Source organism: Galleria mellonella, unplaced genomic scaffold, assembly GCF_026898425.1.
Source record: "Galleria mellonella isolate WM207_F2 unplaced genomic scaffold, CSIRO_AGI_GalMel_v1 utg1634, whole genome shotgun sequence".
In the NCBI taxonomy this organism is placed as follows: Eukaryota; Metazoa; Arthropoda; class Insecta; order Lepidoptera; family Pyralidae; genus Galleria; species Galleria mellonella.
This window is the reverse complement of record NW_026442007.1, coordinates 648142-792320: the sequence shown is the minus strand read 5'-3', so window position 1 is coordinate 792320 and position 144179 is coordinate 648142. Positions and strand designations below refer to the sequence as shown.

Genomic DNA, 144179 nt, shown 5'->3' with positions numbered 1-144179 from the left:
AAGGAGAAGCGATCTGTTGAACGCTTACACGAGAAATAGGTGGATCGAAGTAATTTAAATGGATTTGTAGCCTTTGAACGCTTTAAATTTATTAGTAAAGCTCCGTAGGGGACGCGAGAGAGGAACATTATCTAAGCAAGCAAGAACAGCTTCTTTTTTTAAATTGAAAATTATCGAAAATACAATATTTCTTGTTAAACATCCAGAAGAGGTTGCATTTTAAAGTCTATTGAATTTACATATAAGGTTTCAGTGCTTGTTAGAAAACGATTTTTTGGTTTTTTTTTAGAGAATTCCAAGAAGCAGGTTTTGTTTTTTGAGTCTTTGTTACGCCATTGCGTGGCTAATTTTGTACCGATTTCTAAGAATCTTTTTGCAATCGATTGGGTTTGTGCGACTTTGTTTATTTGTTACCTCTTAGCGTTTTAATGGCTTAACCAATAACTATAAAATTTAGTATATACGTACTATTTAAGGGATAGAGAAGGCCATAGACTACTTTTTACCATAGTTAATGATCATTTCCCGATTAAGCTGAAATAATTTCAGGTAAAATCTGTTTAGTATAACATGATGGAGCTTCTACTAACACCTAGTTTTTAGTTAATAAAGATGGTTTAGTCTCGTTTTTATATATATATATATATATATATATATATATATATATATATATATATATATATATATATATATATATATATATATATTGTTAGAATATATATTGGGCGTGTCTATGAGGAGATTATATATATATATATATATATATATATATATATATATATATATATATATTATTAATTGGCGGATAATCTAGTACAGGAAAGGTAGAGGTCCAAATAATGTAAATAAAACAAACATATACAAATTCTAAATAAAATTGTATTGTAGGTAGTGAAGAAATAATTATAACCGCGCCCGCCTAAAATGACATATCACGAATGTTAACAAACAATAATAGTAACAGGCACATAGACTTAAACCGCATCTAACTATTAAAACACAAGTCTTTTTGAAACTTGTTGAAATGTTGCATTGATTGAATAAGACCTACATTAAATTTATTTAAATTAAAGTGGCGCATGAATTCTTCCCTTCCTTCGTGTAACTGCTTATCATGCACTACCCAAAGTGTCCTTTTGGTACTAGTAGTGATTTTTATGTATTGTGTATTTATATATTTGTGTATGTATATTTTTATGTAAAATGTAGTTAATAATTACAATAAAAAAATGCATCAATTACCTATGTAAAATAACCTATGTAAATTCAGTGGTTATTTTTTTTTTTATATACCACTTAGAATGGCAAACAAGCTGACGGCCCACCTGATGGAAAGTGGTAACTGTCGCCTATAGACATGAGCAGTACCATGGACATAACAGAGTATACTGTTTCGTCCATGATACCCCCCTTGCGTTGCTATCAAAATAACGGGATAAAACAGTTTAATAACTAAAATAGATTTAACAGTAGTTTGACGTTTTTAATTTTTTTTTTATACAAATTAGAATGGCAAACAAGCTGACGGCCCACCTGATGTAAAGTGGTAACCGTCACCTATAGACATGAGCAGTACCATGGACATAACAGAGTATTTGCATGCCATTCGATGTCGCAAAACATAATGAACATCTTGTAAACTTGACAAATGTAACATCTGTAATTTGTAATCTGTATAATTTATTATTAATACGTAAATATATTGACATTTATATAGTATGACGATTTAAGTAAAATAGTATTAGCATAGTATAGTATTTAGTTTAGTATTAGCAATTAAATAAATTTTGTACGCAAGATTCTGGTGAAAAATGTGAACAATATTTAAATATTATATAACATATTTTATACCATTTTTCAAACAAAATAAAACTATTTGTATTTGTATCTTATCTACAATGTTTCTGGCAAATAAATTTCATTTCATTTCATCGGAAAGTTTTATTATAATATTATTTTATTTTACTACTACATTCATTAGAATATGGTTATCGAAAATTCAATATTTTCTAATAATATTATTAATAATATTCTGAATTACAAGTGTATTACTGTTATTTTATATTGTATAATAAAACGCAATCAAGTTGAAAGAAATTAATTAATTTTCGCTCACCGTTTTAATTTCGCGTCGGCAGTTTCGTTGCGAATACGAGTAACATTTAATCCACAGAAAGCTTCTTGTTACGTGCTCATATCGGGAGCCGACAAAGGTATTTAGCTATATTGTATTTGTTTTTACATTACCGGATTTTTTTTTTAATAGATAATAATGAAATGGTAACCCCACCTGCGTTATCGGTATACACTTTTTTTTATACAACTAGAATGGCAAACAAGCTGATGACCCACCTGATGGAAAGTTGTAACCGTCGCCTATAGACATATGCAGTACCATGGACATAACAGAGTATACTGTGTCGCCCATGATACCCCCCATGCGTTGCCATTTCTGAGGACTCAGGTGTTATTCCTCTGTACCCAGTAAATTCACGCCATATCCTACCCTTCAAACCGAAACACAGCCATGCAAACACAACTGCTTCACGATAGAAACACGAATGGGACAGAGGTGCCAAAGGAAACGACTTTTGTACAAAGTCTCCCTCTGGTGAACACTGGCGAGAGACACTCTCTTCCTCCCTACTGGGATTATTGACGTGAGTTCACTAATTTGCCAAAAGATATAACAAATACCAGACTCTGGTTCTATTTAATCCAACTGATATAAAAATGGGGCCGAAAGGGATTGTTAGTAATAGGGTCTAACTTACCCATTGGCAACAATACATTCTATCAGGTCGACCTCCACGCGGTTCCCCCTAGAAACTATCGTGCTTATTTCTAGTGAAATTCGTCACGATGGACTGACTTATCTGCTTTCATCCTCACCGATCACCTCTCACTAGTGCCCCGCCAGCATATACCGATAGCGCAGGCGGGCTTACCATTCCATTATCACCCATTAAAAAAAATATTATAAATGTGAAAATTTGTAAAGATATTTGGATATTTTTATGCAGTTTAGAATGGCAAAAAAACTGATGGTCCACCTGATAAAAAGTGGTATCCGTCGCCTATAGACATGAGCAGTACCATGGCCATAACAGGGTATACGTGTTGCCATTCCGAGGACTCAACTGTTATGCCTTTGTACTCTGTAATTTAATTATCATATCCCATTTTTCGAAGTAAAACACAGCATTTATTTAAAATATACAGGATACAGAGAGGGACATGCACTTCCAACAGTGTTGGTTGACCGAAGCGCCGATGTTACCATATGTAAAAAAAAAATATTTTTTTATAAATTATTATTTATGTTGCCAACATGCTCACCGTTTACGGTACGAGTGCTATTAATGGCACGTGACAAAATATTCTGGGCAAGCCACCGTTTGTATTTTAAATTTAATAATTTAATTTTAACTAGCGACCTGCCCCGGCTTTTCACGGGTGCAATGTAGAAATTAATGTGGTGTCCGTGTGGAGCATTTAATAATATTACTATTGTATCCGTTTAAACAGCTTACTAAACTCCACATAATTTATATGAGGGAGATTGTGTACAAAAGTCGATTGCTTGGGTACCTCTGTACCATTCGTGTTTCAACCGTGAAGCAGTTGTGTTTGCATGGCTGTGTTTCGGTTTGAAAGGTGGGATATGTCGTAAATTTACTGGGTACAGAGGAATAACACCTGAGTCCTCAGGAATGGCAACGCATGGGGGGTATCATGAGCGAAACAGTATACTCTGTTATGTGCATGGTACTTGCTCATGTCTATAGGCGACGGTTACCACTTTCCATCAGGTGGACCGTCAGCTTGTTTGCCATTCTAAGTTGTATAAAAAAAAACTATTATTGTGCATTGCAAAATGCATTATTTGATAGTAAATAGATAAGTATTTAAGCTTTATTTTTTTTACAACAATCGCTAAGTGAAAATTATTTGATAGTAGATTAATGAACTTTTCATTGAGCATTTCTTTAAAATAAAAATATTGTGTTCACAAAAAAAAACCGACTTCAATTTCAGTAAAACTAATTATTTTGATTTAAAATTAAACTGCTGAACCGATTTTGATAAAATTTCTTTGGTTGGTACCAAATCTGTTATATGTATATCCTTTCAGATATACAAGAGAATTTTCCAAGTCGGTTTATAACTGATGCCATTATGAAGTAACAAACAAACTAAATTACAAAAATTACAACCGATTTAACTCGTAAAAGTATATATTTAAAAAGTATATATATATATATATATATATATATATATATATATATATATATATATATATATAAAGTGTAATTATTGCACCAAAAAATTACAATATTGTTATTAGGTATATTATTAATATTATTAGGTATTAAAAAATTGGCGAAGAAAACAAATATAAAAGACTAGTTTATCTTTATATCTACCAATCCGAGCGAAGTCGGGGCGGATTGCTAGTAAATAAATAAACAGAATTATTGAAATCACGTGAAATAGTCGCAAAAAAATTCAACCAATATCTTAAAAATCGAATTATATATCCATAAAGGCAATATTACCTAATTTTAATGCCAAAATGCCTGTAACAGCGAAACAGCTATAATTTTATTGAGGTCCGTTACTGTCCACATTCCCAGTGGACATTTGGTGTCATTTGTGACCAAACTGTGGCACAACCGGTTCATTTTGTATCGTACAATTCCCATTAATTTAATTGCAAAACTTACTTAAATATTATGAACGCTTTTAAAGGATTTGCCGTTAACAAAATGTGTGTAAGAAAGAAAGAACAAAGTGTGACGTCTACATAAACAATAGAAGGATTTTCAATACTTCTTATTGATCATTTAAAAAGTGCTCTTTGCATACCAACTAAAACGTTAATCAAACAATAATATTTTTATTAAGTTGTCACTGAAATTTGGATTTTCATGACATAAAAGTATTCAAAAAATTTTGAGGCAAAATTTTTAGGTGCAAAGATTGTAATAATAGACGTATGTGCAAAGTATTCTGCTCTGCCGGTAAGCTCCTTTCGGCTGCTTTCCGCTCCGTTCATTTCCGTTCGGTTCCGGACGGTTCCGATTCCGTTGTTTAGAAGAAATTGCAAATTTATGATTTTTAACCAGGTTTTTTATTGTTTTATATATCAATAAATATCTTCCTCTCCCTACCCTTATTCCAATTATTATTTGGGGTCGGCCTAATGTGTTTTTTTTTGTCTATATTACAAAAACATTTGGCTTAATTTTAGAACCGGCCACCTGCCTGACGTTAACCCTCTTTGGGAATATATTTGTTAGTGGTTTCAGCCACCTACAGTATGGAGGAAAGGATTGAGGAAAAAAGGAAGGGAACGTTAAAAATGCGTAAAGGAAATTGTTAAATAAGAGGAATAAGGGACTTATGTCGGAAATGAAAGGAACACTGCAGTTGCGGAAAGGACTGGGCCACCGCAGCGGCTCGGGAGGCCGGGGTCGCGTACCCGTATGCCCTTATTCTAGAATCGGACAGATTTCTAGATAGGAACACCACTAACGCGGTATCAATCAAGATATATAATAAAATCGTAACTGATCGCTATCTGTACATGGAAGATCGATCTATCTTATATAAGAGCTGCGCTCTTGTCGGTGGAGCTCTTGCCACTCACTACGATTTTCAGCGAGTCTCTTCGCCACTTGATACGACACGACACCAACTCCTTCATTGATCTGCCTGATGTAACTATATCTCGATTTACCTCTTTCTCTCCTTCCTTCTATCTTACCTTCTATTATAATGTTCATAAGTTCGTCGTGTCGTATCAAGTGTCCCGACATTTTTCCCCTTCTGTCCTCAATAGTTCTTATAATTTGTCTCTTTTCCTTAACCCTAAGCAGGACCGCCTCATGGAAGATATATAAGTAAAAACTATTATAGGGGGACTTTCTGAATGCAATGCAACCCAAATCAACGATTTTTAGAATTTTTGCTTGTTTGTCTGTGTGTACGACGTACGTGTGTGCATACTAATCTCAGAAACGGCTTAACCGATTTGAATGCGGTTTTCAATAGTGCATTGCGATTTAACATCCATTTAACACCTAGTGTTTGTTTTATTTCTATCGGTTTATAAATAAAAAAGTTATATCAATCTAAAGAATCACATATAAAATACTATAAAATAACCGATCAGTTAAATTGATTGAAACTTTATGAAGGTATTAGGTCTGTAAATATCATTTAAGTATATAATAACACCTGAGTCGTCAGGAATGGCAACGCATGGAGGGTATCATGGGCGAAACAGTATACTCTGTTATGTCCGTGGTACTGCTCATGTCTATAAGCGACGGTTACCACTTTCCATCATGTGGGCCGTCAGCTTGTTTGTCATTTTAAATTGTATAAAAAAAAATACAATATAAAATCGGATTCATGAAGAGTTCCAATATGAATGATATACAGGAACTACATAATCAGGAGCGGGCAACGCCGCGGGAAACGACGTATACAATAAAGCGCCGCGGTGCGGACAGTCCATTGGCGCGCTCTGACCTTGCACCTTTTCCGCGTAATTACGCTGTAAACATTTATCTTTGCAGTAATATATAATATAAATGCAATATTATAAAACCTTATAGCCATCAGAAATATGATAAACAAAAAGTGATTGGAAAAATATCTAATTTAATCCAAAATAACGTTCTGAACGTCCACGAATTAAAATAATAATTATAACAAATATGTGAATTCAAGCAATTTTTGTAACTTTAATTCCGTATAAACTGTATCCTGTCTTACATGCACACATTAATAAAACACGTACATTATATTTTTTGTCCTATTTTTCTTATTGCATTGCCAGTGTGTCAGTACGTAAGTACATTATACTACACCTGTGGTTTAAGCGCTTCCAAACTCTAGAAAAGATTGAAAGAAAGAAAGAAAAATAATTTATTTAAGTTGCGGATAGTGGATATCCGGCTCGAAGGACCATGTGAAAAAAAAGGTTGCAGATAGAGGACTGTATATTTGGCGCTGTATATTAATAAAAATAAAAATAATGGCAGAGAAAGTATACTCGTTGCTTACAGCACATTACGAGAGAATAAAAAAAGGTTATGGCACAGTGCTGGCACACATGGGAGAAAAAGATAAAAAAAAATATTGTTAAAAAAATATTGGGGTTGCCAACACAAACAATAATTCCACTTTGCGCCAATAGTGGTGCCCTTAATATAGCTAGTTTGTGTATCAAAACTTTCCAACCTTCCCGCCTGCTCGTAGAAAATCTTTTACAAACGAGATCCTACTTCTTTATAGTTCCCTGTGCATATCCCCGTGTGATGTTGGCAGCTCGAAACTTGCCACATACCTAACGTTCAAGCGAGGACGTGGCCTGAAATTGGGAAATCTTTTTTTTTTCTTTTATAAAATTACTACGCATTCCCGTACATTATTCATGGATTTGACGACAATATTCTTATAAGTTCCTATCTTTACTTTTTTTTTATACAACTTAGAATGGCAAAAAAACTGACGGCCCATCTGATGGAAAGTGGTAACCGTCGCCTATAGACATGAGCAGTTACTTTCTTAATAATATATGAATGTGTAAATAAATCAAATGTCCATGGTACTGTCATGTCTATAGGCGACGGTTACCACTTTCCATCAGGTGGGCCGTCAGCTTGTTTGCCATTCTAAGTTGTATATAAAAAAAAAATCTTCGTCTTGCCAGCTTCATCTGAATGACCTAGATTGGGAGGGGGGGAATGTCAGTAATGTGGACTGCCAGTCCTATTGCTAGCAATATACCCGGTTTCCACGTCTCTGGAAACCATCGTGTTGAATTCGAAGTGTATTCATCACGACGGGCTAACTGACTTGCCTTTTCATTCTCATCAATGATCTCTCACTGGTGCCCCGTCAGTGTATATCGTTAGCGCAGGCAGGGTTACCATTCCATTAAATATCCATTTGAAAAAACCTGAATGGTCGATTAACCACTAAATAACCAATAAATAATACTACAACCAATGTAGTATATAGGTGCTATATACATGGGATTTTTTTTACAACACAAGGGGCAAATGAGCATGAAGCTCACCTGTAGTATATACCCACAACACCTACGTTGCTATATAAAAAGGAATATGCTCTTTTCTTGACATGTATCGGTTCGCAAATACTGGATTGATTCCAGAGAGTGGTTGTGCGTGGAAGAAGATAGGTTAGTTCTTACTGGGATTGAGAATAATATAAAATTGAAATAAAATAAAGTCTTTTTAGAAGAGATCGCTTTTAGCGATATTGTTGTTAATGGTCGCCCATTGTTGTCTCACTGTGATTATTTCTTGTAATTGTTTATAATAAGTTTACTATTTTAATCTTTTAGAGGAAACAATAAAGAGTATCTATCTATCTGTCCTTTCATATGATAGAACAGTAAACAGAGAAAGTTGTACCATTTTTTATTTTGTATGAAACCCTAAAAAAATCCACTAAATCGATACAGAATATCAACTCAAACGCTAACGAAAACCAATGTTCAACTCGTATTACGTACTTAGATTTACAGATGTCTAGGCACGTTTAGTATTTCTTTCAATACCTACCAGTAATCCAATAACCTACACGTAAAATAATAAAATAATAAAAAATACTTGTAATTTATTTAAACAGTGTGTTACAAACGGTAGGGGATCCAATAAACTCCGCAGTTCTGGTATTGACATGAATTATTTTTCAACAACAAGCCTTTCCCCCAAATACAAACCATTGCTTTCTTTTAGTTTAGGCGTTTCACTCGAAATCATCAAAAGGAATTTATAATCGGTTCGAAGTAAATTGACATTCAAAATATAATAATAAATAATAAAAATGTAATCAGCAAAAGAACGTAAACAAATATTTGCTATAACTTTTTATTAGGCGCTGGTAAATTTTTTTCACAAAAGTATTGTGTATAAAAATTTATATACAATATAATCCTTTATACCCAATTGGAACCCGTTCCTTTCTCATGAGTGTCGTTACTAAGGGTACTTAATAGTCGATGAATGGGCAGCAGAGTTCCTCTTAAAATATCACCAAAAGCCTAACTGCGGTTGCCAACCCAACTGCCAAGCGTGAAAATTACCAGCAACCCCCCTTATGAGAGAGGGAACGTTAATCCCATATTATATCTGTTACGACTAGTTATCAATATGGTTTAGGAATAGGTACAATTTAGTATTTTTTACACCAAAAACTTGTAAAAAGACATTAATAATATAGTAGTCAGCAATCCTAGGTTCAATTGGCTTGTATCTTGTATTTTTTTTGTGTATATTTACGTGATAGATAATGTTTGTCAAAAATTAATTTTGGTCCCAGAGAGTCACTAAAATATTTGTTATAAATGAAGTTAATGTTTTTTTTTTAACAATATCTTATGGTTTAAAAAGTAAGTAGTTGCTCCTATTATATTCGACAGACCTAACTATCTACTCTTATATCTGTCTGTTTTTTAAGACAATTAGGATGAAAAACATGTTCATAGTCCACGTAATGGAAAGTGATAACTATCTTATCTATCTATCCTCGCGGAAACTATCATTGTTAATTCTTGATGAATTCATCATGATAGGCTAACTGGCCTGTTTTCATTCTCATCTATCACCCTTCACTGGTACTCTGCCAACGTATCCCGTTAGCGCAGGCGGGGTGGGGTTACCATACCATTTTCACCCATCAAAAAAAAAACTATCTTCTATAGACTAGAACCATAGACAACATAGAATACACTGGGATGCTCATGGTACTATATCAGTGTTTTGCTCTTTTGAGGGCAAAGCAATAAACTGAGTTGTGACCATTTTGTGTTGCTTTGGCACACGCATGAAGGAAGGGAAAGAAAGGAGATTGTTGTTTTATATATTTTGCTTTTTGTTTTAATTTTTTTATTGCTTCGTATCTATCTGTCTAGATTGGATTTTCTTTACCTGAACATATAATATCATTTATTAATATATGAATTATGCATTATTAGAAATAAAATAGATATTATCAGAATGTGATATCACAAAAACCAATATATACCACATCTGTTCCACGAATATGTGCCTAATTGAATTCGATGCGGCGTATGAAGCTTCTGCGAATATATATATATATATATATATATATACTTAAAGTATGTATATAATATGTATATACTACGGGAGATTGCTTGGCAAATATCGAGTTATGCACGTATTTACACGTCACGTACACACGTTATGTGATATTGGGTTAAGTGAAGAATATATATAAATAACATATGATATAAATAAAACTATCAAATAATTTAAGATAGTTTTATATATATATATATATATATATATATATATATATATATATATATATATATATATATATATATATATATATATATATATATATATTATGTTTGCATGGCTGTGTTCGGTTTGAAGGGTGGGATATGGCGTAAATTTACAGGGTACAGAGGAATAACACCTGAGTCCTCAGGAATGGCAACGCATGGGGGGTATCATGGCGGAAATGTTATGTCTATGGTATTGCTCATGTCTATAGGCGACGGTTACCACTTTCCATCAGGTGGGCCGTCAGCTTGTTTGCCATTCTAAGTTGTATAAAAAAAAATTCGTCACGATGGGCTAACTGACCTGCTTCATCCTCACCTATCACCCTTCACTAGTGCCTTGCCGGTGTATACCGAAAGCGCGGGTGGAGTTATCATTCCATTATCATCATTGAGATAACAAACCTACCAAAAAAAACACAACAGAATTGAAAACCTGTTTCTTTTTGAAGGCAGTTGATATAAAAGTATACAGTATACAGGCGAAATTGTTCATTACATCGTATTAGGAGCGTTCTACCAATAGAACGACACGTTATAGATCCTGTAATACGTGAATTTTACGAACTTGACGTGTTCGTCGTTTCCGGCAATTGTTTCGATTACATCCGGAAGTCTTCTTCAGGGGGCAGACGGCGCTTTGTGTCACAGCGTAAAAAATGAATCGAGTAGTTTAAAAATAATATTACAGATTATCTTACTTAATATTGCAAATGCGAAAGTTGTTAAGAATTGTAGGATAGATAGATATTTGTTATTCTTTCACGTCCAGAGGGAGACTTTGTGCAAAAGTCGATTGCTTGGGTACCTCTGTCCCATTCATGTTTCAACCGTGAAGCAGTTGTGTTTGCATGGCTGTGTTTCGGTTTGAAGGGTGGGATATGGCGTGAATTTACTGAGTACAGAGGAATAACACCTGAGTCCTCAGGAATGGCAACGCATGGGGGGTATCATGGGCGAGACAGTATACTCTGTTATGTCCATGGTACTGCTCATGTCTATAGGCGATGGTTACCACTGTCCGTCAGGTGGACCGTCAGCTTGTTTGCCATTTTAAGTTGCATAAAAAAATACTATATTTTCTTAAATAGGATATAATCTACTCGTGTATCAAATTACACTGCAATCCTAAACGGATTGTAACGTAATTTTAATATACTAACGGCACGTCCCGGCTTCGCACGGGTGGACATTTTTACAATATTTTACACTTTTTACCATAATATTTTTTATGGGGGGCCATACGTTGCTATTCCTGAGGATTCAGGTATTATTCCTCTGTACCCTGTAAATTCACTGCCATATCCCACCATTCGAACCGAAACACAGCCATGCAAACATGCTTCATGGTAGAAATACGAATGGGACGGTATACTTTATATACTAATTTACAAACATGCTTCATGGTAGAAATACGAATGGGACGGTATACTTTATATACTAATTTACGGGTAACACCGTGGGATTGCCACATGAACTTTTCTCCAATCGGTTAACAGTCCTTCGAGTGGGACATTGCCATTTCAGCTCCCATATTTTCACCAAATTAAACCAGAAAAGTTCAAAAAAACAAAAAAAAATATGGGAGTAAAAAATTTTTAAGAAAATTTTTAACTTTCTTAATATTAACACGATATGTCCAACTGTCAAGTTAATATTTATTATTATATAATTCATCAGCTGTTAACTGTCCACTGCTGAACATAGGCCTTCCCCATAAGGGAAATTTTGCCAGCAGTTGCCACGCTTGGCAGGCGGGTTGGCAAGAGCAGTTAGGCTTCGATGAAGTTTTAAGAGGGACGCTGCTGCCAATCCCTCGAGTACTGAATTCCCTTAGTCGCCTCTTACGGTACCCGCGGGAAAGGAAAGATAGATGTATTAATCTGCCGAGTGTTTCCGGTATAGACTGTGTCCCAGTGTATGTGTGTGTGTTGCCGTATGGTCCCGACATAGAATAGGCCACCCCTTGCTTTCCTGTGGGCATCATAAGAATCCTATCTATATCTCTCTCTATCCCATATACGGACCGGGATATCCCGGTCACGCAGACCAAGTCGTGGGAGAAAGCTAGTCACATATAATTTATACGCTCGAATTTTTCCCCTATAAAACATAGATATGATACAAAAAAATTGTTTATCTATATATACGTTAGTAGAACATGTATGTAAGGTACGAAATGGAAAAATAACAAACCGTCGAGACCCTGATGTCCACAGGGACATTTCCAAGTATCAATGTTCTTTACTGCGGTAACTTTATTAGGTTATACGTTGTAGTTATCTTTGCGGAGTTCTCGGTAACCTCAGTTCAAGTTTACTCACAAATAATATTAGCTGTACAGTTTCCGAAGTCACCTGAGTCAGCTAAGTCTTGCTAAGTCTCCGTAGTAACTTATGACTTCTTACATAAGAAGTATATATAAAGGTAAATATTTTTTTTATTAATAAATAAATAAATAAAAAAATATTGCAAATAATTTCTTTATTTCTTTTTCTTTATAAAAATCTATTTATTTATTTAAAGGAACACCAACAGCATATTGCATTATAACATAGTTATACAGTGCGAGAAAATGAAGTAACAATTATAATGAATTAAATAACACTAGACTACAAATATTTTAAACGTTGCATATTAGTAATGGAAATATACATGTAACCTAAGTTGTGAGCAATATCAGTAAATACGATTATAAGTGAATTAAGTTAACAAATATATATATATATATATATATATATATATATATATATATATATATATATATATATATATATATATATATATATATATATATATATATATATATATATATATTATGATAATTAGAGTTGCTTATTATTAAATTATTGCACAAAGTGTTTCAGCAATTTATTCCTGTAAGAATTAAAAAAAAATCAGAAAAAAAAACTGGAAATGTTGACCTTTGACCTTGAATAACTTTTTTAGCGTACATGGGATCGATGGGGACTTTTGGCATTTTATTTTTAGTCATGTACCTAAGATCTCCACAAAATTTCAGCTCTGTGGGAATTATCGTAATTTGGTCATTATTTTTCTATCAATTTTGACCGCTTTACTATCCTATTACCATTTTAAATGCGAAAAAATTAATAACAATGTATTATGAATGGATATTTGTTATTATTTCACGAAAAAACGGCTGAACAGACAACTGTTAAAACTAAAGAAATTTATTACACGAATGGGATTTTTACATTTTACTAATGTAACAAAATTGTAACTATACAATGTTTACAAATGAGAAATATTTAAGAAAAAATATATAAATGGGTTATGAAGGTTTGTTTGTCTGTATATTAGTGTCGATTATGCAGTGAGGAATCAGAATCTATGGAACACCTGATGTGCAACTGTGATTCATTGGCAAGTACGCGTATGAGTCTACTGGGAACGGCTTATCCAGAGCCAGGGGACTACAGATATCTTAAACTGCTGGATATCATAAAGGTAATACGTAGGATCTATAAAATTATGGTATAAGGCAGGAGGAAGTACAAAAGATCCCGATGGGTCGACGTGCAACGGCTTAGCTGGCCCCATACGCGAATAAAAGATAAGATGTCTGTGCCGGCATCACACAAACCTACTGCACAAAATTGGATGTAGTTTTCACAGTTGTATATATCATCATCATCATTTCCGCCATCATCCGTCCACTGCTGGACATAGGCCTCCCCCACAGACTGCCATAAAGAACGGTCCTGAGCCACCTGCATCCACTGACTCTCTGCGATGCATTCAAGGTCGACACTTCATCTAGTAGGAGGTCATCCTACACTGCGTTTGCCCGTACGCGGTCGCCACTCAAGAAGCTTTTTTCCTCATCGGTTCTTCGAGCTATATGCCCAGCCTATTACCACTTCAGCTTGCTTATCCTTGGGGGTATGCCGGTTATTTTGGTTCTTTTGCGGATATCCCCGTTTCGGATTCTATCACGCAAAGAGACTCCGAGCATAGCCCTCAGTTGTATTACTTAGCTTAAAATTTCGTCAATGTTTTATATTGATACTCCAACTAATATATCGTCATCATCTTCCTACCCTTATCCCAATCATTTGGGGTCGGCGTAATATGATTTTATCCATATTACAAAAAGATATGGTTTTTAGTTTTACGACCGGCCGCCTGCCTGACGTCAACCCTCTTTGGGATCTAATATAAGGAGTTTAATTTATTATTTTCTGTTTGTTTGTTTGTTTATTGATTATTATTATAATTTAATTGCTTTCTATTTATATACAATTATTATTTTCTTTTGTTTGTTTTGTTTTTGTTTCTTTTGTTTTTGTTTCGTGCGCTACTGTGTGGGCCGCATGCTTCTTCGATTAAATTATTTCTTTCTTTCTTTCTTACATAGAAAAACCACACGCAAGATGTAACAGGTAAAAATCTACGAGTAATTTATATTTATTATAAGCAGACAGCAGCATTGGAAAGGTAATAGAAATTATACCATATTTTTTTTTAAATTAAAAATTTATTATATGTACTAAGTCCATCTCTGTGTTGATATTTATAAGATAATATTCAGTTCAGATTGAACGGAAACCGACCGGTTCCACCGGAAACGGCGCAGGCGCATTGTTTCGAATGCATATAAAAGTAACATTATTTTATGAACAATTTACTATTATGCATTGCACGACGTAGTTATAACTCTTTCTTATCGTTTTCTTATTTAAAACTATTTATATCGATCTCAGCTTGGGGCCATGGGTTTAAATATTTAAGGTTTTATTTACTACTAGTGGCCCGTCCCAACTTCGCACGGGTGGACATTTTTACATTTTAAAAAGTGGCCATTAAGGCTGCACACGCGACGGAAGCTTAAAAATGGAGTACCTTCTCCCGTTTTCCCAACATTTCCCCTCACTGCTCTGCTCCTATTGATCGTAGCGTGATGAAAAGTATACTATAATCTGCCCAGGAGTATGAAGAATAATTGTACCAAGTTTCGTTAAAATCCGTCGAGTAGTTTTTGTTTCTATAACGAACATACAGACAGACAGACAAAAATTTTTCTAATTGCATTTTTGGCATCAGTATCGATCACTAATCACCCGCTGATAGTTATTTTGGAAATATATTTCATGTACAGAATTGACCTCTCTTCAGATTTATTATAAGTATAGATAGATAAAGATATATATTCATTTGCCTAATCATAAGTAGAAACTGCATAGATATTTCGATAATTATAAATGTAAAATTTTGAATTTTTTTAAGAACAGATGGCGCTTCTGTAGTTTTTTAATGAGTGAATATGGAAAGGTAACCCCCGACTGCGCTATCGGTATACACTGGAGGGGTACCAATGAGAAATATGTGCATGGGGATGACAGCATCAAAAATTAAAGCGTGACGCTTGAATTGGTAGGATATATTGCAATAAATGCCGTGTGGTCCCGCCGTAGAATCCCTTCTTTTTCCGTAGGTGTTGTAGGAGACGACTAAGGGAACTTAATGGTCGAGGATCTACAGAGTATCTTTTAAAACATCAAAACCTAACTGCGGTTGCCAACCCGCCTGCTAAGGGTAGCTACTACTGGAAAAACCCCCTTATGGGGGAAGTCAGCAACGGATTGTCAACGACTGACATAATAATAATAGGAAATAATAAAAATAGACTGTCTTATAGTGGAGTTAATTATTCGTCCGCTTACGTTTATAGTTAGTTTATTAAAACAAACCCCTTTTTTTTTATACAACTTAGAATGGCAAACAAGCTGGCAACCCACCTGATGGAAAGTGGTAACCGTCGCCTATAGACATGAGCAGTACTATGGACTCCTTACTCTGCCTGTCCTCACTTATGGACGGGAGCACCTAGATACCAGCTTGAACTCTTGATTGAAGACTCAATGCAACGACGAGCAATGAGAATTGTCGATGATCCCAGACTTAAAAGCAGTATTGAACCTTTAAAATTTAGGAAAGATTCTGCATCAATCTGCGTTTTCTACCGCTTGTACAACGGACTGTGTTCAGAACAATTGTTCAATATTGATGCCCACAGCCACTTTCTACCATCTTACAACTCGCCATCGACAGGGAGTTCACCCTCATACCCTACAGTCCAAATGGTTGCTCACAACGCGGTTTCAAAGATGTTTGCTCCCACACTTATGACATGTGCATAATAGGGCACCTCTATCCCATTAGTGTTTCTACCATGAAACAGTTGTGTTTACATGGTTGTGTTTCAGTGTGAAGTGTGGGCTATGGCAGTGAATTTACAGGGTACAGAGGAATAACACCTGAGTCCTCAGGAATGGCAGCGTATGAGGGGTATCATGTGCGAAACAGTACACTCTGTTATGCCCATGGTACTGCTCATGTCTACCACTTTCCAACATCCATCCATCTTACAGGTGGGCCGTCAATTTGTTTGCCATTCTAAATTGCATAAGAAAAATGAGCTCCCTATTAAAGTTTTTAAAAAGACTACAGCGTCGGGTTCTTCAAAAAATGTGTAAAGAGATTCCTTAGAGTGGGCAAAGCGTGCATGATACCACTGGTATTGCAGACGTTCATAGGCTACGGTAACCTAACAGATGGGCCGTATGCTTGTTTGCCACCTAAGTGGTATATATAAAAAAAAAAACTATAACTCTCATTTTGATGTTAAAACCCGCATATATAGGGGGGAAAAGGATTGTTAGTAATGGAGACTGAGAATCCCATAGCTAGCAATATACCCAACCAGGTCGACCTCCTGGCGGTTCCCCCTGAAAATTATCATGGTTAATTCCTGATGAATTCATCATGATGGGCTAACTGGCCTGTTTTCATTCTCATCTATCACCCTTCACTGGTGCTCCGCCAGCGTAGCGCCATTGGCGAACGCGGAGTTACCGTTACCATACCATTGTCACCCATAAAAAACCCCGCATATACCGTCATAGTCGTAGAATACTGACGGATCTATATATGTAATATCCGTCAGATTCGTCAATATTCTACGACTATGTCGATATATATATATATATATATATATATATATATTATATTTCGGTTACGCATCTTTATCTAAACCACATTTGAATACTAATATTCTAATTATACAATTTTTGTTTAGATGTGACGTCACCATAAAGTTCCATACAGATCCATACATACTCACTAGAGAAGTAAGTTTGGGAACTATTGTTATATTATTGTTATTTGTTATACCATTGACTTTGGTTTGCTTTTTTTAATGGGCGAGATTAGAATGGTATTTTTTTTTATACAACTTAGAATGGCAAACAAGCTGACGGCCCACCTGATGGAAAGTGGTAACCGTCGCCTATAGACATGAGCAGTACCATGGACATAACAGAGTATACTGTTTCACCCATGATACCCCCATGCGTTGCCATTCCTGAGGACTTAGGTGTTATTCCTCTGTATATAAATTCATACATTCCATATAAACACAACTGCTATAAACACGAATGGGACAGAGGTATATATAAAAGGAATTGTTAGTAATTGAGTCTAATACCAATTACTAACAATTCCTTTCCCCCGGTCATGTGATGACACAAAATATATACATTATGTAGGTATTAATTTTAATATTCAATTATCAAGTAAAAAATAGTATGAAATATTTTTTTAAAAATATATATATATATATATATATATATATATATATATATATATATATATATATATATATATATATTAATTGCACTAAAACATACAGTAACAACAATAAGTTAATAACAATGTTAGCAAAGACGAATTTATCTTTAAAAGAGATTTCTTCCAGTCAACCTAACACAGTGGCATAGGAAGTATTGAGTGGGCAGTAGTAGTGCTAAACAGAAGTTAAAATAAATATTTACATATTACAATTAATACAATTAAAACAAAAACGTGCCTACAAATATTTAAAAGGCCGCCAACGTACAAGCAAATCCTCTCGTGTTGCAAGTGTCCATGGGCGACGGTAGCCGCTTTCCATTAGGTGCACTGTCTGCTGGTTTGCCTCTCTGACAATAAAAAATATTTACACATTTAAAAAAAATATATTCATGAGAATATCTACTAGCAGAGGTTATTTCCGATCATTACACGTGTATTACACTCTCGAGCGTGTAAATTAGTTAAAATACATAAAATAGATTTATATGTGCGGATTTATGAATAGAAGCACTTTGACCATTCGCAATGGTGTTAAGTTGTAAACCTGGGAGCACATTGTATTAAAGTTAAGAATTAAAAAAAACTGTATGTTTTTGAGTATTTCTTTTGTTTATAATACAGAGGCAAACGAGCATGCGGCTCGCCTTATAATCAATGATTGATTATTATCATCATGTCGGCTATTAACTGTCCATGGTCAATATAGGTTTTGTTAGTATTTGTCACTCTTGGCAGGCGGGTTGGTAACCGCAGTTAGCGTTTAAAAAATATAGGTAAATGATTATCGACTCCCATAGGTGCCCGCAACATCAGAAGAATTGGTGTGCTGCTGATCTTTTTGGAAAAATATGCTCTTATATTAAAGGTTTCAATTTTCAAATAGAATTCAGAAATACTGCTGCTGGAGGTTTTTTTTTTTTTATTTTTATTTTTTTTATTGGATGAAAATGGAGTGGTAACCCCGCCTGCGCTAATGGGATACGCGGGCGGGGCACTAGTGTAGGGTGATCGATGAGGATGAAAACAGGCCAGTCAGCCCATCATGAAGAATTCATCAGGAATTAATCATGATAGTTTCCAGGGGGAACCGCGAGGAGGTCGACCTGGCTGTATATATTGCTAGCAATGGGATTCTTAGTCTCCATTACTAACAATCCCTTTTCCCCCCCGCCTGCTAGAGGTTGGTTACATAGTTTGGTTATGTATAGAAAAAAATACCTACAGAAGCGCACGGTGGAAGCCAATCACTCGTCCAAATAGTCGGGAAGTTTAGCTTGTAGTGGGTTGGAAAAGATTCAGCATCTGCTTTTAATCTGAATAATACCTCTGTACATTTCTATATAAAATTTCTTTAGAGTGAATATCGCACACATGACACTCTTTGTGTTTTTTAAGACAAATAAAAATTTTATGGTATCTACTGTCTAAATAAACAATGTGATCCCAAGCTCATAAATGGTATAACGAGCCCTTAAGTCTAAGGCGAGACTTTGCTTCCCTTTCTGTATTTTAATGCTTGTATAATGGATTGTATGCTGAGGAATTATTTGAAATGATGCACACAGCTATCTTTTGTCATCAAAGCTCGCCATCGATAGGGAATTCATCTTTAGATGGTTGAACCTAAATTGTCGCGTACAATGCAGTTTCAGAAGAGTGTTCTCCCGCGAATGCTCACGACATGGTAATAAGATCCCTGTCGAGGCTTTTCCTAGAAATTACGATGTGGGATTCCTCAAAAAAAGTGTATTGAGCCTACTTTAGGGTCAGCAATTTACCCCTGGCGTTGCAGGCATCCATGGGCTCCAATGACCGTTTACATACGGGCTATATGTTTGATTGCCAATTTCATGGTATAGAAAAAAAAAATCACACACTACTACATCTACATCCAAAAGTAAATAAGTATGGAATACCAAAAATTCGTGGTACAGAACTCTAGCAAATATTCTGACTAATCGTAGCAATTAGACAGTTTCAATCAGCTGTTACCCTGATTTGTCAACATCGAATAATTTTCTTTTCCTTCAATCAATATCATCATTATCTATTCCATAACGAATAGTACCTCTTCTCTGACACCAACTAATATAAGGTGGGGGGAAAAGGATTGTTAGCAATGGAATGTGTCCCATTGCTAGCAATACGTCCTATTAGGTCGACCTCGACATGGCTTCCCTTTGGAAACTATCGTGAACAATTCTTATTGAATTCGTCACAATAGGCTCTAATCTAAGCTATAGGCTATCTAATTTGCTTTTATCCTCAAATCGTCCTACTTGAAAAATCTCGTCCCTAATTCTTTTTATGATACTTAGAATAGCAAAAAGGTTAATAAAAAATGATATCATTATCTGGTGTTAAAAGTAGTGCCATTGTCACCTGATGAAAAAGTGGTATTCATCACCTATAAACATGGACAGCACCATGGACATCACAGAATACAATGTGATAACCATGGTATGGGGAGAAGGGATTGTTAGTATTGGAAATTATCAATCACATTGCTAGCAATATATCCTATTAGGTCGAACTTCACGCGGTTTCCCCTGAAAAGCATGGTGTATGATTTATTGTTGAATTCCCCTGACCTGCTTCATCATCATCTATCAGCCTTTACTGATACCCTGCCAGTGTATACCGATAGCACAGGCAAGGTAGCCATTCCATTCTTATGCATTAAAAAAATACCATGGCACCTCATATGTTACCATTCCTGAGAATTATGATTATTTTCATGGCCAACTTACCAGCTTTTATCACCTATCATCCCTCACTGGTGCTCCGTCAGAGTAAGGCAGGTGGGGTTACCATACCATTAAGGCCTATTACAAAAAAATCACTCATTGGAAAAAAAGTATTCTATACATTGAAACATACAGACATATCGTTTAACAGGCTCCATATTTTTTTTATGCAACTTACAATGGCAAACAAGCTGACGGCCCATCTGATGGAAAGTGATAACCGTCGCCTATACATATAAGCAGTACCACGGACATAATAGAGTGTACTCTTTCGCCCATGATACCCTCCATACGTTGCTATATCTGAGGACTCAGATATTATTCCTCTATACCCTATAAATTCACTGCCATATCCCACCCTTCAAACCGAAACGCAGCCATGCGAACACATCTGCTTAACGGTAGAAATACGAATGGGACAAAGGTGGCCAAGCAAACGACTTAAAACAGACAAAGTCTCCCTCTGGTAAACAAACTCCAATATCGATACAGTATGTAAAGTCAGTGAAACCAGTTCTTGAAAATACCTATCTTCCAAGCCTTGCCTGTGCCCAACAGCAACTCTTATGGTGTATTGATGATGATGATAATATAGTGATCACAATATTGAGTTCTCAACTCAACTGCTCAACATTCCACGGGCGCGCCGTGAACTACATGTTTCACTTCATCGCTGGTGATTTAATATATGAACTGCTGCGGAATTTTAATGTACTATAGACACGTGTTCAACCGTTTTTAAACAGTCAATGAAACGACGCCACACTTTTGCGTTGGCGTTTTGATTTGAATTAAGTCAATGTACCTATAAAATTATTCAGCAAATAGCCCGTGACGCGTGTCCGCGATCGAGTTTTGGTAAAACCCCTAATATTATGGTATATAGGTATAGTAAAGGCCGGCAGCACACCTGCAATGCCGCTGGTGTTGTGGGTGATCATGGGCGGCGGTAGTCACTTACCATCAGGTGAGCCGCATGACCGTTTTGCCCCCTGCGTTGTAAAAAAAAAATATATCATAAATATACAAAGTACATTGTCGTGTGTGCCCCGGCAAAAAATGGATCACCCCTTCGTTTCCTTTTGGTGTCGTAAGAGACGACTAAAGGAGGGCTAGAGACGGGCAGTAGCGTCCCTCTTTAAACATCTCAAAAAGCTTAACTGCGGTTGCCAACCCGCCTGCCAAGCGTGCCAACTACTAGCAAAACTCCCCTTATCGGGAACGCTTATGTCCGGCAATGGACAGTTAACGGCTGAAATAATAAAAAAATATATCATAAATGGTTATTTTATTATTGGCAACATATTGTATTTATTCAACATTCACATTCCGAGATGTCCATGGTACTGTTCATGTCTATAGGTAACGGTTACGATTTTCCATTAGGAGAGTCGTCAGCTAGTTTGCCTGACTTCTAAATATCGTAAAAGAACTAACTACCGGAATCTAGTCTAAATAAAATCTTAAGATTAAAAGGTGGGGTACGACTGGAATTGAAGAGAATAACATAAAACTTTGAGCCATAGGAATGGTAACGCATTAAAATTATTAAGAATTATAATAACTAAACTACACAAAAAATATTTATATATAAATAAAGAATATAAAATAAAATGAATGATGAATGTGGAAGAAGCGAAAGAGGTTTGTTTGAATCGAAGCATTTGGCGTTCCATTGTTTCTGCCTACCCTAATGGGAGACAGGCGTGACAGATATGTATGTATGTATGTATAAAATAAAAAAGAATAAAACAATTCGTATTATAACAGTTTCATCCAAAATGAGTGTGAATGTGCGTGCGTCGCAATATTTGCAAAAGCTCCGTGTTCAGCATTTTGCTGTAGTGTCAGGGACACTACAGCGCTGATTTTCAGCACGAGCCTCGCCAACCCGCGGGGTCCTAATAATAACAATAAATTTTGGATAAGTTCGACTAACACAGTGGTGTGCTTAAAGTGTATTGTGTAAAAAAATTATACAAAAAATAAAATGCACAAAAAAAAATAACTATAACCATAAATTTATTAACAGTATTAGAAAATCAACAGAATTCTTCTCAAGAGATATCCTTCGAACAATATTCCCAATCAATATAAAAGATATACTTCGAATAAAGTGGCCAAAATGGCATCTCCACAGGTTTCTGTATTTTTTCTACTATCAAACAGCTCAATTATATGTTTTATTACAGTTCTAAATGTAAATTACCATACCATAAGTTTACTGGTCACGTATCAGCCCCATTAAAGGAGAATATTAACCTACTATTACTGTAACACCATAATACTTTGGAATGGCAACGCTTTGAAGGTATTGTGTGGATTATGGAGCCGGCAGCTGGGTATAAGGAAGGCACTTGCATCACCTTGTTGGAGAAAAAAATACAGAGGTGAGGTACAGAATTTTTTATATAAGTTTCAATAATAAGTTAAGGCGTAACTTACGGCATTATCTGTCCAATGCTAAACATAATCCCCCCCCCCCCACCTTTTGCCAGTAGTAACCACGCTTGGCAGGCAGGTTGGCAACTGTAGTTAGGTTTTGGTGATGCTTTAAGAGTCACCTCGGACCACCCCAGAATTGTCTATTGCCAACCTCAGGATGTGTTAAGGGGGAAAGGGATTGTTAGTAATGGAGACTGAGAACCATTGCTAGCAATATACCTAACCAGGTCGACCTTCTCGCGGTTCCCCCTGGAAACTATCATGGTTAATTCCTGATGAATTCATCATGATGGGCTAACTGGCCTGTTTTCATTATAATCTATCACCCTTCACTGGTGCTCCGCCACCGTATCCCGTTAGCGCAGGCGGGGTTACCATACCATTTTTACCCATCAAAAAAAACCTCTGGATGTGAGTGGAGCTTCCAGCTTTCTCTACCAATAGGTAAAGACACGTTAAGATATATATGCGTCTTTTCAAAGAGCCTGGTGCTCTTCAGAAAGTATTAAATAATACACCAACGACGTGTATCATATAGACGAGGGACAGGCAGTAGCGTCCCTTTTAAAACATCTGTAAAACCTAACTGAAGCCCTCTGACTGAGGCATCTGTGAAACCCGCCGGCCAAGAATGGCAACTTTTGGTGACAAGACTCCCCAAGGGGGTCCTGTTCAGCAGTGGCAGTTAAAGGCTGATAAGATAATGATGTGGATCAGATGCATCTCTCTTTAATAAATAATCCTGGCAGAGCCCATGTGGGCTGCAGTAATGTTCTGTAATGTGCAATGTGCATGATGCTGTTCATGATAGATTGCTCATGCGACAGTTACCACTTTCTATCCTAGTGGACCGTCTTCAATAGGTGAAAATGAAAGAATAGCCTCGCCAGTGTTATCGGTGTACTCTAGCGGAGACCCGTGAGGTTTGATAAGTGAGAATGAAAACAGGTTAGATCCTAACTCTCCAACCAGTCCAATCATCGTCCTAACTCTCCTGAATTCGTGCGGTTGATTACTATCAAACCAAGATAGTTTTTAGGGGGAATCGCATGGAGGTCAATTTAAAAGAGTATATTACCTATAAACAAGCATATCAAAAATTTTACGGATCTACTTTGTTTGTCGGTTCCAACAATCGTTCCGACTTCATCCGGAAGTCTTTTTCAGAGAGCGGACGACGCTTTGCGTCACGGAGGTCACAGATTTCCGAATGTAGTCGAAATAATTGTCGGAAACCAGTGGGAGACTTTGTACAAAAATCGTTTGCTTGGACACCTCTGTCCCATTCGTGTTTCAACCGTAAAGCAGTTGTGTTTGAATGGCTGTGTTTTAGTTTGAAGGGTGGGGTATGGCAGTGAATTTACAGGGTACACAGGAATAACACCTGAGTCCTCGGGAATTGCAACGCATAGGGGGTATCATGGGCGAAACAGTATACTCTGTTATGTCCATGATACTGCTCATGTCTATAGGTGACGGTTACCACATTCCATCAGTTGGGCCGTCAGCTTGTTTAGCGTTCTAAATTGTATAAAAAAAGAAAGGACAAATACAGTATGTTCGTAAAATTGCCGTTATGAATTTTTATAAGCATTGATACAAGATAAACGTAAGTTTTAAAAATAATACAGGGTATATTGTTAGCAATGGGGTTGCTATACCCCATTGTTAACAATCCCTTTCTCCATCAGGTGGGCCGTTAACTTGTTTGTATTTCTATGTTAAAGAGTAAAATGCTGATCAGACAGATCGGTACACAATTTAATATGAGTTTTCCTTATTTTGCATTGGGGTCCGATCGTTTGAATCTTTCATTGCCTGTTACGATTTCCTTAGAAGAAAAGTAGTAACATACTCATATTGTACTCTTACTCTGTCACCAAAAATATGGATGCTGTGACTCGAGATCCCCATATATTTTTTATTGTACCAATTATATTATGGAAAATATTTATTTCCATAACAAAATTGGTACAAGACATAGATCGTTCTTGTGCCCTTCTAGTAGCTGATATCATCTGTATCAGAAGGTCATATTTTTTTTATACAACTTAGAATGGCAAACAAGCCGACGGTCCAGCTGATGGAAAGTGGTAACCGTAGTCTATAGACATGAGCAGTACCATGGACATAACAGAGTATAGTGTTTCGCCCATGACACCCCTCATGCATTGCCATTCCTGAGGATTCAGGTGTTATTCCTCTGTACCCAGTAAATATTCAATATAAGTGAAAACAAAAACAATATGAAGTAAGAATTTGTTACTATTTTATTGCACTTAAATATAAAGATATCCAGCGATTGGATTAACAGCTTGTTAGCAAGGGTGGACTTATCGCTGAAAGAGATCTTTTCAAGCCAATCCAATGCAGTGAGAGAGGAAATAACTAATGGGTAATCTAGTGCAAAAGTTGTATATAAAATATAAAAAAATTCTATATGATTTTTTCCATTAGACGAAAATTAACAAAAAATTTTGAGACTCCCATACCAGTATAAATGTAACGGTCCAGTAGTCAAATCAGTGTATAAGGCTTTAAGATTTTGAAAAATAACAAGAAATTTTGAGAATACCATACAAATACAGCGCTTCCAGCAATCAAGTCAGTGTGTGAACTTTTTATTTTTTTGTTGCTTTGTCTATTATGTATGTTTTTTTTAATGGGTGATAATGGAATGGTAACCCCACCCGCGCCATCGGTATACACCGGGGGGATGATAGATGAGGATGAAGCAGGTCAGTTAGCCCATCGTGAAGAATTCACCAAGAATTGTTTACGATGGTTTCCAGGGGGAACCACATGGAGGTTGACCTAATAGGGCATATTGCTAGCAATGGGGCTGTCAAACTTCATTGCTAACAATCCCTTACCCCCTCTATTATGTATGTATACATGAACTTTAATCTCAATAGATTAATAATAAATTTGTCCTCAATCTATACAAAAATTACGTAAACCAACACCCGCAGTATTAGACCGTTTGATAAAAAAAGAATCATTAAATTAGATTCATAATTACATAAAAGCAATACAGAGTTAAATTCTCTTACCTTTTAATAAAAAAAAAAACATGTTCAACACAAAACACTCTTCTTATATTTCATATTATTATTTGGTAAATAAGGCTGTTTAAATAAATAAAACATTGTCATAGCATTACCTACTTGTATTCTGAGTCAGACATTTCAATGTGCTTAAGATATTTTCTCAGATTGGACGAAGGCTCTGTATGAATTATAATAATTCCGATTCTAATTCTCCATACGTTTTTATAAAATCACTTTTTTTCATACAGAATTTCGTAAATTTTTCCTCATCGTCTCATCGTTACTTCTCACCATACAGTGGTTGTCCAAAAGAGATCGCTTCCAAGAATATAATGACGACCTATTGTTCTTTCTATGTCTATTTCTAATTCTTTTTTTTTTTTATATATCCACATAACACTCAAAACGTTTGTCATTCCGTGGACCTATACTCCTTTGAGAAAAACATTCAGTTATATCGAGAATAGAGAAGATTGCTCTCTTTAATGTATACTGGTAATGATTTCAGTTTCAAATTTTATATACTAAGTATTCTATGTTTTTTTTTATACAACTTAGAATGGCAAACAAGCTGACGGCCCACCTGGTGGAAAGTGGTAACCGTTGCCTATAGACATGAGCAGTACCATGGACATAACAGAGTATACTGTTTCGCCCATGGTACCCCCCCATGCGTTGCCATTCCTGATGACTCAGGTGTTATTGCTCTGTACCCTGTAAATTCACGCCATATCCCACCCATCAAACCGAAACACAGCAATGCAAACACAACTGCTTCACGGTTGAAACACGAATAGACAGAGGTACCCAAGCAATCGACTTTTGTACAAAGTCTCCCTCTGGTATATTCGCTGATATAATCTAAATATACGTTTTTCTATATATGAAATAATTTTTAAAGTCCGTTAAATATTTTTTATCCATTAAAAACAAAAAAACAAAATCTTGCCTCTCTAGAATATACTAAAATTGTTATTGTCTATTCAAAATACAGAATTTTTATACCAACTGATTTTTAAAGTTCAATGCACCGTCTTTTATTCTGTTTAGCGTGATATTTGACTGATAGGTAACGTCATCAGAAATAAGTTCAGCCAATGTACATATTTTATTGTATACAAAAGAAAAAACAAATACAACTGTTAGAGGAAGGAATAAAGAGCATCCATCCACTTAATACAATAAACGAACCAAGGAAATTACCAAACACAGACAATATCCGTCATAACGTACCTCTGAAACTTACCCACGGTCGCCACCTATAAATCACAGGCCATAGCTGTGGCAACTGCGTGCTGTGAATACCACAGGTCATAATTAAACGGCTCATTTGTTTACCAAACTTGCTCAAACGCCATAAATCTGGAAAAGGTCTGATACATGAGACGAGTGACAGTACCGGAATATAATTCTAAGCCTAACTGCGGTGGCTCGATAAATTTAAAACGTTATGGGGCCAGTTTTGTTAAACGAAACGTCATTGTGGTGATGAACTCGAAGCTCTTTTGAATCAGAGACAAGAGGTTAAGTATTGAGATGGTCCAATTAAAACAATATATTTTTTGCTACAAAACCTATATAATTAAAATAAAAAAAATTATAGTATTTTTGTATCTATGTATCTATAGTAATTAAAATAATTACCGTATGATCCCGGCATAGAATAGGCCACGCCTTCCTTTTCCGTAGGTGTCCAGCATGTTCATGTGTGCAGCGTCCCTATTAAATCATCTCCAATGCCTAACTATAGTTTCCATTTCGCCTGCCAAGCGTGGCAACTACTGGCAATACCTCCTAAAGGAAAGGCATTCAACAGTGGACAGAAAAAAGCTAATATGATGATGTTAATAATTTATAGCAATTTAGTCTCTGATGGCAAGCTACTGTCTTACATGCTGTATTCCAATTTGTTGAGGAAAACAATAAAATTACTAAGTAAATCATAGATATAGTATCACGTACTAAACTTTTAATATAAAGAATAAATACTCAAACTGTTTATAATTACTTCTCTCCATCCAAAGATTGTCTGGAAGAGATCGCTTTTAACAATAAGGCCCCCCATGGTTTTCTCACTGTGATTATTTCTTGTAATTGTCTGTATCTATAATAAGTGTACTATAGTAATCTATTGGAGGAAACAAGAGAGTATCTATCTATCTATTCAAGACCTATACATCAAAGATGCGCAAAGCAGGAGCACTTGAAGTTGCAAGCAATCATGAGCTATTATAACTGGTCACCATTAGACAGATCGTATACTAGATTACCTACCACTCACATTGTATAAAAACCTGATTTTTAAAATAATCTCTAAATTTACTTATATTTAATGGTAGTCTTAACTAATTTGCAAAATCGCCATAAACAAAACCATTAATTTTTTTAATGTGGTTGGTACAATTCCATTTGTACATTTGTACATGTACATGGCTCAGAAGTTCTGTCCGTAATCTAAGTTTTAAAATTTCTCTAAAACAACGCCTAACCATTAAGATTTCTGTATGAGATGGATATTATACATTTCTCAAATTAGAAAATTTCGTAAGAAATTGAAAAAAAAAAAATTAATAAACGTCTGCCAAGTTTTAAAACGAAAGTTGAAGACTAAAAGTCTTTGAACAAGTTGCAGTCATTGCAGTTTGCTAGTCCGGTTAACATATTATATTTCTCTGCATACTTAACAATTGTAGGAAGGTATATATACATTTTTACTTTACATTACATTATTGTACGTATTATATCTCTATATGTATTTAATAAAACAAACAAAGTTTCGTGTCTCCAGTCAAACTGTTTATAGTTACTCCTCTCCATCTAAAGGTTGCCTGGAAGAGATCGCTTTTAACGAGGACTCAGTGTGATCATGTCTTGTAATTGTTTGTATCTACTATATACTACTGTAATCTTTTGAAAGAAACAATAAAGATTATTTATCTATCTATCCAATATCTAAACGTTAATCAACAATTATGCATCGACCAGTCTCAGCTGGAAAGAACTGGAGCTTGTTTCACACGTCTATCAAAAATGGTAATCTCTTTTACGAGTCATATTTCCCTGAAGCAAATAAAAGGAAATTTAAAAGGAAATATCTGGTGAGTTTGGAAGAAGAGGTCAAGTCAGTCTATCCCATTATGACAAATATATTAGGGATTTGAAACAATATTATATACTTACATAATTTACGAAGTAATCTTTTAATGGATAACTTCTTCTAAGCCAAGTTATGATACTTTTCGTTAAATTATAACACTTTTGCTAAGTAGATACTTATAAGTTGCTTCTATTACTATAAGTCGGTCCCTCATAATCCTTCACTAAGTCATTGAACTCGGCAGGTGTTTTCACGCTTGACCACTCGAGAGTGATTGATGAAGTTGTAAGCCAATAAGCTATGGGCGGTGATACAAACAATTCACATTATCTAATAAATAAGACTAGCCAATGCGGATAAAAAATGTGGAACCAATTATACCCAACGACTTTTTCGAATAATTTCGACTTGAGGACCTTCACGAAAGGGTTTTTTTAAAAGACATGGGATAAATCAGCTACTGTTCTGGTATTACCAATGTTTATATCTATGGACTGGGTTATTTACCATGAAATTTACTTCTCAGCGGTTGTATGATAGATATATATTCGTTATACCCCCTTCTTCTATCTAAATTCTAAGATATATTTGAAACTATGCTTCCAAAACTTTTTTGATGTAACTTCAAATAGCTAACAAGCGGGTAGAAAGTGACAATAGATGCTTTTAGATCCAAATAGCATCATGAACATTACACGATATACAGTACGTCCATGTTACTCTTCGTGCATTGGTATTCATGAGGACTGAAGTGTTATTTTATACCTTGTAATTCCATTGCTATATTTCATCCTTCAGAAGAAATACTAGTATAAAACATATTCGAATACACGGCTGTAATATTGAAACTGTCACAGATTACGTGTATTTGGGCATAAATGTGAAATTCGCAGGAGATGAACAAATGAGCAAACGAGTACTAATCTTCTTCAGAAGACGCGTGTATGAGTAGTGCATTCTCCCTGTGATGACCTATGGAGCAAAGACCTAGATTCTTATAACTCAACTTGTGCCAATGCTCCAAGCTATGCAACTCTAAAAGCAATGGAACGAGCTAAGTTGTATATCTCACTCATTAATCATATTCCAAACATAGAAATCCGAAAGCGCACTGCTTATAAAGACATCGCTCTAGTAGTGGTCAGGTTGAAGTAGATAGAGCAAGCCACATGGGCAGATGTGAAGATGGACGTCAGAGCCGTAAGATTGCAAAGTAGAGACCAAAAATTGGCCGGTGGAAAGTGGGGGGACAACCAACCCAACGTCAGCCTTTCGACGATATAACAAAAACAGTGGATAAGTCTTGGATACGCATGGTAAAAGATCGGTCATTTGGCGTAATTATAAAGAGGCTCAACAATGGATGGACCCGGGCTGAAATAGATTTCATCCTTAAAAGCAAAACATGTTACGGTGGGTTGGGCACGTGGAAAGCATGCCAGATGAAAGGACCAACGTGCATGCATAAGACGAGTTATGAAAATAAAGGAAGTAAGAGATGTATTTAAGACTAATACCAGAGGAAGACTTTGTACAAAAGTCGATTGCTTGGGTACCTCTGTTTCATTCGTATTTCTACCGGGAAGCAGTTGTGTTTGCATGGCTGTGTTTCGGTTTGAAGGGTGGGATATGGCGTGAATTTACAGGGTACAGAGGAATAACACCTGAGTCCTCAGGAATGGCAACGCATGGGGGGTATTATGGGCTGTATGTCCATGGTACTGCTCATGTCTATAGGCGACGGATACCACTTTCCATCAGGTGGTCCGTCAGCTTGTTTGCCATTCTAAGTCGTATAAAAAAATGTATTTAAGAATAGAAGTCTTTAGCACGCGGTTCTCTCTGCTTACCCTGCAAGGGATGAAAGATAGATATAAATCAAAACACAGCCATGCAAATAACTGCTTGGTGATAGAAACACATGTGGAACACAAATAATCACATACTTAAATTTTGTATAATCTCTAATATTTTTATGAAACTGAGTATATGAGCTAACTTGAGAATTGTAAAGGACCAAATATACGAAACTATAGATGGATTTTTTTACTCCAATTGTAACATAACACGAGAACTATAAAATGTATTAAGATTAAACATCAATACCACAACATTGCCCATAAATATGATGATTTCTCACGTTATTGAAATCAACGACAAATCGAATAACCAAAATGTGAGATATGACGGCGCAAGTGTGCAGCGTAAAAGATAACTTCGGTCCGCACCAGCAGGTAGAATGTTGCTTGATGAATTTTTTCATCGAGTCGGTTGATTTGAGCCGTATCGTAGAAAAGGATTCACGCTTCGCAATGCCGAAACATCCGTTGCATCGTGGTGTTATTTTTTTTTTCTTTTTTTTTTCGTCCGGTATCCTACATTTGTGATTGGTATGCTGTGATTGCAGTAAGCTTTATGATGACGTTTTTAAACGACTTCCAAAAACAGAGGCGTTGAATTCATCAAATTTTTTGCGATTATATCGCCATTTCTGAATTTACAATTCTGTTAGCTGTCAACAGGGATTATTCCGGAGTACGAGTATGTTAATATTGTGATTGTTGATACTGCTGCTTTTAGAAACAAAGCTGTTTATTGTAATTTGCAGAAATCTACAGCATGCTTTGTAGGGTATCTAAAAAACATAATTCATCGATAAGTATTTTATTTGGTGAAGTCATTTTTTTTTTAACATATTCCGAGTATTCTGACACTTCCTTGTGGTTGACTAGAAGAGAATGCTTTTAGCATTAAGTCCGCCATGTACACATATATGTTCTAATGAACAAAAATAAATAAATAATGTTAGCGCCTTTTCGGCTATTGAAGTAGATACATACGTTAAGTTCTGATACAGACTTGTTTCAATATAACTTAATCATCTCAGCCGTCTTACTTAACCTTCTCATATCAGTCGTTAAGTGTCTACGTGAGATCTATTTAGTATATTAATGTATTTATGTTTATGTATTATTATTTATATTATATATATGTATGTTTATGTATTGTAATCTTATTTTTATATTTAGAATATTTTGCATTTTGTTTGATTCTCTTTTTGTATTTACTGTGTCTGACTAGCGCCATCTATCTTTCTCTCTGTACTTATCCATTATTTATGCCAGGTTGTCTGTAAGAAATTGCTTTTAGCGATAAGGCCGCCTTTTGCATATGCACATTCTGTTTAAATACTACATGTATACATCTCTATTATGCGCCATAAAGAGTTTTTTATTATTATTACCGCTGAACGCAAGCCTGTCTCTGTTAAAGGACTTGGCCAGTAGCTACAATACTTGGCAGGCGGGCTGGAAACCGCAGTTAGGGTTTGGCGATGTTTGAAGAGAGACGCTACTGCTTGAACTTAATGAAGTGCTCTTAGTCGTCCCTTACGATACCCACGGGAAAGAAAAGGATGGCCTATTCTATGGCGAATTTAGGGAGTATTTCTGTGATAATATCTACAGAACTTGTTTATATTTTCAGTAAGTTCTAGTGAAATAAACTATAAGGTATCTATAAAACATCTCGTAGTACATCGGTTTATGTTTCTTTACGAAGGAATAATGAATAAACGAAAAACTCTTTATTGTTACCCTCAAAAAAATATACAGTTTAATAAGTTAACAATATTTACACAAGTAAAACCTTAATTACAAGATAATAGATTGAAGTCCTTTTTTTGTAAAATAATAAATAAATAATCATAAATTGTTATCTTTCATAATATTTATTTAATTTACAATATATTTTTTTAATCTATGCACCGCCATTTACTCTCTCTGTTTATCGTAACGGTTGGCTGGTAGAGAATGTCATCAGGCATTAAGTCCGCCCTGGTAGACATTTTCTTATGTGTGCAAAAGTATTAATAAATAAATAATACATATTTTAGGATGTTTAAATAAATGAGTATGAATGAATGAGTATACTTTATTTGCATTACACAATATAGGAAATAAGCAAGACAATTTACAAACACAACGATACAATTGTATAAGTACAGTAAGGCGGTCTTATTGCTGAGAGCAATCTTTTCAAGACAACCTTAAGGTAGTGGACTAATTGTTGAACAATAACGACTGCAGCAGTAATGTATGAGACCGTCCAGAATCATTTCACTGACCTTGGTGGTGCGGCGTATCAACACCCACTGGTTACTGGTTCCATCCCCACGCAATACATTTGTATTCACGTATTACGTCTGTTTGTAATAGTCTACGCCGTAAAAATAAATATATTCTTATGTCTGGCCGTTTTGTTTTATATATATATATGTATATAATATATATATATATATTTACATTTAAGTATGTGTTTGAGTAAAGTCGTCTAGTCTCCCAGGTACAAAGATCACAAGATCTAATCTAATAACTTGGAGTCATAGATCAAACATGTCTAGATGGAGTCTCGCCCTAGAAATGCTTTAACAACCATTGTGTTCCACAAAAAACGACCTCAATTGTGGCAATCAAAAATGTTATTTTAAAAACTAAACAGATTTCGATAACATTTCTATGAGACCTATCTGTAATCATCTTACAGGTAAAAAAATTTACTTGGATAAGTCAATTTATAATTGACGGAGTTATGAGGTAACAAACATACAAAAGTACAATCTAATTGAGAACCTCATTGTTATTGAAAACGGGAAAAAAAAAAAACAAAAATATACTAATCTTGTCTATTACATAAGTTGTTATTTTTATGTGAACTCTAAAAGATGGCCGTACTCAATTCGTTTGAAATTTTTACAACTATTTTACACGATTAAGTCCGATTTTCATGAATCTATTTTTGTAATCTGTTATATTTATTCTTGTATTGGATTACTCTTGTATTGAAGCAATCGTTTTTATGAATGGAGCAAAAAAGTGCTTGTTGCGAAGCAAAATGTACTCGTATATGTAAATCCATGATTATACGTTCTTAATTCAAATATTTTGTCATAGATAGATAGATAATTTATTTGCATTACTTACTTACAGCACACAAATTACAACATACATATACAAAAAGAAAAAAAGTGAGATAACATAAATGATAAAAAAAAAATACATAAAGCTAAATACAATTTTCGTTTGCGAGTGTGCCATAGCAATACAAAATGGCCACAACTTAGTTTATTGGTTCGCCCTCAAAAGAGCAAAGCACTGATATTCTGTTGCGGCCAAAGGGAATAGGGTAACAATAAAACAATACTACCAGATTATCCATACAGTAAATAGACAGATATACAGTAAACAGACAGTCTTACTTTACTTTCTTCACTAGCAAAATGGCGGATGTTAGGCGCAATAAAATACTTACATAATGTTTAATTAGGGCAATTTAATTCTCTGAATAGTTGGCTGGCTTTTTTTGGCTTTTTTTAACACTCGACGCTTCATCTAAACGTATTTGATTACACTTTAAAACTTTTCACCGGCAAAATGGTGGACTTTAGTACAATAGAATCCTTACGTATTATTTAGTTAACTCAATTCTACAACAGACAATAGTTGGCTAACTTTTCTTGCGACTTTTTTAACACTCGACGCTCCATCTAAACGTATTTGATCACATTTTAAAAGTTTCCTCGCGAGCAAAATGGCGGACGTTAGGTACAATGGAATCCTTACGCAATGTTTAGTTAGGGTAACTCAATTCCCCGAAGCGCTCCCCTCACCTCACTGATGAGGCTGTATGATTGTGTAAACTTGAGCCGTTTCAGGGAAATTGTTCATGAAAGCGAATCTCAACTACTGTTAGTGTTTTGACTGAAATAATTATAAGAAACTTGGTCAGTTCCAGGGTGTTTTTGGTAATTCGTTTAGGCCAGTGTTTTCAAAGTATGGGTCGCGACCCCTTGGGGTGGAGGGGGGGGGGGGTCTTCGAGCCTCTACGAGGGGGTCGCGGAAGGTCGCGAAGCAGTAAAAAATCAAAAATTCCGTAAATATATCAATCAATCAATACGTAATATACATAATGAAGTACATTATGAAATATCTGTAACAGACATCGAGTACATGTCTGTTTTATATACTTTATTATGTATTATTTATTTTATTTTATCGATACCTAACTGTAAATATAAATACAACTGTACGGATTTCATAATTGTACTATAATAAAATTCATACACATTCGAAATCGTGGAGGGCAAGATATTTTTACATAATAAGGGGGTCGCGTCGTGAAAAAGATTGAAAAACACTGGTTTAGGCTATTAATAAGCAATAAATAATAGCGCCATCTAGTTCCAAACTAAGCAGAGTTTATTACAGTTGGCCTATAAATGAATCATAATGGTTTCCAATGGAGGGACCTTGCAGAGGTCGGCCAGACAAACAGAATTGCTAACAAAGAGGACTATTACTAATAATATATTATCAATATGGAGTAATAGAGGGGAAAGGGATTGTTAGTAATGGGGTCTAACTGCCCCATTGCTAGCAATATACCCTATCGGGTCGACCTCCACGTGGTTCCCTCTGGAAACCATCGTGGTTAATTCTAGTGCAATTCATCACGATGGGCTAACTGACCTGCTTTTATCGTCACCTTTCATCCCTTACTGGTGCCCCGCCAGTGTATACCGATAGCGCAGGCGGGGTTACCATTCCATTATCATCTATTAAAAAAAAATATGGAATAATGAAATAATTTCCACATTAATATGTTCTAAATTCAAACATTATTTTAAATGTGTTGCCGAAATCGTTGTTCATTTAATGTTTTAAAATAAGAATAGTGAGGTTACTCGTCAACCGGGGTTCGAGTCATTTCGCGCAAAAAAGTTTTAAAATTAAATCTATGTAGCCAGTTCATCGAATTACTTCACTAGTGAGCGACTGAATCTTTTATGATACACAGTTATTGATATTTTAAACACAGATATTATTATAGATTAGCTGTTGCCCGCAACTTCGTCCGCGTTTCGGTCGTTTTTTGTAAAATAAGTAACCTATGTCCTTCTTAACGGTTCAGTGGTTTTGATGTAATAGACACATTTCCCTTCACTGCTCTGCTCCTATTGATCGTAGCGAGATGAAAAGTATACTTTAACCTTACTCAGGAGTATGAAGAATAATTGTATCAAGTTTCATTAAAATCCGTCGAGTAGTTTTTGTTTCTATAACAAACATACAGACAGACAGATAGACAGACAAAAATTTTACTGATTGCATTTTTAGCATCAATATCGATCACTAATCACCCCCTGATAATTATTTTGAAAATATATTTCATGTACAGAATTGACTTCTCTACAGATTTATTATAAGTAGTAGATATGTACAAATCTATGAATATTTATTTGATTGTGCTAATATGTCTAGATGGTTGCATAGATTTATTTTCCATTTTCGTCAATGTAACGACGATGCTGATTCTTAAATAACGTAGTGTTTTCTTTTACTATGTTATGTGTGAGTGGTGTAGCTGTGCATGTATGTATGTATGTGTGTGTACTCAATAAATTATTAATTTTGACACTGATTGAAGACACTGCTTTTATTGTCGAAGCAAAATTTACTTGAACATCTTCGATTCATAACGGTAACAATATGGTTACACACAAATAGAAAAAAAGTGGGAACTGTACTTTCTTGAGAGCCATATACGCTACTTCACAATACCGCATATACGAGGAAATTATAACACAGCTTGTTTACTTTTTTATAATGATTTCTGAAAGATTCTGAACTGACTTCGACCTTATTTTCAAAACTATAGGGTTTATTCTTGTTAGTCCTATATTTGGTACGATTGGATAATTTATCATATAGGCCCATCATTATCATATCAATCTTTAACTGCCCACTACTGGACATAAGCCTCCCCTTAGGGTGTTTTGCTAGTAGTTGCCACACTTGGCAGGCGGATTGGCAACCGCAGATAGGCTTTGGAGATGTTGTAATAGGAACGCTGCTGCCTATCTCTTGCCCTCCCTTAGTCATCTCTTACGACACCTACGGGAAAGGAAGGGGTGATCTATGGCGTTCTATGCCGGGACCACACGGTGGTCCATACAGGACACTTATAACGGACTTTTTTGTTCTTCCTTATGAGTTCAAAAAGTAGTTTAAATTTAGAAGAATTGGCTTCAAATATAACTGTCACTCTTTAAAAAAAATATTATTATATAGTATTCTGATAATTTGTTCTCGTGGTTATAGGTCCCGGCACAGAATGGACCACCCCTTCCTTTCCCGTGGATGTCGTAAGAGGCGACTGAAGGAGCTTACGATGGAAGGATGGGCAGCAGCGTCCCTCTTAAAACATCTATCAAAGCCTAACTGCGATTTCCAACCCGCCTGCCAAACGTGGCAACTGCTGGCAATACTCCCCTTATGGGGAAGGCTCATGTTCAGCAGTGGACAGTTAACGGAACGAAATAATAATAATAATTCTGATAATTTATATAAACGCGTATTTCTCTTCATATTATTTACTCACTTCATAAACTTGTGAAGTTGACGGCCCACCTGATGGAAAGTGGTAACCGTCGCCTATAGACATGAGCAGTACCATGGACATAACAGAGTACACTGTTTCGCCCGTGACACCCCCGATGTGTTGCCATTCCTGAGGACTCAGATGTTATTCCTCTGTATCCTGTAAATTCACGCCATATCCCACCCTTCAAATCGAAACACAGCCATGCAAACACAAATGCGTCACGGTTGAAACACGAATGGGACAGAGGTACCCAAGCAATCGACTTTCGTACAAAGTCTCCTTCTGGTAAATGAACCGTTATTTTAATTTATAATTTTATAATGTTATTATATAGTATCTATATCCTATACAATGTATTATTTTTATTGGATAAATAAATAAATAAATAAATATAAATTTTCTGAAACGTCCATTTTTTTATTCGTACGTTAAGCTCAACATTCGAAACAAGATTGCACATATCTTTTTCGTTATTTTGTCAAAAAGCCTACCTTCTACTTAGAATACTCCAGCTAGACCTTTCAGGGGATTGCAATAACGTTTTCTGCCTCACTACGATCCTCTAAATTGGTGAACGGCACGGTAATAACCCCGCGGTATACTAGCCTGTTAAGTATAATTGAAACCTTTTTCATTAGAGTAAAAAAAGCATTGTTAATTAAAAAAAAAACATTTTTTTTCTATACAACTTAGAATGGCAAACAAGCTGACGGTCCACCTGATGTAAAGTGGTAACTGACGCCTATAGACCTAAGTAGTACCCTGGACATAACAGAGTATACTGTTTCGCCCATGATACCCCCTATGCGTTGCCATTCCTGAGGACTCAGGTGTTATTCCTCTGTACCCAGTAAATTCACGCCATATCCCACCCTTCAAACCGTTTTCATTACAATAATCTCAATTTTTTTATATGTAAATATTAAATGGTAACACAGATCTAGTTATGTTATCAGTAAATGCTAGTGGGCCCCATGAGGGTTTTTATTTAATGTGTAATAATGGAATGGTAACCCCACCCGCGCTATCGGTATACACCGGCGGGGCACCAGTAAGGGATGATAGGGGAGGATGAAGCAGATATTCATATATTTAATGATAAATGAGAAACATTTTCTAAATGTTGTTTATGTATGTATTTATGTAATATTTTATTATATATTTTAATATTTTATTTAACTGTATATTTGTTCATGTATTAATAGTTGTAGCACTTCAGCTGCCCGCTAACGAAATGCTTTCTCACTGTATCGGGTTGACTGGAAGAGATCTCTGTCGGAGATAAGTCCACCCTTGCTCACAACATTTATAAATAGATTATTTTATATGTAACTTACAAGTGCAATATATATATATATATATATATATATATATATATATATATATATATATATATATATATATATATATATTCTTTATTGTTTTATAACTACACAAAATATTGTAGAAACTGATATAATACAGCCGCATACAGATTTGGGTTACATCGTTCAATTTGATGAAGGCTCGTCTAATCGGGTCCTCTCATGCCTGTTTCCTATACCGACCGAATCGAATTCGGCCAATTTACCGAAAGGGTACGTATTTAAATTTATAATCCTCGCATGGAATTGTTCCGGCAAATTTTAGATTTGAACCTAATATATTGATGTTAACACGAAATAACACACAATAACACATATAGGCGACGGTTACCACTGTCCATCAGGTGGGCCGTCAGCTTGTTTGCCATTCTAAGTTGTATAAAAAAAAGAATTCTTTTCCAAAATTTCGACGCCGAACGAAACACAAATTTAATGTTAAAAATTACTTAATACATACCGTTTAAAGATATTAAAAATGTAAAAAATATTATTCCTTTAGACTATTATGGTAGGATTTACGATGAACAAAATGTTAACGGACCGATTTCGGTTCGAGCAAAAACACCAAATTGGGCGCGAAAATTAGGAATTTAATTTTAGACCCCCTAGTTTTTCTAACTCGACATGGTGTAATCCACGTCGAAATATGGCGTTAAGTCCTGATTGCGTATTTAAATGTATATGTCAACAACTTGAAGTTTAAAAATTTACTCAAAATATATCGCATAGATCAAATTCAATGTCTTTGAAGGATACTAAATTACTAAAGTAGTCATTACTTTATGTAGAATGATGATTTTTTTTTTAATATAACGTAAATGTAGGTATTCACTCCTTAGTGACGCCCTTATGTTTAAGAATTCTCACGAGAAACGGAAGAATGAGGCTTCGCGGTGCTTCCTTCCGCTGTTTTTTTAATCCATCAATAATGACCTCCTATTATTATATTATATTGTAAATTATAAACTAAATATTGGTAAACTTATTAAACAAACATCTTAAATTATAATTTGCATGCTTAATATCAACTAAATATGGAACTGTTTACTTATTCTATAAATTTACTGCCATATCCCACCCTTCAAACCGAAACACAGCCATGCAAACACAACTGCGTCACGGTTGAAACACGAATGGGACAGAGGTGTTCAAGCAAACGACTTTTGTACATAGTCTATCTCTGGTAAAATCTGGTCAAAATTAATGTGGGTAACATTAATTTGGGTACCACGGTCCCATTCGTGTTTCCACCGTGAAGCAGTTATGTTTGCATTGCTGTGTTCTTTCAATGATTAGATTTGATTCTTAATACAAAATTGTTGTATTTATTTGTTATTTTAATACAGTGTGTACTCGAAGCCGGTAAAACTGAACTTGTTTCCCATAGCAATATAGGGTCGGGAATAAAAAAGACTTCCCATATTGACACAGCGTGCCCATGTGTCAGGATATTATGGGAAAAACAAATTTTTTGTTTAGAACCCACGTTTCTTTGTGAAACAATTTGATTGGTAGAACACTTTTACCAGAGGGAGACTTTGTACAAAAACCGATTGCTTGGGTACCTCTGTCCCATTCGTGTTTCAACCGTGAAGCAGTTGTGTTTGCATGGCTGTGTTTCGGTCTGAAGGGTGGGATATGGCGTGAATTTACTGGATACAGAGGAAATAAACTACTAAACCGATTTTGATAGAATTTCAGGTCAGTTAGCCCATCGTGATGAATACACTTGGAATTCAGCACGATGGTTTCCGGGGGGGACCACGGGGAGGTCGACCTGATTGGGTATATTGCTGGCAATGGGATTGACTCCACATTATTAACAATCATTTTCCCCCCTTCCCATGACCATTAAATTCCCTTAGTCGTCTCTTACGACACCCACAGGTAAAGAAGGCCCATTGTATATATATATATATATATATATATATATATATATATATATATATATATATATATATATATATATATATATATATATATATATATATATATATATATATATATATATATATCTTACTACCTTTATCCCAATCATTTGGGGTCGGCGTAATATGATTTTATCCATATTACAAAAATCTTTATTGCACTTGAAATTACATTGTTAATGCATTTATAAATATTGTGAGCAAGGGTGGACTTATCTCTGACAGAGATCTCTTCCAGTCAACCCAATGCAGTTAGAAAACATGTTGTCAGCGGGCAGCTGAAATGCTACAACTATTAATATTTAGAGTACATAAACAAATATATTTTATGTTATTTAATAACATTTATAAAATCGTAATAGTATTTATTCCTTTACCAAAACAAAGTAGTTAACAAAACAACAGAACGCCAGTTAGTATATGACGCGAGCGCAGCTACCACGGACGTTCTGCGAAGCGCGCGCGCGCAGCCGTGATCCGAAAATTGATTTGTCGTGTACGCGCTGTGTTTGTGTGCGTGACCGTTGTGTTGTGTGCCATTAGTGATTTGTTGTATTATTATTTGGAATTATATTTATAAATGTGAGTATGTATTTATATATTAACTAGCGGCCCGTCCCGGCTTCGCACGGGTGGACATTTTTACCACATTTTAGATACAAGTGATTATTGTGACATAACGATAATAGTTGGACATATAGTATCAGGAAGTTTTTTGTAGTTATTGATATTTTCTTCAATATTGTACAACATACTTTTGTTCTATCAACAATAGTTTCCGCAGCGCACGCGACATAAGATATTTTATAGCGTTTTTTTACACCTTGAGTTACATTACTAAAATTTTAGTAAGGATTCCTAACCTTTTCTGGCAATAATTATAGCCTATGTTACTCAGGGTGAATGTAGCTTTCTAATGGTGAAAGAACTTTTGAAATCGGCAAAGTAGTTTTTGAGTTTATTCATTACAAACATATATACACACAAAAACACAAATCTTTCCTCTTTATAATATTAGTGTAGATTACATAATATATGATGAAAACGTGCAAGGATGTATTTTTTTTAATAGATGATTATAAAATAGCAACCCCATCTGCGCTAACGGTATACGCTGACGAGGCACCAGTGATGATAGATGATGATGAAAGCAGGTCTGATCAACTCATCGTGACGAATTCCACTAGAATTAACTACGATAGTTAATTCTGGTGGGATTCTAGGGGGAACCGCGTGGAGGTCGACCTGATGGGGTGTATTGCTAGTAATAGGGAAGTTAAACCCTATTACTAACAATCCCTTCCCCCCCGGAAGGATGTATTAGGAGAGGATTGATCTGATAGACTATCAGATCTCTGCTATTTGAGAGAGGAATGAAAAATATCCGGATTCAAGGTGTATGAGATAAGGGTAGAGTAAGAGATGTGTGTATGAAAGTGGCCCTTGATATTCAATTATTTCTGCCTACCCAGCAAAAGATTTGGTATGAAGATAAAAATAGTAGTAAAGACAAATAGGTAAGTGGAATTATACGGAAGCTAGGAAAACCTAAATATCTTCTCCCGTACATGTTATTAATGCTACTAATATTACTAACAATAACAACTAGTGCATTCCCCTTATAAATGGTCATGGTTAATCCTTAATGGAGCACCATAACGGACAATCTGCTCTAGCTTAAAAAAAAAACGATAGATAAGACTTTTCTAAAGCATGATAACTCTATTATATCAGTATAAGATTCTATTACTTACTTATGTAATTATTTACTTATATTTTATATATATATCCATTTGTCTGCTAGATAAACTGTCATATCTGTCTGTTTACTGTATATCTGTCTTTTTTTACTGTACGGATAATCTGGTAGTATTGTTTTATTGTTACTCTATTCCCTTTGGCCGCAACAGAATATCAGTGCTTTGCTCTTTTGAGGGCGAAGCAATAAACTGAGTTGTGGCCATTTTGTATTGCTATGGCACACTCGCAAACGAAAATTGTATTTAGCTTTGTGTATTTTTTTTTATCATTTATGTTATCTCGCTTTTTTTGTGTATGTATGTTGTAATTTGTGTGCTGTAAGTAATGCAAATAAATTATCTATCTATCTATGATATTACAAAAATTATATAAATTTATAACCTGTCTTAGGAACTAATAAATAACATTTCAATACATACTCATAAATAGAAATGTTTTTATTATCCGAAAGGTCGAAACAATAACCTTTGAAACGTAAGGGTAACGTAACACACCACTACACCAACAAGCTCAAACTACATTTTTTTTTATTAAAAAAAATTATAAACATCGGGTTAGGATTCAATCTTGATACCCCCGGACCGCAGCCAAACGTTTTTCTACTAAACAGCATGCCACTCAATAAATACATTCAAAACATATTCATTTCTAATAACTATTTTGCATTGTACAATTCTTTGAATTCATATTGTACCTTATACTTTTAAACCTTCGATCAAGAATAATATTATAGTTGGTGAAACGAAGGTTTAAATTTACACAGGAAGTAGTAACCGCCCTATTATCGCAGTTTAGGAGGGAACTATTAACTCGAGCGCCGTTTAAAATAAAATTAAAAATTCTGAAACGAAACGATACAACACTGGTGTCTTATGGACCTTACACACACCACCGAAACCGTGGGAGTATTTTTTTTTACAAGTTATTTATACACAATACGAAGACAAGGACACAAGTAAATCGAAACAATATACTCTGTTATGTCCATGGTACTGCTCATGTCTGTAGGCGACAGTTACCACTTTCCATCAGGTGGGCCGTCAGCTTGTCTGCCATTCTAAGTTGTATAAAAAAAAAATTAAAAATCGTCATTAACAAATTTATCCAACTAATTACATAATTCATCACAATGTTCATCAAAAAATATACCCTAGAGAGTTCAAAAAAGGTGTATTAAGATTTCTTCATTGTCGGCAACGTGTACGTGACATCCATAGTGTTGCAGGCGTCCATAGGTTACAGTAACCGTTTAGCGTATCGTACCTTTTACGTGATTTAAAAAAAAAGTATAATTCCTACTAGTCTACTAATATTATGAATGTGAAGTTTGTTTGATATTCAGTCATACTCAAACAGCTGAACGGATTTCGAAATATGGTACATGGACACTTCACATAGACAAAGTCACGGGAACAATCTAGTAAATAAGTAAATTATTATTATTTTAGATTTGAAGCTCTGTTATCTTTTACTACAAGTTTTTTTAAGAATTAAAATGACAATATGAAAGTAGTAAACCCGAGCTAATTCAGGAAAGTTCGTTTAACTAGATAACCAATAGATATTTGAGGGTAGGTAATTAGAAACACCTAGACATGAGCCAATCCAGAAAAAATTCGTTTAACTAGGCAACGAATATCTGGGAGCACAATTTAGAACTTCCAGAACCGTTCGTTTAACTAGATTACAAATACCTGAGGGTACAATCCAGAACACCCAGACTTGAGCAAATTCAGAAAAGTTCGTTTAACTAGATAACGAATATATGGGGGTAGAATTGAAAACACGCAAACACCTGAATCAATTGAGAAAAAGAAATATAACTAGATACTGAATATCAAAAGGCAGAACCCAGAACACTCAGACACCTGAACCAATAGAGAAAAAATTTTTTAACTAGATAATGGATATCGTGGGGCACAATCTAGAACTTCCAGACCCGAGCCCATTCAGAAAAGTTCGTTTAAACCAATTAATTTCAGTAGATTTTAAGTTTTCATTCAAACTTATCTTTAAAATGAAAAAATATATATTTTGTTACTTAATCAAAACTATCATGTTACTGACCACCGAAAAGTAATATGTAAAATAGATCTGAGTCATTTCTATTATAAAATTGGTATAGTCCGGTGGTCATTAGAATAATTTGTTGTATAGTAACTACTGTGAGTCATACTGTATTATAATTAGGTCTTAGAATTAGGTTTTTATATCGGCTTGCATAATAATGCCACTAAAATATCAAATAAATATTTAAACCGCTTCTAAAAGAAGAGGTTCTGAATTTTTCTTTTTGTGCATGTGTGTATGTGTGTGTGTGTGGTGTGGGTGTGGGTGCGTGTGTGCGTGAGTGCGTGCGTGCTTTTGTGCGTGCGTGCATGTGAGCGTGCGTGTGAGCGTGCGTGCGTGCGTGCGCGCGCGTGCGTTACATAATTACGTCGCTGATTCTGAAGTAATTATCACAACCCTGTAAATTCACGCCATATCCCACCCTTCAAACCGAAACACAGCCATGCAAACACAACTGCTTCACGGTAGACACTCGAATAGGACAGAGGTACCCAAGCAATCGGCTTTTGTACAAAGTCTCCCTCTGGTAAATTTAGAAACTGGTAATATTTGTAGTAAACATTTTAAACCATTCTATAAGACCCTTATAGGAATACAACGCGAAAGAAGGTAGTTTAGAGAGTGGAATAGCCTTAATTGGCCCTTCGGCTATTATATTGGCAGGCAAGCGTTCACGCTAATACACACTTAAGTATAAACAAAATTGTACACAGTATCCCTATAGAATGAAATCAATATCGTTAGTCATCCTGTGAAGGAAGCGCTCTACCAGTAAAATTGAAGATTTTCATCAAAGGAATCATCATCATGTTCCTACCCTTATCCCAATCATTTGGGGTCGGCGTAATAATATTTTATCCATAATACAAAAAGATTTGGTTTTTTTAGTTTTACGACCGGCCACCTGCCTGACGTCAACCCTCTTTGGGAATGCATTTGTTGGTGGTTTCCGCCACCTACGGTATAGAGGAAAAGATTGAGGAAAAAAGGAAGGGAACGTTGGAAAAGCGTAAAGGAAATTGGTGAATGAGGGGAATAAGGGACTTATGTGGGAAAGGAAAGGGGGGGGACACTGCAGTCGCGGAAAGGACTGGGACACTGCGGCGGCTCGGGAGGCCGGGGTCGCATACCCGTATGCCCTTATTCTAGAGTCGGACAGATTTCTAGAGAAGAACACCCCTGACGCTCAATGGAATATTGGGTTGTAAAGCGACAGTAAATTTTGAGCTTCCACACAAATACGGCGCGTCCAACTGTTTTTACTATATGGTAATGAGATGGTAACTCTACCATCATTTTCGGTACACACTGGCGGGCCACCAGTAAGGGATGATAGGTGATGATAAAGCAGATCAGTTATTATCGTGACGAACTCAACTATAAATCAAACACAATGATTTCCAGGGAAAACCGCGTGAGAGTCGACCTGATATTGCTAGCAATGGGGTTGCTAATGCCCATTACTAACAATCACTTCTCCCACCATTCATAAGATGTTAAGACTTCGTACTCTATAATTTCACTGTCATGGTGAGAACTATTGAACAAACAACCCGAAAAGCACAACCATGAAAGTAGGGGGAAAGGGATTGTTAGTAATGGGGTCTTACAGTTCCATTATTAGCAATATACCCTATCAGGTAGACCTCCACGTGGTTCCCCCTGGAAACCATCGTGGTTAATTCTAGCAGAATTCGTTACAATGGGCTAATTGACCTGCTTTCGTTGTCACCTATGATCGCTCACTGGTGCCCTGCCAGCTTATATCAATAGCACAGGCATGGTTACCATTATATTATCACCCATTAATAAACCATTCAAGCAAGAGTGCTTTGCTCCTTGCTTGCAACTCGAGAACTACGAGAACTATTGAAATATCTACTTATGCAGACTACATTTATAGTATTTTTCATATTATGTTAAATAAAAAACAAAACTGTTACACAAAAAGCGTCAAATAATTATTATATCTATCTATCTATCCTATTTAAGAGCTGCGCTCTTGTCGGTGGAGCTCTTGCCACTCACTACGATTTACAGCGAGTCTCTTCACCTCTTAATACGACACGACACCAACTCCTTCCTTGATCTGCCTGATGTAACTATGTCTCGGTCTCCTCTCCCCCTCCTATAATATTATAATAAGCGTGAAATAATAATTATTACCTAGTAAAAATTCATTCGTCATTAAAATGATCTCGACAAAAAGACAAAATACACACAAAAAATAAATTTAAATGAATCGATAACCTCCTACGTTTAAAGTCGCCATTTTACATTAGACGCTTAAAAAGTGCTCATTTATTAAAGTCGCTTAAAACGAGTATAAGACACAAACCTCAGTACTTGCTTCCACTGCCCTCATAACGCAGTGGATTCGCAAAAGAAAGTTCGTGGGAAAGATTCACATTGAGATATGATATCTCAACCGGACTTCAATTAATTAATTAATTAATCATAATTATCTAAAAGTGTCCAAGAATATTTTTTTAACTTCACGTTGAAGCCTTAATCTTATTAAAAGTTCCATAAGTGTTTTTTTTTCTTTCTCGAAATATAATTTAAATAAATTAGGATTTCGCATTGCGGAAAAAATGCGATTTGAATTCTGATAAAGTTAATAATAATTTTTCGTCTTTTTTTTTTTTTTACAACACTGGGGGCAAACGAGCATGCGGCTCACCTGATGGTAAGTGACTACCGCCGCCCATGGTCACCGACAATACCTACGGCATTTCTAGATCGCCGTATGGTCCCGGCATAGAATGGGTAACACCTTCCTTTCCCGTGGGTGCCGTAAGAGGCGACTAAACACACGACGCTTATGTCCGGAACCGTTCAATAGATTTTGAATAAATTTTGTATTTTAATGAACATTTGCTTCAACTTGAGACATACGATAGTTTATATTTTAATAAGTACAAATCAACCCGGTAGATGGCGGTAGGGGGTAAACAACGTTTACCGGATCAATTAATCTTTTCATACAATTTAATCTTTTAAAAGACTCCTATTTCATAGTCTCATGGGCTTACTCTATGGGATTAATGAGACTGACTCACCCTTCCCTATCCTAATCTAATTTCCCCAATTGTACCTATTATAGGGAAAGAGGGGATTTATGCACGTATTAATTGAAATTGATGTTAGCTTGAAGGCTTTACTGGTGTAGTGGTTTGACGCACCGCCTCACCTTCCAATGGTTGTGGGTTCGATTCCAGTAGAAAGCACTTTTATTTACATATATATCAGTTTACATTAATCTGAATACTTTCTATGTACAGTGTCATCATCATCATCATCTGATGACCGTTCACTGCTGAACATAAGTCTCTCTTTGGGGAGTTATGTCAGTAGTTGCCACGCTTGTCAGGCGGGTTGGCAACCGCAGGCTTTGGCGATGTTTTAAGAGGGACTCTGCTGCCCATCTCTCGGCCATATCATAATATGTATTAGTAACTATTTATTTACCTGATATTCTTCGCTAGCCAGCTCCACGTAGAAGGAGGGAGGGGGGAAGGGTTGTTAGTAATGCGGACTAGCAATTGCTAGGAATATACCCTGTCAGGTCAACTTCCATGTGATCCACCCTGGAAACCATCGCGCTGAAACCCAGTTGTATTCATCACGATGGGCTAACTAACCTGCCTTTTCATCCTCACCTATCATCTCTCACTGGTGCCCCGCCAGTGTATACCGTTAGCGCAGGCGGGGTGACCACTCCATTGTCATTCATTAAAAAAAGGTTTGCAATTTTATATTTATTTCGCGTTATAACCACAATTTTTGGGGAAAGGGATTTTTAGTAATGAGGTCTAATAACATCATTGCTAGCAATATACCCTCTAAGGTCGACCTCCACGCGGTTCCCCCTGGAAACCATCATAGTTGATATCTTGTTGAATTCATCGTGGTGGGCCAACTGACCTGCATTCATTCGCACCTGGCATCTTCCACTAATGCCGGTCGGTGTATACCGATAGAGCGGGCGGGGTTTCCATTCCATTTTCACTCATAAAAAAAAACCACAGCTTTTATTTACTAGCACAGCCGATTAGTATGTTTGGTTCACACCAGTGACCAGTCAAACGCATTAACCCATAAACCGCAGCGACCACAACATCCTGTGATTTATTTCCTCCCATCCCCATGCTAACAGGACTGTATATTTTCGTTGATTCTGTTGAAATTTGAATTCCCAAACATTATTTAAGATTTTGCTCAACAAAAACATCTCGATTTATAATAAAATTAATTTATCTTATATTTTTATTTATTAAAATAATAATAATAAGATTTAAAATATATCATTTAATTTATTTATTTTATATTTTATTGTACACATTAATAATATATAAAAAATATGACACAGGTAAGTAAATGTACAAAGGAGTTTAAGTCTAAAAGAGTTCTCTTCCAGCAACAACCAAAGTGGAAAGGAGCATCGATGTCAAAAACAAAAAAAAAAATTAATATTAAAATTTTAATAATAATGGAATTATTATTAATAATCTCTTAATCTAACTTTAATTAAAGTACTAACGAGAGAAATTCTCCAATAAATCAACGAAATGTTTACTAAAATATAGGTTTAAAATCTTAGTTTACAATATTTTAATTTAAAACGCGTAATTGTATGTGTTTCTAAGTAAATTTTGTGTAGTAAAAGTCAGGATTATCTTCACAAGAAAATGACGGATATAATATTATATAATAATAATAAATAGTAAATTTTCTTCTTTAAATATTAAAATTTTCTTTAGTAAAATTTCTAGATTTAAAATATCTTCATTTAGAACTCTTGATTATGTATCTACAAATAGATTTTTCTTCTAAAACGACAGAATTTTTTTTTTGTAAAAATAAAAATCAGTAATCACATCGATTGTAATTAAAAAATAGGTCTGATTAGTTGATTACAATCATTTTGTTTAATTCAATAAATACAAAACAGGATTTATTCCCAAAAACCACTAGTATAAAATTATTACAAAAATTTAAATTTCTATTAAATATAAATAAAACATAATATAATGTGATATTTAATTTATTTACATAAATACCTAAAAAACTAAACACGAATGAATATTAACCTTGTTATTTATAAAGTGTTGGAATAATTTTGACATTAATGAAAGGCGTATTAAAGACCCACCCCAACGTCCGTGTAACATTTTTCCACCCCCATGACGCCGAGTTAAAATACGACTGATATGGCGGACACAGACGAAAAGGTATTGTCAGTAATGGGATCTAAAAGTCCCATTGCAACCATCGTGTTTAATTAATGTCAAATTCGTCACGACGGGCCTACTGACCTGTTTTTAGTCTCACCATTCATCTCTCACTGGTGCCCCGCCAGCGTGTACCGATAGCGGCAGAATTGCCATTCCATTTTCACACATTTCAAAAAATATCAAAATAAATCTTATTAATTAATAATAAAGAATCAGAAGATTGATTGATAGATTGATAAAAAGAATAATAACCCAAATAATAATTTTAGTTTGTGGAATTCTCTTCCCATGTCTATCCGTGAGTCTTCTTTTTTCATACAACTTAGAATTGCAAACAAGCTGACGGCCCACCTGATGGAAAGTGGCAACCGTCGCCTATAGACATGAACAGTGTCATGGACATAACAGAGTATACTGTTTCGCCCATAATACCCCCCATGCGTTGCCATTTCTGAGGACCCAGGTATTATTCCTCTGTACCCAGTAAATTCACGCCATATCCCACCCTTCAAACCGAAACACAGCCGTGCAAGCACAACTGCTTCACGGTAGAAACACGAATGGGACAGAGGTACCCAAGCCATCGACTTTTGTACAAAGTCTCCCTCTAGTAAAAGTCAATCCATAAATATTTTTAAGAGTACACTTGAAGAGTTTTTTTCTACAATTATGAACAAATATTTATTTATTTTTATGTGTAAATACATATTTATGTCTATATTTGTGTGTATATATACTATTAAATATTATATAATTAGTTATGTATAAACTTAATTTTGTCTAATTCCTTTTATTTCAAAATTGTCACAATATTGTACCCGCTGACGTTGCTTCTTTCCACTTTGAGTGTTGCTGGAAGAGAACTCTTTTAGAGTTAAGCTCGTCTTTGTGCATTTAATTACCTTTGTCATATTTTTATGGCATTCTATAAAGTATTAAATGAATAAATAATAGTAATAAATAATAATATTATTTCTTTCTTTATTATTCTTTATTGTACACAAATATAAAGATAAGAACAATTTATTTAAAACGTAATAGACAAAGGCTTGAGCTTAACTCTAATAAGAAATTTCTTCCAGCAAACTTTTTCAAGTTATCAACAATTAAATTGTTATTTAAAAACAAATTTAAAAAATAAATCAGACCATTTGTGTACATTGCATAAACATATTCGTAAGATAAATATATACAAAGAATAATGCAAACTATATGTTAATTATACAAAATACATAAATCCTGTAAACACAATGAATATTGGAATAAATAATACATAAACAAATTACAAACATACATACATATATGTACTCGTATATGCATACGTCAGCATAGTAATAAGAAATGCTTCCTTAGTCGACGATTTAAAATACCTATATACTTGTAATAAAAATTATCAAATACGATTAATTAACAAATATATCACATGTTATTCATTGTACGCCAAAAAAATATTAACGTTTACAAGCCTACTTCTCTTGGTAGCCGTTTTAAATAAAGCAATAATAACTTATCGGACAGCGTCGAAGTTTATGTGAATCAATTCAAATAATTTGTCTCACTTCAAATTATTTAACTCAATTTGTATTCAAACCTATAAACGGCTCGTTAAAACTAGTTATGTGTGAAATTTTTGTACAGTGATAAATTTATGCAAGAATTTTATTAACAAGTCGGATGATGTCTATGCTGAAAAAATGGGTGGCCATGGTTGAACTATTATAAATCGGCTATTGACAAGTTGACTCAACTGTGGATGTAAAGTAATCTAATCTAAAAATCTCTGGGGGAAAGGGATTGTTAGCAATGGAGTTTGACAGCCCCATTGCTAGCAATATGCCCTATTAGGTCGACCTCCACGTGGTTCCCCCTGGAAACCATTGTGTACGATGCTTGTTGAATTCGTCACGATGGGCCAACTGACCTGCTTCATCCTCACCTATCATCCTTCACTGGTGCCCCGCCAGCGTATCCTGATAGCACAGGCTTTAACTGTCCACTGTTGAACATAAGCCTCGCCCATGGGAGTTGTGCCATAGTTGCCAGGCTTGGCAGACGGATTGGCAACCGCAGTTAGGTAGGGGGAAAGGAATTATTAGTAATGGAGACTGAGAATCCCATTGCTAGCAATATACCCAACCAGGTCGACCTCCTCGCGGTTCTCCCTGTAAACAATCATGGTTAATTCCTGATGAATTCATCATGATGGGCTAACTGGCCTGTTTTCATTCTCACCTATCACCCTTCACTGGTGCTCCGCCAGCGTATCCCGTTAGCGCAGGCGGGGTTACCATACCATTTTCACCCATAAAAAAAAAAACCTCTTAAAACGTCTCCAAAGCCTAACTGCAGTTGCCAGTCCGCCTACCAAGCGTGGCAACTACTGGCAAATCCCCCTACTGGGAGGCTTATGTTCAGCAGTGGTCAGTTATGATGATGATCATGATGATATATTGCGTTACTTATAACATTGTAATTTCTTTTTGCAATATCGAGTTGGAATTACGGATCTTTTGACAATATAACACTCTAGCACTGCGTTTGACGCGGCATTATCTGAACTAGCAAAAAATATGACAAATTATCCGTCACTCATGTTATGGACATCCCTGGTGCCACATAAACGATACTCCCACATCTAATATACACCGATCGGGGGGGAAAGGGATTATTAGTAATTAGGTCTAATAGCCTCATTGCTAGTTTTTTTTTAGTGGGTGAAAATGGATTGGTTACCTTGCCTGCGCTATCGGTATACACCGATGAGGCACCAGTGGAAGATGATAGGTGAAAATGAATGCAGGTCAGTTAGCCCACCATGATGAATTCGACAACAATTAAACATGATGGTTTCCAGGGGGAACCGCGTGGAGGTCAACCTGAGAGGGTATATTACCAGTCATGGGGCTATTAGACCCCATTACTAACAATCCCTTTCCCCCCCTCATTGCTAGTAATATACCCTGAAAGATCGACCTCCACGCGGTTCCCCTTGGAAACCATCATGATTAATTCTTGTCGAATTCATCATGGTGGGCCAACTGATCTGCATTTATTCTCACCTACCATCTTCCACTGGTGTCCCGCCGGTGTATACCAATAGCGCGGGCGGGGTAACCATTTCATTTTCACCCATTAAAAAAAAATATACACCGATCTAAAATATCACAACCCTATTTCAATAAAAAAAAAAACACTAAATATTTATAGTGATAGCCCTTATCCCGGATTTGCAGACGATTCCCAACTACTTTACGTGGTTGGGAACAGTTTTAATGTATTTGTATGTATCTGGTTCAAAAGAAACACACGTCAAAGAACGTGCCAAGGGAAATGCTGTCTTAGTGTGTGACATTAGAGATGAGATTGAGTTGTACAATTGAATTTATGTATGTATTTTATTTTTCTTTCCATGCGGTAAGTATTCAAGAGCTAGTCTCTTACTATTAGTTTCAGTCACAAAGAACAGGGATTGTTAGTTCTTTATTGTTTGCTATTCGATGTTGCTGACAAAAATTGAAATTTGGATAATATCAACAATAAATCTATTTTATACCGTTTCTTTATAAGTAGGGTTATATATTTACCAGTACATTATTACATGTATCACATCTCTATATATATTTTTTTTTGATGGGTGAAAATGGCATGGTAACCCCGCCTGCGCTAACGGGATACGCTGGCGGAGCACCAGTGAAGGGTGATAGATGAGAATGTAAGCAGGCCAGTTAGCCCATCATGATGAATCCATCAGGAAGTAACCATGATAGTTTTCCAGGGAGAACCGGAGGTCGAACTGGTTGGGTATATTGGTAGCAATGAGATTCTCAGTCTCCATTACTAACACTTCATTTCCCCCCCATCTCTATTTTTAGAAATATATAGAACTAGCGGCCTGTCTCGGCTTCGCACGGGAGGACATTTTTACAATTTTAAAAATAGCCATTAAGGCTGCACACGCGTCGAAAGGTTTAAAATGGAGTAATTTCTCCCGTTTTCCTAACATTTCCCTTCACTGCTCTGCTCCTATTTATAGCGTGATGAAAAGTATACTATAACCTGCCCAGGAGTATGAATAATAATTGTAAGTTTCGTTAAAATCCGTCGAGTAGTTCTTGTTTCTATAACGAACATACAGACAGACAAAAATTTACTGATTGCATTTTTGGCATCAATATCGATCACTAATCACCCCCTAATAGTTATTTTGGAAATATATTTCATGTGCAGAATTGATCTCTCTACAGATTTGTTATAAGTATAGAAATAATTTTTATCGTGCTTCCAATCAAACTGTTTATAATTACTCCTCTCCATCCAAAGGTTGCCTGGAAGAGATCTCCCTCATACCCTACAGCTTAAATGGTCGCGTACAACGCGGTTTCAGAAATGTTTTCTCCCACGAACACTCAGGTTATAGAATGAGCTCCCTGCCGAGATTTTCCCAAGAGACTACAGCATGGGGTTCTTCAAAAGGGGGGTAAAGAGGTTTCTTCAGGGTCGGCAACGCGCGCGTAATACCTCTGGTGTTGCAGGCGTTCATAGGCTACGGTAACTGCTTACCATCAGGTGGGCCGTATGCTTATTTGCCACCTCAGTGGTATAAAAAAAATACTGTGTCGTCCATAATAAACTTGATCTGTTGATATTCGTAAGGACTAAGCCTCTATACCCTGTAATTTAACTGTTTCACGGCAGAAACACAAATGATAGGACAGAGGTACCCAAGGAGATGATTTTAGTACAAAGTACCGGTACCATCTGGTAAATACCGTTTGATCGTTACCATTTAATATAATTTTTTCGCGGGTAAATAAAAAGACAAAGACTGATGGTTCAAGATCAATTTTGGCTACAACCGGATTTACGAGCGACACGGGAAATTGTTTCAGGGATTCTGGGATACGGGTATGAATATTTTTAGCGCACTTGGAAACTTCACGGAGATAAATCAATTCAAATCTTCGTGTCTGTGGTTATACAGACCAGCAAATATAACTCGCCTATAAGCTTTCACAGTTCAGTGACCTATCTCTTTATTCACTATTCCTAAAACTAAATCAATTCGTTCATTGCAAAGGCCATAAACCAAATTGTAAAATTGCATGTAAATTTTTTTTTTGTACAACTTAGAATGGCAAACAAGCTGACGGCCCACCTGATGCCATATTTATCACTGCCATATTTGTTTGCTTAACATACTTTACATACATAATCTACAGGGTACAGAGGAATAACACCCGAGTCCTCAGGAATGGCAACGCATGGGGGTATCAAGGGCGAAACAGTATACTCTGTTATGTCCACGCTACTGCTCATGTCTATAGGCGACGGTTACCACTTTCCATTAGGTGGGCCGTCAGCTTGTATGCCATTCTAAGTTGTATAAAAAAAAAACATAATCAGATTTTTTGCGATGCAAAATCTATAATGTAAACACACAATTTTTTCAATATATGGATGGTGTCTACGAAACAAAGAATTTTCCTATTCATATCTTAGATATCATAGCTAAAATAAACATACAGCGAAAATTATTTTTAAGTAAAATATAACAGATTTTCTTTTTTATTTACAAAATAATTTATTGTCAACAGGTGGAGACAACAGGACTACAAAGGAAAATGCAAACTAAAAATATCAATCTGAACCAAGATCAAAGGAATAAAGAGAGCAACGATGTGAGTACATCAAATAAAAAATAGAAAAGTATTCCCGGCAAAAAATGCAATATCAATACTGCTGAAGTATTATTTTGTGAATAGAGACATCTATATTTTATTGCCGTCAACTCTAACCTTTCTGCAGAGACTCCAGTGCATACAGATACTGATAGATGGCAGTGTAAATGTCTGTAATAAAATAAAAATAATAAAACAAAAAATCTAATAAATAATTTAATATAATGTTTTATGCAACTTAGTATGGCAAACAAGATTACGGTGCATTTAAAAAAAAGTAGTTACTGTATTCATAAACATGAATTGGTCTTTACAGAATATACTGTGATACCCTTTGCATATGCGTTCCTGAAAACTCTTAGATTTTACGACTACAATATCTCACTAACTATATCTCACTATTCCATGTGAAACTGAACAGCCATGCATTTCCATATAAATACATTTGCTAGACGGCTTAGACACGAATAGGACATAGGTGCTCAAGTAAACAACTTTTGAACTAAGTGATACCTATTCTAAATAATCATTTATATAATTTAAATAAAAACTATTTTATTCCAGAAAATGTGCCGCCAAAAACCGCAGGGGTTGCCGATTGGAGGGTCATTGTCTGAAGAGGCGTTTACAACACAAGTCACGGCGCGCGGCGTCTTCGCTTCCACGTATTTCGGTCAGTATGCAATATGAACATTAAATGACATTCAAATAAAAGCTAGACTTCTCACGGAGTCGATTCTTTGAAGTATCGAGAGGTTTGACCTGTCACACCTCACACCTGATGATTATGTAGATAGCTTGCCGCCCCTTTGCGTAGACAATGAGCTAAGCTATTAACCGGTTTCAAAAAAAGATACTCAATTTGATTATATTTTTTGTTAACATAAGGCGATATCTTAGAAATTTATTAACCAATTTGAAGATTGAGATTTTTTTTACACAAGTCTTCTAAATTGGTTTACTACGATTTATTTTAGTATAGTTAACTACTTATAAGGAAGGGTTACGTGTTTGTTTATAATCAATCATTAAATTATTATTGTTATTTAATTATTAGGAATTATTTTATAACAAATATAAACTTTTATGACAAAACTTAATTATAATTCCTTTACACATTAGATTTGCTAAATTATTAAGTTAAGATTTATACTTATGATGTGCAACTGTGATTCGTTAGCGAGCATGCGCATGAGGCTACTGGGAACGGCTTATCCAAAGCCAGATATCGTTAAGGTACCACAAAGGATCTATGAAATGATGGTTTAAGGCAGGGGGAAGCACAAAAGATCCCGATGGGTCGACGTGCAACAGCTTAGCTGACCCCATATGCGAATATAAGATAACATAAGTTAAGATTTAAATTTTAGACAAAATCGAGGAGTACTCTATCTCCGAATTGACCTTTACTTTTCTTGTTAATTTAACTACATTTCGTATCCCGCTAAAATAACTAACTAAAAAAATGCTTTTTATTTAAAGAGTACTGCTGACTAATGCATGCTATTATATCGTGGCAGAGTAATGCTGTTATTAATTTTCATTAGCTTATTTTCTGCATAAAAATACAACGTCTAAAACCCATCAATCATCCCTTAACCACAGACTCCGGCAATCTTTAGTAATTTGAACATCCCTACTTAACAAAACAATATTCGAGAGCAACAGAGACGGATGATACACCTTCACAATTAGTAGCACGAACGAGAGAGACGGAAACAAAGCTATGCTAACGTTGTTTTTCAACAGACGCAATTTTTAAACCACGCGTGATATGCTTAGAACACAAAAAGGCACAGTGTAATACTGTGCGTTGAAAAACGGACCATCAGTTACAGACACCTGCATGCGTGATCAGAAAACCAAAGGCAGATTAATATCTCCCCAATGATTCAATGATGCTCGACGTAACGTACAGAACAAAGGAGCGAGAACGCGGCGCGCTCATGTATTTTCCATTGATTTTGATACACGGACACTGTTGTAGTACTTTTTTATAGATTTTATTTGCTGTAAATTGTAACAAGTTTAAGTGAAAGTGATATATTCGTGTTGACCGGATTCCTGTGGAATTAATCATCCTGGATCCGCGACGGAGGGGTATTGTGGGGTCTCCCAAAGGCTACGACGGTTTAACTGGTGAGTCAGTTTATAAAGATCAAGTACAAAGAAAATGTGACCTCTAAACAAACACAGTAATCTGATCCTACGCATATAGATCTAAAAGTCTTCTATCTAGTATTATCTAGATAGTTACATAATCTATTGGATAGATGTCGCTGTTATTTGTTTATAATACAATAAACTTGTCTGTCTTATGTAGATTTTGGAGATTCAAAACCCGGATTTAAACGAATCGTACGGTTAATTCTGTATATTCCGCTAAAAAAAACTACTACCAGTTCGTTAATATTATACTTTCAAAGCGTGATGTCTATTTAATTTGGTAGTTTATACAATATGAATCCTATTATGACTCATGTAAAGTGGGTTACAAATGTGAGTTTTTTAATTAGTAAAATTTTAAATATCTAATATTTATAGATATTTAATATATATAATTATTAATATATATTTAATATATATATTTATAATTACTCCTCTCCATCCAAAGGTTGCATACAACAGATCGCTTTCAGCGATAAGGTCGCCCATTGTTTTCTCATTGTGATTATTTCTTGTAATTATTTATATTTATAATAAGTTTACTATTGTAATCTTTTGGAGGAAACAATAAAGAGTATCTGTCTATCTATCTAAAGACTTAATATATCTATGGTTATACTAATCACAATTTTTGTAAAGTCAATATTTCAGCTACACTGATATTTATGTAGGTGTTTTTTGTCTTCCGCATACATAAAAATATATCTACAGGGCGGACTTAATGCCTGATGGCATTGTCTACCAGTCAGCCGTTACGCTAAACAGAAAGAGAGAGAGAGAGTAAACGGTTGGAGTTTAACTATACTAGTTAGAAAGTCATATATATATAGGATACAGACTATCTGGTGAATAACACTGTATGCATCGCTTCCCACGATCTCTCACTGCTCACCATCCGCCGAACCACGGCGGGCAGTGAGAGATCGGTCCCCACTACCGCGGACAAGATACGACGCTCATCGGCATACGCTGGGCACTCCTCCAGCGTATGCTCCGCCGTGTCCGCTCCACAAGCATGGCACTCCTCCGTCGGCTCCCTGCGCGCGACATGACACAGATATCGCCCAAAGCACCCATGCCCGGACAGTGTCTGTGTCATCTTGAAGGTCAGCGGCCTTCGCCGTCTATCCATGCACTTCTTAAGAAGTGGACGGATAGCCTCGACGGATCCCTTTCCCCCTTGCCTTTGGTGTTGTAGGTGATCATGGAGGCGGTAGTCACTTACCATCAGGTGGACCGCATGCTCGTTTGCCCCTTATGTTATATAAAAAAAGGTAATAAATAAAATGTAAAACATTGGATGTTTGGGTTATTAACTTGGATGAAATATTATTGTCACTGATTCGTACTTCAGAGGGAAAAAAGTGGTTTTTCTATAAGCCACAGCAGAGGTCTCCGTCTAAAATAATAATTTAAAATTTTGTTCCACAAAAAATTTCACAGCTATCAAATGTTGCAAAATCAGATTTTTTATACAACTTAGAATAGCAAACAAGCATACGACCCACCTGATGGTAAGCGGTTACCGTAGCCTATGAACGCTTGTAATACCACGGGTAATACGCGCGCATTGCCGACTCTGAAGAGACCTCTTTACCCCCCTTTTGAAGAACTCCATGCTGTAATCTCTTGGTAAAACCTTGGCAGGGAACTCATTTTATAACCATTCCTTTTAAAAAAATTGTATGTGCCCGTGCGAAGCCGGGCCGGATCACTAGTATACAGATTAATAAGTATAGTAAATAAACCTTATAACTCAATTACACGATTGCTACAACGCGTGGGTGTATACATACGGAAACTATTCTCGGAAATTATTTCACCGTGTTTATTTTGTACTACTTACCAGAGGAAGACTTTGTACAAAAGTCGATTGCTTGGGTACCTCTGTCCCATTCGTGTTTCAACCGTGAAGCAGCTGTGTTTGTATGGCTGTGTTTCGGTTTGAAGGGTGGGATATGGCGTGAATTTACTGGGTACAGAGGAATAACATCTGAGTCCTCAGGAATGGCAACGCATGGGGGTATCGTAGGCGAAACAGTATACTCTGTTATGTCCATGGTACTGCTCATGTCTATAGGCGACGGTTACCTTTTTCCATCAGGTGGGCCGTCAGCTTGTTTGCCATTCTAAGTTGTATAAAAAAAAATTGAAATTTTCATTATTATGTCTTATATTTTTTTATTTAATTATTTTTTACTTTATTCATAAAATCATGCGACTCACACAGTAGCAGTATATTATAATAATGTAATTAAAAACAAAAACAAAACAAACAATATAAAAAAATATCAAAATTCCATTGTATTAAAAGGATGTCAACGTATATATCCTCAAAAATTTATCTCTGAAGTTCGATTCACGCTAATCTAGTCAGTGACCTTAACCTGGTAATAAAATTATAACATATATAAAAAAATATATATATTAAATAGTATAACGTGATTTGAAACTTAACTACGAATAACATAGATTACTATAACACACTTATTAAACAAGTACTTAACATATTATTATAAATACATTAACATAATAAGTAATATAATATTTTATAACCTTTCGTAATTGGTGCAAAAATGACAGGGTCACACGTCCATTTAATCCGATCAATTTATAATCTGTAATCGCCGGTCCGGCCCGCCAAAATATAGGTATAATTTCAAATATGTGGGCGGACATTTTATAACTGATACGTATATACATTATAGATTGAAAATTACAAATGGTAACGATTAAACTTCCTGGTTCTGATCGCTTCTCGGTACCGCCTACGACGTGATGATATGATATTGTGTAATATTCATTGATATAGAATGAAAAGTAAAAAACGTGTAGCTACCTCCATTTTACTTCGAAAAAAGTCACTTTGACTACGTGACGAACGACGTGGTGGAAGTACAGGTAGGTATATATATATATATATATATATATATATATACCGTCATTATTAAAGATATAAATTTAACATATATAAAATCGGTGATGAACTTTTTACTTCAATGTCCAGACAAATTCAATATATCAAAGCGATACTGATTTTACCTATGCCTAATATACACATTTAAGGATTGCACTCCGGTTTCATTTTCATCGATTCGGCTAAACCCGGACTGATCAAATCACTAACTTAACTAACTTTCCGTTTTCGAAACAACAAATACAAATTCATAAAATTGTTCAATATGATGCCCACGGCCACTTTCTACCTTTGTACGACTCGGAGGGATTTCACTCTCATACCCAAGAGTCTGTTTGAGATGTTTTCTGTCACGAACACTCAGGTTATGGAATAAGCTCCCTGCAAAATGTTTTCCCAAGAGACTACAGAATAGGGCTCTTCAAAAGGAGAGTAAAGAGATTTCTTCAGGGTCGGCAACGCCAGATGTCCATAGGCTATGATAACCGCTTACCATCAGGTAGACCGTATGCTTGTATGCCATTTCAGTGGTATAAAAAAGGTAAGAATTAAATAGGACTCCAAATAATTATAAATACATACTATGCTTAGTAAGAAGATCACAAACCCCGTATTTTCTGCAATTACAAACCGACTGCCAATTCAAAATGTAAAAGATAAACACATTACAGCGAAAGGTCACTCGTAACCGACCTATAATTTATAGTCTATGGTCTGTGAGATAAAAATATAAATAGCTGGTAACGCTAATTGCGATACAAAAGAGATCTTTAGAGATTAAAACGTGCACTTTATGTGAAGCACATTTACATTCGAGAATGATTAATATTTGATATAGTATATAATTCACCTCTCTGTCGAAGTTTTCCCAAGAGACTACAGTATGGAGTTCTTCAAAAAAGGGATAAAGAAGTGTTTTTTTTATACCAGCATTTATACAAGCGTATGCTTACGTATGGTAAGTGGTTACCGTAGCCTATGAACACCTGCAATACCAGAGGTATTACGCGTGTGTTGCCGACCCTGTAGAAACGTCTTTACTCCCCTTTTGAAGAACCCCATGCTGTAGTCTCTTGGGAAAACCTCGGCAGGGAGCTCATTCTACAACCTGAGTGTTCGTGGGAGGAAACATCTCTGAAACCGCGCAGTACGCGACCATTGAGGCTGTAGGACATGAGGATGAACTCCCTGTCGACGGCGAGCCGTACGATGGTAGAAAGTGGCCGTGGGCATCATATTGAACAATTCCTCTGAGTACAATCCATTGTACAGGCGGTAGAACACGCAGAGTGAGGCAAAATCTCTCCTAGGTTCGATACCGCTTGTGAGTCTGGGATCATCGACATTTCTCGAATTGACATTGATGCTTGAGAATGATTAATATTTGCATTTCGTATAGTATATAATTCACCTATCTGTCGAAGTTTTTCCAAGAGACTACGTGAAGTGATTAAAAAAAGAGATAAAAAGTTTCTTCAGGGTATTGCAGGTGTTCATAGACTATGGTAACCGCTTACCATCAAATGGATCGTTTTAACGTCCGCTATTAAAATACTATTTAAATAATAAATCTAAATAATTGATAATTGTTCAATTGTTATTGAAAATTGACACGAAATTCCCAATTGCTTAAGTTACCAACTTAAACACTTTTAATTTTATTAACAATACTCATATATGCTCTCGAATGATTTTTCGTTTATTACCTTCATTTTTTTTTTGCTTATTTGGTCTCTCGTTAAAAGTATAGTTATAGTAAATTTCGGTACTTTTTTTTTACTTTTCAGAATCACGTATTTTTTATTTTTATTATTAATGAAGATAATCTTTTAGGTTTTTATTTTAAATTTTTTTCTAGCTTATATATTTCTTCTATTGTTCCATTGTTTAAAAATTTAAACTGCGCAACAAGTTTATAACTCCTCAAGTATATATTTAACCGTCATTCAAACATCTGCTCTGAATGAGTCCGGGGGTTGCAAATACCAAGGCCGTGTGCACACAACGGAAACGATGCACCTGTGTATACATGGCCGCACCTTGATGCACCCCCCTTAATTTATCTTTAGGCCATAGAAATGGCGATAATTTCAACTAGAAGAAGGATATTTGTAAGTTTAAGCACCTTTAGATAAATTGAAATTACACTCGAATAAAAGTAAACCAGAACAAATTTTAAAAACATAATTTTTATGTTTCTATTATCAAAAAGTTATTTGTTAGGGAGAAACAACAATAAATCCAACAATTAACATTGTGTACATTTAGCGTAATTGACACCGGATGACGTTCTCTACCAACCACTGGGCAAACAGAGAAATATGTAGGTAGACGGTACATTCAAGAATTAAGGGAACATAAAGTAATACTTAACATATTCAAACATTACAAACATATAATTTGACTAATATAAACATACACAAAATATATAATACAAAAAAATACATATATAAACTATTACTTTATAAAATAATTAACTGTATTATCCCTTTCAAATTTTTGTTTACATTTATGGTATATGCATGATCGACTAAAACTAAGACATACTTATCTTCTATTCCCCTTATTCATAAAAACATTGCACCTCCTTTAAACCTTATTTTAGTTACTGAACAGTTTTGTCTCTTTCTCTTGTACTAAATTCCCAATTGCAAAAAGTGACGAAAAAAAAATTTTTTTTTTTCTTATATAATTGCGAATTTGTATACCTCAATAGGTGAGGTTGATCAATAAATAAAATAAATGAAGTCAAAATGTAACTTTGCATAATGTTTTAGTTTTTATAAATAAGAAAGTTAATCTTTCCTACTGGGGGGAAGGGATTATTAGTAATAGAGAGCTCTGCCCTCATTGCTGTCAATATACCCTATCAAGTCGACCTCAACGTAATTCCCCCTGGAAACTATCGTGACTAATTTATCGTTAAATTCGTCACGATGGGCTAACTAACCTGCCTTTCCATCCTTACCAATGAACCCTCACTGGTACCCCTCCAGTATATACCTAAGCGCGGGAAGGGTCACCATTTCATTATCATTCATTAAAAAAAAATCCTTCCTACTTTATATATACTAAAACTCTTAAAAAGTCATCCTGTTAATAAAATACCTCTTCGTGGCCACTAATGGGAAAGTAAAATCGATTGACTGGTAAGTAGGTATTACCTCGAGGGCATGTTTCTACAAACACCATGGTCATCGTGTCCGTTGTCAGAGTGAAAACACCAAGCCATAAACGTAAACGTTTGAAAGCGGACATTTCAATTATGAATTACTACCCTTTCCATTTTTAGTTTCCTATTTAAAATGCTGTACAATTTACAAAAATTCTTAATTGATAGGCAAAAGTTAGACATTCCAGCAAGTTACCTCTATGTTCCATTTGTCTGCTAGATAGACTGTCATATCTGTCTGTTTACTGTATATCTGTCTATTTACTGTATGGATAATCTGGTAGTATTGTTTTATTGTTACCCTATTCCCTTTGGCCTTCCCTTTTAAAAGTGCCGCGGCACAGTGGTTGAGAATCACTGGTTTAACCGATCGGACGGCGACAGTAATCAGCGACATTTAATCCGACGTGTGCAGCCGACCAGGGAATCGAACCGACGGCCATGAGGGAACAACGTTGTGAGAGAGATTAAATTGAGAGAGATTTACAATCATCAGCCGTTAACTGTCCACTGCTAAATATGCCCTCTCCCCCTATTGGTGGGTTTCAGCAGTCGCCACGCCTAATCAGGTTGGCAACCGCAATTAGGCTTCGGTGATGTTTTAAGAAGGACGCTGCTGCCAATCCCGTGACCATTAATTTCCCATAGTAATAATATCCTTATTACCTAATTCCTTCTCTACATGTAGACTTTGCTTTGTAGTAGCAAGGAGTTTGCTCCACAAAGAGAAACAGTGTCTCTAATCAATACGACCGCTTATACGCTTTTGTACATTCACTTATAGTTTTTTTTATTTTTTTATACAACTTAGAATGGCAAACAAGCTGACGGCCCACCTGATGGAAAGTGGTAACCGTCGCCTATAGGCATGAGCAGTACCATGGACATAACAGAGTATACTGTTTCGCCCACGATACCTCCCATGCGTTGCCATTCCTGAGGACTCAGGTGTTATTCCTCTGTACCCTGTAAATTCACGCCATATCCCACCCTTCAAACCGAAACAGAGCCATGCAAACACAACTACTTCACGGTAGAAACACGAATGGGACAGAGGTACCCAAGCAATCGACTTTTGTACAAAGTCTCCCTCTGGTATATTACTCTTTAACAAATATCGACTATATTTATTAAAGAGTAAAGAGTATTTTAATTTTGCAAATTAAGTGAAAGTCGACGTAAAAATGCGTAATACAAGACATATGTCAATTAAGACGAAGTGAGTTCAAATGGAAGTATACTTGAGTAAATAAAAAAATAATGTGAACTGCTTAAAATCTTTTTAAATCACTTTTTTTTAATGAATGTGAAAGTAACTATGTTTGTTGTGTCTTGATGAAATAAAAAAGAAATATATCCCAAGATATGTATTTTTTTTTTGTTTTTTTTTACATTTATAGAGTTTACTGCACTCTCTTCATCTGCATGAAACTTTTTACTTTCCGTTCTTTGATAATTTTACTTAATATTTTTTTTATCGTCATCATCACATCAGCCTTTAACTGTCCACTGCTGAACATAAGCCTCCCTTGGGGGGATTTGCCAGTAGTTGCCACGCTTGGCATGTAGATTTGCAACCGCGGTTAACTTTCAGAGATGTTTTAAGAGGGACGCTGCTGCCCATCCATCGCCCTCCCTCAGTCGCCTCTCACGACACCTACGGGAAAGAAAGGGATGGCCTGTTCTATGTGGGGACCAGACGGTATTTATAAAGTTTACTACGCTCTTGGCAGCTGGACTTTTTTATCTTACATTCCTTGGTAATTTCACCTAGAATTTTTTTTTATATGTCTAGTCATTAATATAACCTAAAATAGTAAATATATATATATATATATATATATATATTCAGAGAATTCAGCTCCTTATTTTAATTCCTACTCCCCAAATGAGAATATAATAAATTAATAGTTGATTGTACTAAAAAATTTAGTTTACAGTTTTTTTTTTTTTTTTATAAGAAAAGTAACACAGACCAACTAACGGCAATGTACAAATTGTCGTTTATTGTTATATTTTTATCTAATTTAATCATTGATATTATAATAAAAAAAAAAAAAAAAAAAACAGAAAGTATGAAAAATATAGCAAATTAAAAAATAGTTATAAAGGTTATAGTGGCAACCCTAGCTTTAAAGGTTAAATTTAATAGAATGTATCACACGAAAGCTGTGCGGCCAAATCATTATCTATTTAATAATTACAGTAATTGGATTATTATGGTAACGAATTTAAACTCACGTTTTATAAATATATTTCGTTACGCAAAACATATCGGAACATCGCTGTAATATGATACTGCAGAATCCTGCGACTTTGCCCGCGTGAATTACAACAAAATTTACAGTACTCGTATATATACTGTGATGTCATTTATAAGTACTAAGTAAGTTAGTAACTAAGTAAGAGGGACGGAGGACTGAGGAACCAGAGGGAGACTTTGTACAAAAGTCAATTACTTGGGTACTTCTATCCCATTCGTGTTTCTACCGTGAAGCAGTTGTGTTTGCATAGCTGTGTTTCGGTTTGAAGGGTGGGATATGGCGTGAATTTACTGGGTACAGAGGAATAACACCTGAGTCCTCAGGAATGGCAACGCATGGGGGGTATCATGGGCGAAACAGTATACTCTGTCATGTCCATGGTACTGCTCACGTCTATAGGCGACGGTTACCACTTTCCATCAGGTGGGCCGTCAGCTTGTTTGCCATTCTAAGTTATATAAAAAAAAAATAAGTTTTCATACCCAGTCATCATCATTTCAACCGTCAACAGTCCACTGGTGACCTGCCAGGTCAACCTCCACGAGGTTCTTCCTGGAAGCTATCGTGGTTAAAGTGGAAGGGAATTGTTATTATAGGGCTCTAACAACCCCATTTCTAGCAATATACTCTAACAGGTTACCTTCACGCAATTCCTCCTGGAAACCATCGTGGTTTATTATTATGAAATTCGTCACTATTGGCAGCTACCATTGCATCCTCACTTATCATCCCTCACTGGTGTCTCACTGGTGCCCCGCCAGCGTATACCGATAGCGCAGGCGGAAATACTATGTCACTATCATCAATTTAGAATACTACCTGCATCCACTGATTTTTTTTTTTTTGGAGACATTTGGGAGGCGGAAAAGAATCGTTGGTAATGAAGTCTATGGGCCTCATTGCAAGCAATATACCTAATCAGGTGGACCTCCCCGTGTTCCCCTCTAGAAATCAGCATGCTGAATTCCAAGCGTATTCATCACGACGGACTAACGGAGTTGCCTTTTCATTCTCACCTATCATCCCTCACTGATGCCCCGCCAGCTTACATCATTAGCGCAGACAAGTAGGGTTACCATTCCATTATCATTCAGTAAAAAACAAAACATTGGAGATCGTCATTTCAATGGAGTGAACCACTTTTAATGGGGGCTTAGAAGCATAGCATAAGGGCATAAGAAGGTTCTCGATGTTTCTTATATTAGAAGGAAGGAATATTCCTTTCATTGCTAGTAATTGTTAATCACCACCATACTTACCACACATAGTATGTAACCGTGTGGTTACTACATCGCAGTTACACCACGTCACGCTCCGCCACGCGTGGCGCACCGCTTCTCACCACGTTGGGTCCAACATTTCAGTGTATTATTTTAGGACAGAGCAGACGGAATAATTTTCAAAATTTCTAAAAAGTGTCAATGGACTAACAGAAGTTGGGTATTTATGTTATATTATTTGTTATTATATCAAATATAAAGTAAAATAAGTAAATATATGATTTAATAGTATGATATCTAAAGTAAATGAACTAAGTGTACTTGTGCTTCATTTATATTTATTACTAAGAGGCTTACAACCTTTATATTGCTAAAGAATATATCATATACCGTGTAAAGTTACAATTACGTAATTAAATTACTATATAAATCTAATACCCTACAGTAACATACTTATATATTAAATATTATAAATAATAAGATTTTTTTTCTAATTTCATACGCGCGTTGTCGACCCTGAAGAAACCACATTACCCCCCTTTTGAGGAACCCCATGCTGTAATCTCTTGAAAGAATCTCGACAGAGAACTCATTCCATCACCTGAGCGTTCGTGAAAAACAATAATCATAATATCCAATTATTTACACCCTCCTCACGTTCCAGATATGTGCAGATGAATTCAAAACATACAAGTAAAGCCGTAGAAAACAGTTTTTTTTTTTTATAATTGAATATCTTAAACCGACTTCAATTGTGATAAAACCAGTTGTTTTGATTAAATAGTAATAATAATAAATTTTTTAATCAAGGCAACCAGGGCCTACAAAATTTCAACAATATTAGTTTGCACCAGATATAAATTATTAAATTAAACTTTGACACTTATAATAAATAACATTAACTTAACCATTAATTTAAAATCTAAACCGATTTTGATAAAATTTCTACGAGACTAATCTATAAGTATATCTTTATAGATAAAAAAAGGAATTACCAAATCGGTTTAGAACTGACGGAGTTATGAGGTAACAAACATAAAAAAAATAGAAAATAAAATATAAATATATAATATATATATAAAAAATCCTTTTATAAATCGGTTGATTATGTTTGCATCTTTTGAGGAAATCGGTGTAAAGCTACATATTTAAATATTACCCATTTTTATTTTTCCTTTCAACACCTCTATCGCATTTTCCATCTCCCATAGCTAAAAAATTATTTCATTTCTTCGTTATATTATATTTCCAGTTATGTTATGCTGATACTACATTAATTACATTTTTTTTACAAAATAACCTCTTTTTGCGAACATGACAAGGTAAAAAAGTTATTATTTTTACAACACAAGGGGCAAACGAGCATGCAGCTCACCTGGTGGTAAGTGACTACCGCCGCCCATGATCACCCACAACACTAAAGGCATTGCAGGTGTGCTGCCGGCCTTTTAAAAAGGAATATGTTCTTTTCTTGAAGGTTATGTTGTCGCATCAGTTCGAAAATACTGCTGCTGGAAGTTGATTCCAAAGAGTGATTGTGCGTGGGAGAAAGTGTCTTGAAAAACGCACGGTGGAGGACCGCCACTCGTCCAGATGGTTGGGGTGAAATTTTAGTTTATGGCAGGTATCAATCCGAACAATTCCTATCTCTTGAATTTCACAAATGCAATCATTTTTTACAAATGTTGACAATTTATCGTCGTCATATGTCACACATTTTAACCTTGAACTTTGAATATTAAAACAAATTTTGTACAGAGACCAGACTATACACAGACGATAGGCAAACAATTTTTCTGCATACATGACTGTTACAATCATGTTTTTGTGACTAAACAGCTGTGCTTGTTTAGCTGTGTTTGTGTTCGCTCGTGAGGTATTTCAGTGAAATTTCTATGAAAATGAAATTATTCGGATGTTATTTTCATAATTGGTTTAAATTTATTTCTTTTTTAATCTTAATAATGGTGCTTATTATTACTATTATATTATTATTTAAATATATATTGTATTTAACATCTCCCTTTCTATGGGGGTAAATGTTCAACCATGCGGGCCTTAGCCAAGCAATGGTTGACTTTAAATTATATATTATTACATTATTATTATTATTACATTATTATTATTATTACATTAGTCTTTTTCGCCTATTTAATTAATACATTAAATTTGCACGCCTACAATTTGAAGGCAATTAAACAGATGCCAAAAAGTTCTATCGCATGGCATTTATTATGTTAAATATCTGTTAAAAGCAAATAAATATTTCATTTTATTTCATTTCATTATTCTTATTTATTTATTTATATTTTTACTTAATTGCATTATTTATAAAATAGTAAATATAGTTAATTTTGATGAAAAGTGATACAAAAGGCGTCCTTGTCGCTAAGCAGTCTCTTCCAGACAACCTCTGGGTAGAGGACATTGAGAAAAGAAAGAAAAACAAAGAATAAGAGGTAATAAAGAGATAATAATAAAATTAAATTTACATATATAAACAAATAAATTTATATTAATAACAAATATACTTACACATATATAAGATATACTATATTGTACACGAAAATGAGAATAGATAGACATTGCAAAAAAGAAATGAAATTATTCATTTCATTTTTCATTCATTCATACTATTTTTCAACCGACTTCAAAAAAAAAGAAGTTTTTAAATTCATTTGTATTTTTTTTATATCTGACACCTCAGAACTTCGTTAGTTATAAACCGATTTGTTATAAATTTTTGTTTACCTAAAAGAATATTCTTACAGATCCCGTAGAAATTTTATCAAAATCGTTTCAGTAGATTTTAAATCGATTAATAATTAGCTTTTTTTTATACAACTTAGAATGGCAAACAAGCTGACAGCCCACCTGATGGAAAGTGGTAACCGTCGTCTACAGACATGAGCAGTACCATGGACATAACAGAGTATACTGTTTCGCCCATGATACCCCCCATGCGTTGCCATTCCTGAGGACTCGGGTGTTATTTCTCACCCAGTAAATTCACGCCATATCCCACCTTTCAAACCGAAACACAGCCATGCAAACACAACTACTTCACGGTTGAAACACGAATGGACCAGAGGTACCCAAGCAATCGACTTTTGTACAAAGTCTCCCTCTGGTTTTTTCATAACTGAAGTCTTTTTTTGTAGGTCACAATCTTTAATTATCATCAAGTAGATTTCATCAATTAGTTTGTTTACCATTCTATGTTTAAAATCATTAAACCATAATTTATTCCAAAGTTCTAAACCTACACATATACATGTAAAAACATAGTCCACCTTTTTTCCAGCAATCGGATAAATAGACTGTCCATAATAACTGAGAAATCATGGACACCAACAGGAATAATAAGTAAGAAATTATAATATAATCTGATTGTATTCGGTCCGTCGAGATATGTGGAACATGTGAGTTATTGTAACCTAGTAGAAAAACATTGATGGGCAATAGTAACGGGAGGTAACTATAACAGCCTTAACAACTATGATTTTCTTTGGCAATTTATTTCTATAACTAGCGATCTGCCCGGCATCGCGCGGGTTTGATTTGACAATTAGCAACTTGATTATTAGCTGACAAAATGTTGACCCGTTTCTGAGGCTCGATGCTCTATCTATATATTCTAAGAAATAATATTACAATATAATAATATAATATATATTTATTTATTTACAATTAGTTACATTGAAGAAGAATTAAATAATTTATTTAAAATAAAACAAACATCTTTTAGAAAACGCACGGCGGTCTTTCACCGTGCGTTTTCGAGGCACTTTCTTCCACGCACAACCACTCTTTGAAATCAACTTCCAGCAGCAGTATTTCCGAACCGATACGACATAATAACTCTCAACAAAAGAGCATATTCCTTTTTAAAAGGCCGGCAGTATACCTGCGATGCCGTTGGTGTTGTGGGTGATCAGTGGCGACGGTAGTCACTTACCATCAGGTGAGCTGCATGCTCGTTTGCACCCTGTGTTGTAAAAACCATAGGTTCGTAAATAAATGCATTAGTAAAAACTGTTGCAGTCGCTTGCTCCCATCTCTGCAGCAATGCAGAGATGTATGTAAAGTGTGTATATAGTTATTTGCATATGTTTTATTGACAAGAGCGTTTTTTTTTAGTCTTTTTATTACTTCTTGCTCCAATCGCTACCGTCTTTTTTCTCCTCTACCCAAATGTTTTCTGGAAGAGATTGCTTTAGCAATAAGACTTTCGTGCTTCATAAATGTAATATACATTTTTGTGTTATTCTTTAACCATTCTTTGCATGATTTTTTTATTGGTGAAATAAATCAAGGTGATATAATTCATGTTCAAAATTAAAGGACAAATGGTTAAAAAATAAATTTGACAGCTATGTTTTTTTTACAATGCACATTAAAAAGGTATCCAGACACGATCAAGTTAAAGTGAACTTGGTCTTTTATATAATTTTTGGGCATTCAATGTTATGATGGAAATTTCCACTATTACGCAAAGAAGGGTTAAATGGAGCAAAATCTTGTATATTTTTGGAACTTAAAAGTAATATACATGAATAGTTACCACCGATGAACTAAGCAAGTGATATAATGATAGCAAATCACAGTCGCCTCAACCATAACGTGAGCGAGCAGCCAACTCGACTGTGACCATACAAGGATCCCTTCCGGAAACAATCACTTCGCTTGCTTTACTAATTCCATTTACTTTTTACTGATTTTTCTCCATAGATTTAGTAATCTATTAGTTCTACTCGTGGCTTTATCTGCGTGACCCGAATATGTTCGCTGACCAGGATAAAAAATAACCTATGCCCTTCTCTCTTCATTCATATATTACTTGCATACAAAATTTTGTAACGATTGGGTATTATATAACTATATATATATATATATATATATATATATATATATATATAATATATATATGCGCGGGTGGGGTTACCAACCCGCGCTATCGGTATACACTGGCGGGGCACCAGTGAGGCATGATAGGTGAGGACGAAGCAGGTCAGTTAGCCCATCGTGACGAATTCAACAATACAACAACCGCGAGGAGGTCGAGGAGGAGAGTTTATTGCTAGCAATGGGATTGGTAACCCCCATTGCTAACAATCCCTTCTCCCCCTAATATCTATATATTATAGTCACAATATCTAAACATATATTGCGTCAATAACAGATATATTACATATCGATTATCCAATATATAATATTAAATACAAGAACCCGCTCGTAATAAACATAGATATCTGACTAATATGAGCGATATCGCAATGGCCAGTCATCAATGTCCAGACTAACTCAATATATGTATATATATCTATCTATCTATCCTATTTAAGAGCTGCGCTCTTGTCGGTGGAGCTCTTGCCACTCACTACGATTTTCAGCGAGTCTCTTCACCTCTTGATACGACACGACACCAACTCCTTCCTTGATCTGCCTGATGTAACTATATATTATATAAGAATGGAAAAAATAAACAAGGAGAAAACACATTTCTTCATACTTTTTTCTTTCTTCTCTACTCAAAGGTTGTCTGGAAGAGATTGCTTTAGCGATAAGACCACCTCTTGTACTCCGTAATTAAGCAAGTGTAATATTTTTTTTATGCACATACATGGTACATGAACAGTACCATGGACATAACAGAGTATACTGTTCCTTCCACATGATACCCCTCATGCGTTGCCATTCGTAAGGACTCGGGTGTTATTCCTCTGTACCCTATAAATTCATTGCCATATCCCACCCTTCAAACCGAAACACAGCTATACAAACACAACTGCTTCACTGTACCCAAGCAAACGACTTTTGTACAAAGTCTCCCTCTGGTGTCTATATCTTTGTATTATTCTTTGAGTGGTGCAATAAATAGTAAATAAATAAATAAATAAATAAAATTTCAAAATAATGATAAAACACCATAAACCCTGTGTCGGTTTGCAACAAAATGTGATAATAATAGGTGAGTACGCGGAGCTTCACCACGTAGCAGGCAGGTTCAACACACTGGCTGCTTCTTGGTCCCCGAAGCATGGTGGGCAGCCGAGCTCGACCGCAGCACATTAGATGGCCCAGCCGCCTGTGACAGACGGACGGTACCGCACCACCGAAATATAGAGCTACTCACTTTTAGACTCGATACTGGCATTATTATCTTTTTCTTTCTTTTCATCTATACTAATTATTTGTGAATTTACTGGGTACAGAGGAATAACATCTGAGTCCTCAGGAATGGCAACGCATGGGGGGTATCATGGGCGAAACAGTATACTCTGTTATGTCCATGGTACTGCTCATGTCTATAGGCGACGGTTACCACTTTCCATCAGGTGGGCCGTCAGCTTGTTTGCCATTCTAAGTTGTATAAAATCTATACTAATATTCTAAAGAGGAAAGATTGGATTGTATTGTTTTAAATGGATAAACTCAAAAACTACTAAACCGATTTTAAAAATTCTTTCAGCTGTAGAAAGCTGCATTATTAGTGAGTAACATAGACTATATATTACTTTAAAAAACTCTATCTATTCAAGCGAAGACGGACGGAAACGCTAGTGATACTTAAAATGGCAAACAAGCTTACGGTCCACCTGATGGTAAATGGTAACTATCGCTTATACCTATACATGAACAGCCCAGTTTTTAATATCAAATAAATTCAACAAAATTTATAACTATAATTTTTCTCGATTTTTTTTTGACAGATCTCTGTAAAATTACGTAATAAGCTGATTTATATTGCAAATGTTTAAATCCTATCACACAACAGATAGACACCCAAAACACTTTTTCATTTGAATCTCTACAAATGAATTAAAAAACTTCTGAATGCTACCAGAAATTATTCTTTGAATTTTGTTGGACTTTTTATAAGTTCATAATATTTGAATAACATAGCAGAAGGTTAATACAATATAAATTAAAAAAAAAACAGCTTCAGAACCATATTATTACGTATCTAACACATAATAAACTCATAAATCGTCCAAGTGTTTTTTTTTTTATATTTGTACTGCTACGTGGGTAGGTATATGTCTTTTTACCATATATATCTCAAAACAGTAGCCATGGAAGTATAATGAACTGTAGCTACAATATTTGCACTAACACACTTTGTTCAAACAATAAGGCCACCTCTGTTTTTTCTCAGCGCTGCGTCACAGTTCTGACTTGAGGCTACGAAAGCGAATCTCCGTGTCCCAATGTACGCATTGTTCAGTGTAATTCGTGCGCTCAAGCCTCTATGTGCTCTACCGTACTACTGTACTATGTTCATAATGTGATACTCGACTAATTATAACTGGCCGCATAAAACAATAAAATGTGTTCTTAATTTGAAATAATGTAATCATAGATTATGTAACTTTTTAATTCGCGAGTGTCTGTGTGCTAATCGTGTTCTATATTTGAAATATTCGAATTAATAAAAAAAAATTATCGCGAGTGCATGTAAACACGTAATGTGGGTCAGGTGTGAAGAAGAATTAAAAAATTAAAATATTGTCTACTAATGTAATAATCTAGTTTTGTTGCTAAATTTGGCAATAAATAAAAAATGTGTCAATTTCATGAAAATATAAATACCGTTGTACATCACATCTTGAGGCCTGACTTTGTTTTTATGTTATTAATTTTATTATACTTACGTAAATGTTATTACTAACTTTGCGACTTGTCCCGACTTCAAATGGATTTGTTGAGCCAAAACTAACCTATATTTCAAACTAAAATCAACCATATATACATACACAAAAGTAATTGAAATCGTTTGGATGGTTTGAAGATTATCCTCTACGAACATAGTGACACATGTTTAATCATATTTTGTTTAGCCTTTTTTAACCGACTTCTAAAAGGAGTATTTTCAATGAATATTTTTTATTTTTTTAAGCTTAGATTATTAATTTTGCGTGATAAATAGTTAGGAGAAATTCTTTTATAACTTTTATATTTATTTTGTCTTATAATATGTCAAGATACATTTAATACGTAAGTACCTGGTATTACAGGCTTCATAGGATACGGTAACCGCTTACCATCAGGTGGGCCATATGCTTTGTTTTGCCAGGTTTGCCACATCAGTGGTATATATATATATATATATATATATATATATATCTATATATATATATATATAGACAATTGACAATTATATGAATATTGACAATTAGCTGACAAGAAATGGTCTGTCAGCTAATTGTAAACAGCAAATATTGATAGAACATCGAGCCTCAAAAATGGGCCACTTTTGAGGCCTTTTGGCCTTTGAGGATTTTTTAAGTTCTCATTTGTTTTTTAGCCTTACTGCCTTTCTTGTCAACGGAATATAAAAATTTACAAATACAGCGCGCTTGAAACCACATTCACGTAACAAACAATAAATAGTTAATTAAAGGTTAATTAACAATTACCATCCATTTCAAATCTAACATCAAAACGCGCGTACACTTGGAGCGTGTGAAAAACATTCAATACACTCGAAATGTGTTGGCAGACAGTAATAGACTATGTAACTGTTTCACCACCACAATCGACCACAACGTGGTTTTTAAGTGAATAACACTTTTCTTTAAAGACAGGGAGAGAGTGGACGTTTCCACATGAAGAAGGTATTCGACACGTTTTTGCTTTTTATTTTTTTACCAGAGGGAGACTTTGTACAAAAGTCGATTGCTTGAGTACCTCTATCCGATTCGTGTTTCTATCGTGAAGCAGTTGTGTTCGCATGGCTGTGTTTCGGTTTGAAGGGTGCGATATGGCGTGAATTTACTGGGTACAGAGGAACAACACCTGAGTCCTCAGGAATGGCAACGCATGGGAGGTATTATGGGCGAAACAGTATACTCTGTTATGTCCATGGTACTGCTCATGTCTATAGGCGACGGTTACCACTTTCCATCAGGTGGGCCGTCAGCTTGTTTGCCATTCTAAGTTGTATAAAAAAAAAATAGTGTATTATTAGCCATGTAAGTCCCGGCATAGGGTAGGCCACCACTTCCTTTCCCGTGGATGTCTTAAGAGGTGATTAAGGGGGCTTTTGGTATAGGAATGGGCAGCAATATCCCTCTTTAAACCCAAACTTCGGTTGCCAACCCGTCTGCCAAGCGTGGCAACTACTGGCAATACCCTCTTACCAATAACTGTCCAATGCTGAACATAGGCCTCCCCTATAAGGATGTTTTTCCAGTAGTTGCCACGATTGGTATGCGGATTGGCAATCGCAATTAGGCTTTGCTGTTGTTTTAATAAAACTGCTGCCCATCCCTCGACAATTAAATGTTATTTATACGGATGAAAGAATTATTAAAATCAAATTTTGACTTTTTAAATCTCTCGTCTTAATAATATCAGTACATAGACTCGGATAGCATGAGATGGGCTCTATTTGCAGAGTCAACGCCCTTCGGAGTTTAGTAGACGTTCAACGGAACCACAGACAGTTGGTCACCGACAATAGTCACAAGAATAGATAAATAACCGTTTAATTAAACAATGGTTGAAACAAGACACCTTGTTAAGTGATAAACTTAGAGGCTCTTAACCAATTGGAAGGGAAAGAAAGTTTGAAAGCGTCTGGTAAAATTTTTAATTTATAAACTTTTGAAATTACCGTATCATTACCGAAGGAATATAAATTGTGTTCGCAAAATTTCGGCGAAAAGTGAAATGGGCTTTTGAAATTTGGGAAATGTCTTTTTGAGAGCTTTAGCACTTTTAAAAAATCTACTTAATTAGTCAAAAACACTTATTTTGTTTTGAAACTAAACTACCAAACAGCGGGTCTACCATGAATTGAAGTTCCGAAATTTCGGACTCAATTTCGTGTTTTTGTTTATACCAAAATCGGACCAATAAATGGAGTTTAAACATTTCGTTCGTCATACATCCTATCATAAAAGTCCAAAGGAACGATATTTTAACATTTCTAATATTTCCAAACGGCATGTATTATGTAATTTTAACATCAAATTTCTGTTTCGTTTGGCTCCGAAATTTAGTAGTAGGCCCTCAGATTGTTATTTCTATTTTATTTTAATATTACATCTGGAAACAACAACTTATATCTAGAATTCAAAAAAATATATTTACACTACACATTAGCGAATTACAGATTACCAATTTGTATATTTTTGGAGGGTAGGTTAAATTGAATAGAAAAATTAAAATCTATGGAGTAGTATGTATATATATATATATATATATATATATATATATATATATATATATATATATATATATATATATATATATCAATAATTACTAGTATCACATTCGAGTATTCTGACACTTCCCTATGGTCGACTGGGAGAGAATGCTTTTAGCATTAAGTCCGCCATGTACACATATTTGTACTAATGAATAAATAAATAAAATAAATACTTATTTGAAACGTCGCATCACTGGAAGTTCAGCATTAATTAGTGTGAATGTAGATAACATTTGACAGTCTCCAAACATCTCTGCACTTGCCAATGTTTAAAAGTAAAGAATTCGATTAGCATGTAACCCATTTTTTTTTAATGGATGATAATGGAATGGTAACCCCGCCCGCGTTATCGGTATACACCGGTGGGGCAAAGCAGGTCAGTTAGCCCATCGTGACGAATTCAACAATAAACCAATTAAGATGGTTTCCAGGGGGAACCGCGAGGAGGTCGACCTGACAGAGTTTATTGCTAGCAATGGGATTGGTAATCCCTAATACTAACAACCCCTTCGCCCCCCTAACTCACCTTTTGTACAGTGTTTTATTGGTTAATAAATAAAAAAATAGGTCAAATATTTTTTTTTCAAATCCCACGATATCTCATTCACTTGTATTTCGCTTTTATAATAAAACTAAATATAGAATAAAATAACAATAGAATGAAACGTATATGGTAGCACAGTATATGGCAGTATTAGGTAATTTATTATATTAACAATATTGTGGGCGTGTTTATTTGCATTCGAAATGATTATGACTCAGAGGTACCATTCATGACGTACCTTAGCATTCCTCTTGATAATATTACCTTCAGATGCAGTTTTCAACCGACTTAAAAAAAGGAGTTCTCAATTTGATTTTTTTTTATGCTTGTTACTTCATACCTTATTCATTATAAACCGATGCGGAAAAATATTTTTTTATCCGAAAGATAACACTTTTAGGTTATTCCCATTGAATTTTTATGGAAATCTATTTAATAGTTTAATTTGTAAATTAAAACATGTGTATTTCTAAATAAATCTGGTCTTCCCATAATTGAAGTCGGCTTTTTTGTGACGCAAAATCCTTGTTTTTAGAGAAGAAATATTTCAGCATAAAATATACACACAAAACGTAAGATACAATTGATCATTTGTATATAATATAGATATTTTTTTTATACAACTTAGAATGGCAAACAAGCTGACGGTCCACCTGATGGAAAGTGGTAAACGTCGCCTATAGACATGAGCAGCACCATGGACATAACAGAGTATACAGTTTCGCCCATGATACCCCCCATGCGTTGCCATTCCTGAGGACTCAGGTGTTATTCCTCTGTACCCAGTAAATTCACGCCATATCCCACCCTTCAAACCGAAACACAGCCATGCGAACACAACTGCTTTACGGTAGAAACACGAATGGAACAGAGGTACGCAAGCAATCGACTTTTGTAGTCTCCCTCTGGTTTCAACATGGTCTGTAATCCTTAGTTATATTATAAGTATTAAAGAGAGTTTATTTGTTAGTGCATAACGTCTTAACGGCAAAATTAATCTTGAAATTTGAGATACAGATATTATTTGAGATTGAAAAGGAAATGGCTACTATTTATCCCGCAAAATTAACATTTTTTCGGTCAATTGTACGAAGTCGCAGGTTAAACTTAGTTATACCTAAAAATAAACCAGAGTTTTAACATAAAATAACTGGGGGAAAGGGATTGTTAGTAATGGAGACTGCATTATGGACATTGCTAGCAATATATCCAACCAGGTCGACCTCCTCGCGGTTCTCCCTGGAAACTATCATGGTTAATTCCTGTTGAATTCATCATGATGGGCTAACTGGCCTGTTTTCATTCTCATCTACACCCTTCACTGGTGCTCCGCTAACGTATCCCGTTAGCGCAGGCGGGGTTGCCATACCATTTTCACCCATCAAAAAAAAAACATAAAATAATTATTATGCAGAACAAAATAAACCGACGATCGTTTAAACTGTCTCTAAACATGTTTAAACTATTATTTATTTTCCACGCGGAGTATAAAATATTGAAATGTAGCTGGCAACACTAAATACATATATTATAATGCAAATTACGACGAGTTGTTATAGATATTAATCGAATTTCTATCAGTTTTCACTTAATTAAAGCAGTAGCTCGAGGTAAAAATATTGGAATCACTAGGTGTTATTATTATAAATTCACGTTTTTTCCCTTTTTTTAAGGGTAGACAGAATGACGGCATCCTTAAATACTTGTACATTCCCAACATCCACAACTTCGGGGGAAAGGGATTGTTAGTAATGGGATCTAACAGTTCCATTGCTAACAGGTCGACCTACACGCGGTACCCCCTTGAAACCATCGTGGTTAATTTTCACGGAATTCTTCACGATGGGCTAACTGACTTGTTTTCACCCCCACCTATCACCTCTAACTGGTGCCCCGCCAGTACGTACCAATAGCGCAGGAGAGGTTGCCATCCCATTTTCAGCTATTAAAAAAAAACACCCACAACTTTTGTCTATCTACATGTATGTTTGTTCCTCCATCACGCAATTACTGCACTTAATTGGATGCGGTTTTCACAGTTGCGTCTTTGAAGGTGTAACTTAGAAACTGGTGTATGTTTCATCTTGATACGTTGTCACGTGATGGGTCACGTGATGTCATCTTAAAATGTTTGCCCACTTCCAAAATTCGCGCGATAGCAGTTACAATTACGAGCTAGTTATGAATTAAATTCCCGAGGCAAATAAAGTGAAAGTATGTTACTCGTGGTGGGAATATGAGTTTTGTCTTGAGACGTTGCTTGTGAAAGTCGTACTAATGTACAACAAAATATTCCGTAATAATTAAAATAAATAATGTTTGATATATATATATATATATATATATATATATATATATATATATATATATATATATATATATATAATTACACTTTTTCTACTAAAAACAAAAAGCGATTTCTATAATTTTTAACCGACTTAAGAAAGAAGGAAGGTCGCAATTCGGTCGTATTTTTTATTATATTTGTCACCTATAATATATACAAAAAGCGACAAAATATTATTGCAAATGTATATGTTATTATGATGAAATTATTATAATTTTTTATTCAATAAGTTTTTATATTTGCAACTAATAAATGATTTCAATTTCAGTAACAACGTCAATTCTGAACAGATTTGAAAAATTCTTTTTAATCTGAAATAATATGCTCGCGGATTGGTTCAATAGAGATTTTATCAAAATCGGTCCAGTAATTTAGTTTTCAGATCAAAATAACTGATTCTGTCACAATTGAAGCCGGTATTCTTTTGCGGGACACAACCTTTAATTATGACACAAGGAATCCCCTTTATAAAATTAGATTATATTTTTTAATACATTTTGCAAATAAATTTGATTTATTGTCAAAAACCAACCAGTTGGTTTTGCCATTTGAAGAGTATTAATGGCCACTTTTTAAAATGTAAAAATGTCCACCTGTGCGAAGCCGGGACGGGCTGCTAGGACACAACAAATACATAGGAGGGACAGGGATTGTTAGTGATGGAGACTGAGAATCCCAATGCTAGCAACATACCCAACCAGGTCGACCTCCTCGCAGTTCCCCCTGGAAACTATTATGGTTAATTCCTGATGAATTCATCATGTTGGACTAACTGGCCTGTTTTCATTCTCATCTATCACCCTTCACTGGTGCTCCGCCAGCGTATCCCGTTAGCGCAGGCGGGGTTACCATTCCATTTTCATCCATCAAAAAAAAAAATAGTTGCTTAATTATACCCACCGCAGTAATACTTGACTTCTTAGATTCGACGTCGTCCTTGCTTGTCAGTATTTGAATTACGGACCACAAATTACAGTGTCATATTTCTTTATATAAACGCGAGACATTAAATTTGATACGGCTTGCTTTATTTGGTAATGCCATAATATTGTACGATAAATAAATCTGTCCATTTCTTGGCCAGAAATGGAAATTCGTAGTGTTAATGTTAGGTTACGTATAAATTGAAGTCATACAAACCGAGACAAATATATCTTTCCTAGCTGTTTCCCAGAATTTGGCCCGCGATATCCGAAGTATCTTTAAGAGAAATTTAATAGGTACTTTATGGGAATAGGCATTAAATCTATACTTATAATAAATCTGTAGAGAGGTCAATTCTGTACATGAAATATATTTCCAAAATCATCCACCCATCACCCAATTATCATGGGGTGATTAGTGATCGATACTGATGCCAAAAATGCAATCGGTAAAATTTTTGTCTGTCTGTCTGTATGTTCGTTATAGAAACAAAAATTACTTGACGGATTTTAACGAAAGTTGGTACAATTATTCTTCATTCTTCTGGGCAGATTTTAGTATACTTTTCATCACGCTGCGATCAATAGGAGAAGAGCAGTGAAGGGAAATGTCAAAAGTGTCCACCCGTGCGACGCCGGGACGGGCCGCTAGTGTTATAATAAGATACGGAAGAACATTTTGTATCTACCTTTTAATAAATGTTAAACTGTTATTATAAACATTTTTAATCAAAGCCTATTACACACTAAACGATTACTTGAATGACAAACGTGCATGGTGCTAGTCGATCATGTACGGGGGGGAAAGGGATTGTTAGTAATGGAGACTGAGAATCCCATTGCTAGCAATATACCCAACCAGGTCGACCTCCTTGCGGTTCCCCCTGGAAACTATCATGGTTAATTCCTGATGAATTCATCATGATGGGCTAACTGGTCTGTTTTCATTCTCATCTGTCACCCTTCACTGGTGCTCCGCCAGCGTATCTCGTTAGCGCAGGCGGGGTTACCATACCATTTTCACCCATCAAAAAAAAGAAGTCGATAACGCACGGACTTTTTCATGACCATGTAATTTTAAACATAGTACGTTTAAATAAACTTTTAAAAGATTTAAGAGAGCAACTTTTGAGTTTCTTGCGAATTCTTCTCAACAGATAACAAATTTCCGAGGCTGCAGTAGATTTAAAAAACAACTAACGGAATTACGGTAAATACAACCGCATGTAATCTACTTCGTTTTGAATTTGGTTGAAAATTGACCCAGTATGTGGCTGTAGGGGTCAAAACGTTTGCCGGGTCACCTAGAATTATAGTTATACATATACGGTATCGATCTTCTGAATGATCAAAGCAAGAACCTGCATAATCAAAAAGTTACTGACTGATAATACAAAGCGCTTTTAATAATATTTCTAAATGTTACACACATTTCGTACGTTACGTTTAAAATAGATAGATACCTTTATTTTTGATTGGTGAAAATGGTATGGTAGCCCCGCCTGCGCTAACGGTATACGCTGGCGGAGCACCAGTGAAGAGTAATAGATGAGAATGAAAACAGGCCAGTTAACCCATCATGATGAATTCATCAGGAATTAACCATGATAGTTTCAAGGGAGAACCGCGAGGAGGTCGACCTGGTTGGGTATATTGCTAGCAATGGGATTCTCAGTCTTCATTACTAAATAACTTATTTGCATTAGTTACAGCACACAAATAAGTGGTTTTGCCAATAGTTGCGACGCTTGGCAGGCGGGTTGGCAACCGCAGTTAGGCTTTTACAGATGTTTTAAGAGGGACGCTGCTGCCTATCTCTGCTCCTCACTTAGTCGATTCTTACGACACTCACGGGAAAGGAAGGGGTGGTCTTATCTGTAGCGGGATTACACGGGAAAATAATAAAGTGTAATATAATATTTTATAATAAAACAATAACATTAATTTTGTAAAAATTCAAATTTTACTTGAAATTTAAATAAAATTATCTGTCAACTCGTATCAAGACAAGTTATTTATTTATTTAAGGAACACCAACAGCATATTGCATTATAACATATAGGTATAACAAACATTAAATACAATACAATATTAATGCACACGCCTGTTATAGGTATTCACAGCGTTTACTTTAACATAATTATAAAGTGCAAGAAAATGGAGTAAATAATAAAAACAAACATGTAACCTAAGTTGTAAGCAATATCAGAAAATAGGTTTATTATTAATATTATGTTATTTTTAAATAAGAAATTTAAATGCTCCACACACTAACAATTTAATCTAAATAAAATGTCACATGTCTTCCTATTACCCGATCACAAATTCGACCATTCATTACATTACAGCATCACACATTACATAAAGTGGCAAAACGCGGATGTCACAATTTGCTGCAGTTATGAATAACACGTTTTATATCGGATACAAATGTGAGAACCTGTTCATGGTTACACTGAAAGTATAACAAAAGCTTGCGACACGAGGAAAAGTGTGTCAATTGTAATATTGTCGGAGAAACATTATAATGTCCCGGTTCCATATCGGGCGGTGCCCACGCGTTGCAGTTTTGTGTTTTGTGTGCAGGGAATAATTTCATAGGCAGACAACTTGCAACATTGCCATATTCTAAAACTAGCTGTAGCCCCTGGCTTTGTCCGCACAATTCAGTGCACAATGTATCCCATTTGCTAATTTAGAATATATAACCTACCCGTGTACTAAATTTCATTCTAATTTGTTTAGTAGATTTTGCGTGAAAGTTCAACAAACATTAATGCGTTCATCATTACAAATTTTCGTATTTATTATTATATTTAACCAGTGTACTGGGAGGGGGAAAGGAATTGTTAGAAATGGAGACTGAGAATCCCATTGCTAGCAATATACCCAACCAGGTCGACCTCCTAACGATTCTCTCTGGAAACTATCATGGTTAATTCCTGATGAATTCATCATGATGGGCTAACTGGCCTGTTTTCATTCTTATCTATCACTGGTGCTCCGCCAACGTATCCCGTTAGCGCAGGCGGGATTACCATACCATTTTCATCCATCAAAAAAAAACCAGTGTACTGGTGGGGAGAGAAGGGATTGTTAATAATGAGGATCAGTAGCCCCATCGCTAGCAATACACCCTGTCAGGTCTACCTCCTCGCGGTTCCCCCTGGAAACTTGTATTTTACTCCAAGTGAATTCATTACGATAGGCTAACTGACCTGCCTTTTCATTGTCACCTATTATCGCTCACTGGTGCCCCGCCAGCATATACCGTTAGCGCAAGCGGGGTTACCATTTCATTATCATCAATTAAAAAAAGCAGTGTACTAATAAAATGAGATACCAAACATCACAAGCTAAAGTCTTAGACGTGTTGCAAAATTGCTAAAATAAATTTTCAAAATACTCACCAGTGTACACTGGTAAAATGAGATACTACGAATTGCAGGTTAAAGTTTTAGCCTATAATTTGCAATGTCTCGATCTAAGAATACACTTATTTGTATAATTTCAAATAATCTACTTAATCTTAAACAATGGAGTAAAGGGTTATAATTATTTTAATTGTTTACATATACAAGTATATATTTTTGCACAAAAGTCCTCTGATTTGGTACCGTGAATTTACAAGGTACAGAGGAATAACATCTGAGTCCTCAGGAATGGCAACGCATGGAGGTATCATGGGCGAAACAGTATACTCTGTTGTGTCCATAGTACTGGTCATGTTTATAGGCGACGGTTACCACTTTCCATCAGGTGGGCCGTCAGCTTGTTTGGCATTCTAAGTTGTATAAAAAAAAAAACCTTTGTCCCATTGTTGTTTCTGCCGTGAAGCAGTTGTGTGGCTGTGTTTCGGTTAAAATACTACGATATGGCAATGATATTACAGGGTTTAGAGGCATAATACCTTAATCTTGGAGGGGCATTGCTAGCAATGTACTCAGTCAGGTCGACCTCCACATGGTCCCCCCTAGAAACTATCGTGCTGAATTCCAAGTGTATTCATTGCGATGGGCTAACTGACCTGTCTTTTCGTTCTCACCTATATATATATATATATATATATATATATATATATATATATATATATATATATATATATATATATATATATATATATACAGTTTTTAATTTAAGCATAAACCTATTAATTATAACTAGAACATAAAAACAATGTTCAGAGCCTCAAACATTACACTAATTCGTTAATTAATATTTCTTATTGTGTGCAGTAAAATAAAATTCACGCTGATCTAAATTTAACAGAATATAACGAACTAAATATGATTGCAAAAGCTATTAGCATCAAACACAATTGTAATAAGTGAGCTGTAAGAATGTAATGGCCAGCAGAACTGTGAGGAAAGTAAAACGCGGTAAAGGCAAAGACTCGAATATAATTGGCATTTCATTTGAAGATTCTCATCTTCCGACCATAATTGTTACCCCACCAGATAAAGATATGAAAGTCAAGCTACTAAAAAAAATAATTGAACAGAAAAATATCACTAAAGTTAATGAAACCGAAACTACTAACTTAGCAAATCAAATTATAAACATAAACTCAAATATATCTGTAGATAAAATGGCAGAATTCAGTGTAAACCAACTTATAGCCGAATTATCAGAAAACTCAAAAGCATCTAAAGATGAAATAGAAAATATACAAAGAAAGTTACTACAGCAAGCCAATGAGATATTAAAAGTAAATGCTTTTGCAAATTCACAACCACTAACCGAACCCCGCATCGTAGATAGCACGCAAAAGTATGGAAATAGCAAACCAGTGTATGGCAGAATTCCAGTCGTTGTACCGAGAAATCCGAACGCAGCACCTCAAGTGGTAAACGTTGTCGTAACAAATCACCAAGATCGCAGATGTGACATTTCGCGCCAAAACCTGACTAGACCAAACATGGCGGTCATTCCGAAGGCCGACGACGTGCGCCGCGCGGGCAATCAACTTAACGACACACAGCTAGTCCCCGAGAAACTCCAAGATGTTTCCGCGCAATTCCCCATGGATAATACGGGCGCAATGATAAATAGCGACCAGGGAAATATGCAAAGGGTCGGTTCGTCGGCGGTGGACGCGGGAAGAGGTGCTTTTTTCTACGAAACAGGTTCTGCAACGAGTCGCCCGGCTGCCAGTGCGCGCGCCGCTCCGACAAGAGGTGAATGTCTTGTTCGATTGTCAAATTCAAATTTATTTTTTTAATTCGCCCACAAGTTCGTTCTCATAAAGTAAATTCTGATGTTTTATCATCGCATTCACGTGTGTGTCATTTGTTTAAGAAGTTTTAATATAAATTTAGGATATATCTTATGATTATCAGAGTAATAATACTTGTGTCATGTGAATGAGCGAAAGTCGAAAGCTCGTGTATCTTGTGATGCCGATGACTTGAGTTATTGTATCTATAACGGTTATTTCATCAAGCAATATCTATATTGTGCACTTCGGCGATCTGGTATGTACGTCCTTGATCCATTTTGCTTAAACTATACATACACCTGTTTTGCACTGAGCTTTATTATTTAACGGGAACTTACAAATTGTAGTCATGTAAACAAGAAAAACTGGTTTCCAGTTACACAATTTTGACTGTATTACTCAATATAAATAATCTCTTTCCCCGTAAACTTAGCCATAGACATATCTCTTTCATCTATTTAGTCGCCAATAAATATATGAAATTTACTTTTACACTATTTTGACATTAAATGTAAAACCAACGTAGAATATCAAGTAATGTTATTTTGAATGTGATTATTTGATCAATTAACAATTATAATTCATTAATTTTAAATTATAAATCCCCATCATCTTCATCATTCTATACTTTGTTGATTGTAACATTGGAATTTTTTTCAGCTATTACATTTAATTTATAATTAGGTCCACTAAGCATTTTAGATCAAATTTCTATTTCAAAATTTATTATGATTCTAATATATATTCCTGTATCTTACAATGACTCATTTAACATTAAAATTTAATGTTAAATCTATGCTAATAAGACTAATTGGTCTGTAAAACGTTTATTAACGTCCGGATTGATTTATTTAGATAAAAGGTTAAATGTTTATCAATTTTTCATTTTAGATTTTTAATTCTTTCTTCTCTTTCTGTCATACTAAATTCTTGATTTAAGGGAATTAAACACTCAAGGAATATTTGCGATTTTGTGAACTAGCTTCGTTCGCACGAATCCCGTTATATCTCGTTCTCATAAGAAATATCAATTTCCTTTTGGATTTATACATTCTGTAAATATCAAGTTGCCATATTTCAATTTTGCAAGTACAGCCTATTGTAATAGAACTTAAAGAAAATCTAAACAATCAAATAATTAGACACAAGTATTTATATATACTTTATTGTACACGCTAATAATAGATAAAAAATATGACAGAGATAATGTATCAAAAATGAGCTTAACTTTAGAAGAGTTCTCTTCAAACCCAAAGTGGAAAGGAGCATCAATGTCAGCGGGTAGAGCTATAAGACACTTTATAGATGGTAGACTTTTTGTGATGTTTTAAGATAAACGCTGCTGCCCATCCCTCGCCCTCCCTTAATCGCCTCTTACGACACCCATCGGAAACAAAGAGGTGGCCTATTCTATACCAGGACTATACGGCACTTACATATGGATAATAATAATAAAATTAACCAACTTGTTAAACACATAATTATTAAATTCGTCCAAAGTACAAAAACATGCTTTCAATAAAACATCTCTAAGCTTAACTTTGAGACTATTAAAACTGTCAGTGTTTTTCATATCAATAGGTAACTTGTTGAATAATCTGATTGACTGGTACAAAGCAAAATATTTAGTTAATTTACAAATTGTTTTGTTAAATTAAAGCACTGCCATTTATTCTATCTGATTAGTGTAACGGTTGACTGGTAGAGATTGTCATCAGGCATTAATTCCGCCCTTTAAATATATTTTTAAGTGTGCAAAAGTATAAATAAATGAAGCTCAATGTTTTGCAACTCGAAGTTTAGGACAAGACGTATTCACCACATCGTCTCTTCTATTGTAGTATTTAATATTATTTCCTCTTCATTTTCATACAAGTTTAGATTTCTCCATTTGTCAGTAAGGTCTAGCAAATATAAGCTTGCTACTCTGAAAATTTTGAGGTCTTTGAAATGGTATTTATTTATTTATTTATAGGATTACCAACATAAGATACAGCGAAACATTTCAATACAATACACTGGCAGATTAGATCTAACTGTTCTTACATTTATAGGCAACCACAGCATGCATTGTGTTTGATAAACATTAAAATAGAATTTATATAATTCCCATTATGGTATTTGTTACATAGTACATAATGCTCTTTTTTGCAATGAAAACGTAAATGGCAACGCATGAAGAGTATCATTGGCGACACAGTATACTCTGTTACGTCCATGGTACTGTTCATGTCTATAGGCGACAGTTACCACTTTTATCGGATGGACCGTCAGCATATTTGTCATTCTAAATTGTATAAACAAGACTTTGATAGTGGTAAAGCTATGTTAGTTTGAATAATCTTCGTTGGAACATCTACAGGCATAGTTTTCTCACGACGGTGAACAGTTAGACGTTAATCGGATACAGTTGAGGAACCCCGAATACAAAGCTTTGTTCATAATTTGCTTGATTCAGAATTGGCGATGCAATCGCGTGACATAGAGGGCAAGAGATTGTTACTAACGGGTACCAGTGGCACCATTCCTAGTAATATGCCCAGTTAAGTTGATCATCGTGGTTATTTCTTTCGTCCGTGACTTTATACGGGGGGCATTTTAAAAGTTTTGCCTATTTAGGAGTTAAATAATCAAAATTCCTTTCTTATTGTTCACGATACGCTATATAAAGAAGGTGTTTGCAAAATTTCAAGAATCAAATTTTTTTACCGTTCTAACGTATAACTCCGTCAGTTGCAAATGCAAACCTATTAGGGAAATTTCTTTTTATTTTTAAATAAATTTTATTCTGAAAAATTATACGTATTGGTTTCGTAGATTTATTATCAACATTGGTCCAGTAATTTAGTTTTTTTAATTAAAATAACTGCTTTTCCCATATTTTAAGTAAGTTTTTTTTTATGGAACACAGTTTAATTATATTTTTGTTTTATAAATTTTTCTTGCAAATTTACATTTTTTTTTTATATAACCATCTAATTCACCAACGTGAAATATTATATAATGCTCGATTGTACGTTGGTATGTAACCACATGGTTTGGGATCATTTAGGTTAATATCCATAGATCCAATCCAATCACTATACACACTTACATCAGTAATTAGTGATGAAGCGAAAGTAAAGAGAATGTACTCTGAAATCGTGTTTTTAATTATATATGCTTACAAACTTACTTGTTTGTGACCATTGATAAATTAAAAGTATGCATTAAACTGATCAATAGCATGTCTTTTCATAAAAGGAAAGACTTGATTGTTGTTATAATATATTTATAAATTATTTTCTGATCACAATCTGAATGTAATTCTTGCTCATCCTAAAATAACATTACTGTAAGAATCCTCATTGTGAGATCTTCTCGATGGACAAGTTAGACATAGATATACAGTGATCCCCTCCACCCAAATGGAGTTCACTTTAATTTATTTATTTATTGACTTATATATATATATATATATATATATATATATATATATATATATATATATATATATATATATATATATAACTTAATTGACCAAAATAAAATAAGATGCAAAAGGCGGGCTTACTGCTAGTAGCATTCCCTACCAGCCAACCTTTGGGATGATCAGTGAATCACGAACGCGGTACTTTGTTATTGGGATAGGTAAAAAAAAAATTATACTTTATCCGAGCACTTAGTACTATACTATTTATAATCCCACCAAACTGTTTATAATTACTCCTCTCCATCCAAAGGTTGCCTGGAAGAGATCGCTCTTAGCGATAAGGTCGTCCATTGTTTTCTCATTGTGATTATTTCTTGTAATTATTTATATTTATAATAAGTTTACTATTGTAATCTTTTGAGGAAACAATAAAGAGTATCTATCTATCTATCTATCTATTCTCATTTTCGTGTACAATATAGTATATTATATGTAAATTTAATTTTATTATTATCTCTTTATTACCTCTTATTCTTTGTTTTTCTTTCTTTTCTCAATGTCCTCTACCCAAAGGTTGTCTGGAAGAGATTGCTTAGCGATAAGACCGCCTTTCGTATCATTTCTCATTACAATCAAATGTATTTACTAATTTATAAATGGTGCAATAAAGTGTAAATAAATAAATAAATTTTAGCATGTATATATATTAATTATTACTAGTGCCGCATTCGAGTATTCTGACACTTCACTATGGTTGACTGGGAGAGAATGCTTTTAGCATTAAGTCCGCCATGTACGCATATATGTACTAATGAATAAAACAAACTGCACTGAGTGGGTGGACCTCAATCAACACCTTACAAAGCACCTTAATACACCTATTAAAGTATCAACCACCAAACAATTGCATAGTTGACCTTACAACTGTCACTAACCAATGCCTCCACTCAAGCATGATTGAAACAAGCTGTATACCATTGATTTTACAATGCAAGGTTGAGCTGTCGAAGGAAATATGGCTAAAATAATAGAAGAGATGATATTAAATTATTTTTTATTTATTGAAAGGAACACCAACAGCATTTTTTTTATTGCATTTTTTTACACCACTGGGGTGGCAAACAAGCATACGGCCCACCTGATGGTAAGTGGTTACCGTAGCCTATGAACACCTGCAATACCAGAGGTATTACGCGCGCGTTGCCGACCCTGAAGAAACCTCTTTCCCCCTTTTGAAGAACCCCATTCTGTAGACTCTTGGGAAAACCTCGGCAGGGAGCTCATTCCACAACCTGAGTGTTCGCGGGAGGAAACATCTCTGAAACTTGCATTATAACATATATAAGAGACATTAAATACAATACAATATTAATGCACACGCCTATTAAAGGTATTCACAGCGTTTACTTTAACATAATTATACAGTATGAAACGAAGTAAACAATTTTAAATTATACAATGAACGGCCGAACTGGTAGATTAGTAAAAATTAATATTAACAAGATGGAATTGGTGAAGATATCGCATAACATACACACGAAAAATAAACATTGAATAAGAACCCTCTTTTTTGGAAATGTTTTAAAAATACAAACATTAATCCTCAATATTATTATTATTTTTTTTTATACAACTTAGAATAGCAAACAAGCTGACGACCCACCTAATGGAAAGTGGTAACCGTCGCCTATAGACATGAGCAGTACCATGGACATAACTGAGTATACTGTTTCGCTCATGATACCCTAATGCGTTGCCATTCCTGAGGACTCAGGTGTTATTCCTCTGTACCCAGTAAATTCACGCCATATCCCACCCCTCAAACCGAAACACAGTCATGCAAACACAACTGCTTTACGGTATTATTATATTTAGTCATGTCATTACATTCATTACATACAATCAATACTTTTGAGTTCGAAACAAAACAGATGCTCCCCACATAAAAACAAGTTGAATGCACCTGTTGACTTGGGTCCTTCCGCCTACCCTTGTACAGTAGAATATTAACCAAAATTCGTCTTTATTCTTTAAATTATATAGTCTACATTTGTAGACAGCAGTTTGGCCTTCGGATTTAGGTGTTTTTATGATGGTACCGAAGAATATGACCCTTGTGCCACGATGTATAGATATGTATGCATATAATAAAATTATTTCTTCACCCTTCATACCATGATGCATCATGCACGAAGTATTGAACGTATTTTAATAGATTTTAAACAAAAAAAATTACTTAAAATTTAAATTAAGGTTAAATTTTACTTCGAAAAAATGTCTTATTTCTAAGAAATAAATTAAAAAAAAAGCGTGGTTGACTAACGTACTTCTTACATTTTACTTTTAAACACTAATGCTAAAGGGAAGCTAAGACGCAGGTGACAGACAGGAAGGTGCATTTGCAATCCCTTGTCGGGAAAGAAAATACATACAAAAGATTAAACAGTTTTTATTAATTTATTATCCAAGTTTATTGACAAATTAATATACAAAATAATATACTCGTAGTACAACAACCTAATAAACTCTTGTACGACCAAAGCACTTTATTCAGGATATCGATCTAATTTTCTTTTAAACCAACTTTAAAAAGAATGATGTTTTTTATATCATAATTTTGTGAGTTATAAACCGATTTGGAAAATTCTTTTTTTACCTGAAAGGATGTACTTACAGACTGGTTCCGACATTAACAATAATTATGTAAGTTCAAAATAACAAGTTTTGTCATACCTAATTGAAGTCAGTTTTTTTAGTGCGGCACAGTCTTTAATTATATGTTCTACTGTATATGTATATGTACACATATATATATATATATATATATATATATATATATATATATATATCTATGTATATATATATATATATATATATATATATTATATATATATATATATATATATATCTATGTGCTACCTGCCCTTTGCCTTTCTTTCTTTTCTCAATGTCCTCTTCCTTGCTTGGAAGAGATTGCTTAGCGTTAAGGCCGCCTTAGTTATCATTTCTCATTACAATTAAATGTATTTGCTATTTTATAAATGATGCAACCAAGTGTAAAATAAAAAATAAATAAAAATACTGTCCTTCATGTACAAATATCAAACAAGAACGACTGTTCAACTTGTTTGACATTCGACTTGATTCGACCCAGTTATGAGTGTTATACGTATCTAATATATCGCTTGTTAATAATTGAGTAAACAATTTTTTTTATGTTACTCGGTATGGAAAGTAAGCTATAGGTTCACCTAATTAAAAGTGGTAACTGTCACCTATAGACATGAACAGCACCGTGGACACCAAAGAATATACTGTAATGCATATCTATCTATCCTATTTAAGAGCTGCGCTCTTGTCGGTGGAGCTCTTGCCACTCACTACGATTTTCAGCGAGTCTCTTCACCTCTTGATACGACACGACACCAACTCCTTCCTTGATCTGCTTGATGTAACTATGTCTCGGTCTCCCTCTTCCCCTCCTTCCTTCTATCTTACCTTCTAATATAATGTTCATAAGTTCGTCGTGTCGTATCAAGTGTCCCAACATTTTTCCCCTTCTGTCCTCAATAGTTCTAATAATTTGTCTTTTTTCCTTAACCCTAAGCAGGACCTTCTCATTGCTATACTATATGCATATGATACATAAATTTATTTTATTATTGAATTAAAAACTATGACTAGATAATTAATAACCCCCTTATTTAAAAAATTAAAACCTACTACAAACCTATTTTAGTTATTGAACTATGTATGTTGTCACTTGCTTTCAAATTGAGAATGCAGCATTAAAAGAAAAACGAAACAGTTCAAGAGCTAAAATAAGCTTGTAAAATAAGTTTACGTTTTATGAATATGAGCGTAAATATATAAAGTTTTAATAATCTTTTATTTTTGGTCTTTGTCAAATAAATTTATATATTTACACGCCGATGATACTCCCCATGCGTTGCCATTCCTGAGGACTCAGCTGTTATTCCTTATTTCCTTTTAAATTCACTGCCATATCCTACCTTACAAACCGAAACACATGCAAACATAACTGCTTTACTGTAGAAACACGAATGGGATAGAGGTGCTCAAGCAAACGACTTTTGTACAAAGTCTCCCTCTCTCCCATATTGTAACTTTAGTGCCATATCCCAACTTTACACAGTAATGCAAGCACTATTTCATAGCAGTAACACGGGTAGGACAAAAATATAGCTAATCTTTACTAAAGTCTCTCTCTAGTGAATATATGTCTAAATACCTGAACAATTTCCCTTAATTATTTTCAAACACTTAAAATTGTTACAACTCTTTTTAAATAACGTACATTTTGATTCTAGATTTAATTTTAAACACGAAATCTAGACTTGTGGATTTCAAAATGAAAGTCGACCGAACCGACAGCCAATTAATATAAAAAAATAACGAATTATAAGAAATCCATTTATTATGAATTCATGAATACATCACGATGTTTATGTAAAATATTCTAGATTAATTTGTCACAATTTTGTCAATATCCTTACTAATAAGACCAGCTTATAAATGTGAAAGTCAATTTGTTTACTGCTTGATATCTCATAACATAGAATATACTAGATTGATAACTAGGAAACTGATGTTATTTTCTAGCTTCTATTATTTAATAAAAATTTACAAGACAGTTCTTAAATAAAAGAAATAAAAGCAATCGGAACCGAAACGTAGTTTCTAGAATTTTCGTTTGTCTGTCTTTATTCACGCAATACTGCACTAAATTAGATATGATTTTTACATTTACGTTCCTAAAGGTATAAATTAAAATGTAGTTTATGTTTTTTTCTTGATACGCCATCTATAAATGGTTACTTCCCTACTCTCAGAATCTTTGCGTACAAAGACGCAAGCAATATAATATGTTTACTAGTATTTTGAAGGAAACAATAAAGAGTATCTATCTATCAATATAGACACACATTTTTACTGATATTTCAATACATTTTTATTAAATTTACACATGATTTGTTTATTGTTTTAGTGTTATACATATAAGGCAGTGAATTTACAGGGTACAGAGGAATAACATCTGAGTCCTCAGGAATGGCAACGCATGGAGGGTATCATGGGCGAAACAGTATACTCTGTTATGTCCATGGTACTCCTCATATCTATAGGCGACGGTTACCACTTTCCATCAGGTGGGCCCTCAGCTTGTTTGCCATTCTAAGTTGCATACGAAAATGAACCATTTATTGACACCAGTGAAGGGTGATAGATGAAAATGAAAACAGGCCAATTAGACTATCATGATGAATTCATCAGGAATTAACTATGATAGTTTAATTATAGTGCGGGTCGACCTGGTTGGATATATTGCTAGAAATGGGATTTTTAGTCTCCATTACTAACAATCCCCTTCCCCCCCCCCCCACTATAATACAGGTTTAACACCCAGTACAGGCGTAAATGCCCACAAATAATATTGTTAAAATGTTCTGCATGTGGTGGTAAATTTTTTAATTGTTTGCGGAGAGAAATAAATAAATAGAAAGTTTAAAAAGTTAAATATTTGGTAAAATCGATTTATGACGTTATCTATCCGTGTTAGATAATTCCGGAGTTGATTTCATAATACAAGGAAATTCATTATAAAGTCGCAAAAATTATAAAATCGAGTTCAAAAATAGTTCTAATAATAAATCATTCGTTTAGCCGATTGTGTCAGAAACGTTGTAACACGTTGCACAATCTCTGAGATATTTCAATCATTTTCACACAATCAAACAATGGGATTTTTTACTTCGTTCGAATGTATTTCTGGTGTATTACTAGTGAGTCTCCTTGATCGAGTTTTTGTGTTGTTATTTAAAAGTTTTGAAGTTATTGTGGTGCAATGGTTAAAAACTTTTATAATTATAAGAAGGTAATATATATATATATATATATATATATATATATATATATATATATATATATATATATATATAGTGAAAAAAACGTACAAACTAGATTATGTTTCAATGTAAAAATATACTTTTAACCCTTCTTTGCGAATGGTATATGTCCAACTATTATGTTGCTTCGCAATATAATAGTTGGACATATATTTTATTATTTATTATTATTTTTTTAACTATTTTTCCTTTAATTTTGAACATAAATTTTATCACCTCGATTTATTTTACCAATATAAAAAATCATGCAAAGAAGGGTGAAAACTGCCTTCAAGTGCAGTACAGTATCGTGAAGTTTTTGTAGTTATTGATATTTTCTTCAATATTGTAGAACATACTTTTGTTCTATCACCAATAGTTTCCGCAGCGCACGCGACGAAAGATATTTTATAGCATTTTTTTACACCTCGAGTTACATTACTAATGTTTTAGTAAGGATCCCTAATCTTTTCTAGCAATAATATAGCCTATGTTACTCAGGGTGAATGTAGCTTTCTAATGGTGAAAGAATTTTTGAAATCGGCAAAGTAGTTTTTGAGTCTATTCATTAGAAACATACATACAAAAATACAAATCTTTCCTCTTTATAATATTAATGTAGATATATTTTTGGAATATACTTAATTTAGTTAAGTATATTTCAAAAATAAATAATTTAAACTCGTTTAAAAGGCAATTTAAACAACGGATTCAGTAATTTGCTACGTAATTGAAACGTTTTGAAAATTACTATAAAAGAACTAGAAGCTTCAACGTTTTATTTTAAACCTTATTGCAACAGCAATAAGAAAACATATCAGATAAATTTATTAATATTGTAGTAGAATGTTACAGGAAATGAGCAAATACCTTCGCATTTTTCGTATAGTCTAAATCATAAGTTTATGCGTATTAGAAAAAGGCGACACGTTGTTTCTTTTTAACCCGGCGTGCGTTCGATTAATAAAAAAAAGGAATCTTCTATTTATATTACAAATAATTCTTACAAATAATAAGTTTAATAAACAAAACTGAAAATAGAAAGTATTTGAAGGCAATGGCGGCGAGTATACATTACACAAGAAAACAAATTTACCTATTAAATATAAATTGACATAATATAATAATAATTATCATACCGAATAATGTTATAAATGTAAACAAAATACGTACATATATATATATTACATATAAATGTAATATAATAACACAGTTTTCTTCTCTTATCTCATTTATCTAATATAATGTCCACGAGAGTTTGTATGTATCGTATTTGTATCCCCAAAAACTTCGCCTGTTCGAAATCATCTAAACGTAAAAGTAGTCCGAAAAAGCTCAAAATAAAAGTCCATGCTCACTTTATGAACTCATTACAACGTTAGTAGCTAGTCATCATCTTTTATAAATTATTTTTTATATCTATCTTGTTGTATATATATACGTATGTATATTCCTTTATATTAATGTATGTATTATTTACTCTATATAGGTATACATTACTAGTAATTTTTTTTTACCTATCCCAATAATAAAATACTGCGTTCGTGATTCACTGTTCATTCTAAACGCATTAAGTCCGAATTTCGTGCCATATTTTTTTTTAGTCAATAAAATTATTTACGTAAATAAAATAATTACACTTTCCGCTAACTCTTATGAGTTTGTACCACCGTACGTGTATGAGAGGTAGCCAGTTACGACATTATCCGTATAATTATGTGTGTGAACAGCACCCAGTGGTAACTGTGGGTAAACTACTCCGCTTGTACGCTTTAATGCTTTCCATACTTAACCCTTACTTAGCCACGAATAACATAATGTTATACTTGAACTAAGCTGTTACACTCACTTGATATTCTGGTTAGATATGTTAATTTTAATACAGTAATCCGTGATTTAAAAGCATGTCCTGTCTATATAATTTTCTTTATCTATTTTTTTTTTATACGACTTAGAATGGCAAACAAGCTGACGGCCCACCTGATGGAAAGCGGTAACCGTCGCCTATAGACATGAGCAGGACCATGGACATAACAGAGTATACTGTTTCGCCCATGATACCCCCCATGCGTTGCCATTCCTGAGGACTCGGGTGTTATTCCTCTGTACCCAGTAAATTCATGCCATATCCCACCCTTCAAACCGAAACACAGCTATGCAAATACAACTGCTTCACGGTTGAAACACGAATGGGACAGAGGTACCCAAGCAATCGACTTTTGTACAAAGTCTCCCTCTGTTAAGTTAACTATTAAAGTGTATATAATCTTTCAAAGTTAATATCAGTTATCCAAACCGAATATTTTTTGTTACTTATTTACGTCAATAAAGTCGAAAATTGCCAAAAAAAAACTTTTTTTTTATACCACGAATTTGGCAAACAGGCATAGAAGCCGTCTGATGGTAAATGATCACTGCAACCTACTCGTATAAATGCCTGCAACATTAGGAGCTGTGCTAGGGGTGTCACTCGCGCGTTAAATAAACCTGGAAACGCTCGGCAGAGAGCTTAATCTGAGTTTCACAGCCTGAGCGTTCGCGGAAAAAAACTCTTTGGAAACCGCACTGTACGCGACCATAAGTTCTAGCGTGAAGTATGAATTTTTTGTCATTTAATTTTTGTTTCTTTAATAAACAAATATTAGAAAATCTTTATTTAATTTTTTTGTACGTTAAATAAGAAGACATAATAATAAAACATATATATGTAACTATCGTTCTCTCTCTCCGCAGGCACTGTCGAAGGCGTGCCCCCGTACAGGATGCCACCAGCGCCGGAGGCAGCCCTGCCCGGCGCCCCGGCGCCGTCCGCCCCCGCCGCGCTCCACACACACTCCGCCAAGTTTCCTGTGAGTCCACCTTTTTATTATAATAATAAATAATTAGTCTGAGAACGGCGGTACACATTCTATGTTGGATTTTTAATTTAATGGCTGAATGTGAAATAATTTTTTTAATTATATTTCAATTACAATTGCAACTCCGCCATGCTTATGATATACGCTACCTAGATACCTTTTTTTATGCAACTTAGAATGGCAAACAAGCTAACGGACCACCTGATGGAAAGTGGTAACCGTCACCTATAGACATGAGCAGTACCATGGGCATAACAGAGTATAACGTTTCGCCCATGATACGCCCGTTGCGTTGCCATTCCTAAGGACACAGGTATTATTCCACTGTACCCTGTAAATTCACTGCCATATCCCACCCTTCAAACCGAAACACAGCCATGCAAAAACAACTGCTTCACAATAGAAACACGAATGATACAGAGGTACCCAAGCAAACGACTTTTGTACAGTCTCCCTCGGGTACCGCCATATGTATTTATTTATTTATACTTTATTGTAAACAAAAATTACATAGTTAAAGTCTATATTAAATGAAGATGTACAACAGGCGAGCTTAACTCTGGAAAAGTTCTCTTCCAGCAAACACTGAGTCGAAAGAAGCATTAATTACCATATTAATTAGAATATGTGGTAAATGAGAATGAAGACGAGTCAGCGGTCCTCTTGAATTAATCACGATGGGCTAACTGACCTGCTTACATCTTCACCTATCATCTCTCACTGGTAGGTACTCTGCCAGTGTATACCCATAGCGCAGGCGGGGTTACCATTTCTTTCTCACCCATTAAAAAATACCGGACATATGGTAGCGTACATAAAAATAGATTATACAAAAAAAACAGATCGACAAGTACTTTTTTATGTCTATAAAAAATTTTAGCAATCGGTGCCCACGTATTATGGTATACAAGTACACATTGAGATGCGATAGAGAGGCTCTGGTGTTCATGAATTTAGTTATGCCTTATGAATATTTAATACAGTGCGTTCAGACAGGAGACTGAAACTGGATTCTATATCCTGCTAGATCCTTGCTAATCTTATAAATGTGAGTTTGTTTGTTTGTCACTTCTTATCGTTTTAACGGCTGAACCAATCGCTGTGAAATTTAGTATACATTACATGTTGTGAAGGCTATAATAGGCTATTATAGCCTACAACCTTATAGGCTAGCTAGCTAACCTTTTTTATTGCAGTGAAAACTTGTTATTAGCTTTTTTTATATGAATAAATTGTTGTTAGCTTAAGCTATAAATAGTAAGCTGTTGCTTTTTAAAATATATTTATTGTTTTTCAATATATAATAAAGAAGAATATAGGTTGACTAGTTAGCTTTAGATCCCATTCAGTGAATATATTCCGATAACGCAGACAAAGTCGCGTGTAAAACCTTGTACTATATACACTAAAAAATTTGTTTGAATGTTTATATAGATAAAAGTTCTTTACTCTTTCACGCAAAAACTACTGAACGGATTTAAATGAAAATTGTTGCACGGATAGATTGTGTCCTGACGCAAAATTACTTTACTACTATATATACTGATTGACGCAAGCGAAATCGCGGGAACTAGCTAGTAAAAAATACATTTTTTTTAATTTAAATAAGTGTCAAATTATTTTAATACATTATTAAAGAAAGACCTTAGGAATAACAACCTATGAAGGGTTGGTGCCCTTTATTATTTAGGGCATTATAATAGCTTCTACGGTATCCATGAAGCTTACCTCTTCTTACCATCAGGTGCAACGTTCGCCTATTTGTCCTAAATAAAATAAACTAGTCCTTTTTAATGACCAGGATATGTTAATTCATTTCAATAAAAAATACGCTATGTGCTTTTCCATTCTCTTTAATAAGTATATACCATATTTACAAGCCGTTACGGTGCCAAGAAATAACAAACAAACAAACACACTTTCATATTTATAATGTACGTATAAGAAAGATATGAATTGGCGGTGAATTTACAGTGCACTTTCCATCAGGTGGGCCGTCAGCTTGTTTGCCATTCTAAGTTGCATAAAAAAGTTAGCTATCATAGAATAGTTAACGGGTAATCGATTGTATTGACTTATGTTACTGACCGTACAATAACTACTCAGTCCGTTATGTGATAGCATGATGCAGACGACTCGTCACAAAAACGACGGAGGATTATTGTATTCTAACGGAGGATTACTGTATTTTAACGGAGGATTACTGTATTCTTGAGTAAGAACTATCGTGAGTCATACTGTATTGATTTTTTTATGCAACTTAGAATGGCAAACAAGCTGACGGCTCACCTGATGAAAAGTGGTAACCGTCGCCTATAGACATGAGCAGTACCATGGACATAACAGAGTATACTGTTTCGCCCATGATACTCTTATTATTTATTTGTTTGTTACTTTGTAACGCTCTAAGGACTTAACCAATTACTATGAAATTTGGTATACACGTACTATATGGGATGAAGAAGGATATAGGCTGCTTCTTATCCCGGTCAGTGAATATATCCCGATTGCGCAGACACAGCCGCGTGGGTAAAATCTAATAATTTTTACTTATTTATTTTAATAAATTTATTTACGAAAAGAAACTGTGCTATAAAAGACGGGTTTAATCCTAGTAACATACTCCTATACCAGTCAACCTGTGGGATGAAGTAAGGATGAAATAAGTGCTACACAATTACACCCATCGCTTGATCCTCAAATTAGAATGCCCTGTTATGCGAAACAAGGTAAAGTACATCTGGGGTCAACACCTGAACACCCAGATCCGGGGCAATTTGGTTATAATCTGTTTTATGTGTCTAATAAATGAATAAATAATTTAGAAAAGTGAATTTTCTAATTTAGCCCGACGGAGAATCGAACCCTGGCCATCATTACGCAAAGCAAAGCACGTAACGCTATGCCAAGGAAGTCGTCAAAAACATTAATAAAGCGCTAGATTCCAATATGCCAAAAAAAGAACTGCACTGCTCATTTTTTTTTAGTCACACGAAATATAATATAATATAATATTTTTATACAATATACTTTTTTATTTTAATAAATTTGTATGAATTATAATCTGCAGTTATGTATCGAGATATTAAAGCTAGTTGACTGAGTACAGTGACAAACAGGCTTTGCTACCGTATAGGTTAATGACACTGTCGCATGCTTCAATATAGGTAGATGGAAGGAACATAAGTAGATTGCTAGTCACTTCAGAAACTTTATCTTTTTAAGTAAAAATGTACTGTCATCAACCGACTTCAAAAAGATGGAGGTTCTTAATTTAGGTGAGAGTTTTTTTTTAATGTTTATCTTTAACTTAACTCCGTTAATTGTAAACCGATTTGGAAATTTCTGTTTTTGTCTGAAAGTATATATATATAGTATAAGTATATCCTTTCAGATAAAAACAGAAAGACACAGTGATGTACAAATATAAATTAAATTAGTAAGCCAGTTTTACGAAAACAGCAAGTTAGAATGACATCGTTCTCTATTATGAAGTACTTAGTGAAGACATGCGCATAAAACAGAAAATTATTCTAGTTATATTAGTTATAATAATAATTATTATATACTTTCAATAATTTATATATAAAAATATATAAAAAGGATATACTTATAATATATATATATATATATATATATATATATATATATATATATATGTGTATGTATATACATATATAAATATATTAAAGTCGTTTGCTTGGGCACCTGGCTCATTCATGTTCCTACCGTAAAGTGTTTGAATGGCTGTGTAAACTTTGTAGGGTGAGATATGGCAGTGAATTTACAGGGTACAGAGTCGTCAGCTTGTTTGCCATTCTAAATAGTATAAAGAAACAAAACTACTAACAAACCATCTCATTACTAACTATCCCTTCACAAAGTTGGTAACATTATAAAATTTATTATACACATACTAATTGGGATAAAGAAGGTTACAGAGCATTTATCTCGATCAATTAACATATTACGGTCATGCGGACAACGCCACGGGAAAACACTAGTAATATTGTAACAAGTTTTGTTTTTTTTTTCCATTGCACGCCAATATCCGCGATTTCTACGTGTACTAGTGAGTTTGTTTTATAGATGTACAGCAATTATCTATCGATGTGAGATGCTGTGGAGAAAGTGTTCATTGTTATAAGACTGCTTGTACTGTGTAGTAGTTAAACCATCTGTCTACGATTCCATTACGTGATACATTATATTAAATAATTGTATAAAGAAATATTAATAAAACAAATTTAAATATTTAAAGTTAAAATTAAATAAATTAAGTGTAACCAAGTGATTGTAAGAAAAAGTTTTTCGTTATGTTCAATGTGATATTTTTTTATGTTTTTTGATAATAATTTTGTAATTAATTTTAAGTCTTCGACGCTTCAAAATATTAAGGTAAAACGGAGCAAAACAAATTTTTATTTATTTCTATTTATTTATTTATACTTTATTGTACACATATATTAATTACATTTATATTAAATGGAGAGCTTAACTCTGTAAGAGTTCTCTTCCAGCAAATTATATATTATTTGTCGTGTATTGATGTTCAAAATTTTTGTTTTATAAATAGTCTCTAAATCTATCTCTTGACCTAATATTTTTAACCGACTTCAAATAGAAGGAGGTTTTCAATTAAGTTTTTTTATTTGTTATTAACGCTGTTTAGCGCGCATATATGTCTGATGCGGATTTTTACTTTATATCTGAATAGTTTTTCATCTATATCTATATGATACACACACACACACACACACACACACACACACACACACACACACACACACACACACACACACATATATATATATATATATATATATATATCGCAATTGCATGAAAATTATTTTATGTAAAGCGCGTTAGTTGGACTTATATATTTTACCTTTGGTGAGGTAACTCACCAGTATATCATGCTTTGTAGAGTACCTATAGTTACTTCTTACAATATCCTGGGGAAGACATAAAGTAGTGGTATTTTTACTCCGTCGCCATATTTTTACTGTGTAACGTATAATGCCAAATACGTTGACGATCCATCTCATGAAAAGCGGTAACTGTCGCCTATAAACATAAATAGTACCATGAACTTTACAGAATATATTTAATACCCTTCATACCTACGTTTCCATTCTAGAGGATTATGGTGTTATGTCTCGTATCCTATAATTACAATGCCATATTGCACCCTTCAAACCGTAACATAACCATGCATGTACAGCTACCTCATAGCAGAAACACGAATGGGACTGAGTTTTTTTTTAATGGGTGATAATGGTATGGTAACCTCGTCTGCGTTATTGGTATACATTGGCACTGGTGCCCACCAGTGAGGGATGACAGATGAAGATGAAAGTAGTTTAGTTAGCACATCCTAACGAATTAAACTAGAATTAGTCACGATGGTTTCCAGGGGGAACCACGTGGAGGTCGACCTGACAGGGTATATTGCTAGTAATAGGGCTATTTTGACCTCATTACTAACAATCTCTTTCCCCCCTTTCTCCCCAAATGGGACTGAGTTAGCCAAACATACGAATTTTATGCAGTTTCCGACTGGTGAATATCCTTAAATATGCTATAGTATAAAACATGATGTTTTCCTTTTTTCAACAGATAGAACGAGAAGTAATACTGTCATCAGGCGACAAGAACTCCAAAGTGCCAATACTGCAAGAAGCCAGGAAGCGTGGTAGACTAGGAGCTGTGGCCCCGGACACTCCCCCTAAAGCGCTGTCTGCCTGGACCCACGCAGAGGTAATGTCTGATGTATTTCCTAATTTGAAATCAAGTTAATAGAATATTCATTAAGATCTCTCTAGATACCTACACTTAGACACGTAAATAAATAAATAGTGCAAATATTTGCATTTATACGACACTACACTGAAGGTTTGTTGATGAAGGTATTAACTAATAATCTAGCCAGGTTTCACCCGGGTACATAGTTTTCGAAAATAGTACAATATATAGCTTATGTTACTCGCAAATAATATAGTTGTTTACAAGTGAAATTTTTTTTTTACAATTGGTCGAGTAGTTTTTGAGTATATTCATTAAAAACAAATCTTTTGTCTTCATAATATTGGTATAGATATAGCTGAGTATGTTTGTTACATTTTGTTACTTTAATGGTTTTTTTATTGCTGTTATGATGGCAAACAAACATACGGCTCGACTGATATACAAACTGTAAAACCAAGAATGCCACGCGGACTTTGTCGACCCTTAAGAAATATTATTACGCCCAATTGATTAACCCAATCGTCACAAAATTTACTATTTTATACTTAAATTAATTAACATAGACTAATTATTATTCCCGTCACGTGGCCGGAGGCGTGATACAGAGCATTTAAAATGTTTTCATTTAAAACACGGAATGGTTTGTCCCCAAGTAAGTTCGCCTTCACAACAAACAGGATTTTGCTCCACAAAAAGCAGCAGCTTCGATCGATACAAAATTAATATGGGAGTAAACACTATTGATTACAAAATTAATCAGGTATCGAAGTCTGTTTAGAATTGATGAAGATATCGCTTTACATATATACGAACTAAATACGAACGAGTTGAGAGGGCATTTAGTATTTATTTTATTTTACACTTTGTTGTACCAAGTAAAAAAATACAGTAAACATTAATGAGAATTGATGCAAGGTGCGGCCTTATATACATATATATAAAATTCTCCTCTGAAACGGCTTTACCGATATTTATGAAATTTTGTGTGCATATTGGGTAGGTCTGAGAATCGGCCAACATCTATTTTTCATACCCGTCAATGATAAGGGTGACCCACCCCAAAATATATATTTTTAATTTCTTTGACAATTATTTTTATTTTATTATAAATTAACATTGAAAAATACATACAACATCAAATTTTCACATATTTAAGTGAATTTAAACTCTTAATAATAAAGTGAAGAAGAGAGTAAGAAAGTCCTTCCGTCTTATTCTTCAAACAGCACTCGTTTTACAATCAACCCCTGTATTTTAATCGTGATTTTTATATTTCGCAATAAGTGGTATAACAACGTTTACGGGGTCAGCTAGTATATATATATATATATATATATATATATATATATATATATATATATATATATATATATATATATCGTTATAAACAATGATATGAAAGTACATGTATTATTTCGAATGGTGATGGACTTACTGTACGATCTCAGATAATCGATAAATTCCAAACGGCGAAGTATATATATATATATATATATATATATATACATACTTAATACCGCACATACAACAAAAGAGAAGGACAAAGGAAAATGAGAGGTAAAGTAATATACAATCATACTTTGTTAATAAATACATTTTTACTTTTATTACTTTCAAGTCGTTTAAAAAATATAAAACTACAAAATTTTGCCAGCGACTTCGCCGTTTGGAATTTATCGATTATCTGAGATCGTACAGTAAGTCCATCACCATTCGAAATAATACATGTACTTTCATATCATTGTTTATAACGATTTGTAAAGCTAATAAGTATCTCTGTACATGCTAGACACAGCCTGTTTTAAGTCCAAAATTAAGACCGTCTTTTGTACCACATTTTATTTGTCAATAATGTTTGAATAAATATTTTTGTTTTATACAACTTAGAATGACAAACAAGCTGACGGCCCATCTGATCCATCTGAAAGTGGTAACCGTCGCCTATAGACATGAGCAGTACCATGGACATAACAGAGTATACTGTTTCGCCCATGATACCCCGCATGCACTGCCACTCCTGAGAACTCAGGTGTTATTCCTCTGTACCCAGTAAATTCACGCCATATCCCACCCTTCAAACCGAAACACAGCCATGCAAAAACAAACACTAATGGGACAGAGGTACCCAAGCAATCGACTTTTGTACAAAGTCTCCCTCTGGTAAATAAATAAAGGCAAACAAACTGACTTTCACATTCACATGTTAATATGTCTTATACAGTGTATCTTTATTTGAAAGTCTCTTAAAAACATAAATTCACAATTGAGCACCATTGCATGACGCGCGGCGCTTAACTCCGATTTTTAGTATTACTTTACAACGTAAAGGGCAAAGACACCGTAGTTTTTGAGGCGAGCTCGTTATTCCATTATCACGTCACGCTAGAGAACCCCCGTGATCTAAGGTGCATACACATACCATTGATTTAATAACCGACTGATATTATAAACCAGCAATCGACTTCGTGTTCATACGAGTCAAGAGTATTTTCGAAAATATATAGCAAAATTCATTGATAATGGAGCTTTTTATAGGTGAAAGAATTTTTAAAATCTGGTAAGTAGTTTTTTTTTTTAATTTGTTTATTATAAACGAACAATCAAATCTTTCCTCTTTATGGTATTAGTATAGATTAGGTAATAATAATAAATGTCACACAATTACAAGAACTTGGTCCTCAAACCAAAATATTTCCGTGCTATGAAAAGTCAATCAACGAAGATCTGGAGACACGAGCCAGAATAACCAAAAAAATATCAAATGTTCAACAACCATCCAAATTCAAATTCAAATAATTGATTGCACGTATATAGATTATTATTACATTTTCTTTTAATGCATGATAATGGAATGACTAATGAATGACAAACAAACTGACGGCCCACCTAATAGAAAGTGGTAACCGTCGCCTATAACATGAGCAGTACCATGAACATAACAAGGTAAACTGTTTTGCCCATGAAACCCTCCATGCGTTGCCATTCCTGAGGACTCAGTTGGTCATCTGTACCCTGTAAATTCAATGCCATATCCCACCCTTCAAACTGACATAGCCATGCAAACACAACCGCTTCACGATTGGGACAGAGGTACCTAAGCGAACAACTATTGTACAAAGTCTCCTCTGGCGTCAATTTACTTGTACTTTTTTTTTTTTTTAATGATGATAATGGAATGATAACCCCGCCTCTAATATTGACGGAGTACTTCGTGATAGGTGAGGATGAAAAGGCATGCACAATACTTGGAATTCAACACGATGGCTTATCGTCATTATTTACTTGTACTCCGAAGCAAGAAGCAAGTGACGATCATTTCAAGTGATCTAAAAAAAATGTGAACTTAAAATGTTTTTTTTTTCAAAGGTTAGGCTGAAAAAACTTCTGGTTCAGATTCGACTGAGATTTGATCTTAGAATCTCCGGACTGCTTCAAACGTCCAGCTGAGCTGTGATTGCTCGTCAATTTTAGACTGATATACCATAAGAAATCAATAATATTGGTCCTATAGCCCCTATTCGTATGATCACACCTTTCTAATCCGGGAGAGGGGGGGAGGGATTGTTAGTAATGAAGATTAGCAATCCCATTGCTAGCAACATACCCTATTCGGTAGACTTCTACTCGATTCCCCCTGGAAACCATTGTGATTGAATTATTGTTGAATTCGTCACAATAGGCCAACTGACCTGCTTCGTCATCACCTATCATCCCTCACTGGTGCTCCGCCGGTGTATACCTTTAGCGCGCGCGCAGTTATCATTCTATTTTCACCTATTAAGAGATCTTTCTAATCCGTTATAAACTAGCTCCAGCTAACAAATAATATAATTACCGTGTATATAATGAGTACAGGGCGATAGTACCCCATAAAATCCGATATAAATTCATGGTGCGACCTCTAAGCCGTAGTTATTGCGGTACGTGGAAACCAACGGTGCTCACGACGACGCTGTGCGGCCTTGCTGCGACGAATCGTATATTTAAAAAGAAAGTATCTATATTGGCAACAAATTCATAGTCTCTTCCAATATTACTTACGAAATGGTAACCAAATTTTGTTAAAATTCACACAGGAACATTATCTAAATGAAATCAGTAAGAAATTAAAACATTCAACAATATCAGTTATTTAATTTTTATTTGTGGTCGAATCAATTATTCATTTACTGTTTATATTTTCATTAGGTTTTATTGAAACAGAACATACGTAGCAAATTTTAAACCGAGTTTTATGATTATTTTTGTAATCTATATTTTTACTTTCGTATTGATCCCATATTTACATTCCAACAATTAAAGTATTTTTTTCTTACGTAGCAAAAACTGTCTGTAAACAAATATTCCGCATTCGTTCTAGTCAGTAAAACATGTAATAGAAAAAATATAACAAAATACAAAAGTTCTATCATGTTCGTTACATAAATATGATGTATTTTTAGAATCAAAGCAAAACCAGATTTTCCAATATTACAAACATAATAGTGATTGCAATGTCTATCTATAAATTATACTGAAATATTCCAATGTAATCTTAAAGGTATTGCTTACGTAACTGCCGATTTAATTGTTTCTTTGTCACGCTTAATAAAACAAAAGAGCCGTACGAAATTTGATTGGTAATTCATAAATAACTCGTTTACCTATTGGAACTTATGAGGTTCGTTTAGTTCTTTAATTATCTATAGTGAACTATACAAAATTACCATGATAAAACGATGTTACCATGATACAACAAAAAACGACGTACACGATTCGATTATTACATACCAGCGAAAGTCAAACTATTCGGTTTGATGAAACGGATCGAATCGAATTGATTAGGGAAAATTCTGTATTGGGCAATCTTACATATAAGGGTATATAAGAGAAATGTTTTGTAATGCAAGAAACTGCGTTTTAGTTGTTTAATTATATAATTTACTTATAGCTATAGACAACTACATTATAATACAATTATAATAAAAACAGGTTTATGTTAGTATAAACCTATTAATATATATATTTTTTATAATGTGTTCTACAGGGGGGAAAGGGATTGCTAGTGATGGAGACTGAGAATCCCATTGCTATCAATATACCCAACCAGGTCGACCTCCTCGCGGTTCCCCCTGGAAACTATCATGGTTAATTCCTGACGAATTCATCATGATGGGCTAACTGGCCTGTTTTCATTCTTATCTATCACCCTTCACTGGTGCTCCGCCAGCGTATCCGCTTAGCGCAGGCGGGGTTACCATTCCATTTTCACCCATAAAAAAAAATCTATATTCTATAGTATATAATAAGTATAGAATTTATTATATAACAGTATATATATAATAAATTCTATAGTAGGAAAACAATCACACGGGGTTTACATGTTACATGTTTAAGTCTAAATTAAGTGGTATTCGACGTAAATAGCGTGTACCGCAACGAACAATCGTGCGGCAACCGCTGGATCCCACATGCGCTGATGCGCGCGCGCATCCGGTCACAACGACCGACTCACTACCTCCCGACTATAGGTACGAGTAGTCTATTTATAGTAACCCGTGATATGGACGTGTTTGGTGTTAACTTAAAAATTACGTGTCAGTGATTTTTAGTTTTAGTGTATTTAATATATAATTTTGTGAGACATGGTCGAGTTTGCTTTAGAAAATGTTGGTATATTAAGATTTTTTTAATTATAAATTAAGTGGAAAAAAATATACGACAATGAATTGGATGATAAGCTGATGACTTGACAGTTACTATGGAAAACATCAAATACACTGCGACATTCATGGGCCCCATATTATATGAATAATTAAATTATTTTATTATGGTATTATTTTATATTAAATGCTCCTATTACAATATTATCATGGGAAACAATATAAAAAAAAATCTTATACTAGATCTAATAAATAAATAAAAACTTGTATTAAGTCTTAAAAACTTATTTAAAAGTAGTTTTAATACAAATTATATGTAAAACTATTTCTGCTCTAAATAAAATACAAGTCTATTTTGAAGACCCTAATGACTTATAGTTTTCCCCTTAAACAATACGTCTTTCACATACTGATTTATGCACAAACAACACTATTTACAGCTACACATAACTTGAAACTTGCTGGTATAAATTCCAATAGCCCATTGTTTCTTCAATTCCCACCGCACAATAAAACTATAATACTGTTTATTACTTTCCAGAACCAGCAAGCTGGGACATCTGGTGACAACTATAGACAATACCACGAGAATTATAGCTACGCAATGCATCAAAATCAAAACCAAGGCGCCATATCCAGAAATGTTCAAGGACAATACGATTCACCAAAACCTCCGATCCCGGCCAAAAATTATGGTCAAAAACCTGATACACCAAACAATTCACAACTCATAACGGTCACAGTCGAAACTGGAAAAGACAACACAAGAGATGCGCCGAAAAGTAATAAATCTGTAAGAAAAACATATCACACTCTTAAAGATATGATATCTAGTAGATTTAAGAGTAAAGAAAGCCACGACAGTGATAAAGGAAATGAACAAGAGGCAGGATTAAATAATAGTGAAGAGAGAAAGAGGCCTGAGCCTGAGCAGATTACACCTAGAGATAACGGTAATAGAAAATTGGAACAAGGTATATACGGCCGACCAATCCCGCAAAACAGACCGGATATGCAATACAACCATGGAATACCCAATAATAATATGGCGTATCCCAGTCCCTCCCCACACAGGTAGATAACAGGTCTTAAAACTATTATATCATCGAAGCATCTTGATTACTCTTTACTTTGAGACTTCCTATGTCTCACAATACAAAAATAACACAAAGCGATAGTAAATCATCTTAGAACAATTACTTTGATCGCTGATTTATCGATAAAAAGGTGAATTCTCTCCATAAGATGTTAGTTTTTATCGGATTATATCATTGTTCCATTACAAGCTTTTATTGTTTAAAAATAACTTTGATAACAGTTTCCGTTATTAAAGCTTTGGTATCTAAGCTCCGATCTAATAATACAAGTCTTAAGATAGTTAAATAATTTCCGTTATTAATACTACACGCCAAATTTCAGCTTTTCAAATTTAATTCAATATACATGACTAATGGTAAGTAAATAAAAATGATAAATGAAAATTTCAATCCGTTATTAATGATTTAACTCTTTCTCAGACAACTGATGCAGCAACAAATAGCCCAACAGCATATGCTTCTGAACCAGCAGGCCAGATCGCAAGAAATGCTGGCCTCGACACCCCTTGCTCGCCAGTCCCAAGCTCTTGGAGCCGATGCGCTGTACCAGCACTATGGCCCTCCAGGTAGAAGGAGTGCGGTATACCAGAGAGACATCGACGTTAGATCCATGGCTAACTTCACCTCGTTAAAGACTGGACCGCAAACTCAGGTAACAATAGTTCGATAATTGATTCAACTCGTGTATTGAATATAAATGTGAACGGTTAGATAAGATTTGTGGATACTTCGATTACACGAGGTAACTTTGCATATGTTTAAATTTAAAAACCTTCTTTCCAAATACAATTTAGTAATTATTAAATGGTACCGCTTCTTACTTATGTATAGAAATAACTTATTTACAGTATCAAATTTAATAAAACAAAAAGATATATGTATACACTTACATATTTTATTAAAAATGCCTATTAATACAAAATATAAATTTTTACTTATGAAAACTCGTTTGTCCTGAATGCCTATTAATGCATAGCCAAAATTACTAAGTCATAAAGCTGAATTTTGAATTTAGATTTATTTTATAACGTAAGCTTCTGTTAAAAAAGTATTTCTGAAAATGTAAACTTAAAAACGCAATATTATCTGTGCAAAACTGGGGCTAATAGCTAATGACTGTTTTTGCATGTAAATGTAAGCTCGTTGTCTATTCTCCAAAATTAATAGGATAGTTCATATAATCTGAAATATACTTGTAAGAATTGAATTATAAGAATTCACGATAGGTTCTTTGCAAGTAAGAATACTTAAATATAATACAAGCAACCATTCAAAACTTAAAATTAATTATTACAGACTAAGTTTTAAATGCTATTGCAGTAATATATTGCAGTAGCTTTGTATAATTGTAGACTTTACAAAGCAATTGAGTATTAAAAACCTGAGTATACCACAAACGATTATTATTACATCCGCGTACTCTGGAATTACACCAAAAACTAACGCAATGCTAGTCTGCAACGCCTTTCTTACGACCTCCTATTCGGTTCTCACTATCAACCGAAGAAACAAAGAACTATTCTTCTTAACAATTAAGCAAGTGTTCCCACGGCGTGTGCTGCAATTATAATAACAAGAAGCTTTGAGGCCGACGAAACACCATTTTTCATGGAATAATTTTTACGTCCATAAAACATACTTTACTGGTTCATTGTTATCGTGAAGTAAATCAATCGTGAATTAGTGTCGTTTTATACCACTGTTTGTTCTTTTGCCCTGTTTTGCGAGGTTCTCATCAATGTTTTTATACATAACTTTCTCTGATTCCCCAGCTTCATCTAAATCGTACTGTGTAATGTAAAAATATAGGAATATATTACTTGGATATATCACTATTCAACAACGAAAATGCTGATGTATCGTAGAGTATCTACTACTTATTTTACAGAAAGTTCTAATTCTAAAGTTTCTTCTAGAAGATTGTGGAAAGAATTGTGTTCCAAAGGATTGTGGAATGAATTATCACAATTTTTCTAAAATACTATATTATCAGATACTTTACAAAAGTATTTGAATAACACATTTTTTTTTCTATTTGGAAATAAATCGGAACAATATGTATACTTTAATCAATTATCATATTCCTTTTTTATAAAAGTGGAGTGAACCTACCTATCTATTTAGGACGTAATTTCCTAAAATAAGTCATATTTTACATACAAATTAACTAAACTTCTATTATGTGAAACAAACACATTAAAAATTAAGTTCAATGTTACGCTATATCTAAAGGAAATTACATATAAAAGATTGCATATCGTTTTAATTTACTGTTATGTTAATCTAGCTAATTGACATCGAATATGAATTAATGCTTCAATGTCTGAATAGATACAAATTTTACGATAAAATCAGCTTTGTTAATCACATCCGATTTTAAATAGATTGAAAAATTCAATTATAAATTTATCTTTATCTATTATCTCCATCATTACTTTATTTTACGACTTCCAGTTTTTGTAATTAATGTCATTCGTTTAATTCAAATCTTTTATTATTACAGTTCGATAATTCACATTCACGACCTGATCTCCGAAGTCCACAACAATTAGAAAGAGAAATAATAAGACAAAGAGGTTTAGTGGAAGGAAGACGGGCAGCGTCACATCCGCATCTATTGGATGATCCTCAACCAAGAACTGAAGTGACCACTCCACAGATACACGACCGATCTAGAAGAAACTCTCATGGGAATCTTCTAGATGGAGCATCTAATGAGACTTGTTCACCGAAAAATATTTGTGATGAAAGAGAATCAGACGATGGGGGATTTAGAACGAGATTAGTTGCACAGGGTAGATCCAGTTTTGAAGACCGAATCCGCACTAGCGGAAGATCAATAGAATCTCACAGACAAGAAAGACTTCAAGAAAATGTTTATAGAAGAACACCCGAAATACATAAAGAGCGAAGAACACCGGACTCGATGGGACAGAAACAGAAAGAAGAAACGATAGTTTCAAGTCAAGCCACAGAGAGAAATGATGAGAGTGCAAGTCAAAAGTCTGCTGATAGTGTATATAATTCTAACGCTAAGGCTGAAAATTATAATCCTCAACCATCTTCGTCGAGACAGACTCCAAATAGGATAGAAGATTTAAAAGCTCATGGAAAGAAAGGTGCTGGTTCCGGTGCCAGTTCAGGTATTTATTTTTTTATACCACAAAAATGGCAAACAAGCATACAGCCTATCTGATGGTAAAAGGTCACTGTTGTCTGGAACACTAGGGGTGTTACGTGTGTGTGTTTTTTTTGTAAGATTATGATGGGATGGTAACTTCACTTGAGCTATTGGTTTAGACACACAAATAAGCAGGCCCGTTGGCAACTTTTTACTTTTGAAATACACGTATTTAATTATCTAATAATACTAAATGTAGAATAATTAAAATTGAGTATCGCAAAATATAATTTATTAGAGACAACAATTAACGACGTTGTGATTTATTCTAATACAAATAACAGGTGTTGATTACCATAAAATCGCTATAAAATGTCATATTATGGTATGGTAATTTAAGAGACACATTAATTATCATTTATATCACCAAAATTAATATAAAAATAAAAATATTTCCTTGATATCGAACTATCACTTTTGCTACAATTCCGAATTAAAAAAATTTGAGTAAAAATATAATCATAATAAAATACTTTAAAAGTGCATATTAAGATCGCTTTAGAATTAATATGCACCCACGAGTTCCACACGGTCCCCCCTGGAAACCATCATGGTTATTTTTTATGACATTTGTCATGATAGGCTAATTAACCTGCTCTCTTCCTCTCTTATCATCTCTTACTGGTGCCCCGTCAGCCTATATTAATATTGCAGGCGAGGTTACCATTTTCAGCCATTAGAAACATGAACAAATTAGACGCTCGCTTAAAGAGTCTGATTAATAGTTTAGACAATGGTTTATTTCCAGACTACGACAAAAACGGTGGGCAATCATCTAATGTGGACTCTGGACGTGGTAGCGTGGCGTACTCCAGCGGAAGAAGACCAGAGGCTAGTCTACATGACACGTCGGCTGATTCAGATGCGGTCGGCCCTTCGAGGATGCAACCGCAGCCAGGAACTAGCCAACAACCTCCTGGACCAAGTACGTATAGAAGATGAATGACAACATTCATCATGATGAATTTTATATTGTTTTCATTCCCAATATTTTTTTTTAATAATTTAATAATAATATATTATTAATTACAGATAATTTATCTACATATATATAGTTTTAAAGCATGGAGCAACACAATATAAAATTCAAAACTTCCCGTATTAAGATAATACCAACTAACTTGATGTGCTGTATTAGGAGGAAAGGAAAATCAAATTATTTTTTTAATGAGTCTATATTGAAATTTATTTCCGCTCGCGTGATATATACGGGGGGGGGGGGGGGGGGGGGTACTAATGAATGATAATAGGGGAGGTAAAGGTAAAAGGAGGTCAGTCCATCGTGATGAATTCAACAAGAATGAACCATAATGGTTTGCAGGGGGAACCACGTGGAGGTTGATCTGATAGGGTATATTGCTAGTAATGGAACTTTCAGATCCCATTACTAACAATCCTTTTCTCTCCTCCCATTGACAAAGCTTAGACCCCATGGAATTTTAAAACAATATCTTTGCTCACTATTTTACTGAAGAAACGTTTATATTATTTTTCCTCAGCTGGCGAGAACGAATGGGCAGACTTAGTAGAATGTGAGCTGCGGCAGATCTTGGAACCGAAGCTGGCGGGCATGAGGCTCGACTCCTCGGGAAGTTCCGATAGCTCAGTGACGCCGCCACTGCCACCATTGTCTCCCTCTTCTGATATGCACAAACGAAATAGGTACATGGAAGGAGGAATAACAGAATATTAATTACCCATCCATATTATCCGTATGATAAAAGAAAATATAGATGTCATGTCGTATAAGGAAGTCCTGGGATAAAGCCAATTGGACAGAGATACATGATTTGATTCATCATCATATCAGCCGTTAGCCGTCCACTGTTGAACATAGGCCTCCCCCATAGACTGTCATAAGGAATGGTTCTGAGCTACCTGCATCCATTGACTCCCTGTAAAGCATTTGATTGCCCCAACAAAATAAACTCCTAAATCACTCCCAGAGCAACAGTGAAGGATGATAGGTAGAGAGTGATATTTAAGCAACCATATCCCTGAAAGCCATACTTCTAGGCAACTTTTGGATGGAATAATAATCCAAAGATTGCCTAGAAGCTATGTAGTTTAGTTCTTTCAATTTTTTGTTTTGCTATATATTCAACTACAACTTTTGGAGTGAACAATAAAAAGTTGGTATTTATCTTGGGTGCAAAATCAATTGTAGACAATAGCCATTTATAGTGAATTCATCGGAAATTAATCACGACGATGTCTAAAGAAAGCCGCATGGAGATCTACCTGAATCTGATTATAAATCGTGAACTTTACATTATCCAGTTAAATTATACAGTGTCCAAAGTCATATATATATTTAGCTACATAACCTCACAAATATCGTCATAGTCGTAGAATACTGACGGATCTGACAAATATTACATATATAGATCCGTCAGTATTCTACGACTATAACGATATAATACTCAAAGTCTAAAATTGGGTCATATGATAAATTGAACAAATATGTCCCAATTACAAAAATATTTGAGTCATATTTTATTAATCACTACGCTTTTCACAATATTTTTGTTTTAGATTTTAATCTTAAAAAACAAATGTCTTAGTCTTCCAGGCCGCGCGTCGGAGTATCCCGAGGAGAGAAGACGCGGACGAGACTCACCACGCTGGCACTCGCACAAGAAACATTCATCGAAACGAGACAGTCATTACAAGAAACATTGTTAGTATATGTGACACTTATTTCATTTTGTACAAATTATCACAAATTATTTAATAGTTACTGTTGCGACTTGGGTAAACATCAATATCAGTGTTTAGCAATGGACAGTTAACGGCTGAAAATAATAATAATAATATTACTGTAAACACTTTCAGTATTCGGATTGGATACAACAGACATGACGTCAACAACCACACGGAGCCTGGATCTCTCGTCACTCCTGGATGGCAGGACGGACAGCGACGCGTCCACGGGGGACGCGAGGGCTATCAGGAGGCAACTCCGAGGGCTGGAGAACATGTACGCTGAAGTGTTGCAACTGTTAGGCGTAAGGAAGCCGGCTAGTCTGGCGAAACAGCCCACTTGGGAATCGAGGTGAGTACTCTGTAATTTCTCTGTATAATTATGGGCAAAACAGAAAGTAAGAGACGCATCGAAGAATGTAAAAAATCATGGCTTAGGAGCTAGATGAAACTAGAATTTCCAATCAAAAAGACAAACCAGCGTAACTGATAGTAAACCTCCATTAATTGAGATGCGCCTGAAGAAGATGAAGAATTTCTCGTTTTAGTCTAGTAAAAGTACTCGGAATCGGAACTTTTGTGGTTACTTAATCGATATTGGTTTGGACTAATTGTTTTGAGGTACTTGTCTCAATAAGACAATGATATTCAGGAATATTCCTGCGAAAAATTCAACTCGTTTCTACACCGTAAAATTCTCCATTGACTGTCAGTTAAAAACTAGCCACTTTTACTGTTCTCTTGTTGTATTTTGTATCATCCATTAACTGTCTACTGCTTAATATAACCTCCCGCATCCCTCAACCATTAAGTTCCCTTAGTCGTCTCTTACGATACTTACGAGAAAGGAAGTTATGGTCCATTCTATACTTATACCATAACGGCATACTCTGAACTACTAGCCTATATTTATTTGTATATTATTTCCACTCAGGCTATCGTCGAAGCGCCGCTACGGTAGCATGTCGTCCTTACCCTCGAGCTCAGTGAGTAGCAGACCGGTCCGGGACAAAAGACGCAGCTCTAATGATCACAGAAAGAAACACGATCTCAAGGTAAGATATTACCAGTTAGAGACTTTGTACAAAAATCGTTTGCTTGGGCACCTCTGTCTCATTCGTTTATCTACCGTGAAGCAGTTGTATTCGCATGGCTGTGTTTCGGTTTAAAGGGTGGGATATGGCAGTGAATTTACAGGGTATAGAGGAATAACACCTGAGTCCTCAGGAATGGGAACCCATGGGCGAAACAGTATACTCTATTATTTCCATAGTATACAAAAAAAGCAAGCGAAATTAGAACCTCCTTCTATTGCGGAAAAAACTTCATAAATAGTTAATATTCTTCGTATATATAAAAAAAAAAACAAAGTGTAAAGAAGTAGCAGTAACTAAAGTTTTTTTATATACAAAGTAGTACCCCAATTGGCCAATAAGCTGACGATCCATCTGATGGAAAGTGGTAATCGTCGCCTATAGACATGTGCAGTATACTGTTTCGGCCATGACACCCCCCATGCGTTGCCATCCTTAAGGACTAAGGTGTTTTTTTTTAATGGGTGATAATGGAATGGTAACCCCACCCGCGCTATCGGTATACACCAGCGGGGCACCAGTGAGGGATGATAGATGAGGATGAAGCAGGTCAATTAGCCCATCGTGACGAATTCAACAAGAATTGTTCACGATGGTTTCCAGGGGGAACCACGTGGAGGTCGACCTGATAGGGATTTTTTTAATGGGTAATAATGGAATTGTAGCCCCGCCTGCGCTATCGGTATACACTGGCGGGGCACCAGTGAGGGGTGAGAGGTGAGGATGAAAGCTGTGTCTGATGCTAGTGGTTGTGGTCCGGCAGGGCATCAACAAGCGGTTCCAGCGGCTGGAGTCGCACGTGGTGACGCTGGCGCGCTCGGTGGCGCACCTGTCCAGCGAGATGCGCACGCAGCACCTCGTCATGCAGGAGATGGACAACATCCGCGCGGAGATCGCCGCGCTGCGCCACATGTACAAGTGAGCGCACATCTCACATCTCACATCTTAAACCATGCCTGGATTTCCTCTTGTCGGTGCAACTTATTCGTGCATTTTCTTCCGGCCAGCTTTATTCCTCCTGTGTTTCCCATGTCCCATTCCTTGGGCTTCCTCTTCTCCTTTTGCCCTCTCAATTTTCCTTCTATTATGCTCTTCAAAAAAATCTTCATGTTGTATTCTTCATGTTCTGTTCTTTATTGTTTTTATTAATATTCTTTTCTCATTCACCCTTTTCAAGACGTCCTCGTGGATGAATATCATGCGTATATTTATCTGTAATTACTAATACAGTAATTTTTCTCAGTCTATTCTTCAAGGCTGATGAGGCGTGATCGCGACGACCAGTAATTCTCCTCCCAACGAATACTCTTCAGGTTTTACTTGGGCCAAAACAATTGTTGACTGAATATTCAGTTCGGTGGCAACTCTGATTTAACAAATCCATCGGGTTGATGTCTTACACTTACTCTTTATTATTATTATAGCAAATAGCTTACCACCCAGACAAACAAGTCTAATTCGAAAAAAGAAATGTAAATTGGATTTTTATTTCATTCATTTAGCATCTAATTTGAACTGCCCAGAACTACATAACTTCTTGATATCTTCAAAGGCCTCGCGGAACGACATGGCCGTATGCTAAATTGCCACTTTAATGCTATAAAAAAAAAACATCACAGTTCTGAGGAATTGTGATCGTTGGGAGGGCATAGCTACACATTCATTTCCTTATACATATAATACAATTATATAAATGGTATTAATTGTAATCGTCCTCCACACAGATCCCAACAGCACATCCGTTCGGGTCACCACAGACACTCGGACCCGTACTCGTTCAGCAACCCGGATCGGGTCAAACGGCTCACCAAGTTCTTTGGAGACGAGCCGCCCCTCATGAGGTTATTCTTGAAAAAACTCGGTTATGAGGTGAGCAGCCTAATTTATATAATCCATTCTATATATTCCCATAAATTATTTTTACAATGTAATAATTTAAGATTTCGAAACGAAATAACCTGGTCTCTGTACCCAGCATAAGGTAGTCCTTAGGAATAAGCATAGGTAATATGGATACCGATCCGATATCAACAATATATAGATATCGGATCGATAACAGAACTTCGAACGGGTTCTTTTGGTGATGGCGGATAAAAGGTTATCACCCATTTCGATATCGTCCATAGGCAGTCTATGGGCATCAAAGTGCATTCTTTCGTGTTCACGGTACTGTTCTTTTTTTTATGGTTTGCGGTACAGTATTTAAGGCATCCCGTCCTCGCTATTGGATACGGATGACGGAATGCCTATACAAGAGGGTACATGGTGGACGCAGTTTAGATGCAATATTTGAGGAGCATTAGGAAGGTATTACGGCCGGATACTGCAACAGATGAATATGTGGGCGGCCCCCGAACTGGCGACCTCTGCTGTCTATCGGTCCCCAATACGAGATGGCTACTGACGACGGTTGTAACCGTACCGGTGTACTTTTCTAGTAGACTGTCAGTTTCTAAGCACCATTCATTCTAAGCACCAGAAAAAAATAAGAGACGGTACTACCACCATCATTTGCATTATTTTATTTACCATTTTATTAAAATTTTTATTTCCAGAAATACGCAGCGCTACTGGAGAAAGAGAAAGTGGGTGCCGCAGAACTGCCCTACGTGGGTGAAGACAAGCTGCGGGCGCTTGGGGTCCCCCTGGGTCCTCGCATGAGGATATTGAAAGAGGCCGGCATACATCAAGACTTGCGGAGGGACGATCCTCACAACACCACCACCACTTTGGCTATTGTATAGTTGTATTTGAATTAATTGCCCCTACAGGAGGAAACTCTTGAATGAGAAAAAGAAGAAGAAGAAGAAGAGAATTTAATTGTAAAATCTTCTCTATCAGAGTGTCTAGTGTGGGGTATAATCTAAGCTAATATGTATTATAAAGAGCAAAGATTTGACCTTATTGTTTGTAATGGAAAAACTCAAAAAATTCTAAACCGATTTTAATAATTCTTTCACCTACAGAATGCTACGTTATCAGCCAGCAATTTGGACTGTATTTTCTTTTTAAAAAACCCATGCGAACTCGGATCATGTCACAAGTATTATATAACCTATAAGCTCTAGACACACACATCGCTGTTCTGATTTTGATACGCGTATGAACGCATTCTTTGCGTGACAAAATCCGAAATGAGGATATCCGCAAAGGAACCAAAATAACTGACATAGTCCAAGGGATGAGCAAGTTGAAGTGGCAATGGGTTGATCACATAACTTGAATAAACCAACAACCGATGGGAAAGAAAGGCTCTTGAGTAGCAAGCCTGTAAGAACAAATACATTGTAGGACTACCCCTCATTAGACGGAGTGACGACCTCAAATACATTGCAGGGAGTCAGTGCAGGTGGCTCAGGACCGTTCCATATGGCAGTCTATGGGGAGGCCTATGTTCAGTAGTGAATAGATATCACCTGATATGATGATGATGAACGCATTTTATTGTAACGTGTGAACTTAGATAGACAACAACTAAAGCCAGGTTCTTTAAATAAATAATCGAATCGTGCATTCCTCTAAATAGATTTATTTCCTTCAATAAAAAAAAAATACAATTTAATTAATCAATTAAAAATCTTAATAACTGTGATGAAAAATAAATGACTGATAAAATAAAGTTCAGAAAATTTTAATTTGTAGTTATTAATTTGAGATATAAATAAAAGTTATAAATATGTACTTTCAGTTTAGTTGAATAACAGTGTCTTAGTATTAATTAACCATAAGTCAAAGTATAATTAGATATCTATAGTAAAATACATACCATTAATTGTCTTCAATACTTAATTGAAACTAGATCATAAAAATAAAAATAAGAACCTATACACAATAATTCCTAGCCGAATATTGTTTAAATTCAATATAAAATATATGTCCCGACTTGTTATGTTGTCATTCGGGACATGTCAAAAATGTCGGATCACTGGTTGTTCTACAAAGGCAAAATAATAACTACTACGGCAATAGCAATGACCGTTGTTACATTTTCGTCTGCCTCTTAACTCGAATAACTTGAATAAAGTGAATAGGTTTAGAAAAAAAAATACTCAAATAGAATATTAACGGATGACGTAATATCCACAACAATGTTTAAAAAGTCATTATTAAAAATGCAATCTGTATTAGGCATTTTAGTCTGATGTATTTGTCATGATATATACTCATAATAATAATAATAATAAATTATAATTCTGTATAGATTAATTTATAGAGGAATATTGTCGTTTATTGACAAAGTTACAAATTCAAGCCAAATCTACAAAATTCTATTTTTGGTCCCATGAATTGTTTCTGAAAAAAAAAATTAAGAAGGCTCTCTATTATTATCATAAATTTCTTAAACATAGTTTCGAAAAAAAAATTGTAGGTAGGGTTATAGTGATTTAAGTTTACGATCTTTAAGATTTACAAATATATATAAAAAAAAGCTTAGTGAAATATCGATCTAACTCAAAATTAACGAAATGAGTATAAGTGAAATACCGACTTCAAAAATTTACAGATTTCACAATCTAAATAAGAAATAAGTCTGTTTAAAAACATTTTTAATCCGTCATCTTGTAGTTGCGGCCATTTTCTTTCAAGCCTCTATTAACAGAGTTGTCAAAATATATACAATTTTTGTTTTATAATAACAAAGATAAAACACCTCTTCTTTTTCCTGAACTACGTTATGTAATTTAAACTCATTTTATTATATTTCAGTTAGGTCAATAACTCTAAGGGCGTATTTACGCAGTACGTTAATTTTAATGTATATTTACTCGTAGATTTGCATGTAAATTTTACGCACTCTGCAATGGTATGCCAAAGAGATTACTCGGCGTGTGTAAAATATCCAATGTATTTAATTGTAAATAATTATAATAATTAAATATGTAAATATATTTTAAACGTACAACGAATTCCAAACAACGTGCTCGATTTATTTCAACTATTTTTATATGCCCTTTAATTAGGGTTTTTTTTTTTATTGTAAATTTAATAAAATTTTACACTTTTTAAAGGAATTTTTTTCTTTTATTTTTCTTGTAATAACCTTTTTTTTTTTTAAACTGTTGCAAATAATAAATAACAGTTTTTTTTTTTTAAATGGATAATAATGGAATGGTAACCCCGCCCGCGCTATCGGTATACACCGACGGGACACCAGTGAGAGATGATAGGTGAGAATGAAGCAGGTCAGTTAGCTCCTCGTGACGAATTCAATAAAAATTGTTCATGATGGTTTCCAGGGGGAACCACGAGGAGGTCAACCTGACAAGGTATATTGCTAGCAACAGGGCTACTAATCCCCATTACTAACAATCCCTTCTCACCCCAATAAATAACAGTTCATCTGATAAAAAAAAATACTCATATCGGTTGTAACTCACATTAATGCTTAAAGTTATAAACAAAATAATGCTCAGTAACAAGATGAATTTAATGATGAAGGGATGGATAGCAGCGTCCCTCTTAAAACATCACCAAAACCTAACTACAGTTGCCAACCCGCCTGCCAAGCGTGGCAACTACTGCCAAAACTCCTCTTATGGGGAAGGCTTATGCTCAGCAGTGGACAATCAATAATAATAATAATACCAGAGGGAGACTTTGTACAAAAGTCGATTGCTTGGGTACCTCTGTCCCATTAGTGTTTGTTTTTGCATGGCTGTGTTTCGGTTTGAAGGGTGGGATATGGCGTGAATTTACTGGGTACAGAGGAATAACACCTGAGTCCTCAGGAATGGCAACGCATGGGGGGTATCATGGGCGAAACAGTATACTCTGTTATGTTCACGGTACTGCTCATGTCTATAGGCGACGGTTACCACTTTCCATCAGGTGGGCCGTCAGCTTGTTTGCCATTCTAAGTTGTATAAAAAAAAAAGATGAAATTTTTCGCCGTAAAGAAAAACAATAATTGAAACTACTATGTATAATGACAAAACAATAATATAATGAAGTCACGCGGGCAATGCCACGGGAAACAGCTAGTTCTTTATATTTTATGCTATATTAAAGTTTGTAGATATTTTAATTTTTTTAATAATAATTTAATAATATCAATAACATTAACATTAATAGGCGAATAAACAACTATTTAACTAAATAGCAAACGCAATTAACTAGATAATTGTTGTACGTTATCAGTAATTGTAAGAAATATGTCCGTCCCGATACCGACTGGACAGTGCATGCACCTATCGGATAGCATTCTAAAAAGAGTACCGGACAGAGGTAGACGTCTCATAAAAAAAAATGTCGCGAAAAGTCGCCCTAGTGTTGTTCGTTGCTGTTTTAGTGGTGGTCACTGCAGATATCGCTAATTTTAGTACCTGTGATGATGGTAAGTATTTATTCATATTATTTCGCCGAGTACCTTGCGGTGTAGACAGAGAAAATTGCGTACGAATTGGTTATGGCCTGTCCATCTCTTGTGCCGTTCGTGAAGTAAATTTTTTACAAAAAAAAAATATATTTTTTTTACAATAAAAACAAGTTACTATATATTCTTTGTTTAAAAAAAACTTACTATAGTATACGCTGGTGGAGAACCAAGGGATGATAGGTGAGAATGAAGTTAGATTAATTGGGTTTTTTTTTTATGGGTGAAAATGGTATGGTAACCCCGCCTGTGCTAACGGGATACGCTGGCGGAGCACCAGTGAAGGGTGGTAGATGAGAATGAAAACAGGCCAATTAGCCCATCATGATGAATTCATTAGGAATTAACCATGATAGTTTCCAGGGAGAACCGCGAGGAGGTCGACCTGGTTGTATTGGTGGGTATATTGCTAACAACGGGATTCTCAGTCTCCATTACTAACAATCCCTTTCCCCTCAAATTAATTGGGTTATCGTGATCAACTCATCTGGCATTAACCACGATAATTTCCAAGGGAGACCGGGTGGAGGTCCATCGAAGTACTACGCGAGCATAGACGGATCCGTTGTTTTATTTTCATTCAGTTAAAAAAAGAACAAACATTTATAGATAGAGCAATATTTTTACAAAGAACCCATGAGCTGAGCAATTTAGATGTAGTTCAAGATGATCTTATCTTTCTGGTGTAATAAAATTACAACTAGACAATACAGCGATATCTATATAAAAGATATTTAAGAAAAATTAATATGAGATGTCTAAATAAGACCAAATGCAAAAACAAAAATTTTTAGAAATTTTATCTGTTTATCTGTCCGTATGATTTTTTCGATATCACACAAAAACAGCTGCACCAAATTGGATGCGATTTCCACAGTTGCATTCTTGAAAGTCTTACTTGGCACGCCATCTGGAAGCTATTTTATTGATTACTAACTTCTGAATTCCACGAAGTAGTGGGCAGAAAGTTAATGACAAATAAGAAACAAAAATATCACCGTCCAAACACTTAACTGCTTCTGTAGGCACAATTGAGTCTGTACTCTATTGTGCCACTTAATGCAATATAAATCTTGCAGCAGGGTCATTGGAACTTACACACGCACTCCAGAATATAAATATCCAATAATCACTCTTATTTCTGCAATACTATTGATAACCCCCGACCTGAGGGTATCACGCCAGTATAGCAACTGTCCGATAAAGAACACGATTACGTTCAGAGAAAAAAAAAACTTAGTTTTCGTATTGTTATTGGCCACAATAGAATATCAGTGTTTTGCTCTTTTAAGGGCAAAGCAATAAACTGAGTTGTGACCATTTTGTGTTACTATGGTACACGCATGAAGGAAGGGAAAGAAAGGAGATTGTTAGTTTATATATTTTGTTTTTTTTTTTTCTCTTTTATCTCTTTTTCTGTGTATTATATGTATGTTTTTTTTTATTGTAATTTGTGTGCTGTAAGTAATGTAAATAAATTCTCCATATATCTATCTATCTATATATCTGTATTAATTGTTTACAAAAATTACAAAAATTTTTTTTTAAACAATAAATCAATACGAAAATGCTTTCTTTTTAGCCACTGCTGAACATACGCCTCGCCTTCTTAATTAATTCCAACATAATTGAATACTAGTTGTATCCCGCGGTTTCGCCCACACGTGAATCAGTATATATTCTATTTACTAGTAGTTAAGACATGACTTATTCTTATACCAAATTTTATTCAAATCCATTCAGTTACTTTTGCGTGAAGGAGTAATAAACATCCATCCATACATTCTCGCAAAATTTTGTTTATATATTATTAATAAAATTCATTTGAAATTCTTTCATTTTTACTATTCGCTTGAAGTAAGTATCTACAAAAGACAGAATTTAATATGTTACATAAAGTTTAATAAAAACGTTACCAAACTCTATTACAATTATCACAATAACATTTTCTAAATTAAATCAGTCATAATCTATTTTGGATTTGTACTACTATTGGACATCGGTAGACTTATTTTAAATACACTATCGGGACTTAACATGGTGAAAAATTTGCAGGTAAATAGTACCTACATACCTGCTTCTTTATCGCCGACATTTATAATTAACTATCAGCAGACTGTCTTATAGTCGTATCCACTAACCATTTGTTTATATTTTCAATAAGTTCTATTGAAAAAACTGTACTACAATATCCTTTGTCTAAATTATATCTAATATAAATAAAGACATTTTTTTAATGGGTGATAATGGAATGGTAACCCCACCCGCGCTATCGGTATACACCGGCGGGGCACCAGTGAAGGATGATAGGTGAGGATGAAGCGGATCAGTTAGCCCATTGTGACGAATTGAATAAGAATTGTTCATGATAGTTTCCAGGGGGAACAGCGTGGAGGTCGACCATTGCTAACAATCCCTTTCCCCCCTACAGATGATATGTTTGCCATGCTACTGCGGTGTTCTACATGTACTCTCCGTGTCACAACTAAACGAGATACGAAGTTTGACAAAGGAATTATAAGATCCGTGTATCAGTATGTAGCGCCGCTGCAACGACATACAATCATTCAATATCCTATGCTTTACTCTCTTGTGAATGAGTTCCAAGTATACTATATACTATAATAGGCTATAGCATACGATAATTTCTATACTGGTACTGCGGTTTCATACTACTTTCCTACTTTAATCGGTTTTAAACTTACAACACACTAATTACATTACACAAGCAAGCGAACTTATGATGGAGGGATGGGCAGCAGCGTCCCTCTTAAAACATCACCAAAGCTTGTCGTTGCCAACCCGCCTGCCAAGCGTGGCAACTACTGGTAAAACCCCTCTTATAGGAGGTGGGGGGGGGGGGGTATGTTCAGCAGTGGACAGTTAACAGCTGGTACAACAACATTACAACAATATGAGCAATAAATGACAAAGCAATAAATTCCACTAACTTTTTACAGACAAAGTAAATATACAGACAGACATCTCTCTGTCTATCCGTACATTACAACATTAGTATAGATTATTAAATACAGTAGAGAGCTGTCTTGTTCGATCAATGTATTTCGTACTATGTATCGAGATCATATGGCATAGACAAAACACTTTTACGTAACGTGCACTGGTGCGTACGTACTCGCCGTGCCTACATACGAGTATCATTAAAGGTTAACATGTCAACTGCCATTATATTAAACCGGAACATTATATTTACACGATTTCTATGTCTATATTTTACTAATAAATCGATATACACAAAACACACACAAACGCACGAGAGCGTACACTCACATACGTGAACTTTTTGTTTTGTTTTATGTAGTCATTTCATTTTTTTTTTTATTTTTACCTAAATCAAACTGTACAGTGTACCTGAGTTGAGGGCCTGGACTCTTGTTTTACAGATCTTTGATCTAGTTTAAAGTCCAGTGTCCCACAAGTTTTACAATGTCATATATGCATTTATATGTACATATATAATTATTTATTTTTTCATGTGTCTCCCTGTTTTCTGTAAAATTCGTGAAGGTATTAAATCTTGTTCTAAAAATACTATAAAGAGTAAAGATATAATTTGTTTTTTTTTTATCTACGTTTAATTTGTTTTTTAACATGTCAATCCCACAATATCTAAGCAGGTTAACTACTACTGTAAATATAACTCTAACTAAACAATACCACTTACTAATTCACTTAAGCACAAAGTAATTTTGGCAGTTTGGAGCATGCATTATGCTCTGAACAATACCCACATCAATTTATTAATTTTAAATATTTTTTAAAATGTTTCCTTTTCCCTTCGGTTGCCGTGCCACATTCCATCAATAATAGGTGCTGCACATCTTCAACTTTTCCACAGACAATACAATTTGGTGAAATTTCTTTTTTAATGAATATATTCATTTGATAATATTTTCCTAAAATATATATAAAAACTTTATTGTTTGTTTATAATGAATAAATTCAAAAACTACTCAACCGATTTCAAAAATTCTTCCTCTCTTCTCTTCTTCCTCTCTCTCTTCTCCTATAGAAAGCTATATATACAAGTAACTTATGAAGAAAAAAATTACGATAAGATGACTGACTGATTTATATCAACACAAAAAATAAGTCTCAAATTAAAAATAGAAACTAAATAAGTTCTTATTACATAGCGTATTGCATGCACGTTAGTAACATAGTGGGCAACAATAGTTTATGACAAAATAAAAAAAAAGAAATTTATTGAACAAGAAAATACGGTACAGAAGGCGGACTTTATACTCATTTGCTTTTTCTACCAGTTAGACTTAGGAATGACTAGATATTAGTTAATTTTAAATTATGACTACATATTACAAAATACAGTGTTATGGCAATAATAAAGATAAATAAAGAATAAATGCATAAATAGATAAAGTTATCACGTTTTAAATGACTTTAGTTATTGACTCTGTGCAGATAAATCATTATATAAAAAACCCAACTTAGATTTTTTTTTTAATGGGCGATAATGGAATGGTCTCCTCACCTGTGCTATCGGTATACGCTGGCGGGGCACCAGTGCGAGATGATAGGTGAGGTGAAAGCTAAAAAAAAGCGAATTCCACTAGAATTAACCACGATGGTTTCCAGCGGAAACCGCGACCGAATAGGGTGTATTGCTGGTCAGTTAGACCTCATTACTAACAATCCCTTTCCCCCCACCCAACTCGGATTAATTCACTTAGTCTCATATTTCTTTTTTAATGGATGACAATGAAATGAATGAAATGTAGACCTCACCTGCGCTAATGGAGTACGCTGGCGGGGCACCAGTGAACAATGATAGGTGCGAATTGAAAGGCAAGTCAATTAGCCCATCGTGATGAATATACCTAGAATTCAGCACGATGATTTCCAGGAGGGACCACGTGGAGGTCGTCCTGATAGGGTATATTGCTCGCAATGGGACTAGTAGTCCGCGTAACTAATTCCTTTCTCCCTATCCAACTCGGGTTATGTCAATAATAAATATAACAAAATATGTAGTTATATTAATTCTTGTTATATTCCAGTTGACGACAGCTGCTCAATCAACCAGCTCCGCATAACGCCATGTCGGTCGAAGAAAACCTGCATCTTGAAAAAGGGCAACAATGTCTCCATGGAATTCGACTACACGCCAAGTAAATAAAAACCTTTTTGCAATACACTTAAGGTAGCATATAAATAAACATAATTTTATCTGGTAATTGTTTACTGCTTGTTTAATACCCTATTGACAGGCATATGGAACGATCCTGAATACGTCATTGAATACCTGCATTGCTTTTGAGTACGTCTAGTGAAGAGTTGTTCCACTCTGCATATTTATTTATGGAATGGTAACCTCATCTGCTGACAAATCGTAGTTAGTCTGTGGTGATGTTTTTTTTTTCTTTAAATTTACTTTGTTTTCTGTCACTATGTGTTTTGCGACATCCTTCCATTCTGTATTATTGTTATATCTGTATTTTTTACTGAGGTTTTTTTTTTTATATACATGTATATATTTGTATAACCTGTACATATGTATAATTATGAACTATGTGTATAAAGTTGTAAACTATGTATATCGATGTATTAAATCTTTGTCATATCCAGTATTTAGTCCACTATTCTTGCTCCGTTCTCTCTTGCTATAACCCTCAACAAAGACTTTGCAAACTTAATAAAAATGTCCCTAGTTAGACTGTTCTCGAATATGTATTCTATATTGTTCTCTGATAGTGTTGCATCCATTCTGATCTCACACTCATTCTTTGGTGATGTTTTAAGATGACGCGCTGATGCCTATCCCTCGAGCATTAAGTTCCCTTGGTCGCCTTTTACGACACCCACAAGAAAAGAAGGGGTAGCTCATTCTATGTCATCACCATCAGAAACCTTTGTTCGGCAGTAGATAGTTAAATGAAAAAAATATTCAGTCTAGCAACAGTGCCTGGCAGGGAACCTAGCAATGAAGGTTGTTAAATGTGGATGAAGAAGAAGAAGGGACTTTTATAAAAAGAGAGTCTAGTTTCTGTTACTAGTAATATACCCTGTCGGGTCGACCTCCACGCAGTCTCCCCTGGAAACTGGCATAGTTAATTTCTAGTGGCTTAACTACATGTTCAACTTTTATCCTCCGCTGGTGCCTTCGCCAGCATATACCAATAACACATGCAGTGTTAACATTTTATTATCATCTAAAAATACTGAGTTTTTTTTTTATTTCCTAATGTTTATAATACTTATAAACTAATTTGATATCGGAACGTGTCATGTTAGTACAGAAGGCTTACATTTTTTATCGTTTTCACATGAAAGCAAATCAGCCTATAGCAAAAAATTCAATAAGAATTAACCACTTTTCCTAAACAGAGGGGACCACATGGAAGTCGACCTGACAGTGACTACGTGTATATTGCTAGCAATAGAGTTGTTTTCGTTTATTTAGACTTATTACCAACAATTCCTTCACTACAGCGCTTGTTTAAGGTTAAAAAGTCTATGATTCTGCTAGAAACGATCGGCGTCTTACTGTCCGGCTCGACTCACTGAAACTGCGTAGAGATGTTGCATCTCTGTGCATCTTCTACCGAATTTATCATGGAAAGTGCTCTGAGGAATTGCTCGGATTGATACCTGCTGCTGATTTTTACCATCATACAACCCGTCATAAACTAAAATTTCATCCCAACCATCTGGACGAGTGGCGGTCCTCCACCGTGCGTTTTTCAAGGCACTTTTTCCCACGCACAACCACTCTTTGGAATCAACTTCCAGCAGCAATATTTTCGAACCGGTACGACAACATAACCTTCAAGAAAAGAGCATATTCCTTTTTAAAAGGCCGGCAGCACACCTGCAATGCCGTTGGTGTTTTGGGTGATCATGGACGGCGTTAGTCACTTACCATCAGGTGAGCCGCATGCTCGTTTGCCCCCTGTGTTGTTAAAAAAATGGAAATAATTGTTCTAGAATTCTCAACAACAAAACTCAAGACAGCCGTCTACTGGGCTGACACTGGCGCTATTTTCCCTGATCTGGGCATGGCCGATGGCTGCGCGTTCACCACCTGCCCGGTGGAGTCCGGGCAGGCGGCCACCCTCTCCTACCATCTTCTTATTGGGAAAAAAATACCCGTGGTAAGTGTAAAGAATCCTCTGCATTTGATATCTATTCTTAGATTATATAAATAGAGCGTCTCCATAGAAATGCTTCAAAAAACGGGTCAATTTTTTCACACAATATTGCGTGATAAATAGTTAAGTGTGATTCCTTCATAACTTCTATATTTATTTTGTCTTATAATGTCTGCATCTCTTTAATGTGTAAACACTCATTTTATTTATTAAATAAGATGTCAAAATACATTTTATGCGTATGTTCATATATACAATACTGATAAAAAAACGAGTCAGCTAATTTGTCACTTAGCTTGACAATGACAATGGCAATTAGCTTGAACAAAAAGTTGACCCGTTTTTAAAGCTCAATGCTCTATCAATAAATTCTAAAAATTGGACGTTGGAATCACAAACAAATACATTTCGCTCTACAAATGAAAAATATGCGACTACATAATTAGATATGAGCTATTTAAAAAAATATATAACCAGTGCATACGGGATGTTGTAAGAATTGTAACGATACCCCATATGGATGATACGAAAGAAAGAAAGAAACATTTTTACTCATTTTTTACTTATTCATTCATATAGTTCATATCTGTTATAGTTCATACGTTCATATAGCATTTAAAAATTTTGATGGAACAAAAAACACATATACATAAACTCTGAAAACATTACACTCCTTTTTTTGGACAGTCGAGTAAAATAAATAGTCATTTTGTCATGATTTTTAAATAAAGAAGGTTCTTGTAATTCGATTGTAATTTTTTTTATGTTTATTACCTAATAATTCTGTCACTATTTCTATATTCTTTTTTATCTGTAAGTACATATCCATATTATATATATATATATATATATATACCCAGATCAGTACAAACAGTCATAGTCATAATTACAAACACATATTTGTATTGTGTGGGATAAGATGACTCGACCCTAGATAGTGTTAGTTAGAAATAGAAGTAGAAGAAGGTTGGAAGTTGGAAAATGTATTCTATGAGGATCGAACCCGCGACATTCAAAACTTAAAGCCTGTGGTAAGACGTTGTGTTATACCGCCAGGCCACCAAAATCGTCAAATGTATAGATCACTTTTAAAACATTGATATTTTGTATTTATTACAGGGTACATACACATTTAAGTGGGTCTTGTGGAACGAAGAGAACGAGGCACAACGGTGTTGTTTCAAAACGCCCGTCCAGATTAGAAAATAATTAATAATTTTATAGCCATAAAATATATATATATATATAAAAATAAATAAATAACTATATATAATCTGAAGAAACTTAATAAACCTTGTCATATTTCTTTACACAGTGTCATTTTATTTATTATCTTGTATTTATTATCATAAAGTTCAAAACCTATCGGGTCGAACTGATTGTGTATTACGTATGTTACATAGATAATTCACCTCTAGATGGAGATATAATGCAGCGTCGCTAGATTGGTTATTTTTTCGCAATTTTATGTAATAATTTTTTGTTGGATAAATTTTGGAAAAATTAAATTATTAGATATTTTTATAAGAGCATACATTTATGCTTCTAGAGAAATTTGGAGACTTTTTTTTTAATCTGACGATTTCAAGTTTCTCAAAAAAAAATTCGACATCAATGTAAAAAATAGTAGGGCGGTTTTTTTTAAGTCGCTCCTGCAGTGGTTAAGTTAAAGGTAGTACTTGGTAAAGTGTAATGAAAACGGAGAAAATCGAAGGAAATAATATCAATTTAAAAAAAAAAGATTTTTAGAGAGATAAAAATCATTTCTAACAATGCTCATGGAGCTTCGAATGTTAGACCATGGCGACGATTACCACTGTCTATCAGGACCGTCAGCTAATTTCAGATTGTATAAAAATAAACCATACGGAAACAACAAATAAGTATAAAAATAACCCAAATCATGTGAATTTTTTAAATTTGAATTGGAAAATATTTCTCATATAATATGAATATACATATATGTGGGATTTATATTTTTAGCAAAAACAACTTTTTCAAAAGAACTTCTTTAATTTCTCATCTTTGCAAATGTTCGTCTTTATTGCTTGTTTTTCTAAATCGTAATGTCCTCCGCAATGATACAGCAGAAAGGTCATACATATATCCTTCTCTCTCACACGCTGTTCCTCTCTTTCACTTAAAGATGCAATCATGAATTCGTTTAAAATTACAATTGTGTTACAGTATATGTATTTTTTTTTTCAACTAAATTAATACTACTACTGTAATATAAATAAACATTGGGCCTGTTTTTTACCAAGCGTTTATTTCGAAACACTCCATCTAAAAGCATATGATCTACGTACAATTTTATCGCCACGATGTAATAAAAGAACACATTTAGACCTAGTATATTTCAATAGAATTTAATGACAAAGTAACCAAATTATGTTTAAACTGTCACAGAAACTCTCTCTTAGTTAAATCAGTATTAAATAGAACCATTTAAACAATTAATTGGTTTTTAATTAATACTGCTGTTGGACGTCAACAAACTTTTTATTGGCTGGTAATTTATTCGTTTGTTTATATTTTTATTATGTTCTATTGAAATAGACTATAAAGGTATAATTATGGTTTATTCTTATGACTTCATCGCCACGATTCTATAAGGTACAGAGGTATAATACCTCAGTCCTCAGGAATAGCAACGCATAGGAGGTATCATAGGCTAAACAGAATACCTACTCTATTATGGCCATGGTACTGTTCATGTCTATAGGCGACGGTTACCACTTTCCATCAGGTGGGCCGTCAGCTTGTCTGCCATTCTGTTGTATAAAAAAAGATTTTTTTTTTTTATACTACTTGGAATGGCATACAAGCTGACGGCCCACCTGATGGAAAGTAGTAACCGTCGCCTATAGACATGAGCAGTACCATGGACATAATAGAGTATACTGTTTCGCCCATGATACCCCCCATGCGTTGCCATTCCTGAGGACTCAGGTGTTATTCCTCTGTACCCAGTAAATTCACGCCATATCCCATCCTTCAAACCGAAACACAGTTATGCAAACACAACTTCTTCACGGTTGACACACGAATGGGACAGAGGTACCCAAGCAATCGACTTTTGTACAAAGTCTCCCTCTGGTGATGTCATGAACTCAGACATCTATTTTTGTATATAAATAATTATATATAATATTATTTATTTATATTCAATACACCAAGATAGTATTAAAAGCGAATTTAACAACATGTGGCCACATATCTTCCAGTCAACCGTAGACAAGAAAGACACCAGAAGAAGACTGCACAAAAACTAGTACCTCTGTCCCATTCGTGTTTCTACCGTGAAACAGCTGTGTTTGCAGGGCTGTGTTACGCTTTAAAGGGTGGAATATGGCAGTGAATTTACAGGGTACAGAGGAATAACTGAGCCCTCAGGAATGGCAACGCATGGAGAATATCATGGATGAAACAGTATACTCTGCAATGTCCATGGTACTGCTCATGTCTATAGGCCATATACCACTTTCCATCAGCTGGACTGTCAAGAAAAATATAAAACAATAAAATTTTTACTTACTACAAGCCTTACTAAGACCAACAGTAACCAAAAAGTATGTCTGTCTGTCCGTCTGGCAAAAAACTAGTAAAATAACTATTGACAATTGTATGATATACATTTACGAGTAATATATATTAATATATATGTATATATGTTCCTATTTCCACTACAATTAATATGTGATAGCCTATTCTCGTGGCATTATCAGTAAGTCGACAGCGCGCTGACCAGGATGTCGTTTTATTTTGTTCTTTTCCTTTGTTCATTAATCACTGTAAATTGTGAATATGTCACGAAGAAATTATGTAAAGAGGGTGAGTTAATAATTTATTGTTTTTTTTTTTTATAATAATTAAAGGAAAACAAAACTACACATATACATACGTGAAACGCTCTAATCCGGGGTCGTTAACCTTAATTATCTGAAGCATTGCCGTGTAGTTCCGGCATAGAATAAGCCACCCATTCCTTTCTCGTGGGTGTCGTAAGAGGCGATTAAGAGAGCGAGGAATGGGCAGCAGCGTCCCTCTGAAAACATCTCCAAAGCTGACATGCGTGCCTGCCAAGCGTGGCAACTACTGACAAAACTCCCCTCAATGGGAGATGCCTGATATGATGATGATGATGATGATGATCTAAAACATACAAAAAATAAAAATAATTATTGCTTAGTGAACTTTTACGATATTATGGGAATGAAAAATGAGACGAAAAAAGAGACGTATTGTTACTGCTTCACAGTGCAGAACTAGAAAAACCTAGTGGTATCTCGCGACTTTATGCAAACGTTTTTTATAAAGGTTAGTACTTTTTTTTATACAACTTAGAATGGCAAACAAGCTAACGGCCCACCTGATGGAAAGCGGTAACCGTCGCCTATAGACATGAGTAGTATCATGGACGTAACAGAGTATACTGTTTCACCCATGATACCCCCCAATACGTGGCATATATTTTAATTTAAAATATTATCACTCATTTGTCCGTATCTCGTTATTTGAGGTCGCCGTCCTATTTATCTTGTTTTTTCTCGTCTATTATGATCTATCATTTATTGACATACAATGTAGCAAATTATATATTGCATAATATATACACGACACGCACCGGCATTGCACGTTTTTTTAACAAAATACGCCCTATGTTACTCGCCAATAATCTAGCTTTCTATAAATGAGGGGTGACCAACCAGTCGATCGCAGGTATAATAAAAAATTGGTCGTGTCAACAGGAAAGGTAGTAATAGAATGAACACAATGCTTAGGAAATTGAACTTAAGAAAAATAAAATAAATAAATAAAACAATATTAGACAAAATTAAAGAATATTATCCACGCTAATAAGAAAAAGTTAAAGGATGAAATAAATAAAAATCGTATTAAAGTAAGAAGGATGGAAAGAAAAAAAAAAACAATAATTGCGTATTAATCTAAGCAGTAACAAGCCTGGAATTTAATATCCGGGAAAGTATACACCATAGGGGGAACCTAAAAAAAACTATATACATATCTTGTTTTTATAGATAGCTTCAAAAAAGGGTCTACTTTTTGTCAGCTGTCAAATTACTAACTCTTTTTTTTTATTAATGTGTTTTTTTTTATATACAACTTAGAATGGCAAACAAGCTGACGGCCCACCTGATGGAAAGTGGTAACCGTCGCCTATAGACATGAGCAGTGCCATGGACATAACAGAGTATTTTGTTTCGCCCATGATACACCCCATGCGTTGCCATTTCTGAGGACTCAGATGTTATTCCTCTGTACCCTGTAAATTCACGCCATATCCCACTCTTTAAACCGAAACACAGCCATGCAAACACAACTGCTTCACGGTAGAAACACGAATGGGACAGAGGTACCCAAGCAATCGACTTTTGTATGAAGTCTCCCTCTAGTATACTATATATGTGTAAGTATATGTTCTATATACTTACACACACAATGTATCTTGACGTATCTATAATTAGTTATTTAATAAATACAAAGAGTGTTTACGCGTTAAAAGATGCAGAATTAATGAAACAAAATAAATATAAAAGTTATAAAGAAATCACTCGTAACTATTTTTCACGCAAAATTGTATGGAAAAGTTAACCCGTTTTTTTTTCGAAGCATCAGTATGGAGACACTCTATCCGTATAATCTACTAACTACTCTTTATAATAATAGATCAGATAATAATATTTCTTTTTTATTTTACAGTCAACCAGTCTCATTGCAAAATTAACTATGTGAGTGTGGATCCGTGTAGCAAAGGACCAAGATTTTGTAACATCAAGACGGACAAAATATATGACATCGATGTAAATTTCACACCAAGTAAGTTATTTTTTCTTTTTTTTTTTTATTAAACTTTAACTGGCAAACAATCAAACAGCCCATATAATTATCGTAAATATTTTGTTTTAGATTTAAATTATATCAGATTATGGTCAATTCTGATGCGCCGTTTCTTTAAACTCAGCTCTAGAAAATCGAAAGACCAATATGGAGTAAATTTTTCACTAACCAATTTAAAAATTTTGCCTCAAATTATCTTTAGTTATCAAATAATAAAAACTGGTTTGTGACCAACCGCCTTAAAATTATTTTTTAAGCGAGGCTTGAACCGTTTAAAAAGGCACATTGTGTATTCCCAGACATGTCTTTAGGCATAACTGGAAGCTTTACTTCATTCGCATCCTGGGTTGGGCACTAGACAGTTTTAAGATGGTCACGACCCACCAGGCTGTCCATACAAACGCATATGGCTATTACAAGCTGCATAAAAATAAAATAGTACAAACGCTGCTTACTAGATAGCGCTGTATGATATGACCTCGTAAGAGGTGCTATCATAGAAAAAATATTAATTTATTATCTGTGGTATTTTCTTCCAGCCAGCTCTATTCCAATCCATGTCTTTGACCTCCCTATACGACCTAGTGTTTATTTATAATACTAACTGATATATATATATATATATATATATATTGTTAATTACAGAATTCTCTGCAGAAAGGTTACAATATGCCATCTACGGTGATTTTGATAACACGTACACTTTTTACAACATAATAGACAGCCCGAGGAACGCGTGCGATGCGATCGACTGTCCCCTGAGGCGTACGTCGCTTGCGCACACCGCAAACTTCAAACTTAAATTGGATAAGAAAGCTTCGGTAAATTATTGATCATAATTATGATTGTGTTGGGGGGAAAGGGATTGTTAGTAATGGAGACTTAAAAATCCCATTGCTAGCAATATATCTAACCAGGTCGACCTCCTCGTGGTTGCCCCTGGAAACTATCATGGTTAATTCCTGATGAATTCATCATGATAGGCTAACTGGCCTGTTTTCGTTCTCATCTATCACCCTTCACTGGTGCTCCGCCAGCGTATCCCGTTAGCACAGGCGGGGTTACAATACCATTTTCATCCAACAAAAAAAAATTATGATTGTGTTTCATAAACAAACCGACTTTAATTGTGCCAAAACTAATTATTTTGATTTTAAAACTAAATTACTAAGCCGATTTTGATAAAATTTCTATGGAATCTATCTGGAAGTATATGCTTTCGGATAAAAAAAGAATTTTCCAAATCGGTTTACAATTGACGAAGTTATATAGGTACAATACAGATAGAAACGAATTAAGAGTTAAGAAGGAGGTTTACCTTAGTTTTGAAGTCAATTGAAAATAGGGAAGCGATGGGAGGGAAAGGGATTGTTAGTAATAGAGGCTGAGAATCCCATTGCTAGCAATATACCCAACTAGGTCGACCTCTTCGCGGTTCCCCCTGGAAACTATCATGGTTAATTCCTGATGAATTCATCATGATGGGTTAACTGGCCTGTTTTTATTCTCATCTATCACCCTTCACTGGTGCTCCGCCAGCGTATCCCGTTAGCGCGGGCGGGGTTACCATACCATTTTCACCCATAAAAAAAAATAGGGAAGCGGTATTAAAAATGTTATTAAAAAATAGTCAATCTGATGGGTGCCATAGGCATCACACTCTGTGATAATAATGGTGCTGTTCTTGTCTTTAAACGGTTGTCACTTTCCATTGGGCAGGCCATTAACTTATTTATTACCTAGAGAATACACTGTGACACCCATGAAACTTTTTATGCGTTGATCCCGAGAACTAAGGTGTTACGTCTACGTATTCCATATTAGTTTCTGATGTATATATATATTTTTTTTAATGGATGATAATGGAATGGTATCCCCACCCGCGCTATCGGTATACACCGGCGGGGCACCAGTGAAGGATGATAGGTGAGGATGAAGCAGGTCAGTTAGCCCATCGTGACAAATTCAACGAGAATTGTTCACGATGGTTTCCAGGGGGAACCACGTGGAGGTCGACCTAATAAGATATATTGCTAGCAATGGGGCTGTCAAACCCCATTGCTAACAATCCCTTTCCCCCCAGTTTCTAATATATTAAAAACAGCTAAAAAAAACCGACAAACTCACCTTTCAATATAAAAACCTGTTAATTTTACAGGGCAAATTTCCCGTCAAGGTCAAGTTCTGGAACCAAGATAACGCTGACCAAGTATGCTGTTTCACCTTCAACGTTAAATCGGATAACTTCAAAGCAAATGAAATATAAACATAGTAAAGACATACTATTGTAGTTATAGAATGAAAGAAATTTTTCATATGGGTTTATCAAAATTAATGTAAAAAAGTAATGTACTGAAAAATATCGTATTTAATCATATTAAATTTACTTTGAGCATATATTTTATGATTATATTAGATCATCATCGTCATCATCATCATCTCAGCCGTAAACTGTCCATCACTGAACATAAGCCTCCCCCTTGGGGAGTTTTGGATTGGTAACCGCAGTTAGGCTTTGGAGATGTTTTGCAGGGGGAAAGGGATTGTTAGCAATGGAGTTTGACAGCCCCATTGCTAGCAATATGCCTTATTAGGTCTATCTCCACATAGTTCCTCCTGGAAACCATCGTGAACAATTCTTGTTGAATTCATCACGATGGGCTAACTGACCTGCTTCATCCTCATCTATCATCCTTCACTGGTGCCCCGCCGGTGTATACCGATAGCGCGGGTGGGGTTACCATTCCATTATCATCCATTAAAAAAAAACCTCACCCTCCCTTAGTCGCCTCTTACGACACCCACGGGAAAGGAAGGGGTGGCCTATTCTATTCTATACTTTATTAGACATTTAGCAAAAATGGATAAATTGCCGATTCTTACTTGTAAGTTATACCTAATATCAAAATCTCGCAGATTATTGGTTACCGCTTTATCTATATTCAGACAATTAGTATTGTTAATCTATCCGAAGAGTTCAACTATTGTTAAATATCTAGTTAAGTATCTTCGCTGAATTTAATGATCTTTTGTCTATTGTGGAATAATATATCAAATTTACCCAACCATTAAAAAACTTAAGATAGATAGATAGATAGATAATTTATTTGCATTACTTACTTACAGCACACAAATTACAACATACATATACAAAAAAAAAAGCGAGATAACATAAATGATAAAAAAAAATACATAAAGCTAAATACAATTTTCGTTTGCGAGTGTGCCATAGCAATACAAAATGGCAACAGCTCAGTTTATTGCTTCGCCCTCAAAAGAGCAAAGCACTGATATTCTGTTGCGGCCAAAGGGAATAGGGCAACAATAAAACAATACTACCAGATTATACGTACAATAAAAAGATAGATATACAGTAAACAGACAGATATGACAGTCTATCTAGCAGACAAATGGAACATAGAGGTAACTTGCTAGAATGTCTAACTTTTGCCTATCAATTAAGAATTTAATTAATAATAATAAAACGCATAGCGACAGTTTTAATATTATACAATATTTTTAATATTAATACTAGAAAAGCAAGTTTTAAGAAGCAAATAGTAAACGAAAACAAATAAAAACTTAAATATCAATAATATATTAGAAGTAAATTGTTTTAAATTTAAACATTTGTTAAGGTTTTTGATTAAAAATGTAATATGCAAGACAGTATATTATTTATAGATAAATTTCAAATATATATATATATATATATATATATATATATATATATATATATGAATTTTCTTTAATTAATTATTATATACAGATATCATTTAATTTTATTATATTAAATTAATAAGATAATGTCATTGCATACGTAAGTTGTCTCATTTTTAACGTCAAACTTAATTCAATCCTGAAGCTAATTACGTTGAATGAATTACCTACATGCAATAATATTGCTATGAATTTTTAAACAGTGTATAAGTTATAATTTATTAGCGTAGCAATTACTGGCAAAACTCCCCTTATGGGGAAAGTACAGCAGTGGATAGTTAACCCTTTTTTGCATAATGGTGAAAATTTCCATCATAACATTGAATGCCTAAAACTTACATAAAAGACCAAGTTCACTTTAAATTGATCGTGTCTGGATAATTTTTTAATGTACATTGCAGAAAAAAAAACATAGCTGTCAATTTATTTTTTAACCATTTTTCCTTTAATTTTAAACATAAATATATCACTTTGATTTATTTCACCAATAAAACAAAATCATACAAAGAAGGGTTAACGGCTGAAATAATAATTATAAATAAAGTAATTGTGCTGATTATCAAAGATTCTTTATGACAAATGAAGCCGCTTATTTGAAAATATCATTGTGAATTCACGTAACATTATTTAACGAGAGGTGAGCGTTTCTTCCTCGAACGGGGACAATTGATCATTCGCTTTCATTCCCAATAAAGGTCACGGATCCGAGCCGGTGATAACTCCGCGCGAGGTGAACGCACGGCCACAATCGAATTCATTTGTATTAGGTCACTGTCCATTGACCGTTCTCTTTGGAATCACCTTACCATGAAATCAATTGGACCTTTTGAACATCTATGGAGCTTCGAAATGCAATTTACAATTACATATTTACCCAGAAACATTCAAAGCACTGTCTCTTTAGGAAAATTGGTTAAAAATCTAATAAAAGATTAGATATTTAAGTCGATTGTGAGGAAACTTATTATAATTAGAATTTGATAGTTTAGCAAACGGCATGGACTATCCAGAATTAAAAGTTTATTTTTATACCATTGAGGTGGCAAACAAGCATACCCACCTGATGGTAAGTGGTTACGGTAGCCTATGAACGCCTGCAATACCAGGGGTATTACGCGCGCGTTGCCGACCCTGAAGAAACCTCTTTACCCCACTTTTGAAGAACCCCATGTTGTAGTCTCTTGGGAAAACCTCTGCAGGGAGCTCATTCCATAACCTGAATGTGAAAAGTGAAGTACACTTTTGGATATAGACATCCCTTATTATATAACTGCTTTGCTCAATTATCCTTCCGGCTATGTCCGACGCCCTTCATTTCGCAATAATATCAAATTAAAATTTCAATTTTATAAATAGAGAATGATGCCTCATAATCGACTCTATTATTATTCTATCCATAGTAATCACTTCCTCTGTGATTCTACCGCAAAACCACAAAATTTGCGGATTTACTTTTTTTATATGAAAGAGTGGCAAAGGAACAAGCAGCTCATCTAAAGATAAGTGACTACAATAACCCATAGACAGTAACATGACCTTCACGAAAAGAGCTTATTCCTTTTTAAAAGGCCGGCAGTACACTTGTAATGTCGCTGGTGTTGTGGGTGATCATGGGCGGCGGTAGTCACTTACCATCAGGTGAGCCGCATGCTCGTTTGCCCCCCGTGTTATAAAACTAACATCACCAGAGAAATCAGCTGTACATTGCCAACTTTTTAATAATTTAACTAATATTGTAATTAGCTCTCTTCTTAAAGTATCCCAAGTCATATCTGTTCGGAAACGTCACCGTAAGTTAATTTTTCCTTACAAAATTCGACACATTTTTAATAGTATTACCAGAGGGAATCTTTGTACAAAAGTCGATTGCTTGGGTACCTGTGTCCCATTCGTGTTTCAACCGTGAAGCAGTTGTGTTTGCATGGCTGTGTTTCGGTTTGAAGGGTGGAATATGGCGTGAATTTACTGGGTACAGAGGAATAACGCCTGAGTTCTCAGGAATAGCAACGCATGGGGGGTATCATGGGCGAAACAGTATATACTCTGTTATGTCCATGGTACTACTCATGTCTATAGGCGACGGTTACCACTTTCTTTCAGGTGGGCCGTCAGCTTGATTGCCATTCTAAGTTGTATAAAAAAAATTATTGACTATGTTCTAATTAGACACTTATCAAGTAGTATTCTTTTACTTTCATTTTGCTTTTAAATCTTATTGAATACAATAACTTCCATAGAATAATTCTGTATCGTACCATCAGTAATTAAACCGTCTTTTAATTGTGCTGTCAATTTAAATGGATCTGATACGTTGATATGTCTGTCTGTTGTGTTATTGTTATTAGGGGATTGGTAGAAGTTTCTTTAGTTTAGTTTCTTGTCTTTTCTTGTTATCGAGCCTTGTATTCTGTAACCAAATTGGAGGCTTTCATCAAAATCAGTCACAATGAAAAATTCCAATGAGTAACTTACGATCAAGTTTTCTTTATGTAACTTAGAATGGCAAACAAGCTGACGGCCCACCTGATGGAAAATGGTAACCGTTGCCAGACGTGAGCAGTACTATGAACATAACAGAGTATACTGCTTCGCTCCTGATACCCCCATGCGTTACCATTCCTAAGTACTCAGGTGTTATTCCTC

General features: G+C 34.9%; 3 protein-coding genes across 5 annotated transcripts; all 3 read left to right on the top strand.

The window, feature by feature from the left end:
- The first annotated feature begins 41514 nt into the window (after positions 1–41514).
- Positions 41515–123463, top strand: LOC113512980 (uncharacterized). Of its 3 annotated transcripts, XM_052892630.1 has the most exons (16): positions 41515–41662; positions 55743–55826; positions 56391–56499; positions 98862–98977; positions 104606–104746; positions 110918–111450; positions 111894–112125; positions 113977–114616; positions 115403–115579; positions 116154–116316; positions 117219–117334; positions 117490–117709; positions 118292–118412; positions 119215–119369; positions 120176–120320; positions 121007–123463. In XM_052892630.1, the coding sequence occupies exons 2-16, from the start codon at positions 55770–55772 to the stop codon at positions 121193–121195; spliced, it is 3114 nt and encodes a 1037-aa protein (XP_052748590.1). In that variant the 5' UTR covers positions 41515–41662; positions 55743–55769; the 3' UTR covers positions 121196–123463. The 3 variants fall into 3 exon arrangements, with proteins under 3 accessions (XP_052748590.1, XP_052748589.1, XP_052748588.1); XM_052892629.1 differs by lacking the exons at positions 41515–41662; positions 55743–55826; positions 56391–56499 and adding exons at positions 74795–75086; positions 85865–86772; XM_052892628.1 differs by lacking the exons at positions 41515–41662; positions 55743–55826; positions 56391–56499 and adding exons at positions 74795–75086; positions 85831–86772.
- Positions 123464–124624: 1161 nt separating this feature from the next.
- LOC113512908 (MD-2-related lipid-recognition protein-like) lies at positions 124625–133264 on the top strand. The gene is made up of 4 exons (XM_026896869.3): positions 124625–124785; positions 129864–129974; positions 131791–131957; positions 133074–133264. The coding sequence occupies exons 1-4, from the start codon at positions 124698–124700 to the stop codon at positions 133161–133163; spliced, it is 456 nt and encodes a 151-aa protein (XP_026752670.1). The 5' UTR covers positions 124625–124697; the 3' UTR covers positions 133164–133264.
- Positions 133265–135638: 2374 nt separating this feature from the next.
- LOC113512953 (MD-2-related lipid-recognition protein-like) lies at positions 135639–140213 on the top strand. The gene is made up of 4 exons (XM_026896927.3): positions 135639–135788; positions 137679–137795; positions 138462–138637; positions 139975–140213. Exons 1-4 carry the CDS (start codon positions 135707–135709, stop codon positions 140080–140082), a joined length of 483 nt encoding a protein of 160 aa, XP_026752728.1. The 5' UTR covers positions 135639–135706; the 3' UTR covers positions 140083–140213.
- The last annotated feature ends 3966 nt before the right edge of the window (positions 140214–144179 follow it).

What these genes read in the sequence shown, in the direction of transcription:
- LOC113512980 (XM_052892629.1), top strand. Translation starts at nt 85,941, where the DNA reads ATGGCCAGCAGAACTGTGAGGAAAGTAAAACGCGGTAAAGGCAAAGAC. An exon ending in AGACTGGACCGCAAACTCAG is followed by an intron (nt 112,126 to 113,976) that starts GTAACAATAGTT and finishes TTATTATTACAG; the next exon opens with TTCGATAATTCACATTCACG. An exon ending in CAGTCATTACAAGAAACATT is followed by an intron (nt 117,335 to 117,489) that starts GTTAGTATATGT and finishes AAACACTTTCAG; the next exon opens with TATTCGGATTGGATACAACA.
- LOC113512908 (XM_026896869.3), top strand. Translation starts at nt 124,698, where the DNA reads ATGTCGCGAAAAGTCGCCCTAGTGTTGTTCGTTGCTGTTTTAGTGGTG. An exon ending in TTTTAGTACCTGTGATGATG is followed by an intron (nt 124,786 to 129,863) that starts GTAAGTATTTAT and finishes GTTATATTCCAG; the next exon opens with TTGACGACAGCTGCTCAATC. An exon ending in GGAATTCGACTACACGCCAA is followed by an intron (nt 129,975 to 131,790) that starts GTAAATAAAAAC and finishes TAATTGTTCTAG; the next exon opens with AATTCTCAACAACAAAACTC.
- LOC113512953 (XM_026896927.3), top strand. Translation starts at nt 135,707, where the DNA reads ATGTCGTTTTATTTTGTTCTTTTCCTTTGTTCATTAATCACTGTAAAT. An exon ending in CGATGTAAATTTCACACCAA is followed by an intron (nt 137,796 to 138,461) that starts GTAAGTTATTTT and finishes TGTTAATTACAG; the next exon opens with AATTCTCTGCAGAAAGGTTA. An exon ending in AATTGGATAAGAAAGCTTCG is followed by an intron (nt 138,638 to 139,974) that starts GTAAATTATTGA and finishes TTAATTTTACAG; the next exon opens with GGCAAATTTCCCGTCAAGGT.